This window comes from Epinephelus lanceolatus, chromosome 5 (genome assembly GCF_041903045.1).
Source record: "Epinephelus lanceolatus isolate andai-2023 chromosome 5, ASM4190304v1, whole genome shotgun sequence".
NCBI lineage: Eukaryota > Metazoa > Chordata > Actinopteri > Perciformes > Serranidae > Epinephelus > Epinephelus lanceolatus.
Genome location: NC_135738.1, coordinates 10,595,531 through 10,734,723, shown reverse-complemented (window position 1 = coordinate 10,734,723; position 139,193 = coordinate 10,595,531). Strand labels below are relative to the sequence as shown.

General features: G+C 41.7%; 2 protein-coding genes across 2 annotated transcripts; both read left to right on the top strand.

Annotated features, from left to right (window-relative positions):
* The first annotated feature begins 35,298 nt into the window (after positions 1–35,298).
* On the top strand, positions 35,299–37,631 carry avpr1aa (arginine vasopressin receptor 1Aa). Its single transcript, XM_033635995.2, has 2 exons — positions 35,299–36,364; positions 37,182–37,631. The coding sequence occupies exons 1-2, from the start codon at positions 35,416–35,418 to the stop codon at positions 37,463–37,465; spliced, it is 1,233 nt and encodes a 410-aa protein (XP_033491886.1). The 5' UTR covers positions 35,299–35,415; the 3' UTR covers positions 37,466–37,631.
* A 37,976-nt stretch (positions 37,632–75,607) lies between these two features.
* ppm1h (protein phosphatase, Mg2+/Mn2+ dependent, 1H) lies at positions 75,608–134,674 on the top strand. The gene is made up of 10 exons (XM_033633989.2): positions 75,608–76,011; positions 93,342–93,507; positions 97,907–98,263; positions 115,989–116,101; positions 116,239–116,323; positions 116,543–116,661; positions 123,593–123,656; positions 126,598–126,705; positions 133,875–134,026; positions 134,388–134,674. The coding sequence occupies exons 1-10, from the start codon at positions 75,779–75,781 to the stop codon at positions 134,533–134,535; spliced, it is 1,545 nt and encodes a 514-aa protein (XP_033489880.1). The 5' UTR covers positions 75,608–75,778; the 3' UTR covers positions 134,536–134,674.
* The last annotated feature ends 4,519 nt before the right edge of the window (positions 134,675–139,193 follow it).

Below are 139,193 nucleotides of genomic sequence, written 5' to 3'. Positions count from 1 at the left end.
CACCTAGTTGGGCTGCGGAAATAGAACAAGGTTGGGCTTTACAATCATACGGGAAGCGCTCACTGACCTCCTGGGTGAAAATTGGTGGTTGTTGCACCCATCTACCACCCATCCCACCCACCCACCCTACTCTGACTGTTGCTGCCTTAACTTGCATTGTCATCCAGTCGCATTTCCCCCAATATGCCGACATGAAAGGACAGCTTTTTTTGTTGGTGTCTGACGCTGGAACTCACTGACCAAGCACCAGTATTCGATGACTTCAGAGTGAGACCAGGATGGAATTAAACATAAATGCAAGAATAGAACATTTATTTTCTAACGTTTTCCACCATCATTAAAAGAAAATTACTGAAAATGAAAATATTTACAGACCAAGTTCTGTGACATGAATTCAAAACCTCTAAATATGAAAAAGCCTCAAGGGCAGCTCAGTGACATTTAATCAGTCCAATAAACATTTAAAATATGTTTTATTTAAACCTATGTATCTGCCTGTAGAAATACAGGTGCAGCGCCACACTTCACCACGGCATGCTTTGTATTTCTGCCGCCTTGTTGTATTGTTTGGGTCTGGAATGTGAAGGCAAACACGATAAGTGTCCTCCTGAGGAAACACGTCCAGTCAGCTGAGACAAGAATAGGAGCCACTTCATGTGAGCTGTGTCGCGTCAAGCTGCCTGTGTTGGCATGATAGGCAAAGGGGTGAGATTAGTGCCAAGTGACTGTTTCTAAAGTTCATGAATTTCAATTTGGCATGCTTGTATCAAACCACCAAATTCGTCCTCATAAGTTGAAAGCATGCGCCAGTTGATCCTAATATGCAAAGATAAACACTTGGACAATGCACATTAAAGGGCATGAGACTGCAGTGCTATGTACACACAGAAACTGAAAAGAAAATTTGAGAGGATAAAGTCAAGAATGTCCAAACAAAAGTCTAAAAAAGGTGGAGCATTAAAAAAAACTAAAACATTTCTGAAGTGGAGGTAATCCTGCAGGAAGCGGCAAATAGGCTGTAATATTTAGTAGTGTCAGGTGTCAAAAAAGATGTTTGAGATGTTATTACTTGTTCAATGAGAAGGGTGAAAAACTGATGAAGTAAAAAAAAAAATTTAAAAAATGGGTTCAATCTCACATCTGAGGCCAAAACAAAAGGAAAATTTGAATAGCCACCTCCCCATTGTATGCCTCTACAAACCAGTCAGGTTGCAGTTACATTTCACATCCATGTCTGTCCAGACTCATATGTAGCAATGACAGGTGACAATGCTTCAAATATGGATGTTGCTGCAAAGAAGCTACATATTTTTAATATGGATGCTTCACACACATCTTCCATCCGGCATCACAGTTTCAAGTTGGACACCCAAGATTAGTGTCACCAATTTAGTATTCGACCAAATGTCTCTCTCTTTCTGTTCCTGAGGAATGACGCTGGATAATGGCCAGAAGAGTATTCTTTCAGAACATGATGATGTCACAGTGAAATTAGACTTTGACCCTTTGGAAATAAAATGTCACCACTTCAATCATTTTATCCTATAAGACATTTGTGTGAAATGTTGTCATAATTCGTGTATGAATGTTCAAGTTGTGGCCAAAAACATGGAATCTAATCACGTCATCATTGAGTCCAAGTGGACGTTTGTGCCAAATTTGACAAAATTCCCTCAAGGCCTATTAGAGATATCACGTTCATGAGAATCAAATGGACGTAAGGTCACAGGGACCTTGCCCATTGACAAGCAAAATCTAATCAGTTCATCATTGAGTCCAAGTGGGCGTTTGTGCCAAATTTGAAGTAATTCGCTCAAGATGTTCTTAAGATATTGCCCTAACGAGAATGGAACAGACGTACAGACAGATGGATAACCCAAAAACATAATGCATCCAGCCACAACTGTCGTCGCTGTGGAAGGCATAAAAATATTGCCAAAAACAGAGAAGAGACGCTGACCACTGACACGAAACAGGCTTGCTCTCGCCACTTTCTGATCGATGTTACAGATGTGCATGGTCCTGAAAGAGGCGCTCCCTCCTCAGTAACACGATCTGCAACGTCTTGTAGCAGCAGCGTAAAACTTCAATTAAAAGCCTCGTCCCGATTAAACGCCCAGTCTCTTTTACTCGCCTGGTGTGGCTACACATTTTGACAAATAAACGCCTGTCTTAATTAGACACCTGGTCTGGTTGCCAAGCTGTTAATTTATTTGATAGAAGTTCCTCAGATAAATAAAAGCAGGATGCTGGCTCTACCTCAAATTATGTGTCCATTCCTTGATTACCCTGTAAGTTATTCATATTGCTTTAGTCTGTAAGGGTCCTCAGATCAAAAGAATCAAAAGAGTTTTTCATAAAAACTAATCCAAGTTGTGAGTATTGTTTTCAACAGGATAAAGTGGTGTTGTGTCGGTATGTCGGGTGCTGTAATCCTCTATTTCTCTTCTGTGCTGTGATTGATTTATATATTATCTGAAGCCTAATGTTTAAACAAAAAATAATTAGACTGGTTTAAATTAACAGTTTGATTGTATTTCCCATCTTTGCTGAGCAACAGTTTTGTGTGAAAGGAGTGAAAGGCCTGTCCCAAATATAAGCCTGTTGATTTTGGTGATTTAAGCAAATAATAGCGCAGGCTATCAAGTGAAGTTTTACGGTATACCAGTGTGCGAGTAGACCTAGGGTGCAGAGACAAGCCAACTTTGGGCCAATGAATAGTGCGATCAATTACCAAATATTGAATTAAATAGTCCCTAATCAACATAATTGATGTCAATTGAAGTGTTAGTGTAGTGTTTCTTTTAAAAGACTATAATGATTTGTAAACTAATGAAAACAATTATTTAAAAACATTATAAATGCTAAAAAATTGTATGTAAATCCTTTGAGATTATACAAATGTAAAACTGAAGAAAACTCAATAGCCAAATATTTAGCAAAAACATGTCTGCACTCAAATGTGTGTAAGTGTGCTCCAGTGTGTGTAGATAGAATCCCAGATAAGAAAAGACTGCTGAATGTTGATTGAGACAATCAGTACGTTTACATGGACAGTTTAATTCCACTTTCATTCGGAATGAAAGGCCATTCCGATTAAAAGTGGTCATGTAAATGGTCATTCCTATTGAAAATTAAATCCGATTAAAGGGGGTGGTTTATTCCGTTTGTCATTCCGAATGAAAGAATTTTGTGTGCATTAAGTTCATTCCGGTCATTCGCCCACAGCACGGTCTTCTATCTCCCTTCTTCGACCTTCTACCTCCCTTCTCCTCCTCAACAGACGAAGCATTAGCAGAACAAGGCTGTTGTCGTACTGCTGCTTCAAGAATATAAGCAAAACAAGCCTTAAAAAGGCACTAAGAACGGCATCGTCAAGCATCTTGTTATCTGGAGCGAGGACTACAGTGTTTTCTTCTGGTAAATGTAAACACGTAACATCCACCCTGTCCCTTATCCAATCAGAAACCTTCCCTGCCCCAAACCTTGCGTAGACCCAAATAAAGGTGATTAAACTGATCTCCCGTTTAAACCCTCATTCAGAATGAATATTTCCCATGTAAACTACCTGGAAAGACTTTAATTCCGAATGATTTCATTCAGATTTATTTAATTCCGAATGAGAAGCCATCATGTAACCGCACCCAGTGACTGGTCGGTGAATGAGGTCCATTTTCCATACAGAATCAATGAGCATGGTATTGCCTGGGTGTAAAGAGGCCACTGAAGGTTATGTATTGATAGTGTGTGTGCATCCATGAGTAAAGGTTCTCAGTTCAGGTTGTGTGCTTTGTAGGCATGAATGTATCCAAAGCATGCCTATCTGTGTTACATAAATCTTCATTATCATACATAGCATGCACTGTCACACTTGGGTCAATAATCTGAGGTTAAACCAACACCATATAACAAACCTCTGATACCAAGGAGAGGTTAAAGCAGATATAAGTCAACAGACAAACCAAAGCCAGCCCCCCTTTAAAAAATAAATCTCTTTCATCTCATCTCACAATCTCATGCAAGACCCTGAAAGAAAACCACAATGTAAAGAAACAGAGACGGACAGCAGCTCGGAGCTCCTCAGTTAACACTGGGGATCTGCAGGTGGATGCAGTGACAGATCTATTCCGCGCTGGCAGTGACCTCACACAGCTACTCACTCTGTAATGCTCAGTTAGCGGTGACTTTAATCTGAAAGAACGTGTACCTTTCAACACTTTCCAGCTATCAACATTGCGCGTGCCAGACACGCAGGCCAGAATAAGAACCTGAATCCCGGCCAGCTGACTTGGAGCAAAAAACAAAAACAGATTCTGCATGTTTGATGTGCAAATGATGTGGAGATAGAAGGCATTAGTTGGAGCAGAGAGAGCGGGAGGACACTCTAAAAGAGATTACGTGTAGGGATAACAAAAAACATGCATGATAGCATGAGATGATAACATCCCTTCTCTGGCTTCTTGCTCAAATTCAAGTGCTTTAAATCTATTTAATTTACCATTAGTCCATTTAAGGAAAAAAAAAAACGTGTATCTTGAAGGTCTTCATGCACTTATCGCACTGTTTGATCATGCATCTGGCAGAGTCCTTGATGCATTGTTTAGATTTCATTTTATAGACGCTGAGATGGAGAAGCCCCCCCATATTCATCTCTTAAACCCCTCACAGACACTTGTTATGTAAGTTGTAGAGATGAAGACGGTATATCAGTCACAATAAGAGGGCAAATAATCGAAACTGTACAGTTTTCACCTGTCACATAGATTTATCAGCACTTAATGGAAATTTAGCAGCCCAAAATAAGCCAGGTAAATCCCTCAGAATCTCAGGTTTCATGTATCGTTGTTATTTCAGAGATTATGGGTTTGTTTCATGTGCCCTTAGTGAAGAATCCATCCATTATTAAAAAAGCACATTCATTAGGGATTGTATTTCTGTCTTCTTGCTTTGTGAACTCTCCCACAAAATCAAGCCCTTGCACGGTTCCACAGAGCAGCCTTCCACTTGGCCCGACGTGCATCTCATCAGCCTTTCACTGTCATTTTTTTGGGAACCAACAATACAGGCATGCAATGTCAAGAGGCCAAATGGCCGTCATGGCTCACAAGCTACATTCTGCAGGAATTGCTTTGGCAAGGATAGGAGTCCAAATCAACGTGGTTAGACCAACATAGTGAAGGAGAAATGTTCAAACTCCCCTGGTACTCATTGAAATGCCTGCTGATCCAGAAGCAAGCTGAGCTGCCGCAGATGAAAATGGCAGACACTACAAAGGAACATTGTGATCAGTGATCCCACATATAACTCTTTGTGATAGCAGAGTCCTGTAGCGTGAGGCAAAGCAATAATGATAAAGCTGCTGGGTTTAGGTAATGTCGTGCCCTCTCAGGAAGACGACTCAGAGGGCTTCTGTTTGGTTACCAGGATAATCACAAATCATCTTGACTCAGAGAGCCAAAATGTGCCTCATAGTTCTCTGTCAAGCTCTGTCTGATCTTAAAGTGTTCAACGGTGCAATTGAAAAATAATCATAGAAAACACTGGGGTAGAATGGCCATTTCATGTTGGAGACACAAGAAAACTAATGTAGAAACTGAAACAGTATTGATTCTTGCTTGTCAGCTGGAAACTGCTGGCAGACAGGAAGGATGTGAAAGTTTAAAAATAAACGCTGTGCGTGTGTGTGTGTGTGTGTGTGGTTTTTAGTCACCCATCTGATTTAACACTATTTGGATCATTATATGCTCGCCTCAGAAGGATATCAATTTTAATTAATAAAACCAAAGAAACACATCAAAAATAGTGTTTTCCTAAATAATTAAGTGTAATCTAATAATCAACAACACATTGATTGACACTGACAACAACACAGGTGACCTTCTTCTGCTACTTCTCGGTCCACCACTTTGGTCGTAACAACTATTGGATAGACTGGCAAGAAATTTTAATCAAAACACCAGAATAAATGCTGCCATTGTGCGTTTCTGCAAATCACAGATACCTCACATTTGTAGACTTTGAAAAGTTCTGTTTCTTTGCACGGTGCTTAATGTTTGTTTATGTTCAAGCACAAAAACCACTTAATTATGGTTAAGAAAAGATCCTGTTTTGGTTCAAAATACCCACTTTTGGTGGCAGAATCCTGGCAGGCAATGGGAACACTGGGAACACTGCGATGTCTTGCTAAAAAGTTTTCATGACACTTTCCTGGCAGGACATGCAGCGATGCCTCAGTAAAAAACACTTGCTTTTCATGGCACTTTCCCAGCTGAAAATACAGCAATGTCTCTGTAAAAAACACCTGCTTTGGTGACACTATCCCGATAAGAAACGCAGCAGTCTCTGTAAAAAACAACCACTTTTCGAGGCACTGTCCTAGCAGGAAACTCAGCAATGTCTCTGTAAAAACAACTGCTTTTAATGGGACTTCCCCAAATGGAAACACAGTGATGGGTCACTAGCAGTGGCAGCTGCTGGTCTTTCACACAGGGGAAGTTCACTTTAAGTTTACATCATAAAATTTGTCATATTGTAGCGAGGCAGTAACTTATAAAAGGAACATTTAATTGAAGCCGTTTTTCAACCACACTCATCCCATAGAACCACAGCAGAACAGACCTCAAAGATTTTCAGATGGGTTTAAACACCCTAACCCTTATTTACAGTGTGTGTTGTGTGTGTACTGTACAAACGGTGAAAATGAGCTACATTGCTTTTGGAAATAAGGAACTCCAGACGGCACTCTGTCAGAAGACTCCATTCGCAAATATCCGCATGGGACTGAGCTCGAAATGCGAAATGCTGTCAATCACAAAGGGGTTCAGCCTTTTAGACAGTTCTTCCAATCATCATGCATACACCGAGCGTCCTCTCCCGCCTACCGCTCCATTAAGTCCCAGGGAAGCTGAGCCTCCCTGGAAGTGACGATTTTGTCGCATTTATCCAATGACCGTCTCTCTTTGTTGCATGAAAAAAACCTGCTCAGCGCCATCTCATAAGAATGCTTGGAGGCTCCGCGTCCACCATGCTGACATGAGAATGTATGACAGGGAGGTCGCGTTTGAAAACTGGTGATAAACAGCTGCATAAATATGCAATGTAAATTCTTATTTTGATGTAACTTCAATAGTGCATATTTGACCATTTCTTCTATGAAATTTTAGGGAAGTTCAGCCTCCCTTGTTGTCTCAGAGCAATCACCCCTGGTCATGAATATACCCACATTTGGTAGCTAAAATGCTGCTGGAATGCAGTGATGACTCACTCGCTGATAAACAACCAGTTTTGCTGTTTGTTGGAGGTTAAAAAGTGTCTTTGCGTTTTATCAGCACTATGCTTAACATGTAGTTATGCTTCCGCACAAAAAACGCTTGGTTAAGGTTAAGAAAAGATCATGTTTTGGTTTAAAATACCTGCTTTTGATGGCAGAATCCTGGCTAGCTATACAGCTATGTCTCTGAAAAACAACAGCTTTCCTTGGCACCATCCCTGGTGGAAACACAGAGACAGCTTTTTAAAGAAAAATTATATTTGAGGGCTTAAAACTCACTGGAAACGCAGCAATGTCTCTGTAAAATTCACCTGCTTTGGTGGCACTATCCCAGCAGGAGACGCAGCAGTCTTGTTAAAAAACAACCACGTTTCATGGCACTTTCCCTGGTGGAAACAGCCATAGGTTTCTAAAAAGCTGCTGGAGATGCAGCAATGACTCACTGGTAAACAACCAGTTTAGTTGTTTATTGGCCTCTAGCAGTAATCTGTTTTATTTATCCAATTGTTTGGATTTTGACCAAATGCTCACAGCTGTGCCAACGCACAGCCTCACAAAGCTGTTAGCGTGACTGTAAACTTGTTATCCCACAGTCTGTTCTCCAAAAGAAGATGAGCAGAGTTGTTTCCTCTGAGGACAATGTGGGGTGTAAATACTGAGCTGTTTCCTCTGTGAACCGGATTACTGGGTCATTCCTTGACGGAAAGCAGAGTCACCAGGGGCACATCGACTGCCTTTCCATTCACTGTGACTAGCCTGGGACTTGTCAACCTCTCACCAGCAAGTTTACCATGTTCACACACATCACTGCTCTGCTTTTTGTTCTGTATCGGAAAGCATGTCACTGGATAAATCAGTAGATCAATACATAGATTAGTCTTATGCTTACAGACAAAAGAAAAGTGATGCTGTGCTGCCATGATCGGTCAGGAGTATTGCAGGCTCAAGATTGTCCAGGACACAATTCAATCACTGGAAGATGCAGAAAGTTCAGAGACAATGCTCTAATTCCCATGTGCTTTACAGCTGAGCCAGTGAATTAAAACAACACATCACCAAGCTCTAACAGAGTCACCAAGGCCCAAACGCCCACTGGGTGCTTCTTGACTTATGTGCTGCTGAAATATGACCGACTCACATGTTAAACAGATGTAAGTGCAAATGGGGCTAACTTCCTCAGTGATTTTTTTCCATTTGCCTTAAAGTGGAAGAGACTGTTAAAAACAACAACAACATAAACACAGTGTCTTTGTCAACACCATATGTTTGTCACAACTGTTCAATTACAGTTGCTCACCAAAAAATCCAAATTTGGGCATAAAGAAAGACACCTGAATGGAGTTGATGTAAGACAGGAAAGACAGGGACCTTGATGGCTGACAGGTGACACACTTGTCAACTAAGCAAACACAAACATTACTTTGTGCCTTACTCAGTAAAGGAATAGTTCAACATTTTGCAAAAAACAATCTTAACTTTCTTTCAAAGAGTTAGATAAGACCAAAAAACACACACACAACAAATGGCAAACTAGGAGGACATAAATAAACTCCATACTGAGAGTTCTTCAAGAGCGAAGTTGAGGGAGTTTCCCATTCCTGACTTCTTGTTTTCAGGGGGTTCGTATCTGGACCGGAGTGAGAATGTGTTGTTCTGGCAGGAAATGTTTGAGCAACAAAACAACTTCCTGGCAGGAAATGCATGGATGTGCCGGTACAAAAACTACCACTTTTTGTGGCAATAGCCCTGCAGTAAACACAGCAATGTCTTGGTAAAGAGCAACAGCTTTTTGTGGCACTAGCCTGGCTGGAAATAGTAATTTCTTGGTAAAAACACCCACATTTAGTGAGTAAAAACTGCTAGAAATGCAGTGGTAACTCCCTAAAAAACAACCAGTATTATTGCTTGCTGATGTGGAACAGTGGTCTGCAGTTTGGCAGGTGTCTCACCTACTGTAGGTGTCACACCATCCACCATCCCCTCCACTTCCTGAAGACAAAGTCAGCTCATATACTACTGCAGTTTAGACATGTTGGTATGATACAGTGCCCTCCAAAAGTATTGGAACAGTGAGGCCAATTCCTTTATTTTTGTTGTAGACTGAAAATATTTGGGTTTGACATCAAAAGATGAATATGGGACAAGAGATCAACATTTCAGCTTTTATTTCCAGGTATTTACATCTGGATCTGATACACAACTTAGAAGATAGCACCTTTTGTTTGAACCCACCCATTTTTCATGAGAGCAAAAGTATTGGAACATGTGACTAACAGGTGTGTTTTGTTGCCCAGGTGTTTCCCAATTACATTGATTATTCAAACAATAAATAGCACTGAATGTCTGAGCTCAGTTTCAGATTGGGTACGATAGGTTTTGCCTGTGCAGACTGCATTTAGAGGTGGAACCAACATGAAAACCAGAGAGCTGTCTATGGGTGAAAAAGAAGCAATTGTGAATCTGAGAGAAGATGGACAATCAATCAGAGCCATTGCACAAACATTGGCCATAGCCAGTACAACCATTTGGAATGTCCTGAAGAAGAAAGAAACCACTGGTGTACTAAGCAACAGACGTCGAACAGGTAGACCAAGGAAAACATCAGCAGTTGATGACAGAAACATTGTGAGAGCTGTAAAGAAAGACCCTAAAACAACTGTTAGTGACATCAGCAACAACCTCCAGAGGGCAGGAGTGAAGGTATCACAATCTACTGTTCGCAGAAGACTCAGAAGTCTACAGAAACATTCTGTCTGTTAATTTAAAGAAAGATGCAACCAAACTGATTGGGAGATCCTTCATCATGCAGCAAGATAACGACCCAAAACACACTGCCAAAACAACAAAGGAGTTCATCAGGGGCAAGAAGTGGAAGGTTTTAGACTGGCCAAGTCAGTCTCCAGACTTAAACCCAATAGAGCATGCATTTTACCTGCTGAAGAGGAGACTGAAGGGAGTAACCCCCCAAAACAAACAACAACTGAAAGAGGCTGCAGTGAAAGCCTGGAAAAGCATCACAAAAGAAGAATGCAAAAGTTTGGTGATGTCAATGGGTCACAGGCTTGATGCAGTTATTGAAAGCAAAGGATTTGCAACTAAATATTAAGTCTCATTCACTTTAATCTATTTTAAGTTTATATGTTCCAATACTTTTGCTCACCTAAAAATTTTGTGTTCCATTACAAATAATGCTATCTTCTAAGTTGTGTATCAGATCCAGATGTAAATACCTGGAAATAAAGGCTGAAATGTTGATCTCTTGTCTCATATTCAGCTTTTGATGTCAAACCCAAATGTTTTCAGTCGACAACAAAAGTAAACGAATTGGACTCACTGTTCCAATACTTTTGCAGGGCACTGTATGTATGAAATGTACAAATGCAACATACAGGTTGGCAGAGACGTACAATGCCAACATTTTCTCCTGCAGACTGGGCTGGATTTTCGATTTGGAAGCTCTTTTTCCTTTTGAATTTAAATGCACTTCCTTTATGTTGCTTTGGACAACAGTGTCTATCACAGAGTTGTTCAACTGGATGTTGTTTCGCCTTAATACTTTAAAGTAAGTGAAACAGTAACATTGATTGGCAGGGCTGAGCCTGTCTACAGAACGTGACCTTTTCAGCCTGGTATTCTAGGAATTACATCCTGAATCCGCACCTCGCAATTTATGTCCACTGCCAACGTTCCAAGCTGCACCATGCCCTTTATGCAGCGAGGCAGACAGTGACGGGCTGAGGTGGATAGATGTGTATCCCAGCTGATACAGCTCATCCCCTGTCACAAACCCTCATGTTTTTGTCAGCTTTAAACACAATAATTTCATGACTTTAACCAAGTGATTTACTTTCCTAACATAATAATCAATTTGCTTTAACCACAATCATTCCCTGACCTTAACCATACCATATTTGCCATACGCAGACACTATAGAAAGTGAGAATATATAAAACATTTGCTTGAGATATTTAAAACATTGTCACTGAATATGAGGTACTGTTGACTCGTCCAATATTGACATTCGTTTGTTGATAGTGTTGGACGTTTTCTATGTGATGACTGCACTGATCACCACCGCCCAATCTTGTCTTTAGAAACTCCAGATTACAACAGTCCAATAAACATTTCTGAAAGTCTACAACTCCATGTAGGACTCCAGCTTTTGACAACATCCTTCACCATATCCAGACCTGGACTGGTTCCATATGAGCTAAACCTCATGTATATATAAACACTCACTACTATGCAGTGGGGAAAAACATTCAGACATTCTGCTGCTATGCAAAAACCAATCTAATATTTACCTCAGCTAGACGGCAACACATGAGTCAATCACACACAATAAGAGCAGGAAGGAGAGAGATGAAGGTCTGTATTTGGGTAAAAGGCCAAGCTGGAGTGCTACTTGTGTGCCATTATCAGCAAGGTGTCCCCAAACTCAGACACGTCTATTTCTGTTCGCCCTTCAGCTCTCTCAACAGGGAAGGAAAAGTCACCAACACCCTATGACAAAAAAATGTCAGTTAGTTCACCAGTCCTGTTCACCCTGTACACTAATAAATGCACGTGCAGCACTTTTGATGATACAGCCATCCTAGGTCTCATGTCTGAAACATGTGATACAGCTGTGTACAGACATGAGAGCCAGAATTTTGTCCAGTGGTGCGATTAACATTTTCTCATCATCAACATCAATAAAACAGAGGAGGTGATATTCAACCCCAAATCTATTGGAGACAATTCACCAGTGGTTATCCATGACCTCAACATAGCCCAGGTTGAATCATATAAATACCTAGGCATACACATCGACCATTAACTAACTAGGGTCCACCAGTGCCTACACTCCCTTCACAGACTGAGGGCCTACCATGCTGTCTGTAGTTGAGAGCATCCTGCGGTATGGCATCTAAGCCTGGTTTGGCAACCTCAGTCTTCAGCTCAAGGCCCAGATTACCAACCAGACTCATGCAGAGAGCCATGAAAATCATGGGAGTCAGGCAGCATGCCACACTCCAGTCTATCTTTGAGCAAACCATTATCAGGCAGGCCCAGAAGATTATCTTAATCCCCACCCAGGTCCTCCATCATGAGTACCAACTTCTCCCCTCAGGCAGACACTTTAGAGTCCCCTAGTGCAGGCTTAACCGCTAGCTAATCAGACAATCACGTGGCAGCAACTCAATGCATTTAGGCATGTAGACATGGTCAAGACGACCTGCTGAAGTTCAAACTGAGCATCAGAATGTGGAAAAAAGGTGATTTTAAGTGACTTTAAACAGAAACTGCTGATCTACAGGGATTTGACGCACAACCATCTGGGTTTACAGAGGATGGTCTGAAAGAGAAAATATCCAGTGAGCAGCAGTTCTCTGGGTGAAAATGCCTTGTTGATGCCAGAGGTCAGAGGAGAATGGCCAGACTGGTTCAAGATGATAGAAAGGCAACAGGAAGTCAAATAACCACTGGTTACAACCAAGGTCTGCAGAAGACCATCTCTGAACCAACAACACGTCCAACCTTGAAGCAGATGGGCTACAGCAGCAGAAGACTCTGGGCCCCTTAGTAACAACTGAGCATGGTTTAAACACCACAGCCTACCTGAGTATTGTTGCTGACCATGTCCATCCCTTTATGACCACAGTGTACTAGGCTTGTCACGATACCAGAATTTCAGTAGTCGATACCAATACCAGTGAATTTCCACGATTCTCGTTACTCATTTGATACCACGATAAAAATCAAAAAACAGAAATTGAGGGCACCACTGGCCACGCACAAGTGAGTGATCGACAGTGACAATGTGTGTGTCGGCTTTGTCGAGTGTACCAAGTGCAGCATGATGCTGGTATATGACAACAAAAAGATGGGGACCTCGACACTTAAGAGGCACATGATGAAGGCTTGCCATGGAAAGAAAGACGAGAGTCAGCCTTCAATGTCCACGTCTGTATCCTTAAAAAAAAGTCGGGCCGGGCTGGGCCGGGCTGGGAGAGAACATGCACAGGCTCAGGTGGGGTCGAGCTGGATTTTTTGGGCCCGCTTGTAGAAGCCATTGTTTCTAACAAAGACGATGGAGAACAGTTCTTCTGCGCTTGTCCTCGGCACAGACTGACGCGCGTATACTGCCCCCGTCAGTTCTGACAGGAATGGACACGGCCTGCTGAGGGCAAACTTGTATCCGGTACTTAAGGATATCGGAAAAAAACAGGTACCGACGTATTTTTTGCGTGTTGGCATCGACTTGGTACCGAAGTATCGGTTCTTATGACAGCCCTACAGTGCACCCATCTTCTGATGTCTACAAAGCTCAAATCATCTCAAACTGGTTTCTTGAACACGACAATGAGTTCACTGTACTCCAATGACCTCCACAGTCACCAGATCTCAGTCCAATAGAAAAAAAATCTGCAGCAACTGTGTGATGTCATCATGTCAATATGGACAGAAATCTCTGAGGAATGTTTCCAGCACCTTGTTGAATCTATGACACAAAGAATTAAGGCAGTTCTGAAGGCAAAAGGGGATTGAAACCTGGTACTAGCAAGGTGTACCTAATAAAGTGGCCAGTGAGTGTCTATATGTATTTACTTACTTACTTATATACTTATTGTGGATAGCGACAGCTCTGTGTATGGACTGTATAGATGTAGGAGCTGTATGTATAAACTTTGCTTGTATCTTTTAACAGAAGGTACCATGTGTATTCAAGACAAATTCCCTTCAGGACAATAGAGTCTATCTTATCTTAAGCAGGAATTTAAAGAATCAAGTTCACTCATCTGTTAAGTTTCCTTTTAACTGATTTAGTGTGGATGTTAAGGAGCTGTTCTGGGTAGCAGAGGCCATAATGCATCGACAAGTAACTGAGGCCACCCACTAAATGTACAGACTATACTCTAAATTCTGTTTTATGGTGACAGGTCACATTTAGCGGTGTTACATTACTGCAGTGTTTTGGTGTGTGTCTTTCTCACCATTTTTGGAAATGCATAGATTGATGTGGTCATTAAAACACCCAGATTTATTCTAGCTCCTGGTCTTTAAAACTTGTCAAAGCCTCAGTTACTGTGTAAAGTAAAAAAAAAAAAAAATGCACACGAAAAGAATCATCAATCTGCTAGGTGTTACTATGTTGTTTTTTGTCCTGGCCTGAGCTGCTGCAGATTTAAGGCAGGAAGCTATTGTATATGTCTCCAGAGAGAGCCTAGCTCAATACTGTTTATCCACCAGCTGAAAATTTAGACTGAAGCCGAAATTCACTTAATGGCAACATCTGTTATTCCTTTAGAGGCTGGCAAAAAAGGAAATAAAAACAAGATAACAGGAACTTTCTTATTTAATTTCAATCTTCTGATTTTTATGAAATTTTAATTCCTGCAGCTGTTGAAGTCAAAGTGAAGTGAAACCAGCATGGGTACCATAACTGTGTGGGATGCATGGAGCCACCTGCTTCTGTAAAGATAGTGATTGTGAGAATGTAAAAAAAGACAGGGATGTTAAAGGGATACACAGAGTATAGAAGCGGGTTGAAAGAGAGACAGTGCTCTACTAGATTGAAAAAACTTCAACTCAAAGCGAAAAAATGCCCCACATCATCTCTTTTTTTCGTCATCTTTTTTCATTGTCCAATCACATGATTTTAGAGGCGGGCCTTCTGTGGTGGTCACAACAACAAGTTTACAGTTGGTTGCTGGATACCCAGAGCTATACGGCCCGGCGATAGACTGCAGGTTGTCAAACTGCCCCCAAGTCATCCTAAAATATGCCTGGAGACGGCCATCATGGAGGCGGAGCTCCTGGACCAACTGGTGGTACTCCCCGTGATCCACCTTCTTTTTTATGGTCTCATGTACCCACACAGATCTGACAGCCTCTCACCCTCAACCAGAGCGACAGCAAGTACCCTCTGCCTCAACTATTTAAGGGACTAGATACTGATTACTGTCAAATAAATAAAATAAATAAATGAATGGTACATTGACCACACAGAAAGCATGTTTTGCTTTCTGTGTGGTCAGGGCCTTAAGCTGTAATACGTGAATTTGTGAACAGGAAGTGGGCCCCATGCTGTTTCCTGTGTTGCAAAAACGGAGGCTGAAAAAGCAAGAGGGGGTACGTCCCAAGTCTCTTATTTTACACTGCTAACTCCTAACTCCTGACTTGAACCGGAAGTCGTTCAAGGTCCGCCATCTTTAAGGCCGTCTCATGTCTCTTATTCCTGCCAGTAAGGAGTTAGCGTTAGGAGTTAGGAGGGATCTGTTAGATGCAATGAGTAAGGTAACACAAGAGGTTCCTAACAGGAAGTCTTTTTCAGCTTGAGGCTCTGACGTATAAATACCCGCCCATCACATGTCGGTGATGTGTGGCTGTTGCTTTGATCAGCGAATATAATATATGTGACTTGGGATGTACGCCAAACGCTGGCTCCGTTATGCAGCAGATCCAGCTGTGCCGCCCATAGGTGCCGCCGTCATCAGAAAAAGGATGTCGCTTTACGTGACGCTTCAGAGTAAGGCCGTCTCATGTCTCAAATCAGCAATCCTTGCTCCTCATTCCTAACTCCTGACTCCTTAAATGTTTTCCTTAGTGGGAGGGACTGAACAGTTAGATAAGGTGGCTAGATAAGGTGGTTAGCAGTAATTTTAAGGGACTTGGGATGTACCCAGGGACCCAGCTGCAGACAAGATGGCGGACAAGGGCGCCGCCATATATCCAATCCATACCGGAAGTCTATACCAGAAGTTGGTCTGTGTATTATTCCCCGAAGAAGAAGAAGAGGAAGAAGACCACGGAGAAGACGAAGAGAAGAATACGTACAATACACACACGACTAATAGAAAAAATGGTAAGGGAATGAGTCTTTTAATTATTAGAATTAGACAACTTTATTGTCATTGTACATTGTACAACGAAATTCTGTTCGGCACTTAACACTAGCAGTACTAGCTAGCAGCTAGCACTAGCATAGAGTACCAAGCCGCTGCGTTTACGCGCCGTCATCTTCATTATATTTTAACACGTTATGTTCTCTAAGATGCAATTCTAAGTAATGTACTGAATCATAAGGGGGACGTCTATGTGGGGAATCTCAGCATGCACAAATTACTACCACCGGATGGGTTTAGCTACATTTGTTGTGTAAAAACGAGGGCATGATTGGTATTAATTTAACGTTAGCTGCTCAAGGTCTGTTGTGCTCCCTTTCATCAGTGTCTGTGTGTAAACAGTGTTAATGTTGGCCAGAGACTATCACTGCCCTCGCTTGATGTGTTGGTTAATTAAGATGTGTAGTTTGCAGCGGGGTTAATATGTGTTCCTCTGCTTTTTGGTGTGTTGTGGTGTAAAACATCTGTGCACACACTCACTGCACACAAGCCTTTTTTTTTTTTTTTTTTCAATTTTTGGTTCGCCTGGTCTCCTTGTGTATTAATGCTTGTATAACCTCAACCCTGCACTGCTCAATCAAGTTCTATACAGCTTTTTTTCCGGAGATATTCTAAAAATAGTAACGAGAGTCGTCTCATGTGGTATATGACATGAGCGACCCCCAAGGGTTAACTAGGTCAGATAAATAACGTGTATAGCCCCCGGTGTCTGCAAAAAATACATTTGAATTATGTTTTAGTAATGCAGAGCACTAATACACATACACATGGGGACACATACAGTAAATAGCTGTAGCGCCTCCTCCACCATGAGTCCTTTAGATCGGTAAAATATGGACATATTTTAGCTTATTTTCTTAAATGAAGCTCAGCATAAGTTCAATCAGGAAGACTTTCTCTGTGCTCCTCCTCTCACATTTCTCGCTATCCCACTCCCACTGCTTTCTCTAATCAGCTGAGGTGTTCACTCTTCTAGTTATCCAGTCAAAATCTGTCATGATCTCTCTCAGCCAATCACGATGCTACTGCAACATTTTAGATCCTCTCTCTCTTCTGCTGCTGTCAGCCGTCATTTTAGGCAGAATCTTTGCGCCCTCCTCCACCCCGGTCACCTCCAGCCATCGTATCCAGAGTCCAGGTCAAGTTCAACAAAGGCTCATTCCTCTACTCATCCAGATCATCGGCACTTCTCATCTTCCTCTAATCTTATCTTCACCACCTTTACCACCACCAGCGTCTAGACCTTGAGGTTCCCTATTCGACTATGGATTCATCACCCTCCTTAAATCACACCATCTCTACGGGGTCTAATCGCCAAAGACTTTCTACATTTTTATTCATATGTTCACATGTTAATAAATATTCTTTAACCATAAAAAACAAGTCTCTGCTGAACTGTAATCAAGATCATTTGTTACCAGCCAGCTGCCATATTGTTTCCTGTGGAAAAACAGACGGGTTCGGGTAACATCCCCCACCAAAGGCAGTGTTTATTGCTCAAGTATGGCGCAGTGCATTCTGGTAGTTGTAGGTTTTCTACCTCATCATTTTCCTCATTCTACGGCACAGACAGCCCAGTTTTATAAGATCCTTCCAGCAGTGAAATACTTTTAAAAGTGGTGCTCCTTCCAACATCTGGTAATATCAGTGGCTGCCTACATTAAAACACAGACCGGTTTCGACCCTAAGGATTTCATATGGGTGCAAAAGGGTGGCACCCAGTCCTGAGCAGCCATGTTCTTTGAATAAAGGCTTTTTCACTTGATTCAAGTGCATTTGTTCCTGCTCCACTCATGAGTGCCTGACGTTCATTTTTTCTTCCCATGTGCTGACCCTTCCACAAGATAAAGACAGTCCTCAAACACATCACTACCTCTTTCTCCAAAGCATGATCTAGTAATATCACTGTCAAGCATATAGGTTTTCCTGTCCTTTCCTTACATTATTAGATTGGCCAAAAATGTGTGTGTAGTCACAGACGGCGGTGACCCCACAAATATTCCACTGAGTCTTAGAAACGCAAACAAATAAGACGGTAGTGAGGGCGACAGAAAGGGAGGACAAGAATCTTAAAATAATCAAAACAATTTGTGATTTTTTTTTTGTTGTTGATAAAATTAGTCATCAGTCCAGTTGCCTCTGGGCCAAATTAACAGACGGGATGAGAGCGTGGCCTGAATGCTCCCCCAGAGGCCTGATGTTATTGGGTCACAGTGTGTGGATTCAAAGAAACAGCAGTGAGAACATTGCGGTCTACTCTCCTGATAGATGGTAAGTCGTGTCGATGCCTCAGAGTTTCCCATAAGCTCTGATTGCAGGACGCACACACAGGAACCACCACATGCACGCAAATCTGCACAGAAATATAACTCACACGCCTTTCGAGTTTCCACTCAGATAATCTATCTTCTTATAAATAACTTTGCTGTTTATACTGGAAGTAGCTTTCTCATCAGAACCGCATACATATCCTTTTCAAATCTCTCACATCGACTGTTTGATGCAGGGTTTTCTAACACGAATCACAGCCATGAGCGCGAAATGCCACTATCAGGAACAACCTGCGAGGGATCGAATGTCACCGAAACAATTTTCTGTCATATTTTTGCTTTAAAGATCAAGGTTCTGTTTCATCGTCTTTGGATGATGTAAGAAAGTCTTTGTTCAAAGAAAACCTTTCAGTCTTCAAACAGCCTTGGCTTTCTGACTGATACTAACTGACTGCGGCAGCGGTTTCAAAGCATTTTCCAGAGAAATATAATGGTAGTTTGATTCATGCAGATGACAACGGGATCGTACCTCAAAGCAGATGTTCATGAAGATTAAAACGCAAATGACCTGATTGCACAGAGGAGACTATTTCTTTCATACACATTCACTTTACAAGCTGTGGCAGCCGGTCAAGTGCAATATATCAGACAATTAAAAATTTACAGTGCAGTTGATGTAGATTACTTTAAAGATTTCTTGTAAAAGTAAATCAGATTAAGTACTTGTGGGAGATGCTCTTGTGAGCTACAGTATACCTGATAAAAGATAAACCTTTCAGAGAGATAGGTGTACGATTTATATGTGATATACTGTATGAGTAATGGGAACAGGCTGTACAGTTTTATCGCGGTCTCTAAAGTTGCCTCTGTCATATTTTCCACGTGATATTCAAATAGAATATACATTTAAGCATCACAGCCGAGATTTTGCTTTCTCTTAAAGGTAGACAGTTCAGGATTTTCCTAAAATAAATTAATCCCTCACAGTCATCACTTATGATCCACCAGAACTGTGTGTCAGTGTATTTTTGTGCAGAGACTCGACCCTCTGCTTATATTTTCCTGTTTTCTTCTTATCTTCCGTGTTTGGGGCGTTTATCTGTGTGTGTCCTCACAGCGCTCAGATGAGGTCAGGACTTTAAAAGAGGGCAGCAACCAGGTGCCAGACTGTAAGCAGCAGGCATCCAAGAGACACAAATATTGTGAGGCAAAATCTAGAGTGAATCTGGGATTGGCTTCAACTTTCACAAACTGTAACAGACAATCCTGCACAGTTACTCGGTCTGCATACTTTAATCCATCCATCCATTTTCATAACCGCTTATCCTCTTGAGCGTTGTGGGGGGGGGCTGGAGCCTATCCCAGCTGACATTGGGCGAGAGGTGGGGTACACCCTGGACAGGTCGCCAGACTATCACAGGGCTGACACATAGAGACAGACAACCATTCACACTCACATTCACACCTACGGACAATTTAGAGTCACCTGCATGTCTTTGGGCTGTGGGAGGAAGCTACCCAGAGAAAACCCACGCTGACACAGGGAGAATATGCAAACTCTGCATAGAAGGGCTCCCTCCTGGGATTGAACCAGGAACCCCCTTGCTGTGAGGCAACAGTGCTAACCACCACACCTGTCACTTACACCTCAGAGCGCAGCCATCCTCGTTCATTCTTTGGTTACATCCCGTAGTCGTCTTCGGCCTCTCTCTCTCAAGTGTCTTCAGTGACTCCAGTTGGTCCAGAATTCAGTCGCCCTAATCAATACTCAAACCCCTTCCACATATCATATCACTCCTGTTCTCTGCCTACCATGGGTTCTAGAGCCTTCAGCCACCTCAGAAACTGTCTCCCACATGACACTCACAATTCTGACTCCCTTTCCACTTTCAAATCCAGTCTGAAAACACACCTTTTCAAGCCAGCATATTCGGTCTGATTTAATGGTGACACACATATTGAGACTGGCACTGATGATGATTTTATACCTAATCTTACTATATAATGACGAAAACTCTGTGTGTGTGTCTGTTCCACGTTTTTCTCCTCACTGACTTGGTCAATCCATGTGAACTTTGGCACAGTGGTAGAGGGTCATGGGAGGATGTAAATGAAGTGATATTACATCAACTGGCCAAAGGGGGGCGCTGTAGCAACCTATTGAAATTGCAAACTTTGAATGGGCATATCTCATGCCCCGTATGTCGCAGAGACATGAAACTTTGCACAGAGATGCCTCTCCTCATGAGGAACAAATTTGCCTCAAGAACCCATAACTTCCGCTTATATAGATTTTCCGCCATTTTGAAATTTTTGAAAAACACTTAAAATCGATCTCTTCCTAGGAAGTTTGAGCGATCTGCATGAAACTGGGTGAACATAATCTAGGGACCAATATCTAAAGTTCCCTCTTGGCAAAAGTTGGAAAACTTACTAAAACTGAGCTTCTATAAGGCAATGAATATTGCGGAGGGCGTGGCTCATCACATAAAGGTGTATAACATCACACAAGGGTTTCACCGATCACCACGCAACTTTGTAGGCATATGACCACACATAATCTGAGGGGACCCCTCCATTATTGACCCCATCAAACAAAATGGGGGCGCTAGAGAGCTAATTTCTTATCTAGGCCTAACCGCCATATGGATTTTTACTAACCTTGGTAGATATGTAGAACAGGATGCCTCAAGGTGACTGGAGAAATTTAACTCTAATTGGCAACTGGGTGGCGCTATAACAACAGAAAAATGCTTAAAAATGGCTAAAATGCGACTGATCGCTGTGGCTCCCCCTGTGGCCCAATGTTGTTGGTTTTTTCTAATTTTTGGTATGACTAAGTCATGGTATGGTATGCTGTACTCAGTGGGTATGGACTAGTATTTATAATTGTGATTTTAGTCTAGTCATCAACTTTTATTGTACATTACGGAATTGTTTGGTTTTATGATCTATGGATACATTGCCACTTTTCATGTCTGTTTCACAGTGTTGTGTTGAGTGGCAGAAGCACTTTAGTTAGTGTTCCTGGTGTTCATTTCCTACATACTCCTCAGTCTTTTCAGACTCTGACAGTCCCACCTGCCCTGCAGTAACCTCTCCACTCTCCATCACCTGACCTCCCCCGCCCATCTGCACATCTGTTCCAACATCCCCCTCAACCAGTTGCACATACATCAACCCACTTCCATTTATTATGTGCAGGATTGCAAATTGTCAGATTGGTGTGCTTTAGCCTTTGGCTGCAGTAACTCTAATATGTTTGAAGACACGTAACTTTTGCTACATTTACGCCAAGTGTCCACACAGCATAATCAAACCTCTAATATGAAGACTTTTGAAAACGCTGCTGGTTGCGTTTTAGTTTGAAACCTCTGGAAAACGATGCCAACACCTATGTTCGCTTCCCAGTCACAGGTGTCAAGCCAAAACATTAGAGCTAGGCCTGTATACTTTTTGTAATTTCATCCTTCTTGTGTGGATACTCCATTCCCAGTGCCATGGCTTCATCAGTGAATAATAATATAATGCTGCTGGCACCGCTCGCCATATGTGCTTTGCAACATCTCCCAATCTGTTCTCCGCTACCTTGACTGCCTCATGTGTTACTTTCAGAAACAGTTACGCCTCATCGTTATTCCAAGCATCCAGTCTTACTTTTCGCCACTGTGCTTCCTCTGTAGTATTTTCTGTAATTAGGTAAGCCACCGCAGAGAGACGACATCTGTTTCCTGTTTACACCAGCACATGTATGAACAGTGTATGTGAATGGTCACGTAATGTGTGTTTTCAGGCACGTTAGTATGTATGTCCAGAGATTATCTCTGGAGAGATCGTTTTTCATTCCAAAACACAACACAAAGAATGAATTGCCTTATCTTATCTCCCGTGCCTGCTAGCTTTCACCTTTAAACCTCATGTAAACTTTTTATTTAACCAGCCTGATCTCAGAGTAATCCTTTTGGCTTCAGACCTGTTTTACTGAGCCTTGACTTTACTGCACCTTGGCATATAGTAGATTCTCAAAGTCTAAAGTCAACTGTTTTGATGATGGTGGTGAAGAGCCCTGTCTAAAATATTGCTAGTACTGTGTCCCGTAGGTTTTTAATTGTTTTGAGACCTCCAAATGCCGCAGCATATGATTTTCATCAGTGTCACACTAGTGAACAATGAAGTGAGCCCCTGTGCTCCACATGGAAGGATCTGCATTTGCTATGTTTTTCCACTCATTAATTTAAATTGTGTCATCCGTCCAGCTGTTGTACATTTACATTTCATTTTCATTTTGTGAAATCAAAGTCCAGTTGCCTACGATTTAATTGTTGCCAGAATGGAATTGACCTGGATAAATGAGAATATCCACAGACTTTTGTGACAACAGTTATTCAAATAGTTCTTGGGTCTTGAACACCTGAAGCACAGCTCATATATAGTTAAAGGCACAGTTCACCCCAAATTCAAAAATACGTATTTTTACTCTTACCTGCTATTTATTAATCTAGAGTGTTCTGGTGTGAGTTGCCGAATGTTGGAGATTTCAGCTGTAGAGATGTCTGCCACAGAAGGAAGCGTGCATCTACTGCTAGCTCACCTAGCTCCACTGAGCCATTACAGCTCAGCCGAGGAGGACGCCATTAATGTTTTTGTCTTGTGCGGTCATGAGCACGAGCCTCTTCATCCATGAATGCTTCCTTCTGCGCGGTGATATGATTGGCAGGTATACTTTGGTAGAGAAAATAGTTCCTACATGAAACTGCTCACAACAAGGTCTGTGGATTATCTTGAGTAACCTGGTCATGATTTCTATAAAGAGACATTGCTGTTGAGTTTTTTAAATGTACTTTTTTGCACTTTGAGCACCACAAGCCGAGTGCCATCTAGTTCCATGATATTAGAGAAGGCAGATACAGCTGATATCTCCAGCACTGGCCAAGTCACACCAAAACAATCTAGATTTATAAATAGTACCACAGGTAAGAGAAAAAAATGTATTTTGGATTTTGGGATGAACTGTCCCTTTAACACAATTATTCACACCCAGTGTAAGTCTTTGGACAAACTGTAAGTTTGACTTGATGCTGCTAAATCTTCAAAGTTATTCCAATGCATCTTGAGGGAAATGAATGTTTGCACCAAATATACAAATTCGGCCTACAGTATGGTTTGCCTACAATGGCTACAGTTACATGATGGCTTCTCATTCGGAATGAAATAAATATGAATGAAATCATTCGGAATTAAAGTCTTTCCAGGTAGTTTACATGAGAAATATTCATTCCAAATGAGGGTTTACACGGGAGATCAGTTCAATCGCCTTTATTCAGGTCTGCGCAAGGTTTGGGGCAGGGAAGGTTTCTGATTGGATAGGGGGCGGGGCGGATGTTACGTGTTTACGTTTATCGGAAGAAAACACTGTATAGTCCTCGCTCCAGATAACAAGGTGCTTGACGACACCGTTCTTAGTGCCTTTTTCGGGTGTGTTTCGCTTATATTCTTGAAGCAGCAGTACGACAACAACCTTGTTCTGTTAATGCTTCATCTGTTGAGGAGGAGAACGGAGGTAGAAGACCGTGCTGTGGCGAATGGGAACCAGTGAGTGCAATGAGTCCGACTGCTCTATTTTAGCCCGTTGCTATGCGCGCTATATACGTCATCGCGCCAGAAGGGCAAAGAAACGAGCATGCACAGAAAGACCGGAATGAAATGAATGCACACAAAATTCTTTCATTCAGAATGACAAACGGAATAAACCACCTCCTTTAATCGGATTTAATTTTCAGTAGGAATGACCATTTTTCAATTGGAAAGACCGTTTATATGACCACCTTTAATCGGAATTGCATTTCATTCTGAATGGAAACCGGCAAATGGAAACCGGTGAGTGCAACGAGTCCGACTGCTCTATTTTAGCCCGTTGCTATGCGCGCTATATACGTCATCGCGCCAGAAGGGCAAGGAAACGAGCATGCGCAGAAAGACCGGAATGAACTTAAAGAGGAATGAGTGTATACATGCACACAAATTTCTTTCATTCGGACTGACAAACGGAATAAACCACCCCCTTTAATCGGATTTAATTTTCAATCGGAATGACCGTAAAAAAATGTCCGTAAAAAATGCCATGACAATCTGTCCAGTAGTCCAGTAGTAAGAGACAGAAACCAACTGACAGATTGACATTCCCAAGAACAACAGAGATGGCATTCTTAAAAACATATTTCTTAATGGAGCTTTAACTACAGTATATAATGTAGGAAGCTAAATTTTATTATGGCATTTAATGAAATAATGACTTTTACTCGTTGCCGTTCAATTTACTGAGCAAATCATTCATAGTTCTAATGGTAAAGCCTCATTGTGACAATGTTATTTTATGAAAAGGCAGATAAAGTATACAAAAATATTATATATCATTATATCATTTATCTAATAAAGCAATGGATTGCACAATTTAAACCAAAACGTAAATGGTAATGCTTTTCTAGTCTTACAACCGCTCAAAGCGCAACATTCACACACTGTTGGCCGAGGCTACTGCACATGGTGCCACCTGCTACCCAGTAACCATTCACACTCACTCACACACCGATGGAACAGCCACCGGGAGCAATTTGGGGTTCAGTATCTGCCCAGGAATACTTCGACATGTGGGCTGAAGAAACTGGGAATCAAACTGCCAATCTTCCAGCCCGCTCTGCCTTCTACCCTGTGAGCCACAGCCGCCCAAACGTAATGAGATGTGAAGAGAAATCTGTTAATGTGATACTAATGGCCCAGGGATCTTGCATAAGACAAGATCAGACTGTCTGTGTGAGAGCAGAGCAGCCGGTCGTTATGCAGGTCAAGTGGATCTGTCCGCTGAGGAAATGGTCTCGAACATATCTATGACTCATTAAGAATGTAGGACCCATTAGATTCAGCCTGGCTTTCTATGTTTGAACAAATTATCTACAGCACCGCTTTATTTTTGGAGAGGAAAATAAACTCTCCCTTGTTTTCATTTTGTGGATAAAGGAGTGATTTCATATCAGAGTAACAATATTACAAGAATGTGATAAGACCTGTTCAAAGGTTCCCATTACACTGAGATAACATCCGCTGTGTTGTTAGTTTGAATCACGTCTAAGTAGGTTTCATGTCGAGAACGCTGCACAACAAAATGAGAGCTGTTATTTTATTATGACAACAGAGTATAATGATTTTGTTTTTCAACACCTGAAGCACAATTACTGTTAAATGAAAGTACTGAAAGAGCACATCACAGCTCTAACAAGTCGTTGTGTGGGAAGTGGACAAAATCATCCAACAATATCTGTCTAATATCAGTGAGGAGGTTTAAGGGCCAGGTTATAGCAAGATTTACATTTCTCCTACACTGACCGCGGATACAAAAAGTCACTGAGTGGAAGTCCTGTCGTAAATATCAGATTTGTGAGGGTCATAATATGCAGCTGCTGCTGGGATTGTGTAACAGAAGTGTTGTTAAAGTTCTGTGTCTGTGTTTGACTGTTTAGTTTTGGTGTGTTTCATAGTTCTGGGTGTCTATTTATCTCTGGTAGTGATTGATGGAGGGAGTACAAAGGGCTGGAAACTGGTTCCCATTCTGATTAGGTTCAGACAACAAAGGCACTTTGGTGGAAGTTAGGGAAAAATAGACTCAACATGTTGTGTCTCCTGCTTTAAAATCACTGTGGACTTTTTCTTATCAAACCAAGACTAAAAAATGTTAAAGGAGCAGTGTGTGGGACTTAGTGGCATCTAGTGGTGAGATTGCAGATTGCAAGCAACTGCATATCCCTGCCTCCTCCCTTTCCAAGATTGCCGGAGAATCTATGGTAACCTTCAGGTAATGTTAAAATGTCCTATCCAGAGCCAGTTTTTGGTTTGTCCACTCTGAGCTCCCGTAGAAACATGGCAGACTCCATGGGAGAGGACCCACTCCCTGTGCACATAGGAGGGCTCATTCTAAGCAAAAAAAAATACAATTCTTAGTTTCAGGTGATTGATTATACACTAATAAAAACATAACTATGACTATTATACTCTGCCAATAGACCCCCTAAATCAGGTGTTCTGACATGTATTACTCAGAGGTCTGAATCTGATTTTTATTCGTTGCATTTTGTTTAAATCAACTCACTTATAACTTTATGCAACATACGTCAACAACATTTAGATATCCAGAATACCTTCCAGCCTAGTTGGATTCCGACGACATCTTTACCTCACTGGCGACAGAATGATCTGCGAGGATCCCTCCTACTCTGTCTACCACTAGGCTACTCACAACATTTTATTTACGTCACATCTCTTGCAAGTGGACCAGCACGAAACCAATGCAGACATGACTTAGATAGTTACTCTTACTACTACATTTTATACAAAAGAAAATGAGACACATTCTGCATTTGTGATTCAGGAGCTAATAGCAAATTGTCCAGTGTTGCGTTAATGCGTGAACATGGTAGCAAACTTCACCCTAACAACAATGTCAACGATAGAGAAATGAGCCATATCAACACAGCATTCATCTGGAGAGAGAATCACTTTGAATGACTTTTGAATGACCTTACTGTATTTTATTCATAACACGAGGCATAGGCTGGGTCTGGATTGACCCGCCGTTGGGCTCAGATGCAGACCTTGGTCTGGACTTTAAGAACCTTTGTCCTAAATCTTACACACTGGCCCCTTAAAAGATACTGTAGGGAACGATAATTAATCACTATGTCAGTAAACATTTAACTGATAGGCTTTTACGACTTGTCAGATACGTTATTTAACAACATTACCTCATTTCGTTGATAAAAACCATAACCACGGTGCAAAAACATATTTGCTGTTGCAAGTTAGTAATATGTCAAGATAATTACTAGGAGACAGGGTTGGTTTAAAGCATGTTGGCACTGATATGTTTAAAAAGAAAAGGGGCCCACCACAGAAGTGTCGCTACAAAGTTGAAAGCACACTGTTATCTAAAATCCCATCATCTCTTGTAGCGTTAAGATTCACTACGACTGTAACGAAGGAGTCTCGCCACCAGACAATCAGAGATCTCCGCCTTCTGATAGTCTGGGGACACTCCTTTCTAAAGTGTGTTTAACACACTGGAGAAAACAGCTGGCAACAAAGCAACGCCTCTTGCATTTTTTAAAAGGACACGCCCTCCCAGAAATGTGCGCTCCCCCTTTTCTTGTCCGCAAGGAAACAAACACACAGAGGGCTTGAAAATGGATGCCAAGAGATTTAACTCTGTTTTATCAAACGTGTGCTCAGTCCACAAGATTGTGGAAATGAAGGACTTACAGCGACTTTGTTTAAAACTTTTAACACAGTCGGACTATGTTTACGAGCACAAGAGTTCAGCAAGCCACCAAAGGACCGCCCTGCGGATTTACAATTGGTTCTGCAACGTAGAGAGTTTTTTTAAACTCTGAAATTGTATCCGCCCATCTAAACACAAAATCAGGGAGAAAGACATCAGTCTTTAGTTGAGCAAAGCGTCTAAAGGCTGACTTGTGAGTCTAGTAACTAAGGGGCCTTTTCCACTGTCACTCCTGGCCCCGCCGAGTCACGTTCCCATTGTCAGTTTAGAGAAGCTGTGCCACGCCGAACTGCGCCAGAGATGGACCTTCTCCAGAGTGGGTCCAAAAGCCGGCCGCCTGCACTCAACCAGGTAACAGTGATGTCTCAGACCGCAGCCAACCCCTGATGACCCCACTTCTCCCCCTGGAACAAGCCTGTGTGGTGCAAGACTTCACTCACCTCTGTCTGCAGGAGACCAGAGAGAGTTGGAGTTTAGTTTCTCTCCTGCGTCTTGTTTCTACTTTAGATATCTGCTTTATTTTACTGTTTCATGTATGCTATCCGCAGTATAAAAAGTTGTGTGGAGTTGCTGCTCGAAAATTCAACATTTCCTTATTTTGGTGCTGCCTCAAACCAAGCCAAGCCAAGCCAAGCTATCCCATGACTGTTGAGAAGGGGTATAAGAGGCCAAAAGTATTTGGACAGAGGCATCAATATGGTTTTTACTTCCTCCTGTTGCCTTGTGGTGGTGGTGGTGATTATGATGCTTTGGCTTTGTACATTTCTGCAAACAATGGATACACTACATTTGTACATTGCATACTCATCGTATCAACATCAAGTGAAATTGTTCAAATTGCACATATATGTGCTGACACATAGGCGAGACAGTTGCCAAGCTGCAGACCACTGTTATGCCCTCTATACACTGTGCGATTTTAGCAATCTTATAAGACTATTGCATGACACACTGTGAAGCATGGATCTAATAAACTTTGGTACGACATCAAGTTTGATGTGTGCAGATTGTAAGATGGCCGATTACTACTGAATCGCAGGTTACGACTTAAGTCAATATGCAACGTCATCAGCGTGCACCGCATGAGCGTACGTCATCCATCTGCGCCACCATAGGTAGCTTGCTCACCTGGAAGTTGCAGTTCCTCCGCAATTTCCTTCCATGCAGCGTCTTTTTTCTCGCGGTCATGATAGCAGCTGGAGGAAACATCAAATAAACAAGGCTTCTGCTGCCACGGCTCCACCAAACTTTCCTCTTTCTGGGAGTTCCATAGACTCATTTTTGTTTGTTTTACCTCCATGGCAAGCGATCATTTGTTTGGGTTTAGCGCCGGTGTGGCGGTGACCATTGTGACATTTCGTGCTGCAGTTCTATTGGTTGATTAGTAGACGTAGGTCGTAGCAGCTGTCACACTGTGACTTGAATTTCTGACACCGTCAGAATTTTATCTCAGGTTATCTTTGGTTGCAAGATGTTCACAACGGCCGTCCTTGAACCTGTCTCACAGTGCGACATAAGACCACCGTTTTAGAGCCACGACCAAAGATATCGCCACATTTCTCCCACGGTGGTCATTTTTCGTCTGGGACAGCCCAAAATCGCACAGTGTATACCGGCCATTACAGACCAATACACAACAAAAACAGTTGTTCTTAAGCGAGACATCACCAGCAGTTTCAGCTGTGATTGTACCACCAAAAATAGGTATTTTAAGCCTAAAAATGACCCTTTTTGTGCCTAAACAGAACCAAGCATTAACCACAGCATAGTTGAAACATACAAGCCTGCATAACAGTGTACAAATGTTAAATTGTGGTTTGCAGAAGCCAACATTTGTTCTGGCTACTGGGTTGTGTACATAGCTGATATTGGGAACTGGCTTTCCTCTTTGCACAACATAAAAAGTTTCCTCTGTCCTTTGACCACCTGTAGCCTTTTATCTTCACTGTCCTGTAGTGCTCCTTTATTTTATTCACCCTCAAAGAGGACATGAAATATTAATTAACTTATAGAAAAGACACTAACACACTATTTGTGGTTTGTAAATCTGTTTTTAGGCCGCTTCAGTCTTTAAGTTCATACACAGAGCTGAGGAAAGCGTCTTCAAACAACAAGCAGCTGCACTGAACTTTTTTCAGGACATAGGGTCCGGGTTGCATAAGCTCTGTGTACTAGGTGCAGATTTTCACGATTATAAACCGTAATGTTGTGTTTACTGAAGTACTGATTTACCATCAGCCCCAAGGCCAAAGGAGAACATGAGAACCTACATAAAAACTTACATAACGACTCTGTTATAGGCGGCATCTGCGGAGGTCATGGTAATTGTTGTAACTTCATCCATAGAGTCAACAGATAATTAAATGTTTTGTTTGACGTAGTCTTTGTAGGACTGCAGTCGCCCCGGGACAAACAGATTCGTGCCTTTATGAACACTATAAAGAAAACCATATAACTCTTTGATTTTTATGGCTTCTTTTGTTTAGGACTTTTGTTTTCAGGTGCTCCATCTCCAGTCTATGAGGTGAAGGTTATATGTCATAGTTGGACTGGGTATTATAACGCACGAGGTGTTAATGATAGAAGCCAGACGGAACAAGGGAACCATGCACAAGAAGGCAGTCTGTTGAGAGCAGACATTCCTCTCATACATGAGATTACATATGGCAGTGACGTAAGCCATGTATAAGCCATGTTCAACTTTAAGAAACTTTTTGTTTTCTAACACAGCACATATTGATCTTTACTGACTGAGACTGAGAGATGTGATAATGAACAAAAATATTTATTCCACCTGTGGGCACAGACACCAGACTGAAAATTATAGAGATATGAGACTCAGTTGACAAGGTAGAAATTAACAAAAAAAGCTGTGAATTCCACTGTGGACGCCAGCCTTGGAATTTAATCGAGTTGCATATTTCAATTAAAGTGTGTAATGAAAATGTTTTGATATCCACAAAGCTTTCCGATAGCAAATTAAGACGTGCAAGAAAGACATTCTATTTTATGAAAGAAGAAACTCTTTAACAAGATTCTTTATCCCCATGGATAAAAAAAAACCCGCCAGAGAGACTGACAAGCTCTTATGTTCTTACTTAAGCCCATGAGTATAAGGGAAACATCACGGAAATGATTCAGACTGGCTGCTCCGGCTACCGGAGACACAACATACATTCCCATGATTCCCAGGCCCAGACACACTGTCCGCTGTTAAGGATGGTGCACAGAGTCTTCATGTTCTGAGACTGATGAGACAATCCAAGCCTGGAGCTGTAATAACAGCAAAAGAACCCAACGCAAACAGACAAGGATAAACGTGGTTCAGCCCAGCGTGAAGGGAGACATCCGTCCTGCTGTCCTTGAACCCTCAGGACAAGACAAGACTGCACCAGAGTGGATGGGGAAGGCAGAAATCAGACACTTAGCAGGCAGCGCTCCCATGGGAGGAGGCTGGTTAGCTGGTCAACAGAAGCCCAAGGCATCAGAAATTTCTCTGGTTGTGGTTCTGATGGGAAGATTAGCGGAGACTGACACAGGGGTAATGAAGAAAACTTCATTATACCGCAAAGCCAGATCAACCGGCCAGCAGGAAATTTTTAGGAAGGGGGCTCCAGTTTGCACCGCTCACTGCACGGGCCATCGGAAATGAAAGAGAGGAGGTCTGGACAGGGACTGTGATGTTAACGCAATAAAGATAACTCTCCTCACTATCACCACATGGATCAGATGAGCTTAATAGCTGCCGGAGACCCACAGCCAATTGGCAATTATGTGCTTTCGCAATGGAAACTGTAATAAGCAACTCACATTATTGTGGGTCACTTGGAAACTGAGGCGGCGCTAAAGATGCTGAAGCAAGGAGCTTCTGGACGAGTGTGTAAAAGTGGCGCTTGGAACGTTGCTCTGACAGGGGAAGTTTAAGAGAGACACAGACACAACATGCAGTCAGTGCAAACAGTTTAGCTTTATTGCCAAAACTTAAAACATTTGATAGGAAAGGAAACTTACAGTTCATTTACGAATGACTCGAATGAACTGATGAATTGATGAGAAAAATAAATGAATTATTCAGTTTATTAATCAAATAAATAATAAAAGAAATACATATCAAAAATATTAAAACAATAGCTGCTAGTCTATAAGGCAGAGTGTATTTTTGGGGCATATCAGCTAAAAGAAACATCCCCAATGTTTTTTTTAGTGACATTAGGAGCAGTAAAAGAGCAGCTGTGGAGGATCTCAGTGTTTGTGTGGGGACATAAGGTGACAGGGAATCTATTATACAAGATGGGGAGATGCCATTAAAGAGTCTTAAAAACCAACAGAAGGATTTTAAAATCAATTCTAAAAAGATGCTAGGAGCCAGTGAAGGTCACGTAGAACAGGAGTTATATGGTCTCTCCTTTTAGTTTTTGTTAAAACCCTGGCAGCAGCAATCTGGATGGTCTGTAGTTTTGCAGACCAGCTGGTGTACAGGGCATTACAACAATCAAGACAACTGGAAAAAAAAGCATGAACGAGCTTTATGCTCAATGTGAGATAATCTGCGTTAATTTTGTTCATATATGTGCACTTTGTCTGGAAGCTGATGGATACGGATGAAACGGAGCAGCACCAGTGGAGATCACTGGGGCAGTTTAGCATATTTCAAGAGAAACACAGCACGACTAGACATTTTAAAGATGGCAAGATGGCAGAATGGAATTCATCCATCCATTTTCATCCGCTTATCTAGGGCTGGGTGGCGGGGGCAGCAGGCCAAGCAAAGCACCCCAGACGTCCCTCTCCCCAGCAACACTTTCCAGCTCCTCCTGGGGGACCCCAAGGTGTTCCCAGGCCAGATGAGATATGTAATCCCTCCAGCGTGTTCTGGGTCTGCCCCGGGGCCTCCTACCAGTGGGACGTGCCCGAAACACCTCCAACGGGAGGTGCCCAGGAGGATCCTGATCAGATGCCTGAACCACCTCAACTGACCCCTTTCGATGTGAAGGAGCAGCAGCTCTACTCCGAGCTCCCTCCGGATGTCCGAGCTCCTCACCCTATCTCTAAGGCTGAGCCCAGCCACCCCACAGAGGAAACTCATTTTGGCTGCGTGTATCCGCAATCTCATTCTTTCGGTCACTACCCAGAGCTCATGACCACAGGTGAACGTTGGGCTGTACATGGACCACCTTCTGGCTCAGCTCCTTCTTCACCACGATGGTCCAGCGCAGCGCCCACATCACTGCAGAAGCTGCACCAAACCGCTGATCCATCTCACACTCAATTTTACCCTCACTTGTGAACAAGACCCCGAGATACTTGAGCTCCCTCTCTTGAGGCTTGATTGTAATTAGTGATGCATTAATATGTTCATCACTTTAATGTTGCAGCTGGTAAAACTGGAGCTCATTTCAACTTCCTTACATGCTGCCCAGTAGCTTAATCTATAATATTATGACATCAGTTATTAGTTGATTTATGTTTTGTATTAATAGTGTGAATAGTAAACAGTAAAAAAGTAACTCTGTTGTCAGATAAATGAAGCAGAGTAAAAGGAATACAGTGGTATGAAATGGAAATATTCAAGTGAAGTATGTACTTAAAAAATGCACTTAGGTACAGTACTTGAGTAAACGGCTAGTTATTAATGTGAAGTTCAAATAGTCAAGGCTCTCTTCACTCATATGTGTTCTGTTTATTGTTAATTTACTTGGATGTTTGACCTTTACGGTGCAGAATATCTGTATGTGCGCACGAGTTAAGCATAGATTTGTGGCACTACAGCTACTTAAGAAGTCAATCATAGAGTTCAGTGCAACTTACACAAGTGTGTGTGGAAATCTCTAGCACACAAACACTGAAAATGGACTTTTTAGTGAACCTTTTAAACTAAAAATATTTGGGAGAAGGGGCTACTGGCATAAAATGGTGATAAAGAGTGATAAGTATTTATGTTTTAAAACATGTAGGGATCCTAAATGTGCTTTATGGTGGGTGATAAAGAGTTGGTGTATCCAAATTACAATTACAAAGAAATACTTTCTTCCAGTGGGATCAAGTCCACAAATAAATACTGGCGAAATCTGCCCAGACCTAGACGATATCCACTCTGACATCTCTGCTAGATGTGAGCTTGATATACGGACAAAAAGAATGGAAGTGAACCTCAACTTTTCAAAGGCAGGACCACAGGCATGCATACACATACAACACAAACAAACACACGAAACAGCCCGATTTAAACATTATTAATAATCCAAAGCAGCGTCTTGCAGCTTGAACGCTCCACTCACTTTGACACTTGAACTTAAATAGGAAACACTGACCCTGAATAAATAAGCCTGGTGATTCTTTGAGCAGAGCACTTCAGATAAACAATTTTAAACAGTTCATCATTGCACAAGGCCTTCCTCTGCAGAGGTGAAGCAAACAACATTCCAGTGTGTTGGTCAATGCATTCCTATCGAAGTATATGCAACATCATAACTCAAGAGCCATGTTGAAAATGCATTAAATATTTTCGGTTGAGATTAAAGGGATAGTGCACCCAAAAATGCACAGAGCACAGAGAAGCAGTCAGAGCTACAGGCTACAATGAGGCTAAAAACAGAGTTCATATGACATTTTTCGAAACAACTTTTTATGTCGGGGCTGCAGCACACTTGGATCACTACGGATGAGCATGTTGGAGATATTTTGTGGTTTCAATTTTGTGTTCTTCGATGTTAGTCTGGGGCACCGTCAGCCATTAGGTGTGCTAGCCGCTCCCCCCGCCGATCTCCACAAGGGATGTGAGGACTCTAAAACTTCACCACAGCCTTCCTCAGCATGAGGGTGAGTAGATAATGGCTGAATTTTCATTTTTGGGTGCACTATCCCTTTAAGCAAACATTATGACTGGGAAATGAAATATGTTCTTTTTGTAATAACTCACTCTGCACTTTGACTGTTAAGCATCTATTCATATACCAGGTCAAATATTATAAGATGCTTATTTTAACAGCTTCTTCAAGTTGCTCCCTTTGAATTTTTCAGCTGTGTCTTGTGTGACTTTTTAATGCAAACAAAACTGGCTCCTACACACGTGGCCCAGATGTAAGTTGGAAGATCTGTGGTGATGTGGAGGTTGTGTGCACCATGGGGAAGGGCTTGGCTGTGCACTGTAAAAAATATTTATGCATCATAATGAGCTTAAAAAATGACCCAAAGCAAGACATAAAAAAAGTAAATAAAGGAACTACAAATCATTTCATCTCCTCTTAACATATTCAGATTTAATAAGGCTCTAATCTGAGTGCAATTCCACGACAATGCATCTTCAAACTAATTAATCTCCACTGGAAACATGACAATGAAATTATAGTATCTAATCAAAAATATTACTTATTTATGTCATGCTATGCAGGACTCACGTGTCTTGCTTGAGGACAAACGTGTTTTAGGACCTCTCGCAACACCAAATAACTTTTAAATGTGTTTTATTTTTTGCAGTGTATCCTCTTTACGCACACTCCGTCTGAAATTTGATTCGAGTTTAAAAAGCCCCGGCAGGAGCCACAAGTCAGAGCGCAGTGGGTTTCTCTCCGTGAGCATCAGGTAGCTCCATATACGGGTTGGAGAGGCACCTCACAGCCGCTCTGGCACTGTATCTGCTAGGGCGCACAGAGGGGCAGTGCCATGCACACTCCTGACTATGCGCTGCTCCTGAGCGGAGGGAACCAGTCTCTGGTTTTCAGTCCCTATACTGACCTAACGATGGAGACGCCTGGAAACAACACCGTCCACCCGAACGGATCCGATCCGTTTGCGCGAAACGAGGAGGTGGCCCAGATCGAGATAATGGTCCTGAGCATCACCTTCGTGGTTGCTGTGATTGGGAATGTGAGCGTCCTGCTGGCAATGTACAACACAAAGAAGAAGATGTCGCGGATGCACCTTTTCATCAAGCACCTCAGCCTGGCTGACCTGGTGGTCGCCTTCTTCCAGGTGCTGCCGCAGCTCTGCTGGAAGATCACCTACCGCTTCTACGGTTCAGACTTTCTCTGCAGGGTCGTCAAGCACCTCCAGGTGATGGGGATGTTCGCGTCCACTTACATGATGGTGATGATGACCGTGGACCGTTACATTGCCATCTGCCACCCTCTGAAAACCCTCCAGCAGCCCACCCAGCGCTCCTACATCATGATCATCTCCACGTGGATGTGCAGCCTGGTGTTCAGCACCCCGCAGTACTTAATCTTCTCCCTGAGCGAGATCAAGAACGGCTCGAAAGTAAACGACTGCTGGGCGCACTTTATCGAGCCGTGGGGCGCCAAGGCGTACATCACCTGGATAACTGTGGGCATCTTCCTCGTGCCCGTGGTCATTCTCGTGATGTGCTACGGGTTCATCTGCCACAGCATATGGAATAATATCAAATACAAGAAAAGGAAATCGACGGCTGGTGCTGCGAACAAGAACGGGCTGATTGGGAAGCATTCAGTCAGCAGCATTACAACGATATCCAGAGCCAAACTGAGGACTGTAAAAATGACTTTTGTGATAGTTTTGGCGTACATCGTGTGCTGGGCGCCGTTTTTCACAGTGCAGATGTGGTCTGTGTGGGATAAAAACTTCCAGTGGGTTGGTGAGTGCTGGATAAATAACACTAGACATGTATTAATTACTACTGAATTTAAATCTTTTACAGCTTTAAGAATGATGTGATGCACTGACAAAAACGTAACAGCCCAGAGAAAGCACTACATCACTTGCCACTAAATGAAAAACTGATGCGCAAACTAAAATCCAAGTGCGCGCAGCCTTTACGCACGGGTTAATTTGGCATACAAAACCAAAAATATGCGTAAATAGCGCAAAAAGATTAACCTTACACAACCCCAAAATGTTTAAAATGATCTATTGTTTGCAAGCTGCTTAATTTAGATGTCATTACTGAGTGCATCAGTGTTAGCCTTTAGGATTTAAAATTTCACTGCAGAAAAGGTCTGGTTAAAATTAATTTTTATTAGGGAAGAAAGTAAGATATAAGCCAGAATTTCAGCCTCTTCATATGTGAGTTCCTTGAAACACTAACACCCTTCACCTCATATCAAGTTTAATCTTATTTTCTGTACAATATTTGATCCAGAAACAATAATATTTTAATTTGTGAGTTTTGCTTCAGGTTCTTTTGCTGAATTAACTTTTCTGGGACGAAGTCAACATGTGCAGCAGGCAGATTAGCTCACTAATATCAAGAAAATTTGACACTTAATCCAAAAATATTTGATCTGCAACAGAAACTCAAACTTGTGCACTCAGTAGATTTCCTCTTCTTTAAAGTAAAAATCAAGTTTTACATTTCAACACCAGCTGAATTGACTTAGACAGGCATCTCTGCAGCCGAGCCTGGACCAGATGTTTTGTGGATTAATCACCCCTTTCCTCTCTCTGCTCTCCAGATTCTGAGAACACAGCAGTGACTCTGTCTGCGCTTCTTGCCAGTCTCAACAGCTGCTGTAACCCGTGGATATACATGATCTTCAGCGGCCACCTCCTCCAGGATTTTGTGCACTGCTTCTCCTGTTGCTACAAAGTGAACACTGACTTCAAGAAGGAGGACTCAGACAGCAGTCTCCGCAGAACAACGCTGCTGACTAAGATGACCAATCGGAGCCCTACGGGCAGTTCTAGCAACTGGAGAGAGCTGGACAATTCTCCTAAGACTTCTATTCAGGCGGAGTAAACATGCAGCCAGGCAACTCTGTTTACTAGGGTGGGGGTGAACAGAAGTGGCATCGAGGTACACTTAGAGTCTCTACTTATCTTAACTCTGGGCAGGACTGAAATGTCCCTCAAACTTAAGAAACCCTTAAGCAAATTAAGTTTGCTGCATAGAAATCAAAAAGAAATGAAGAAATAAGGTGTTGGCAGCAAGGACACAATATATAGACACATTTTTGTGTCTTGCTGGATTCTGTGCGCAAAAGTTTTCTTTTATCACATAACCTCAGCAAAAATATTAGAAGAACATTGGAAAAGGAAGTGAAATTCCAAAGTTTTACTTCTAATTTATTATGTTTTTATATCTCCACAATTGTTTATACAAGCACTAGATGCTAACAATTATGTCTGTGCATCATTTTGTTGAATTTATAGTTGTAATATTTGAAGTGTTTCAACAGCCCCGAGTTCTGTAGTCAAAAGCCCAAAAAGAAAAACCTTCTCCAGGAATACTGATGCTTTTACTGGTGGTTATGTTCCCCTGCTGTGCTGCCGAACACCCTTTCCTGTTGGAGTGTTTACAAAGACAAAACTGACATTGCAGCCAGGAGGTGTGCGGTGGTGAAAACGACTCTCCAGACCGCACGTCTCTAAGTAACCGAGGCAGTCGCCTCATCCTTTGTGTTTGGCTTTCCATTTTGTTGTTTTTCTCAGAACCACATTTTAGTGGCTTGCATAAAAAAAAATAAACTTTGCTTCAGCCAATCACAAAAAAAGAAAAAATAACGGGTGTGGGGTTTAAGCGACAACTATTAATCAGGCTGTTGTGTGCATCCAGTTATTTCATGTTGCAGCAGTGTGGGTCTCTGAAGAATGGCTTTCATTTCTGCTCAGCAGTAGAAGATGGGATCCATTTGAAAATAGCTGGATATGCACCTACACACACACACACACACACACACACATGGACAGACACACACACACACAGAGTCCAGGGCCGGTGGGTGTTTTGATGAAGTGAGATCGACCACAGTTGGAGGAGTCTACCGACAGACCCACAGACCCCTCCCATGGCTTTCACCAAATGTTGGGCAGAAGCTCGCACATTCCACACACTCTGCGTCAACACACTTCCTGATTTTTTTCCAACATCCTGCACCACTGGGGGTCTGTTTTTGGCTTCATTTGCACTCCAGACAAAAACAATCTCCTGCACATTATTGCGATGCGCAGCATTGTAATTGTTGTCAGACCACCGTGAGAACATGTATATTACGCTGTATCAAGACATTTCTATCTGACTGTACAGTATGTTTGTACATAAAAAGCATTAAATATCTGTATATAGGAATAATATATGTAAATCTGTTCCACGTGAGTTCTATTTGTCTGTAATGGCTTGTGTATATTGAAAAGAAATTAAATATACTATAAATATATGCTGAAAAATACATACTGATGCACTGAATGCTACACTGGCTTTGTGTCCTGTTTTCACAACCGTGGCAGGGATGCTTTGTTTATGCTTTACGCAGTTGCTACATGACCATGGAAACGTCTGGTGTTATTTTTGCGGAAAATTGAGCAATTGTGAATTGAAATCTGTGGCCAATCTAAGCACGCATAACCTGCCAAAATCTGGGGTTATGCAACGTTACATGACCTTTCAACCGAAAGTAGTGTGAACAAGAAGTCCTGTTAATGAGAGGCTTTTAATCAACGCAATGCTGCAGGCACGGAGCCGGAGAAGCAAATCCCACCGACCCCTCAGAAAAAAAAAATGAATAGCCTGTTTCCATCTTTATAACATTATTTATCAGAAGCAAGAGCATCTATTGTTTATTTGTTAGTGTCCCCATTAGCTGTTAAACACATTACAAATACAGCCCACACGAATCAACACATCTGATTCCTATACTAAATAAATACTATATGCAATAAATGACAGCTGCTACTTTCTACACATGCAGGGCAACATAAATGAATGACACTCAGACTTATCGTGGGCTACCTGACAAATATAACACAATAAAGGCTTGAAGATGAATATGCCTGTGTGCCCTATTATTAAAGATTCAAGACTCTTGTTTGCCATTACCTCAGGTACAAGTGTAAAAGGCCATTGGCATTCTTGTGCGGATTGTTGGTCACTAGGCATGGATGCATTACTGAAAGGGCCTCCCGGGCACAGGCCCAGCAGCCCAGAATGTCAGAGGCCCCCTGGCCTTCATCTGCAAAATATCACTCAAATAACTAACACATACTGACCAGGAAGAGTCTCAAAATGACCACAAGAAGATGCAACGGAACTGCAAAGAGGCGCAAAACCACAAACGATGCATAACGCCTACAAAGAGAAGCAAAACAACAACACAAAAAGAGGCAACACCACAACGTTTGTGTGTCTTGCTGTTAGGTAGGAGAGGTGGTGGGGCCTTTTGGATATCTGGGCTTATTGTCTAATAATTCATCCATGTCACAGGGTAAATGTGTGGCTAATTAACTGCAGATTGAGAAGCGCTCACAGTAGATAACGTAACTCTAGAACCAGCAGTAACAATTACAATGGCAATATGTTAAGTGTATTTAAGATTATGGCTACATTTGCAGACAGGGGTTCACGGTTGACTGCCGTAGTATAGTATTGTTTCTTAATTTATATTTTTGAATCGATATTTTGGGGGGGCGGGTTGGCCGTTACTGCCTTACTGCAATGAGCTGGCCACACACTATTGATATCCACATACATAAAACAATAATTTAATAGCTTGTATAGCTGTAACACAGATTTAAATGCAACACTTTTGTTTTCGCTCACAGTTTTCACAGGTTTAAGTTTTGGTCACAAATTTGTCAAAATCCATGTTTGTGAGCATTCCACCTTCTCCAGGATAATCCATCCACCCGACAGGTGCAGCATATCAATATGCTGATTTAACAGCGTCATTACTACACATGTGCCCCTTGGGATGGTCACAATAAAAGGCAACTCCAAAATGTGCAGTTTGATCACACAGCACAGTGCCACAGATGACGTTTTGAGGGAGTGTGCCATTGGTATGCTGACTGCAGGAATGTCCACCTAAGCTGTTGCCCGTGAACTGAATGTTGATGTCTCTGTCGTCATCTCTGTGAATCTGAATGTACATCCAGCTGGCCCCACAGCCGCACAAGTCAGTTACAGTGACGAACTGCTGTCAGGTCAGACTCGGATGAGGACGATGAGCATGCAGACGAGCTTCCCTGAGACGGTTTTGTGCAGATATTGTGGCTGGTCTCAGACGATTTTGGAGGTGAAGACACTGGATGTGGACGCCATGAACTGGTGTGGTTACATGTGGTCTGCAGTTGTAAGGCCAGTTGGATATACTACCAAATTCACAGGAACAACATTGGCGGCAGCTTATGGTGGTGAAATGTACATTCAGTTCACAGGCAACAGCCCTGGTGGACATTCCTGTAGTCAGCACGCCAATGGCACGCTCCCTAAAAACTGCTGTGGCATTGTGTTGTGTGCAACTGCACATTTTAGATTGAACTCTTATTGTGGCCTCCCGAGGCACAACTGTGTAGTAATGATGCTGTTTAATCTTGCTATGCCACACCTGTCAGGGGGATGGATTATCTTGGAAAAGGAGACGTGCTCCCTAACACAGATTTGAGATGAAAATTTGAGAGAAAGATATCTATTGAGTACATAAAAAGTTGCAGCTCCTTACGTTAAACCTGTGGAAAAATGGGAGCAAAAACAAAAGTGTTGCATTTAACTTTTTTGTTCAATATAAATGTTCCTGTGACTCTAAAATCAAATCAGAGAAAGACAGATATCTCGAAAACAAGGGCAGATAAAACCAAACCTGCACTGCTGCATACTACTTTAATGAGAAAATATTCTTTTTTGTAATGTGGGTGATCTGACGTCTATTAGACTCCATCAGGAGTGAAACATCATTTCATTTGATTATATGATAATACTGTTGTCTAATTTAGTTATCTCATTTTCCTGTTTTTTATCCATTATCCTGTGTAATAATATGTGTCACACCTCATGAAATCATAATTGTGTAATGTAATAATGCCGAACAGCTTCATCCAGCAACTCCTGGAGTCTGCACTGGATCATGAAATCATTTGAACAACATTTTTAATATTATACCAGCATGCCACATTATTCTAGTAAAGCACATTGTTGTGAAGAGCTTGTGTTATCGACCAGCTTCTTTATAGTAACTAAACGCTCCCATCCACCTTGATCCCCTATGGTTTAGTCCGTCTCTGAACTCATAACATGAGGGTCTGCAGTCATGTCGCAGGGGAGGGGAAAGTCCTACAGGAAATCATGTGAGCCCTCCAAATGGGGTAGCAAAAGTTAAGACCTGCTTTAAAGATAGAGGTGGTCGTTGTAAGTAATAAAAAGGAGAATAAAACAAGCATCAGGCAATCCCAGCTGGTATCAACTGGGATTACGCAGCTACGATTTCTACTTAAGGAGGTGGAGGGAGTACTTCTGTAGCTCTGATGGACATATCTCAAATTCCCAGTCCAGCACTTACTCTGCCTCTCATTAGACATGCCAATCATCAAGTAAAGCATGCCTTTGAAAGGCTGGCCATGCTAACATGATCGGACTAAGGTCATCAGTCAAGGTCTAGACTGAGCAAATACTTCAGCGGGCAGTGATTCAGTTTCTCCAGAGAGCTTGAAAAACTAAGGCTGCAAATTAGGGAGCCAGAAAACAGATGAATCTCATTAGCAAGGGTCATAAAAGGAATAGCATTGCAATAGAAGAGACGCTCTGTACCAACGCTGACTTTTCTGCTCATGAAAATAAACACATGCCTTCAATGCAATTCATTTCTGTGTCTAAAATGTATCAACTATGTGACAAACTGTGATGGATCGGCTTCGTCCTTGCTTTCTTTTGCACTTGGATATGTTTTCTTTTTGTGAGGACAAAAAAAATCAATCAAAAAATCTATATAGTGTCCGGTTCGTACTGGGCTGCCAGTGAGATGAATGCAGGAGGAAAAATGAATGGGTCCATCTGGGGCTTGTGAAGAGCAACAAAGACCTTCATATCCTATATGACCTTTGTGCATTTTATCAATACCTCAGGAAACGTATATCATCTCACAGCTGGATGACTCTGCCAGACAGCAAGCCACAGTTCTCATTCATGTCTGTTCAGACTCATATGGAATGAAGACTTTGGAGGAAATGTGGGTTTTTTTGGCAAAATATAGACATGTACGATTCTAGTAATGATTTCCAGTGAGAAACATGCTGTCTTCAGAGCTTCATCACATGACACAATGACAATCACCTAAAGCTCAAGATCAGCATAATCAGTGAGCTTCTGGTGGACTACCAAAGGAACAGGACAGAACACAAAGTTGTAGCCATGACAGGAGACAATGCTTCAAATATGGATGTTGCTGCAAAGACGGTACATATTCTTAAACGTGGATGTTTCACACAAATCAGTTCCAAGTTGGGCACTCCAGATTCAGTGTTGGATCAAAAGTCTCCTCTCCTGTTCCTGAGTTATGACTTTGAATAACTGTGTTTTTGTAGAACGTTATGATGTCACAGTGAAGCTGACCCTTGACCTTTTGGATATGAAATGTCTTCACTTCATCATCCTATGCTTTTGGACATTTGTGTGAAATTTTGTCATGATGAATTCTCGACAACGTCTCATGGAAATGTGTGAACAACCTCTTAATAACACATTAAAGAGGCAACAGATAGCATCTTTTCCTAAATATATCATTATGAAAATAACGTGGGTTGCACAGGGTAGTGGCCACAGTAAAATCAGTCTATCAGCGTTTACAGAGGTTACTTAGTGGCTTTGCAATCTTTGCAATAAGCTTCTGCCACCAGTGCTGAAATTCATACTCGTACTCGTCATCCTCCGCTTATCCAGGTCCGGGTCGCAGGGGCAGCAGCCTCAGCAAAGAAGCCCAGGCAGTCCTCTCCCCAGCCACTTCCGTCAGCTCTTCTGTGGGAACCCCGAGGCGTTCCCAGGCCAGCCGGGTGATGTAATCCCTCCAGCGTGTCCTGGGGCAGCCCCGAGGTCTCTTCCCGGTTGGACATGCCTGAAACACTTCCCAAGGGAGGCGTCCAGAAGGCATCCTTACCAGATGCCCAAACCACCTCAACTGGCTCCTCTCGATGTGGAGGAGCAGCGGCTCTACTCCGAGTCCCTCCCGGATGTCCGAGCTCCTCACCCTATCTCTAAGGCTGAGCCCAGCCACCCTGCGGAGGAAACTCATTTCGGCCGCTTGTACTTGCGATCTCGTTCTTTCGGTCACTACCCATAGCTCGTGACCATAGGTGAGGGTTGGAACGTAGATCGACTGGTAAATCGAGAGCTTCGCTTTTTGGCTAAGCTCCCTCTTCACCACAACAGACTGGTTAAGCGCCTGCATCACTGCTGACGCCGCCCCAATCCGCCTGTCAATCTCCCGCTCCATCCTACCCTCACTCGTGAACAAGTGAACAAGCCGATCCTCGGCTACAGAAGTTGGCTCTCGGTGTTGAAATTTCGGGGAAAAAATCTGCTTTACGGCAGGAAACGTGTCATGTATTGCGAAAGTTGGGCATGAGATAGTTGAGTCACGAGCACAATGGCAGACGGACAAAGTTTGGAGACAAGTGAAAAAAAGGCCGAGCAAAAGAAAAGGAGCTCCTTTGTCTGAGGAGGCAAAGAAGAGCAAAAAGGAGAGTGACAGAAGAAGAGGAAAAACAAGAGTAAACCTCAGTCAGGCGTTCACGAGATGGAGGGAGCTCTGTGACCAAAGAGGCTTCAAAACCGATGTCCAGCTAGCTTTCTTTCTAATGGATCAGTAAGTAACACGGCTAAATGTTAGCTAGATGAGAGAGGACTGTACTGTACTGGCTGCTAGTTCATTCCTAGCTGGCCAGCATCGCAAATCGCCACAACCAGGGACCGGGTAGCGAGTGTTTGTCGGCTGACATCCTCGCTGCCATTCTGCGGCAGCCCTCAGACAGTGATACCCCCCCTCCCTTCCTTCTGTTCTCTTCTCACGGAGGCAGCTATCGACGGACATCGCCCAGCTAAGTTACACCCAGCTAAGTGAACACTGGACTTTGTTTCTCATTCAATTTGAGCTCCAACCGGCCGCATTGTTTCCATACGGTACTGTTTATTCTAGAATGGGGACTGTTTACATGTGCATATTGGTATAATTCCACTGTGTCTACTGTTGTTTGAACTGATACTGTACATATTGGTATAATTTACTGTGAACTGTTTGTACTGGTACTGTGCATTCTGCTATAATTATTTGCATTACTGTTTGTTTTTTCTTCAGATAAATCTGATAATTGTTGCTCGGTCTCTTTACTCATTTATTTAGTAGAGTGTCCACACACCTTCTCATTCTACATATACATAGAGGTATACTGGTGGCTTTACAGCCTACATTTTATTTAATTTAGAGAGTCTAATAGAGTCATATTATTGATTATCTCTGATCCCCACAGTCAATTTGGTCATTGCGACAGTGTGACCAGCACCACTGACACTAGGTGGCGCCAAGCTAAAAGAAACCCGAATCCTATCTGTTGCCTCTTTAAACGGTGATGAGCACGAAATGTGTTAAAATTTCATGCTGCAACAAAAAATCAATACTAATGCAAAGTCTATTTTAGTCAAGTTTTAGGTTTAGGGAAAGAAAAAAGCACTTTGTTAGGTTTAGAGAAGAAAATAATACTTGGTGAAATTTAGAAAGAAATTGCATTTTCAGTTAAAATAACTATAGGACACAGTGATATAAACTTATGTACTTTGTATATGCATATTTTTTTAGGATGGCATTTCTATAAGGTCCTAATTTTAATTGTCTGTATATGTACAATATATATGTGTTTTTGTGCATATGTGTGCTAAAGCTTGTGCACAGAGTGTGTGTGTGTGTGTATATATGGTATGTGTATGCACTGGCTTATTTGTGGATGCATGTACATATTTACACATATTTATGTATATTTATCATTTGCAGACTGTTGGAACTGATTGTGCCGCTGTCTTGACCAGGACTCCCTGGTAGAAGAGGTCTTGCATCTCAGTGGGACCTTCTTGGTTAAATAAAGAATTAATAAAAAAAATAAATAAATAAAAAAAAATAAAAATAAAAAAAAGTGGACGTTTGTGCCCAATTTGGAGAAATTTCCTCAAGGAGCTCCTGAGATGTCATATTCATGAGAATGGGACAGACATACACTTGGACCAGGGATAGGCAACCTGCAGCTCTTTAGACTGTCTCCAGTGGCTCCCTGTAGCTTTGACATAAAATTACATGGAAATGAAAAAGTTATTTTTTAACATTTGGATTTTCATTTCTTGTCATTGCAGGCCTAAAGTGATTATTGCATTCTACAACTGTAAAAATATGTCACCTGTACATGGAATCAAAAAAGGTTTTAACTTTTCATCAACTAAGATGTGCGTCATACATCTACGACCTCGTGCCTTTCCCCTAAATTGTGCTGCTCCTCAGTAGCTGTGGTTAGCCTGGTGTCTCTCTAGCTAGGCTAGCTGTGGATTCCAAATCCAAAAAAGGAAAAGTCTTAGAGGAAAATAGAGGATCTAATAGTGTGTGTGGACAGATTCATTTGCTTTCACCACCAACACTGCAAAGATAAAGTACTAAACAATTATAAACAGCCAACTGCAGAGTAGCCACCTTGTAGTAAATCTTATTAATGGATCCTCATTGCGACCGAATCATAATGTTGATGGGCTAATTTAGACTTAAAAGGCTGTTACCTTTATTCACATATGTTTTGCAGCTCCAGACAGATTGTTTTTCCTTTTTCTTTCTTTTTGGCCAATTATGGCTCTTTTAATAGTAAAGGTTGCCGACCCCTGATGTGGACGTATGGATGGACGGACAGACCGCCAGAATACACACTGCCTCCAGCCAAGGCTGTTGCTGACACGAAGGCATAAAAATACTGACGGAAGGAAGTGAGAAGTCAAACAAAGAAGCAGAAGATGTGGCCTGCACATGAAGGTCATTGTTCCCCTGCACACCTTTGAAGACATTTTTCACTCTATATAGTCTGTCAGGCATGAAACATGACTTCAAGCCTTGCTTTGTTGTTTCATAGTAAAACCCTTCCACCTTCCAAGTGGTGAAGAAGTAGCTAAAAGGACACCATGGCTCAAAGAAAACATGTTCACCCCACAGAGTTGGATAACACATTGTTAAATGGTGCTTTCTCCTGTGAATTCCATGGTGAGAAGAAAATATTTTGATCATACATTGTGTGGGATTCATTCCAAGAAGATCCATGCTTCCGTTCTCAGTAAGTAAACATCTTATACCAAGTTTTCCTTGCAGGAAACAACTCCTGTTTTCTATCTATCTGGACAATTGTGTTCACAGCTGGCTTCCCTCCACCTGACATCCTGGCCTTTCCTCAACCCAACACAGACACTGTTACTGGCCAGCCAGCATAAACGAAACAGGCTAAAAAAGAAAACTGTCAGATAAAAGTTTACAAAATGGCTATTCTGACAGACATGACTGTTGGTTGGACTATTGGTTAGCGGTGACCTAATGAGCCAGTTTTATTGGTAATTAGGGGATTAGGTATGAACAAGTTTCACATACAGGAAGTTCTTTCAGCACCCTGATCAGAGGAGTTAGATGAGACAAGGTTTTCTGCCTCCGTTACACACAGCCTCCCGCTTCCTGCTCTGTTGCTTTCCTTCCATTGTCTTTGAAAATAACACACATTTCTATTTACTATTGTGTTTCTTTATCACTCCCCAGAGGCTATTCATTTTACGCAAACAAGCAAGTCTAAACGTGTACACAAAATCTGGAACTCCATCAAACGTTATTGTTCAAGACTTGTCACGTACTGGCAGTGTGAAGGAGGCAGAATGGAAAATAATGCAAATACCATTAAGAAAATAACCAACAAAATTAGTTTTGGGATAAAGGGATAAAGCAAAATATTTAAAAAATTGTTTATACTCATAATGTTGCGCCCCTGAGGAAACTGATAGCTGCGGATGTACAGCTTGTCCTTGTTTTCTGCAACATTTATCAGTCCGGAGGAGATTGGCTTAACAAACAACTTCTTTTCTCTGTGAAATATATCGTCATCAAAACTGTTTTGCCTCACACGGTCTGTGTACAATTGTTTGTCTATTGTCAACTTCCAGTTGTTAAAGTCAGCATGTTTTCAGGGTCAGCTCAGTCTTTATAAGTTATTGTTTCCTCACAGCAAAGGGTGTTATTCCTGGTATTTGTTGCCGAGCTCCTCGAAAGGGGGACGAGGGGAATTTGAGTCCTAATTAAGATCATGACTGTAATGTAGGTGACATTTATCTCAGAGAAGAACAACACAATTATGTATTCTGTTAAGATAATACAGATCTGAAACATTAAACACAAATACAATAGCTGGAAACTGAATAAGACAAATAATTGTCAAACACCTTACTTTTATGGACATTGAATAATACTCACTAAGCAGTAAAACATGTTTGCATCATATTAAGTGGACCCTGAGTTAAGATTAGTTTGTTAAACTATTGTTCCCAAGATGGAGAATTATCACTAACAAATTAACACTCAGGGTATACTGTGCCTACTTGTGTGTATAAATATTTTTTTATACAATCTGACCCTGGCTGCTGCAGCAATCAATAAACTTTACTGTTATAATGATTAAAATATAATAAACCACACTATGATCAAAAGTAATAAATATTTCCTCATGCTAACTATCCACATGTCCAGTAGTTAAAATGCAGGTTGGCACGCTAACCTTTGAATAATTTAAGTACATTGTAAAGCTGAGCCTGCAGCCCTTCCTCATAAAAATTACTTTGCAAAGTTGTTCATTCATTTTAGAAGGTACATTATTGCTGCATGGCTTCTGTTCACTTGTTATGGTTAGGGTAACTGCATGGACATTATGTAATAATAATAATAATAATAATAATAATAATGCATTTTATTTAAAGGCGCCTTTCTAACACTCAAGGACACCGTACAATAAATTTTAAAAAAATACAGAACAAACAATAAAACCATAAGAAATGCACAATATGACTTAAAATCATACGGAGAAAGCAATCTTAAACAGATGAGTTTTGGGTGTGGATTTAAAGAGTGGAAGTGAGTTGATATTTCTGAGTTCGGGTGGTAGTGAGTTCCAGAGGTGGTGAGATGGGCAGAGGGGACAGTCAGATAGATGGAGGAGGAAGATCTGAGGGTACGGAAGGGAGTGCCAGCATGGAGGAGATCGGACAGATATGGAGGGGCAAGGTTGTGGATGGTCTTGAATGTTAACAGGAGGATTTTGAATTCAATACGGGACTTGACCAGGAGCCAGTGGAGCTGCTGCAGGACAGGAGTAATGTGGTGGACGGAGGGGGTTCTGGTGATGATTCTGGACCAGCTGAAGCTTATGGAGGGATTTGTGAGTGAGACCAAAGAGGAGGGAATTGCAGTAGTCCAAACGATAAGTGACAAGGCTGTGAATAAGGATAGCAGTGGTATGGGGGGTGAAGGAGGGGCGGAGAGGGTTGATGTTATGTAAGTGGAGGTATGCAGACTGGGTAATGTTATTGATGTGTGACTGGAAAGACAAGGTACTGTCAGGGATGACACCAGGACTCTTAACCTGTGGGGAGGGGGAAACAGAGCAATTATCGATAATAAGAGAAAAACTGTCGGTTTTGGATAGTGTTGATTTTGTACCGATGAGAAGAACCTCAGTTTTATCACTGTTAAATTTGAGGAAATTTGAAGAGAACCAGGAGGGAGGGAGGAGGGTGGGAGGTTGAAAGTGGGTTTACTGGTGAGGTAGAGCTGGGTGCCATCTGTGTAATAGTGCAAGTTGATATTATATTTGTGGATGAAATTGCCAAGGGGAAGGAGATAAATGATGAAGAGAAGGGACCCCAGGACAGAGCCCTGGTGCACACCTTAAGTGACAGTGGAGGGCTGGGATGTGAAAGATTTTAGCTAAGGTTGTGGAGGTTGCATTTATGACAAAAATACTTACGGAAATAAGCGATCATTCATTTAACTGTAAAGTTTTTCTTTTTATTTCATTTATAGTTTATGGAGAGTTGCAATATATTTTATAACATATTTTGTTATAGATTGCTACTGGCTATTTTCTAAAACAGAAAAAAACATGATGGAAATGGATTTGCTTTTTCAAAAGGCACACATAACAAACGGCAGATGAAGTTTTTCTTTGGACACAGATGTTTTTCCCTCCAACTATATGCCTAACATATAGATGGAGGGCCCACTCTCTATATGGGCCCCCTCACCCCATTGACCCCAGTGCAACCACCCTGCCTGTACTGTCATATTTACACCCCTAAAACACACACTCATACGCTGGTGGCTGAGGCTGCCATATAAGGTGGCACCTGCTACTCAGTTAAACATTCATACACATTCACAATTTGGAGCAATTTGGGTTTTGGTATCTTGCCCAACGACACTTCGAGACAGGGGTCTGAAGTCTGATATTTCTCTAAATGTCCATTGCACACGGGTGTTGGTGGCTTAGTGGATAGAGCAGGCGCCACATGTACAAGGCTGTTGCCGCAGCGGCCAGGGTTCGACTCCAGCCTGTGGCCGTTTGCTGCATGTCATTCCCTCTCTCTCCTCCTTTCACACTTAGCTGTCCTGTCAATTAAAGGCAAAAAATGTCCATTGCACAGAGGATTTAAGGACAGGGTATGCTCATGAACAACTGAACTGAACTGAACAAATTAGTACAGTGTGTCATCCAATATCTGAATCAGAAAGTGGTTACAGCTGTTCTGCATCACACTCAAAGGCGGGTTGCATAGGCTGCTGTCAGAGACAAGAGGAGACAGAGGCAAGATGCAATAAGTATTAAAATATGGTTGGAAACAACATACACTTATAAACAAACCTCAGAAGCATTCATAGTGTTACACTTGTTTGTGCACACACAAGTGATAAAAGTAGTTGTGTAAAGATTGAAAAAAGTGCAAGGCAGCTAAACAAACGCTCATATGCTTCACCTCCACTCACCTGGCTAATCAAATGTGTGAAGTGGGTGTGAATGTGGGGTTGTTATTTCACTTTCCAGAAAAGGTTGACGCAGTAACTGCTTTCAGCAACATTAATTATCTGCATAAACAGTAACTAATTATGAGATTACCACAAACACAATCTGTTTTGAAAAATGGAGAAGAAACTAAGATGTCTTTCCATTTTTATTTTACTTGTCTGACAATTTTGTTTCCTGGCAGCTCTGCATTACAGCCTCACACATCTATCAGCACAGCCTTTTAGTCCTCATTCTCAAAGAGGTGGAAAGGTCACATTAAAACCTTACTAATGAAAACGTTCTTTGATGTGCCATATTATCTCATCGTCACAGATCATAGACTGGCTCTGCAAATGTGTAGACTGGGTGGGAATCAAAGACAGAGACAGGGAGGTGAGGTGACAAGCTGCTGGACATGTTATCTACTCTTTGTACGTCATTATACTTGTCTATACACAACATACATAGCACTAAATGTGTGAAAACAAACATAGGTAACATGCCTCCCTGAAAAATGCTCAACAACGTATTGCATAAATCATTAACAAGATATTGCTTTGTATATTTTCTAAACATATGCATGTTATGCATATGTTAAGAATGTTAATTACCTGAGATACAGGTGACTGACACTCACACACACAACCACACATCGCAACCACTAAAATACGAACAGTATGTGATGCCTTAACAGTGGCACTGTTGCCTAGAAACAGCAGGTTAAACTGGCTCGGTGGACAATGATTAATAAAATGTCACTGCAGCAGTCTTCGCTTCTCATGCCCACAGGTCAGGGGAGACTTGACCCAGCTCACTAAATACGACAGCCTTATTTTTCAACGGTTATGTCACTAGCCGAGAGAGATGAGGTGCTGCTCCTGCTGCCTCCCTGCTGGTGCTACATGTTCCAGCGTCTGACGGAGGCGAGCTGCTGCCTTCTGAGAAATGTCTTCTGTGGGATTTTATCAGGACTTCTCATCTGTGGGCTATGTTATGAATGTCATGTCCAAAGCTACGATGTGTTTTGTCCAAGGAGAACATTTCTGTAAACATTAAAAAAACTTTACAGCTGAAAGGGCACATGGAGAGCACAGACCTACGCCAAAGCCAAATGCTGTCTGTAGCAATGTCAAAGGTGCAACAGACATAGAGAACATTCAAATAGCAGCAAACAACAATTTGTTATGTCAAGACATAGTGGGGTAATGTGTCATGAGCCCCATGATTTGGATTGACTCCAAAATTTAATGATTCTTCCTTGGCACATGCTGCACCCTTCAACTAAGTTTCATGAAAATCAGGTTGGTATTTTTCCATAATTCTCGGCACCAAAAACATGACCTCCTTAGCAAGGTAATGAACTATAGTCATAACTGACTGGATCCTTATCAATTTTGTCTTTCGTCATTCCAAAAGAGCAGTACCAACTTACTTCATAATCTGACTTCACTGTAACAGAATGCTGGTTGGATGTGTTATGACAAGCTGGCATGTTACTAAAGGCGGGCATGTAACATTTTATCCATGAATATATAACTGTCAAAGTAAAGGCTAAAAAACACACGTTAAAATAAAGCACTATTGGCTAATTAATGTTGTTGATCTGAGAAGTAAATGTCTGTGCTAGCTCCTATTTGTATCCAAATGCACACACACCTGGCACACAGTCTAGAGCAAGTTTATAACAATACCGTTTGTGTTTCTCTGTATTTTCAATAATAAATCTTTAAACAGTGCAGGATGCCACCAGTGAGCATGTGTGCAGACTGACCAACATCTTATTCATAATCTGTTTGTGATGAAAGAACAGCAGCTCACTTCCTGTCCTGTAACATGAAGCAATATCCCCTTGCACTCTGAAAAACAAATCACTATAATATGTTTTGATACTTTATTATTATTGTCACGCAGCATAGTGGCAATTGTTTTGATACAGCATGGCAGCTCTGTTCCAGTGCAAAGAAAGAGAGAAGAGAAAAAGAAATAAGCAACAGACACCAGAAACAATTCTTGGCCCACAGGCCACATCTGGTCTGCGATAGGGTGCCGGATGGCCCACTGACCATTTTCCAAGATGCAATGAAAACAAAATTATTGAAACTGTTTTGTTTTGGTTTTTTGGAGTGTAAATAAGGTGCCAGTGTGCATAAAAAGCATCAAACAGCCCCTACATACAGCACCCACCACTAGTACAAGACAACCCCACCAACGTTACGCTATCTGAACGGTGCTACAATGCTACACTGTAGTGGATAAATGAGACCAAATGTAGCAATAATCCACCTTATGATTCATAAAACATAAAGAGTGATTCACAATATAAGTAACAAGATGTCACCCTTCCCATTATCCTTACCCTAACCTTAACCGCCTCTCTTTTAACCTAATTCTTCACAGCTAGCTAATTGCTAAGTTAGCATTAGCATAAGTAATGAGATGCAGCCTTTCCATTTCCCTTATCCTAACCTTAACTGCCTTTCTTTTAACATAATACTTCATAGCTAGAGTTGGCTAATCGCTTAGTTAGCATTAGTAACGAGATGTCACCCTTCCCATTACCCTACCTCAACTGCCTTTCTTTCAACATAATACTTCATAGCTAGAGTTGGCTAACTGCTAAGTTAGCATTAGCATTAGTAACGTTAATTAATAACCCTTTACCCATACCCTTACCTGAAATACCTCTCTTTTAACCTAATTCCTCACAGCTAGCTAACTGCTAAGTTAGCATTAGCATAAGTAATGCGATGCAACCCTCCCATTATCCTTACCCTAACTTTAACCACCTCTTTTTTAACATTATACTTCATAGCTAACATTGGCTAATTGCTAAGTTAGCATTAGCATAAGTAAGAGATGTAGCCTACCCCTTCCCATTATCTTTTCACTAACCCTCACTAAGTTAGCTTTGGCATAAGTAACAAGATATAACCCTTTCCATAACCCTTATCCTAGCCTTAATCGCATTTCTTTTTGAACATAATACTTCATAGCAAATGTTAGCTAATCACTAAGTTAGCATTAGCAGACGTAATGAGATGCAGCCTTCCCATTATCCTTACCCTAACCATAGCCACCTCTCTTTTAACGTTATACTTAATATCTACAGTAGCTCATAGCTAACTTAACAATTTCGCTGGGACTTCTGCTTTTGGGCCAAGGAGTGGAGGGGGCTGATCTTGGACTGACGTACGTATATGGCAGGCAAGTCATGTAGCTAGAGGGCAGGTCACGTAGCTTCTCCAGCTGCAGCTACTCACCCGAATATCTTTTCATCCTAGAAACGCCCCTGCGTACAGCTGACCTGTGCTGGTCTGCTGTGACTGAATTTGCCTCTTGGCAACTATGAGTGCTGTCAGCAAACGTTGGCAATTCATTTATTACATATAAGGATAAATATTATCAATGCTGATTATTAACTGGCCCCTAGCCCTCTGTCATTTTGCAAAAGTGGCTCCTGGGCAAAGCAAGTTGAGTGTCCTTTGCATGAACTATTACAACAGAGCACACAGAAAGGAATGAATGTATGTACAGTTCAGTTCAGTTCCTGAGCATATTTAGTGGCCCAACAGGGAAAAATAACAATGGTTGATGTACCAGAGCAAATAGTTCAGTACATGTTCAGTCCAGGGCCTGCAGATCAATGCAGATCAGTGTGTGGGAACTTGTGGGGGACTGGCAACAAGGGGGGGGGGGGGGGGGGGGGGGGTAAGTGTTCTGACTGCTGTAGGAAAGAAGCTGTTTTTGAATTGAGCGGTATCAGTTAATATGGACATATAGCGCCGTCAGGAGGGGAGATGGTGGAAGAGGAGGTGGGCTGGGTTAGAGGGGACGCTGGTTACTTTGGCTGCCCGGTTCAAAGTGCACTTTTTGTATAGTGTGCTGACTGCAGCAAGGTCACAGGCTATTGTGTTGGAGGCTTTGGTGATGTGATATTACAGACGCCGTGTGTCACGTGGCTACCATTCTTCTGGTGATCTACTTTATGCTAATGTCTAAAAATTAAAGCAGTTGAGACTTAATTATGTTAATAACCTAAGTATAGCAACTATAATTACATTATAAACTCAACATTCCTGCATGTCAGATACAATTAAGTCCTTTAGTAGGGTACTTTTTTGCTGTCTGACTTCGCTGAATGTTTTATAATGAAGGGTCCACGGGAACTAGTCACGGAAGCTCATTGAAATTCAAGAGGTTCTGGCTGAATTAATAGTCTGCTTCTCTTCTATTATACAAGGTAAAATAGAGGCATTAATGTTCCAGCTGTCCATTTACAGCGAAGGCTACAGAGTGCTCTTCCTGCTCATTATGCATTGATCTGTACTCTTGTTAGGGACTGTGTCTGGTGTCATTATGTGCTGTTATGATGGTGTGTGCCAATGAGGCGTATGAAGAAACCGAAATGATCAAAGCGGAACAGGAACACTTAAAAGTGGATAACATAGGAAAACAAGTCACTGGATGAAGCCTCTATTGGAAATTAATATGGATTCTTGTCTTCTAAAGAAATTGGATAACATGGGATTGATTTTTTTGCTCTAAAATGCATTTTTAGCAAATTAGAAATAAACTTTGAATTGTAAACCCAATGACTACTAGATGAAAATGCACCTTAGAATAATATCATTGCACTAAATGATACAGCATGTCCTGACACAAATTTTGTTTATTCATCCCCTGCTCTCATGCGAGATAGTGTCAATCCCTGAAACACAGTTTGATGCTAAACTATAATTTTCCATCTTGTTGTTATGAGCTTTCACTGCAAGTATTTTTTATGAAACCCTCAACGGATTTCCCATATTTGTAATTTTCTTTCACTTGGGGCTATCTTATGATCACGATGAAAAATACAAACAACACATTATTTCAGCCATCGTTTTTTGATGAGGCAGGAAGTGTGGCGACTCTGCACGTCTACATATTACATCTTGCCTAAATTGCAAAAGCAGTAGTGAAAGTCAAAATGAGGCCCATCGTTTTGTAAATCAGATAAAGGCCAAGAATAAATAATAAATCTTTTGTTTTTGGCTCACCGTAGCCATGGGTGGATTACTGAACGGAGGCCTGCACCCCAAAGCCAGTTAAATTTTCCCAGGATATCTTTTTGTTATCTGGTCTGATTAACTAACATTGGTCGTCTGGATAACGGGTACTACAAAGCTGGTTATTAACTAGTTCAGTCAACCCTGGGTTTTCCTATCCATTTCCTATCCGTGTTCATGTGAAAGAGGTAAGTAGTAGCAAGAAGGCTGCTTCATATCATATGAGATGAAACGGTAGAGAAAATGCCTGGTACTCCGAGACAATAAAATGTCAATAACGCGGGATGTAAACGACATTCTGTAATCATAGAACAGAAAATGCAGAAACATTGAAAATACTATCCAAAAATTCTGCCTAGACTTTAATTTCGTGTAGGTATTAGGGATGTTCCCGGCAACGAATGTCCCTGTCGACTAAACAAAAATTTTAATTTCAACTAGTCGACTAGTTCAAAAAAACGGGAATCACAAATTTTATGGTGAATGTGCTCCAGCCTAGAGGTTATCATTTTGCATCCTGGCACGGTGTTTTCAGGCTCAGCATATTCTATTAACTTCCTGAAGCACTTACCCTCAACAAAGTTAAGTGGAAAGAAATATTTCGAGGTCATTGTTGTAATGAGTTGCGTTATCTTCTCAGACTGGCCGGCATCCGGGTGAACAATGACAAATTGGTCTGAGTGTGGCAAGCACTGCTAACAGCAGCAGCCGTCGTTCCATTCAATGTGGTTGGGCATTGCTCCAGTCCAGTGATTATATGCCATTTTTTTCCTGACACAGGCTACATGCTAATTTGTTTTCATTTTTCTAGATCAAAGTACTGCCAAACTGTACTGGTTTTGCGAGAGGGCATCTCTCCAATTTCCCACCATGCTGTTTTAAAACTCAAGTCTAGTTGAGCATTACCGTGGGGAGGACAGCTGTCTGATGGCTCTGTAGCACCCTCTAGTGGCAGGCGACTGCAAGACAGTTAAGCTGCCTTATACATGAATAAAACACTAATTACTTTTACAACTAGCTAGGGGACGTTAAATTGTTTGGACGACAAATCACACGTATCCCTCGTAGTTATCAAGAGGCTATATGTGACATTAGTGGGTTTTTTTTTTTTTTTTTGGTATTTATGTGGATGATGACAAAACTACTCTGAATGTGTCACATGAAACATTTTACAGTGATGCCAGACTGTTTCTTCCACCCGAAGTAAAGGGTGGAAAAGTAGCCAATAGTTAATGACTGGTGGGGTCTATCTGACTGAAATGTTGCATTTATAATAACAGGAGCCACTTAACAGAGTGTGGATTATTTTTCTGATAAAACATTATCTTTTTTGCCAGTCCTCACCACACAGGTGTCTCGGGATTTTGAGCTGCAGTGATGGAACTTGAGGGTAAAATAGCAACACTGTCACTGCAGACAAAAATAAACTTTGCATAAGTTAAAATGCTCCTTTTGTCAGTAGATCTGTCTTAAAACCAGTGAACATAGAGCCCTGGAACAATGAAATTAATCTACTGACCTGTACCAACATAGCCTGCTCTTTTTTACCTGAGACTCCGTACTTTTGTCCATGGATACTTTCTTCTTCAGTGATCTGATATGTCAGAGGTTGGAATGTTGACAGGCTGTGATCCAATACTCTGAGGTTAACCTGCTCCGGAGCTGGTTAGCTGTTCAGTGTAAGTTACCACAGTCATTTATATTTCAAATAGAACCAGCATTGTAGTACTGAAAACCCAGAGTTAACCCCTGAAATTATCTCGGTAACACCAAATCCTGCTTCGTAGTACAGGCCTCGGGTCTACCAGGCACAAGCCAAGGGGCCCCCGTGGCCTATACCTGCAAAATGTCACTCAAATTAACAAGCCCTGACAAGAAAGAAACTCAAAATGACCACAAACTGATGCAAAGCAACTGCAAAGAGACACCAAACCAAAAAAGTGGTTACAAAACAGTTACAAAGAGATGCAAAACAACAACAACACAGAGGCAAAACTACCACTAAGTCTGTGTCGTCCTCCTTTGTAGCAGAGGTGGTGGGCCATTTGCACATCCCTGCCCAGGGGCCACTGTCTCATAATCTGCCCATTTCTGTAATACATCACAGACAGCTTTTTAATATGCAGTGTCTCTCTCCAATAATAATAATAATAAAAAAATGATGTAAGACATGTGTGATCGGTGGAAGTGCTCTCCAGAAACAACAGATACATGCGAATATCCCCGATAACAACATATGTATCTTGTTTTTCCCCTGGCAGACACCAACTTCAGCTTTTCAGGAGAAAGGTGCTGTTGACCACGGAGTGAGAGAGGCAATAACAGAGACAAATGGTAAAAACATCTTACTACCCCCAGCTTAACTCTCTGATGGGACAGATGGGATTGGAATGTGGACCCATCGACACCCATAAATCACACACATTCACAGTTTAACACCAGCACCAGCTCTGTTAGTGGCGTGTGATCGATGCAATGTGTTTGCCTTCTTGCATCACACGAAAACACTTGGTGCGTGTGTCTGGGTGTGCGTAGGAAACATTGACACCTCGTCTGTCCAGTGCAGACATGCAGTATTATGCATTATTATACACACAAGGCAACACATTCACACACACACACACACACACACACACACAGACACACACACCAAGACATGCCGAGTTTTTTAAACACAGCAGTCAGATGAGGTTTCCACTGAGAAATTCTCAGTACAATGGCGACATCTGCTGGTCAGCAATGAAAACAACAAGCTACTCACAAAACCTAATACAATAAAACCACTGTTTGGAGCAGGCAAACACACACACACACACACACACACACACACACACACACACACACACGTGCACATAGTAGAGAAGGTTTTCTTTCTTTCTATGCAAGCGTAAAATTAGCACTATTTACCAAATTGTCAACAGGTAATAAAAATATCTAAAGAATAAGTTTGCAATGTATTACCTTTCCGCCCGTGCAATACAATGCCCGGTATTAATGCCACATCATTTTAGGATGGATGGAAAGACGTGAGTGATCTAAAGCACACTATAAACTCCTAATTTCCAAGTTGTTCCATTGTATTCACAATCTCATTTTGTTGTGTACACAGAGTTCACAAATAATAATGAAAAAGCCTACAGCAGTGACTGCCCCTGACTAAGTGACACACTTCATGGATATTTCATATTATAGTCAATCTATAGCGATAACAGTACAGAACAACTAATAAACTGTACAACTAACTCAAATAGTGCACACAATAACTTCAGGAAGTTTGTGTTAAAGCAATTTGGTTTCATTTTGAGCATCAGAGTTGTGTTTCCGTGATATTTTAGCAACATTTTCACTATTCCTCCTCTGTATTATGTAGTTTTTTAGTAGTCGTACATATTCAATAGGCTTCTTGTTTTGACAAATGTAGTGTTTTCTTCTCCCCGACTCTTGGCCATTTGCTCTTTGGTTGTTTTAACTGCATACTTTTCCAATGCACAATCAGGCTGTTTGGCTCTGTGAATATGTGCCCTTATCCCGTGAGATTTTTTTGTAACCTAAATGTAAACTTTAAATAATAACTCTTTCTTTTATTTGACACTGATGAAGACTCTCTAGCTAAAACACATTGGTTGTTTATTTTTATTTTTATTTTTAGTTATTTTATTTCTTTTAACCTTTATTTAACCAGGCAAGTCATTAAGAACAAATTCTTATTTACAATGGCGGCCTGGCAAAAGGCAAGAGCCTCTTGAGGAGAAGGGGACAGGGATTAGAGGGTATCAAAAGATAAAAGAAACAGCAACACATACAACGTGCATTACATAAAAGACAAATAGCATAAAGTGGCTAACAGAGAGCAGCATCACGTAGTACAGCAACAACAACAACAAAAAATGTATTAATAAATGATTTTTAACAATCAGAGTGCCTCAGATGCATTTTTCGACTGCCTGCCTGTACTGTGGACTGTCACACTGAGTGAGCTGGCCAGCTGTTATTCTTTATCTTTAAGTGACTCTTTGCCCCATCCTTGAAGAGCACCTGATTTTTTACAACTACCTACACAGAGCCTTAACCCAGTGCAGCACTCCCTATTTTGCCTCATTATTTCTTTTACTTATTTTTTCTCATAAAATGAATTAAATGCTGTGTTTATTTTCTGCTGCCCGGAACATCACCAGCACCAAATCATTCGACCACATTCTCATCCAACTCTACTGGCTCCCTGGCTCACTTTCAAATCCCTCCACAACCTCGCTCCCACCTATCTCTCTGACCTCCTCCAGGAGTACACCCCATCCCGCTCCCTGAGCTCTTCCTCTGCTGGTCTTCTGACCATTCCCACCTCGCGCCTCAGCACCATGGGTGCCAGGGCTTTCAGCTGCACTGCCCGCAGGCTCTGGAACTCCCTACCTCCAAACACCCCCTTTTTATTACAGCCTGACTGATTTTATCACAGCAACAATATGTGTTTGTCTATACATGTTTCTTGCTCTGTATGTTATTTTATGCTTTGTACAGTGACCTTGGGTGTTTTGAAGGGTGACTTTTTAAATAAAATGTATTATTATTATTTTATTTTATTTTATTTATTAAGTTTTCTTACACTCCTTAAAGAAGGCCTTGTGACCCCTCACCAATGACATTTTGGGGACCCCTAATGGGGGTCGGGAATCCGTGGTTGGGAACCAGTAGCCCATAGTACACTTCAAAATTGTATGTGGTTACCAAGGTTACAAAGACTACGACAATATCATACTCTCAAAGACTTTTTTAGTCAAGTACAAGTAAAATTACTTCAGTAAAAATATACTTGGATAAAAGTAAAGAGTGGATACGTTGAAATGTACTCAACGTTACTGCGCTACATTTTTAAAAATGGAGAAAAAAAATTCCAAGAAAAAAATTGTGTAAGATGATGTTATATTATAGACATAATAAAGTAAAGCACATTTAGGCTAAATATATATATATATATATATATATATATATATATATATATATATATAGTGCATCAACATGCCAATTATACAACCACATTAAACAAGACGAAGATGCAATTTAATAAACAACACACAATAAATACCAACAACACAGATGTATTTTAAACAATATGATCTCCACAGCAGCTGCAGCCAACAAGCGCACAACGCTACATTCTCCTCTGCAAGGAGTGAGAAGCATCACAGTGGGTGTGTTGTTACTCACCTGTCACTGTGTGAGACGTATGCAAAGGGAAGTTCTCCTTCAATCTGCTCCAGACTCAACTTCTCTGCTCGTTCACTCCCGAAACATAATATAACCAGTGCACTCAGCCTCTCTGTCCCAGTACAACCAGTCCAATCATCCTCTCAGTGCCACTGTGCTCCTCAGAGTTTGCAAACAGCTGAATGAGCTGAATGAGCTGAATTAGGCTCTGCAGTCACGTCAGAGGTTATTATCAAACACAGCAGAAAGGTCTCACACACCTCACTGACGGGAAAAGTTCACCTGGAGGGGTCACCATCATTGTAGCATTTAGCATATTAGCCACACCCAGCATGCACCTGTTGGGTGTGTTTGATTTGGATCACTTGGCGTGCTGGGCGGGTGGTGCAATGAATCAGTGATCAGTTAAGGTAAATGCAGCCTTTGGTGAAATGTAATTGAGTACATTAACTCAAGTACTGTAAACCTGCTGAAGTACAGTTTTGACATCCTTATACTTAGCTTGAGTATTTCCATTTTATAGGCTATCTGTTTATTCTTTTACTTTTACTACATTTATTTGGCACATATAGTTACTTTATTTATTCATTTTGAACATAAATAAATAAATAATAATAATCATCATAATCTTAATAATAATAAATAAAATAGAATATGCTGTAGGAAAAAATATGCGTAATGATATATAAATATAATGAAGCACTTTGATGAACTACAACATTAACTTTTACATGTGTTTATTAGTGAAATTATCATTAATAAAAACAGAATAATAAAATATCTTTCATAACGTAACGTTGTGGAGGAAGCCATTCTGCATTAGTACTTTAAGTTTTCATACTTAAATAGCCATAATTTGGTAGTAATATTTTTGGGGTTTTTTTAAATAGCATTTTGATTTTAGGACTTCTACTTGTATTGGATAATTTTAGACTGTGGTATTTATATTTTTACTTAGTTTAGTTTAGTTTAGTTTAGTTTACTTACGTTTTTAGTTTAGTTTAGTTTAGATCAGTTACATTTTTAGTTTAGTTTAGTTTAGTTTTTAGTTTAGTTTAGTTTAGTTCAGTTATGTTTTTAGTTTAGTTTAGTTTAGTTTAGTTTAGTTACATTTTTAGTTCAGTTTAGTTCAGTTTTGTTTAGTTTAGTTACGTTTTTAGTTTAGTTACGTTTTTAGTTTAGTTAAGCTTTTAGTTTAGTTTAGTTTAGTTTTTAGTTTAGTTTAGTTTAGTTAAGCTTTTAGTTTAGTTTAGTTAAGCTTTTAGTTTAGTTTTTAGTTTAGTTTAGTTTAGTTTTTAGTTTAGTTTAGTTTAGATTAGTTAAGCTTTTAGTTTAGTTTAGTTCAGTTACATTTTCAGTTTAGTTTAGTTTAGTTTAGTTTAGTTTTTAGTTTAGTTTTTAGTTTAGTTTAGTTTAGTTAAGGTTTTAGTTTAGTTTAGTTCAGTTACGTTTTCAGTTTAGTTACGTTTTTAGTTTAGTTTAGTTTAGTTTAGTTTAGTTTTTAGTTTAGTTTAGTTTAGTTAAGCTTTTAGTTTAGTTTAGTTTAGTTTAGTTTTTAGTTTAGTTTAGTTTAGTTTAGTTAAATTTTTAGTTTAGTTTAGTTTAGTTTTTAGTTTAGTTTAGTTAAGTTTTTAGTTTAGTTTAGTTCAGTTACATTTTCAGTTTAGTTTAGTTTAGTTTTTAGTTTAGTTTAGTTTAGTTTAGTTAAGCTTTTAGTTTAGTTTAGTTCAGTTACGTTTTCAGTTTAGTTTAGTTTAGTTTTTAGTTTAGTTTATTTTTTGGTTTAGTTTAGTTTAGTTTAGTTTAGTTAAGTTTTTAGTTTAGCTTAGTTTAGTTTAGTTTTTAGTTTGATTTAGTAACTGAAAATTAAATAGCATGGTAAAAAAAAAAAAAAAAGTAATCCAGTGATGCGTTGCAGTAGTACCAGCAGCAATAGTATGTTGTGTTAGTGTTGTAGTTATAGCTGTTGCAGTAGCAGTAGGACAGAATATGAGTAGCCAACCTGCTGCTCATTTCCTGCATTTACTTGTCTGTTCTATTCACATACTGCTGTCTTTTTTATTTATTTATTTTTTTATCAAATTATTATTTACATCATCAATGTAAAATGTCACCCTGCAGTACAGTGAGATGGTAAAAGTAGTTTAGTAGCTGCTGCAGTGTTTTACTTCCACCTGAACACACTGTGATGTAATAAGTGTTATAACTATTTTTAGCACCTCAGTATTTCAGTTAAAAGACAAATGTATGCAGCGCCGACATGAAGATATGTTGAGCCGTCTCTCTGTCTCACACCAACCTTTGTGATCATCCACACGCACACACCACCTCCAGATTATCCTCTGGTACGAGTGTGTGTGGGCGACAGTCTCTGTCCATCTGTGAGTCAGTCATCCATTGGACTAGCAGGCTGATTACACATGCACGGACACACGCGCGCACGCACACACACACACACACACACACACACACACACACACACACACACACACACACACACACACACACACACAGGCTGGTGTACAGAGACATTGTTCAAGCCAACTTGACCCCGTCATCACCGTCATAATCCTGTGATGAATAAGACAGAGACAGAGCTGGAGGGAGATGTGCAGGGGTGAATTAAAAAATAGAAACACCTTACATTAGCATTCAGAAGAACTGCAGTAGATATTAATCTACAGTTACTGACATTATTGCTGTAATATTATGTAATCTGGCAAGGGGACAACTTTTTTTGACATGCTGCATTTCTAACAATACAAAAAGAGAGAGCCACAACCCGAGCTTAATCTCTTCGTACTGATCCACACTAACCGGAATATTTGCCAAACAACAACAACCTAAAGCCACAAAAATGTTAAAGTTGAAACAAGATCGTTGACACAAACTTGCATCACTAACTTGTGCATAAGAATGATTAAAAATCTTGTGTTTGAAACATTTTTTAATCTTGAAATGCAGGTTTTCGAGCTTCACTTCCTTTAAATGGCCTTCTGCTACTCACAGAGCACTGCCAAGGTTACACTATTTATAATAAAGGACAAAAAAACAAATGTATTTTATGCTCTCAACCCTTCAGAAGCTGCAAGCTATCCACCTTATTTTTCACGGAAACACGGAGGCAAAAGAGAACGCAGCCAGCTTCCTTTTTTTTGTGCGACACTTCCGCTCCAGCACTCTTACCACTGTGTAAATGGGAATCGCCTTGTTGTTTACCTTGCTGAGTTTAGCTATATATATGTATATATCACATTTTTCACGTCACTATATCACCGTTTAGACTAATCTGATGTTTGTAAAGTCTGTAAACACAATGACTGAACAAACATTAGTATTTTCTCTGTGTGTAATTAATAACATGGTTATCGTAGATTAGCTGGGCTAACTGTTAGCTGTTAGCCGTTAGCCGTGTCTGTAATAACTCACTAAACTCACAAAGTGGCCCATGAAAAAAATATTTTCTCCAGCGGATGTCTTAGTTACAACATGATTGAGCTAACTGGAGTAGTTTCATTTCGTATCCGACAATGGGAGGCTTTTAACGGATGACGATCCTGATGTTAGCTTTGCTGCTAGTGTTAACGTTAGCTGTCCCTGTCAGCTGCAGCCACTGATGCTTTCTAGACATCTTAATTTCCCAAAACTGAATAAATACCACACATAGCAACACAAAACTTCTTTGCTAGCTCAATCATGTTGTAACGGCTGGATGGTTGATATGTACATGCTGATTCAGGTGCTGTCAGAGCCGATCCGCGCGTCACTATGGCTTAATGATCAACTCAGTCAATTAAAACAACCCGTCCTGTGTTAGGAGTGTATGTCGCTGACAGAGAGAAAGAAAGAAAAGGGAAAAAAAGATAGAAAAGCAGCATACACCTCACATATTTATTTCTCACAGTTGCGCACACGTGTGGCTGGCATGCAGAAGCACCATCTGTGTGTCGAGGGTACGAGCCGCAGCTTCAGCTGCTCAGGAGAGAGGCTGTGTAGCCAGGTGTGTTTTTTCACTGATTCGGTTCTGCAGGTTCTCTGCTGGTACACTGGAGACGGGGATCAAGCAGTTTGTCTCACTCGGGATAGATTGTGCTTTTTTGGTTCATAGTTTATGATTGACGTGCGATTTATTCACGTTTAGAGGGAATAAATTTCCATTATAACGGAAACGTGGGCACAGTTATCTATACAAAATACACAGACTAACTAACTAACTAACTAACTGATTGACTAAAATAAACAACTGAAATTTGAAAAAAAATTAGCTTGCACCGTTAGCTCCGGTAAGGGAAAGCATGACGGAAAGCGGCTGACCGGAAGTCACGCACAAAAAAACGGAAGTTGATCACTATTTACTTCCGTGTTTGAAAATAAGGTGGATAGAATTGACCTATGGCTAAGCCCCGCCCTCAAACGCGATGAGCCAATCACAGTGCATATAGCCATTCCCATACACTTGGACATTCTCTGCCTGGACGTTCATTGAAATGCATTACAGAAAGTCTGTTTTGTTCGGTTTTATGAGCTTTTTCTGAGATTTGAAGTTTAAAAATGGTCAAACGGTGTGTATGGGGTACATGCAACTCTGACACAAGGTATCCTGAGAGGCTGGGCGACAAGGTGTATATTTTACACTTTAAACCACATCTCAACCGAGAAAAGTGTCTCCTTTGGATAAAGTTGTGTGGTAACATTAGACCACAACATCAACTCAACGTGAATAAGATTAACACTGATGTCTACATCTGTTCTAAGGTAAGTCAACATTGTGTTTGAGGCAACATATTGTCACTTTGCTGGAAAGAAATATAAAGTTATCTTTAACATCTCTAGCTAACGTTAGCTAAAGTTAGCCTAATGTTAGCTCCTAACTGCGTTGTTCATCATGTCACCTTGTTTGCTGGGAGTTCATTAGCCTATTTTGTTCTAGTTTCGTACTTTGGTGATCGTACATCATTGTTAGCTGTTGTCCAAAGGGCTCTAGTTAAGCTAACGTTAACTTCTGGAGCTTAGCTTCATTAACTTATCTGTAATGGCAGAGATAACAAAGGTTGGCAAACGTTATGCTGAATGATTCAGTGTAAATACTGTAGCACCAAACTAACGGAGAGACACTCTTGGTAAAGATGGTAAAAAGGCCGTTATCCTTTTCTCATATTCTGAGCCAAAAACCTTAACTTCAGTGGCACTTTAACTTGTTGTCTTTGATGGTGACGGCAACGAGATGCGGTTCACAAGCGTACACTGTGACCTGTAAATTTTGGCTTGTAATTTAAGCTTTTCATCGACCTTCTCAACAATAAAATGATGAATATATCCCTCCAATACGTAGTTTAGGCCCTTTTGGTTACTTCTCAATGACATCTGATCGTTATGTCCCCAAAAATCATCAATTGCCTCCTGCGAAATGCCGTGTACTGTGACACCTGCCATAGCGCTGGTCACTGAATGTTGATAGTGTGTCCAAGTGAGTGAAGGGGGGCGTGGCTTAGCCATAGGTCAATTTATTTCAAGGTGTATCCCATTGTTGTCAATTCACTTCACGGCCTTCATCTCAATTTCTCTTCCTGACAGATCAATGCAACACCTCACTGTCTTACGTTAATTGTTCCTCACTCCAGGACTACAGCCTTTGGTGATACTATATGTAGTTCAAATCATACTGTGAAACTGCCTCCTAACAGATCTGACGATGCGCACTTAATGTGAAAAGGGTTCAGACTGACATATAGAGGTCTTTAAGTGACATTGTAAACTTTGATGGGTATACAGTAATATGTTTCGGGAAGTTCTGGGATGTTTCTCAGTATTGGATTACCTCTGCAGGTATTTATTACAATATTTGCTCTGAAAGGAAAGGTGACCCTTAAATGATTTGGTTTTATTTTACAGAGGTGTCTCACATAATGATTCATTTCAGTTATTATCAGATGTCATTTTTAGCCTCTGTAGCAGCATGGCTCTGTGGGTGGCAATCTGTCTGTCCAACGGAAATACACCACATCGCCAAAAGTATGAAGACAAAACAAAGTATGTGGGTATCCAAGCATTTATCACAAAACTGGAATTTCTAACTTTGATACAAAACCTTTAAAATATCATTGTTTGAGACAAGACCTGAGGAACCGTATGTTGGTATTAAAGGTTCTGATCTTGTGTTGACCAGCTTTTAACATAACATGATATTATTTGTAACCCTACTAGCACGTAGATTGATATTGTTAAACTGGAGGCAAACACAGGCTCCTGCTCATTGTGCCCTCATGAAGGATGTGATGCACCACCTGCATTTGGACATTAGGAAAAGATTAAATTCTCATTAAGAGGGTGTGAAAACAAATTCTACCAGATCTGGCAACCCTTTATAGACCACTCCTTCCCCTAACTAGCCCAGTTTAAATGTCACAAAACATGGTCAATCTGACTTGTTATCAATAGAACAATACATTTTATCTGTAAATAAGTCTGTTTGATTCTTGACTTGTTTAATATTTTCTATATTTTTTGTATCAGAAATTCTGTTTTCACTTTTATGCCTCTACCACTGTTTGTTTAACTTAAAATAAATAAATAAATAAAATTGGGAAAATAACACTATTTGATGCAGTTGTTGATACCATGAGGAAAATAAATAAATAAATAAATAAATATAACAAGCCTATTAAATGACAACGATACCTTTTCTTTTCTTGGTTGGTAGCAAAGAACTTCAGAATGACAGTATGTAAACATTAACAATAAGAGAGAGGAAGAAAGTGCAGCTTGTCCCAGTGTATAGATACTCAAATATTCAGAATATGTATAAGGGTTGCAGCGATGTACTGATTTTAAGGTACACTGAGAAATAAAAGTTGAAGTTAAATGGAGATCTCCATTTAAAAAAAGGTTTCAAGTTTAAATATAAGTAATAAAATGTTTGTTCAACGAAAAATAACTCTTCCATTTTCATTCCTTTAAGGTGCATTCTGACTGATAATGATATAAATTCTTTAATACTGTGATAAAGTGATATTGTGATTTTTTATTTTTTTTTAAAATATCTTTTATTAAGGAGATGGACAAAGGTACAAAGGCACAAAGTTAAGATTGAATAAGGTGATAAAACATAAAGTGCAATTACATCAACATAAAATAATAACAAAGAGAACAATAACAAGCTGAGTGTTATCCCCATAATCACAGGTCTACCCTCTCCCATACCCACACCACTTCTCCACTCCTCCCACCTCCCTCCACCCACAGAGACCCATCACTCCTCAGTCATCTCAGTTGTTGTACAGAGTGTTCATCTACAGCCATAACAGCCTTCATTTTATGAGATGGTTTTCCACAAGACTTTGGGCACCTTGGGGCATCAGTGAGGTCGGGCATGGATGTTGGGTGAAATATCCTGGCTCATTTTTCAGTTAACCTCAGAGGTGTTTAATGGGGTTGAGGTTAGGGCTCCGTGCAGGGCACTCATAATCTTCCATATCAAACCGAAAAAATAATTATGGACTTTGCATTGTGCCAGATGGCACTGTCAGATTGAAACAGGAGCAGGCCTTCCTTAAAATATTATAGAACAGAATAAACTTGGGTCCCGTCAGTGCTCTTGTGTTTACTATGATTCTCTATCATCTGCTGCACCCCAGCTCCCAGACTGGCTCAGTGTAAATTAGGTCAGTAGAGCTCTACGCTGGCAAACTCATGAATTATTGATTGAATATAGTCTGCCAATTTGGCAACTCCACTTTCATTTGAGTTTATTCATTTTCACTGGAGACATTCTGGATAATGAGCAAACTCAAGGTTTTAATGGACATGTAAACAGATAAAGACTGAAAATAATTGTGTTGGTGAATATAAATTAGGCACCAGAAGCTTGGTTTGTGATCTGCAGAGAGTGACATGCTGTTCACTGATGGAAACAATGAACTTCAACCCTTACAAAAAGCACCTGTGAATTTATCACATGCAAATAACTTTTATATATATGTATCACATGGGAGCAAAATTCACATGTGGTTACAGTCATATGTTGGAACATCTGGTTTAAGAAATTTAACTAGACACATGACAGATGCTCCAGATATTCAGATATTTTACATGTGAAATGTAAGAAAAATAAATTAATGTGGGATATGTCATGTAAAACAACATTTTATATATGTCTAATTTCTAACCTGTATAAGCATTTATGATTTTCACAACCCAGTCACCAAAAAAAAAGTTGGCATTGTACATTTCTGCAAATCACGGATTCATTACATTTGCATGTTATTGTGTACGGGATATATTTAAACTTCACAAAACAGTGCTGTGGTAAACATGTGGTTAGGTGTAGGCACAAAACCCACTTGGTTATGGTAAGGGAAAGACCATGTTTTAGCTTAAGATACCCGCTTTTGTGCCACTATCGCCACTGGAAATGCAGAGATGTCTTGGTAAAAACAGTTGCTTTTTGTGCCACTATCCCTGCTGGAAAAACAGTGATGGTTCGCGACAAAACATCCACATTTGGTGCCTAAAAAGCTGCTGGAAACACAGTGAAAAATAAATACATTTGTTTAAATAAAACAAAACAAATGTGGGTTATCTCATGTAAAAAAGCATTTTATATATGATCAGTTATTAAACTGTGTAAGCATGTATGATTTTCACAACCCAGTCGCCAGAAAAATGTTGGCATTGTACATTTCTGCAAACCACAGTATGTCACATCTGCACATTATTGTGTAGGGGATACATTGAAAGTTTAGGTTGTGGATAATGTGATTAGATTTAGGCACAAAACCCATTTGGTAATGGTTAGGAATAGATCATTGTTTGACTTAGAATACGTACTTTTTGTGCTACCATCCCTGCTGGAAATGTAGTGATGTCTGTAAAAACAACTGCTCTTTGTGCCACTATCCCTGCTGCTTCTGGTAATGTAGCAACATCTTGGTAAAAAACACACAACCACCTTTTGTGCCACTATCCCCGCTGAAAATGTGGTGATGTCTGTGTAAAAAACAACCACTTTCTCTGCCACTATCCTGGCTGGAAATGTAGTGACATCTGTATAAAATCTGTTAGGTTCCACAAGAATACAGGGCTGGACCCAGAAGCAGACACCAACACCGAGGTTTCCAAGAATTAACAAAGGGGTTTTATTGGCGTGACAGAACAAAAGGCGAGCATGAGGAAGCCACTCCGCGTGCTGGGGAAAATCTTGATCCTGGAAAAACAAACCAAAAAGGACAAAAGGCAGGTGAGGGAACAGGCAGGTGGGAGGCGGACAGGCAGGCATGCACCAGGGGAAAACACGAGGATCTGGAAGAGGCAAAAACACAAAAACATTAGCCTTCAAGCTAGCAGGGCACAAGAGCAAAACACACGAGCATGGCTGAGCAGGAGTGGTACCACGTAGGGAGACTGAATACTCTGGCGAGGAGTGGATGGACAGCCAGGATTCTTATACTGCCAGGGGATGATGATGATGATGAACACTTGGTGCTGCCTGCTGGGGAAGCCACGCCCCAGCCACACACACTCACAGGGAAAAAACAATTAGAGGGACAAAAACAGGGGAACACAGGAAGGAATTCTAATACCACCATGACAGAATCAACTGCTTTTTGTGCCGCTATCCCTGCTGATGCTGATAATATAGCAACGTCTTGGTAAAAAAAACATAAAAAAACAATTGCTTTTTGTGCCACTATCCCTGGTGGAGATTTAGTGATTTCTCTTTACAAAACTTTTGCTTTACATGTAAGTATATCTGCTGGAAATGTGGCAACGTCTTGGTAAAAAACACAACTGCTTTTTCTGCCACTATCCCTGCTGGAAATGTAGCTATGTCTGTGTAAAAAAACAATAACTTTCTGTGCTACTATCCCCGCTGCTGCTGGTAATGTAGCAATGTCTTGGTAAAAACACATCAAACATACAAATTTCTGTGAAGCATACTGGTGAGTATACTGGTGTCTGTGTGCATAATGAAGCAGGAGGTGGATAGGGTGGGGGCCAGTAGGGGCTAAACGTTTTGTCCTGGGGCAACCAAACAGGTTAATCTGGCCATGCTTAGTTTAAGACATAAAGCAAATAAGTAATTCTCATATATTTTAGAAACTATTGGAGGTCACATGACCAGAGAATATGAATAAAAGTACATGTAATGCCTGTAAACATGCTCATGAGAGATATAAATAGTGTCTTAAATCAGTTATACTTGTGACTGCGATGCGAAACATGTGAACTTCCACTTGAAGGCCGATCAGACGTCTGCCAACTCTCAGTTGACTCGAGCAGCATTTGACTCCAGGGTTGTTGATAGAAGCAGACTCTGTCCAAACGGCAACATTTTTTCCAGTGAACCTTTGTACTAAGTGGATTTGAATCGATTCCCAGATGAGTCTAACAGTGCCAATTTGTGTCAGTCTCTCTATCATCAGAAGTAAAGTGTTTTTTAAAAGCCATTCTCAGACTGCCGTGATTTTAAACTTCACCTCTCAACACTGCCGGTTCACGAATAGAGGGAAGTCTGTGGGTCTGATCCGTGGGTTGGCTGCTTTATAGATTGCAGTATTGTATAACAGATCATTTTGTGTGGCTTACTTCTCCAAAATGCAGCTCTTAGTGTGTTTGTAAGTTCATGATGTCTAGACACACATCCTGGTGGGTTGGCTGAGCACCCGGCCAATCAGACTCACAGGCCAGAACAAACTGAAAAAAAGAGAACAACAATGAGAACACCAAAGTAAGGACACAAAGTCTTTTTTTGTTGTGTGGTAAACGTGACCTTTCTGTTTGTCATCTTGGAAAAAATCTGATTGTGTGTGAATTACAGAGCCCAGTTTGATACTGTAGTTCAGTGTCAGTCACTTTGAAACTACAGTGAAGTCAGTTTGAGGAAATGTAGCGGCCACAGTCAGTATCATATCTCACATCTCCTCTGAAAACATACATCTTAAATATTCTTATATCTCTTTCAATATAGATTCTCCTTATTGCCATTTCATTTATTTTACTTGTTCCCCTGTAATTTGCTCCTGTGTAATTTATCCTGATGTATGTTACGTACCCCCCCCCCCCCCCCCCCCCCCATTTGCTTTAATAATTGCGGCGTATGGAGCACTGGATAACTTCTGTTATTTTAAAGCTGCTCTTAGAGAAATATTAGCAGCCTGTTATTATGATTATTATTATCTGACTCAGGTTACACTTCATCTTTGAATTGCTTATTTGATTTCTTCTCAGTTACAGTCTCTGTTGTCCACTCAGCTCAAGTCAGCTGACTGTTCTCACACGGCCTTCTCGTGTTCAGTGTGTGTGTGAGAAAGAAAAAGAGAAAGCATGTGTGAGCTCTTTCCCTTTTATTTTATTCTGTCTTATGAGATCAAACTAGCTGCATATGAAAAATCATTGTAGGTATTTTTTCATTCTTGAAAGGTAGATCTGGGGTTGTGACCTTTAACAGGATTAGGATTAAAGTCAGCTGCTATAGGGGGACGATAGGTGCTTTGGGTTTGCCGTGTTCTCTTTGGGAGTCTGGAGCTCAAAAAACAAACATAATATTGTTTTATCAGCTTAATTACTATTATTACTTTTCCCAAATTTTGTGAGAATTGCTTACAACTCTGATTTTGAGCTGACAACATGTTTCAGAAATCCATTCCAGAAACATCTGTTTGGGGGCTCAGGGACCCCGGCTGTAAAACATGTCTAAATACAATGGATTTTCATATGCTATATATCTGTGACTGATGCTGACAGTATATTTTATACAGCACTGCCTCCTAAATGCAAAATAATAATTATTTTTTTCTTGAAGTAAATTGCTTTTTTTGGGGGTTTTGACATGCTCGAAAACGCACTAATTTTTGCATTTATTGCGTTAGTGGGCGGGGCAAAATGGCTTGGCGACTAAACCCAAACGACCTCGTTATGATTCCCAAAAACGCCAAGACAAAACTCGAGGCAAAGCGAGGATCTATATAGGAGATGCTTTTGAACGGTGGAGACGGTTGAAAGCAGAGAGGAATTTGAAATCGGATGTTGAAGTGGCTACTCTTCTCCTTGACAGGTAAGCTTTAGCCAAAGTTGGCTAACTAGCATCATAGCTAGACGGGGATGGACATTTCGAATACTTTCAACTGTTATTCATTTTCGATCATACATTGTAGCCCATGTGCAGGTGGGTCGTCGACCCGGCAGATTTTTTTGAGAAATAAACGCAGCACGGCAAGCAGCATTAGCAGTGTACTGGTACATAGCATTAGCAGCTGGCTCCTCCTCCGCTGTATCCCAGCAAGCGGCCAGACTTTCTTGAACGGGGGGGCAGACACGACGTGCGGCAGTATTTTGAATTTGAGTGCAGTAACCGTTTTGGCCACATTCTTACATATGGTGCCTTTAAAGAGCAGCGCCAGCTGCATGTTTCACCGACATGCACGAAAATCGGTTCACACTTGTATCATGCCCAGATGCACAAAAAGTCTCTTGAACCCATTGCCTAAACCTAACAGGAAATCGGCCATTTTGAATTCCGTGGTCATTTTTTGCCAATTCCCATGTGTTGTATTCTAACAAACTCCTACAGATTTAATCAGGTTGCCTTCAAATTTTATGTGAGCTTGACTCGTTTTATGTGAATTCATTTTATTGGTGTAGTATATCAGCTGAGAGGCCTAACAAGGATTTAGACCTCTTTGACTCCAAACAAAAGTGACATCACTCTTTAGGATCCCTTGTTGTACGTATCTTTGTGACTGACTTTTTATTTACATATACCCAATATAACAGATAAAACAGGAAATGTTTCCTTATTTGGTGTAATCACAATGTTTTTATGGTCATTTTAGTGTTTTACCCAACTTCATGAAATGAGCAGGGCAAGCCCAGTTTGTGGCGAAGGGATAAGGTTCAATACTCAGCTACATGTTGGGGTTAAATGAGGTCAGAGGCAAAGGCAATATTCAAAGGAAATAAACTGGTTGATTTTGTAGTTAATATTGTTATTTACACGTATAGCAGTGGGGTCTGTGGGACCCCCAAAATGGGAGGTAAAACCAAAGTCAGCATGTCTAGTTTAAGATATTATGGATACCCTGAACAAAAACTGTGATTGGAAGTACGAGCACATTAGTCCTGTGCTCAGGTCTCTACACTGGCTTCCTGTGGCTCAGAGAATAGACTTTCAAGCTGCTCTGCTTGTGTACAAGTCTCTCCACGGTCTAGCACCAAAGTACATCTCTGACATGTTAGTGCCATATGAACCATCTCGGACTATGAGGACCTCAGGGACCGGCCTCCTGCTGGTGCCCAGAGTCAGGACTAAACATGGGGAATCAGGATTCCAGTTTAATGCAGCTAAAATCTGGAACAGTCTTTCTGAAGATGTGAGACAGGCCTCTACTCTGACAATGTTCAAATCTAGGCTCAAAACAGCTCTATTTCACTGTGCATATGACTGAAAGGATCTTATCTGCACTCTTCTCTTTTAAAGTTCATTTTATAATGATTATTTATGTTTTTATTTTGTATTGTGATTTTAATGCATTTTCTTGTTCTGTAAAGAACTTTGAATTACTTTGTGTACGAATTGTGCTCTACAAATAAACTTGCCTTGATTGTGGTTAATTTCAGAGAATGTGCTCACATGTGGAATATTACAAGTATGTGTGTTTTTATTAATGTGTCTGCTTTGTGTCCTCAGAGTCAAGACTAAACATTAAGAAGCAGCGTTTGGCGACCCCTAATGAGGCTGTGCGTCCCAATACCCATACTGCCATACTAAACAGTATGCCAAGAAAAGATTCAGTACGTCCCAATACACAGTATGTCAAATGCAGTATACCAAAAACACCAGGATGCTCTACTACATCCGGTCCCATTTCGCTGTGTGCAGGCCAGCATGCTTTCTGGCTAATCATGACTCACAATCCTCAGCACAGCGGATGGTACATCACATCCACTGAGCTGCAAACAGATGATGGCTTGACAGCTGACTGACAGCTGTAAGAAGTCGCAGCGATGGCCGGTCAAATGGTAATAATAGGAGTATTTATCGTTTAAGTGAGCAAAATAATCATAAATATTACAAACGACAACAGGACATAACTATAAAAATAATGTTAGAATCTACAATCTGTGCAGTTATAACTTTAAAGTTAAACTACATATATTGCAAAGGAACTACAGCAGATCTCTCCAGATATCTGGCGAACTCGGTAAGTGGCGTTTATCTTTTATTTCCAAGATAAGAGATATAAGAGTAAGAGGGTCAAAGTTCAGGGCGTAATGTTATGAGAAAGTAGAATGTCCTGATTGTGTGCATACTGCATGCACCAGTGCACACTTTTTTAAGGGCAGCTGCAGTATATACTATAAGTAAAGGAAAAAGTATATGATTTGGATTGCACCCAGGGTCTGGGCGCCAAAATGAGACCTATGTGAATTTGGCTACGTCGTGCCGTTTGTGTTATTCATGCAGACAGTAATAACAGTATAATAAAAACAGTATAATAGTAATAGCTTTCATTTATTACATATTTCTATGTGTTATATTTCAAATGTTTAATTTCTTTGTGGTGGGGGACCCTCAGACCCCCCAGCAGATTTGGCTACGGCCTTGGATTGAGGACCCACTTTTCCGAGTATGTGTCAGCCCTCTGATGACAGCACCTGCACCTTGCCCAGGAGGTAATCGTCACTCCGGGATTACGCACCTTTGACCTCCAGCACTGTCAACACTAAGCTGCTCACTGAGATGCCAGTGCGACCAAATCCACCAGCAGCAACCGGTTTGTCACATGACCAGCGTGCAGCTCTGCCTCTGTGTGTCTCTGTGGCTTTTTTATTTCCGCGTTCACCGAGGGAGCTGCTGGGCTGAATGAGTCTTCACGGCCGCTCTGTGTCTACACCTTTCACGCCGCGGAACTGCGTCGCCGTGCGGGGAGGATCTGTCGGGCGGGGGGAAGCTCACGCAATCGCATCGCCTGGACCCACGCTGCAGCAGGACCATGCTCACGCGGGTGAAATCGGCGGTGGCCAATTTTATGGGAGGTATGATGGCCGGTGGCTCCAACGGTGACCATCCCGGTGGCTCGGATCTGCCGCTGAAATACCCGTACAGCAGACCGGAGTTCCTGGGACTGTCTCCGGACGAGATAGAGTGCTCGGCGGATCACATTGCGAGACCGATCCTCATCCTGAAGGAGACCAAGCGGCTGCCGTGGTCCACCGGCTACGCAGAGTAAGTAACCTGTATGCGTCCATCTTTTCTTGCACAGCATCCTCTGGAAGTAAACGCGTCCGCCCCGCACCGCTAAGGCGCAAATATAAGCGCTTATAATAACATCATGTCAGGATTCATGTGTGTGTGTGAGAATAAAAATAGGCCAAGGTGCTGCAGCTGGCCCACATATTCCTTCAGTAGGAGCCTACATCACAGTATAAACACCACCAGAGGACACAAACATCCACCAAACAGATAAGGTCGCTGTAATCTAGGCCATAAAGGCAGCTTTATTATTGTGATTGTGTAAGGTGGTGCAGACCCACTGTAAAAGAGGGCAGTATAGATCTATGTGTAGTTTTTTTAATTGCAGTAACATGTTTTATTGGCACAGTCACCTCTTCACCTGTGTCACTGCTTCATTGTGTGCACAGTATTAACACTGTCCCAGAAAAGCCAGTAAAACCTGACCCTGTTCTCCAGATGTAACCACATCACAGCAATCACTTGAAGAACAGCAGCTTTGAAGTGTTTGTTCGTTCAGTGTTTGCCTTGTCACACACTCAAAGTCATCCTCCTTCCACTTGACGGCCCGAGAGCAGGATCACAGCCGGACCTGAGATCATCTGTTGTATTATTGATATCACATCTTATGTTTGGGCGTGCACAGTCCATTTGGCTTCCCCGCATCCTCCTGCCAAGGATGTAATAAGCTGGCTGCGTTGTAATTTTAAAAGGACATATTATAAAGAGCATGCAGTGCAGCAGTTTGACTCGTGAAAGGGCAAGTTGTGGCTTTAGTATGGGGGGTGCAGCTGCAAAGAAATGGCAGGACATGAGAAAATGCAGACATGGTGGAATATTTTTCTAACAGCAACAAACAGGAGAGGAGTTATTTAATTTGCATGCTGGTGAGAGCAGCATGTTGTACACCCCCTCAGGCTAAAACAAGACCTGCACTATACAAACAAAACCATGTAGTTTACATTTACCTTGGACAGAACGTAACTCAAAAATAGGATTAACTCTTGCTCTGATCATCGTCTGACGCCTGAGAGCACAATCACTTTATACATCTCCACATGAAGTATCTGGGTGGTTTGGTGGTCAGTGATGCTGCTGCCTCATAACTATAGAGGTCACACATCAGTCCTTGAGGCACTCCTAACTACACAGAGTGTGACACAGCAGTCCTGAATTTGTAAATTCACAAAAAAAGAGTTAGTATGCTCTGTGTTTTCCTTCGACATAAACTCTTATCATCTTCTGCTGATAGGATGTTATGATAGAGCGCCTGTTTCCTTGAGGTTAATTGTTTAATCGATGATGTTAGACGTTCAGTAAGAACGCTGCGTGCAGAAACTCCCCCCCTATCTGCTTGCATCTAGTGTTTCAACTTCAGCCGTCCTGCCGTGAACCCAGTGTAGATGTGCAAGTGCTTGTCATCTTAAGTCAGCCAAGGCTTCGACACAGCTGACCAGGTCAGTGTCACTGCCTCAGGCAACTGTTCTTGGTTTACAAGACGTCAAAAGGACAGGGTAACATTTTAGCAGCAAGGAGAGGAAGACGAGGGCTGCGACTAAAAAGTTTCAATAAAACTGTTTATTTTTCCTGTTCATTCATTAGTTGTTTACAGCATCAAATGTCAGAAAATAGTAAAAATAAATGTCCAGAACAATTTTCCTGAGCTGGAGTTGATGTCTTTAAATTGCTTGTTTTGTCTGATTAACAGTCTAAAACTCTAAGATTTTTGAATTGCTGTGATGTTTAAACACAAAAAAACAGGGTGTCCAGGTTGTGAGGCCTTAACTACTACAGACATTTTGTCTAATTTCATTTATACACCTTTAATTTCTTTTTGTGAAAAGGAGTAAAGCTTTTCTATGTAAAAGTCCACATTTCTTTTTTTTTTTTATTTATCAGGTCAGTTGAATCTGAACAAACTGACAGTACTGTTATTGGAACTCATCATATCCACAGGCACCTGGTAGCTACACATTCTTGTACCCATAATAGTAATACAGTAACCACAGCGGTACAACTAAACACCACATTGTGACAGTTCAACAGACATATTACAGACAAAAAAAGCCTGCTCATGACCTCTTAAAACTTTCAACTTCATTGCTGATACGTGTGACACAATTTCTAACATAGATTCCGTTCATTTTCCAAAATCTGGAGGTGATGTAGTCCTCCAGAATCTGAGGATCGCTTAAGCAGCTGTGACAATTCCTACATTTATCACAACAAGCTCATATTTTGACACATTCGGTAATTCTGTTTGGTCATCCATAAGGCATAATCTTGGTGATTTTGTTACTGTCATATCCAGCCACTTCCCTGTGTGATCTACAACCTTTTCCCAAAATGGATTAACCAGTTTACACTCCCAGATTGCATGTAGAAATGTTCCAACATAAATTATTAGCCAGTAGACCCGCCCTGTACAACTACAACTAGCAAGAGTAAAGTAAGACCTATGAATTCATATATACTGAGGCAATTTCCCCCCATTGCCTCCTTTATATATTCCCCAGTATTTAATAGTTTTTTGACCATTCCTCATTGCTTAATTCAAACCCTAGGTCCTTCTACCAAATGATCCTCAGATTTTCAAAAGTCCACATTTCTTTTGTCAGAAATCTTTAAAAACTATAATACTGTCATTTTACTTCACACTTCCACTTCCCTATTGGCAAAATGTAGATCAACTTAACTCACTCTAATAACCATATTCCTACATAACACCTACATACACACAAGACCACATACTACTTACCTGCAATGCTTACCTACCCTGGCAATCCAGAGTTCTCGCAAGAGCACAATTTGAATTTGCTCAGCGAGTCACTCTGACAATCAGTAATGATGCTCATTACCCATGCCGTTGGAGCCGAGCTGCACCAATCACATCCGTGTATCTGATATAGGCGAGCTAAACAGATGACGACAGAGCTGCGACGACGAAGTCCGGAATCCGTCAGTAAACATTGCAAGATGGCTACGGATGAACACCAGTTGTTTGAAACGGCTTTGGCAGCTACAATGAACGAGTTAGACTTGGCTTTTTCTCTAAAAGAGGAACAGAAGACGGCGCTCGAATCTTTCCTTTGCAAGAAGGATGTTTTTGCTGTTTTGCCGACCAGATACGGCAAGAGTCTAATCTACCAGTTAGCTCCGCTGGTAGCTAAGCCTATACGTCACCCTGTGTATTGTTCTGATTGGTTGTAGTGTTATCCAATTGCGTGCAGTGATATTTTCAAATGCATGCTTGGTGCCGCCCCTCGAGTTGGGCCATTTGCATTACTCATAGCCAGACCCTAAATCTTTCTAGATTTGGGTCTGGATTTCCAGGCTAATGCTTACCTGCAATGCTTCAACAAATAAAACATGATTTGTCCAAAAATATGTCCTAAATTTGGTCAAAAGGTGTCTTGAAAGGGTCTTCAAAGGATACCTGTAGACACCCTGAAAAACAGAGGCAAAGTCCTCATGTTTCAGGAGTTGGAACCGGAGTAAATTTGCCATTTTTGCTTCATTAAATACTTCAAATTGTTCATTAATTTTCTGTTGATTGACTAATTGATTGGCTGTTTCAGTACTAAAAGAGATCTATATGGTCTCTGCCTCCAGAGTGAGCAAATCCTTTGAAATTGTGTAATTCTCATACACACCCTCTGCTTTGCTCCCTCATGCTAATCTGCTGTGAAGAATGTTTAATCTCAAGGCGGAAAAGAAAGGACGATAATTCGCTTCTGAGAAACCATCACCCACTCATTTATGTTCTAAAGTAGGCTGCATAATTTATTTTTTGCTAACTGTGTATTTCATTATCAGCCCCAATTACTGAAACCACACAGTTATTTTACTGAGGTTTCAGTGTCCATTAAAAATCAACATATTTTAACAGGATGTATAATTCTACAGGATCAGTTTACCAGCCCTACTTCATGAGGAGATGTGATGCTGCTGCCAGAAGTGTATGTATGTGTGTGTGTGTGTGTGTGTGTGTGTGTGTTTGTGTGCGTGCGCCAGCTTGGCGTAGCATCAGCCAGGACTGATCCATACTGGGGATTTGTCAACAGCTGGCTGACCAGCGGGCTTTGTTGTTGTGAAGTCTCACTGTCAGCACAGAGAACCTGAGCCCATGTGAGATGATGTGACGTGAGGGGTAACAGGGTCAGATACCAAGGGGTCTCTCTGATAAAACGTCAGGATAGATAGGGCATTCAAACTTTGTTATCCCACCGGGGGAAATTTGGTTGCAGCCAGGTAAACAAACACATTCCTGATTGCATAATGGAACAAACGAGGCAGATAACAAGGACAAACTGTACGAATGTAAGATCTCTTCAAATCAAACAGTGCAAGAAAAAAGCTGAATGCTGTATGTTAAGTGCCTCGGTGCTGGGATCACATGTGTGAATTCAGGCTACTAATTGCTGCACACACAAAAGAGACTTTCTATCATTTTGTCTGCTGTGCAAGAACTCTGTATCTACAGCCTGAAGGTAGGAGCTCATACTCCGCCTGCAGCAATAAAGTTTGACGTGACCTGATTCGACAAGACAGTGCATTTGAAGACTTGTTGGTTACAGCTGCTGGACTAGCATTTTGGGGGCGGTCTAATGCCTGATGCTTAGTAAGCCTGGTATTATCATGTGTTTCGGTGATCTGAACACAAAGTCGGAAATCTTAATCATCAGCCTACACTCCCTTACCTGCCCTACCCAGGAATACTCACTCAATATTGATGGCTCCAACCTAGCCTCGCGTCACCAGGCTCTTCACCCTCTTCACTGTGCTACATTACAGAGAAATACAAAACCGTACTAATGAACCTTCATTAATATAGGCCTATATTTTATCTACAAGTGCACGTCACACACTGAGCGAGCCGCCTGTTAATGACGCTGTGGGCTAATGGGCATGTAGCTACTTCCATGTTTCAGATGATACGTCATGTTTGTAGTCGACCAATGAAGATGAGTTTACATATCACCTTGGGTTCGTCCTTCACCTTCTCAAAATGATCCCACACTTTGGATTTCCTGCCCGACATGTTATTAACTAGCCTGTGGAATAACCGCAGGTACCAGCCCTGGAAATTAACCTGACTCCTGTCTGACTGCTGAGTGTGGACACTTCCTGTGTCTGTCCTTTCAAATTTAATTCCTGCATGGTCCAGTCAGATAGGTTTTGGTTTATTTTGACAAGGCGCAGCTCCTAATAGAGTTTCATGCTTGTTTTTTTTTTTTTCTGCGACTAAGCGACCAATGAAATCTTGCCGACTAATGACCTTTCTGGTCGACTAACGTTTGGTAGACTATTTGGGGGCGGCCCAACTTTGACCCCACCCTCACCTTCCTGCCTCATGTCAACCACATCACCAGAACACCAGAGCCTTCCTTCGCCTCTGCAATATTGCCCGCCTCAGAAACACTCATACATGCACTTGTAACATCCACGCTTGTCTACCGCAACAGCATCCTCTACAGAACCACAACCACTGTCCTCAATAAACTGCAGTATGTACAGAACTCTGCTGCCCGCCAGGTTACCAGAATCTGCCCACATGACCACATCACCCCAATCCTCCGTGACCTCCAATGACTCCCGTTTAACCCTTTGAAATCTGAGCAAATTGGCTTGATTTCTTTTAAAAATATGGGAAGAAGGCAATTTAAGAAGAAATGACCCAAAAAATGAGGAAGAAAGTGGTAAAAAGATAAAATTTAAAACAAGGAAATGAAAGAAAGAAAGTTTTAAAACAATCAAGGAAATGACCTGGAGAGAATCTTAAAATAATAATACTTGTGTAACATAATTTTAAAATTTAATAATAATAATGAATATCGTTTTCCCTAGCTTTTCTCTTTTTCCCCTATTTTTTAAAAATAATTCTCTAATTTTTTTTTTTTTTTTTGCAATTTGTGTAACATTTCTTACCAAGTTGCTCATTACCTTTTTCCACCATGTTTTTGAAAAAAATACCTGCAAAAGGTGTCTGAAAACAATACAAGAGAAGTGATGTCGCTCCAGGTTTAAAAGTGTTAAACACAGGATAAACTTCAAGATTCTATTCACCATTTACAAGACCCTTAACAACCTGGCTCCTCCATATCTCTCTGACCTCCTCCATCAGCACTCCCCCTCTTGTTGTCTCTGCTCTGCTGATGCTAACCTCCTTCAAATCCCCAGGACCAAGTGCTGAGCCTGAGGTAACAGGGCGTTTTCAGTCTCTGTGGAGCTCACCACCGAACCATATAAAAAAAATGCCGCCACACTGTCAGCTTTCAAAACCCACCTCTTCAGACTTATACCCCAGCATGGTTAAGAGTGTGTATGCAGCCATATTTTGGTAAATTTAACACGCATACTCAGATTATTTGACAGATTTTGTTTTACATCAGCATCCTGACTGTTTCCACGTCATCAATTATATGAAAAGATTCCTTCATGTCAGCATCATTAGCAGTGGAGTTTAATATCAAAGTGTAGGATCATGCAGGCTGAACAGCACATTCCTAGTCTGCACAGTGTTTTTCCTCCTTCATACCCCTGCCTGCCTGTCTGTGGTCTCTCTGAGCTTGCTGAGGTTATCCTGGGTTATTGTGCTGCTCCCTGTGGAGACAGGAAGAGCCTCTCTAGCTTTATGAGAAGGATTCTGATGTACCGTCTCCGAGTGGTTGCACTGTCGGGTCCAGTGAGCACGATCATTTGAAAGGATCAGTGAGTATTGTTCACCGCTCCTCTCATCTCCACTTACAGGCCCCACTTTTGTAGACACGGGCTACATTTACCGCTGCTCTCCTCTCTCTACTTGTTTTCCACCCATCATGCACACCAGCAGTAATGATGAGTCTCCCTCCTATGTGCACTCAGTTCACTGTTTGTGTGCAGTTCATAGAGCGTCTATGTTGCGTGTTAGTTGGTGCTTCAGGAGGTGAGGAGGAAACTGCTCCAGATGTCAGCTTCAGTTGAGTTCAGTCAGGCGTGCTCTCTCCAGGAAGTCTTTTCAGATTTGGAGGGGTCGACCTCACTGTGAATATTTCCATTCTCAAACTCAAAAATGTCAAGTCACCCAGTGGCCACTTTATTAGGTACACCTGTGCTAACCAGTCCAAATCAATACAGCAAATTCTACACAGTGGTGACACAGGCCCAAAATACATACACGCATTCACAAACAGGAGCAATACATGTATTAAATGGAGAGATGTCAGCGTCGGTGGCTTAGTGGTAGAGCAGGCACCCCATGTACAAGGCTGTTGCTGCGACGGCCCGGGTTCGAATCCAGCCTGTGGCCCTTTGCTGCATGTCATCCCCCCTTCTCTCTCTCCCCCTTTCATGCTTACCTGTCCTGTCCATTAAAGGCAAAATGCCCCAAAAAATATCTTAAAAAAAAAAAAAAAATGGAGAGATGTCAGAGTGAGGGGGTTGCCCATGAGCAGTTGGGGGTTTGGTGCCTTGCTTGGCAGTGCCCAGGAGGTGAACTGGCACCTCTCCAGCTACCAGGCCACACTCCAGACAGGGACCAAGTCCCCAATGGACTGAGCTACTGTCATATAAGTGAGGTCCTGTGGTGGTGTACTTGATTATGATTACTAATGAAGGGTCTTTCTAATTTTTTGTCCTTCCCATTTCCACACATAATGAGTGCAGAATATTAGCAACACCTGTGTGTGTAATGCAGTCCAGGACAACACCATCATTAGATATGGCCTCAACAGTAAAACTTATACTTAAATTAAAACCTCAATGACAGTGTACAGAAAAAAACATTTATAGCCATATTAAAAGTAAACTCTATGACAAAACAGTTTAATAGTTTGCATTAGATTGTACCAGTGTACCTAATAAAGTGGCCACTGAGTGTAAACTTATGTTAATATTTGTGGTACACTCAGTAATTTGTAATGTTTCTAGCTTACATCCTCACCAGTCACCAGTCAGGTTGGTGCCCACATAAGTCATTAAAGGCCACTTCATTAATAGCCATTACCACTTTAAACTTGAGTGTCCCTTGCTCCTTGTTCATTCATTCCTGGTGTCCTGGGGGGGCTGGAGCCTATCCCAGCAGACATTGGGTGAGAGGCGGGGTACACCCTGGACAGGTCGCCAGACTATCACAGGGCTGACACATAGAGACAGACAACCATTCACACTCACATTCACACCTACGGACAATTTAGAGTCACCAATTAACCTACATGTCTTTGGACTGTGGGAGGAAGCTGGAGCACCTGGAGGAAACCCACGCTGATACGGGGAGAACATGCAAACTCGCACAGAAGGGCTCTCCCACCAGGAAACCTCTATGCTAACTAGGGCTCGACCGATATGGATTTTTTGGGGCCGATGCCAATTCCAATATTATGGAATAAAAAAATCCGATAACCGATATATCGGCCGATTAAATTTTTACGTTTTTCAATTTAAAACCCCCCGAAATACCTGCTTTTGATAGCTTAAATATAGTTCAAACACTCCTTACAAAGATATAAATTGAAGGAAGAACATTTTACTACTTTCAGATACTTTTATTATCAGAAATTGTGTGGAACAAGCAGCATATGAACAATTTGAACACAAAATAAATCAAAAATATGATGTGCAAAAAGGCAGTAAACCTCTGGGAAATAAAATAAGCATGCAAAGTCTATATGAATAAAGACATTCACATGTATGTTCACAGTACCAGAGTTCTTCCTATCATTGCCAATTTAAGAGGTAGGTTATAGTGCAAAAAGTAACACAAGGACATCATTTCTAAGTAAAACACCATATTCCCTGCATTTTATTAGTGATGAAAATATAAGTGTTAACATCGGCGTCAATCGGCCAACTTTTGGCCAATTGCCGATTATTCTCTAATGGCTATAATCGGCTGGCCAATAAATGCTAACCGGGCCCTAATGCTAACCACTGCATCACCATGCCGCCCTGCTTTTTGTTTCTTCTTCTTAATTCTTTGGGTGCATTCAAGTGAAGAAGTGTTCGATTAATCACTGAAATAATAGGTAGTTAGTCAGATTAAGACAATAATAATCAGTAGTTGCAGCCTTAGTTGCATGGCTACTATACCTGGTGTTGGTTCCTAGCCTCTCATTATTTCTGCTCCACATCATTTCTTGACCTTTTGATGTGTCCACTGACGTCATCTGGTTTGGACTGCTTGGTTTGAGCCTCTGCCTCTTTTCTCTGCCTCTGCCTCTTTTCACCTCCTCTGACCTTCTTCTTGGCATATGCGAGTCATGGCACTCAGAGTCTAAAGAATAAACTGTGACAAAGCTTCCCCAGCCACTCATTCATTCCCTCAATCTTTACCTCTACTGACCCAGGACCAGTAACACATAATTCTGCAACCTCAGCAGCAGTCTGATCAATACTTAATCAATATGCGTGTCTATAATCTGAATGCTAGCACCCCCACTGCGCTCTGTATGTTTTGTCTGCAAGTCAGCAGACATACATGTGTGAGAAGGCTTACTCAGCATTAATATCTAATTAGGGATAAGAACGTGGCAGCTCCAGGGTGTTAACAGTATGAAGCGGGTGTTAAATATACTTAGGGCATGCATTTCTGAGATTAAAAAAGGGTTAAAACATGTTTGAAACACTATAACTATGCATGCTATCCTTCAGTTTTTATCTATAAGACAATTTTCTTCAGTCTATTTCTCCACTTTGCTGATATTTTTACCCTGTAAAGGAGCTAAATTAAGTCACTGTCACACTCAGCTGCCCAGAGGAAGCACATGAGCAGCACCCTTTACATATAAAGCTTCCCAGTGCTCAATCACATGATCGGGCACATGTTCTTGTGTTGTTTCTGCTACATCAACACGCCACACTGCTCTGAAGCAGCAACACAGTAATGCTATTTCAGTTCAGCGCCAGCTTTACTTAACGTGCAGCTTAACTACGAGTTACCACAGAATGAGAGACATGACTCACTGCCGTCATCACATCATAGGAACATGTTTATCGTTATCAGAAATGATCTGATTGTGGAAACTGAGATGTGGCAGGGGAGAGTGTGGAGGCACAGCTGCAAATACAAGAATTAAAACGAAAAGCAAATAATGCAAAGGAAAGATGGAGGATCTAAATATCAGACAAAATGGTGGACCCACAAATGCAGATGGAGACAGAAAAAGACAAGACAATCTAGCAGAGGACAAAGGCAAGACACAGACTTATATACACTCTGACAGGGGAGATAATGAGACACAGGTGAAAGCAATCAGACAATCAGGGCGGCGGGAAACTTGACGGGACATGGGGAGACAAACAACGGACTTTCAAAATAAAACAGGAAACAGAACATACCATTTAAGTTGTGAATGTAGATTAACAATGTGTAAAAGCAGCAGTATTGTGGAATATATGTATATACTAGTCCATACCCATTGAGTACACAGTTGCCCACATACAGTTTCACATGGTGTGTGTTTGGGATACAGGTCATAGGAAATTGCAGATTAAATAGTCAACTGAACCCATGAAGAAGAGCAATGTATTCAGACATAGTTTTTGTGAATTTGATAGTACAATTGCTTTATTGAAAGTACAGTAGTACCATTGCCAATAGTGGGATACTTAGTGGGCTAAACTGTACATTAGTAGTTGAGGTAGCACGGTGAAAGACAGATAGTTAAAGTGTTTATATGTTGTATTGACTTAAAAGTGGGGCGCACTGGTAGTTCACATGGGAAACATAGATTGACCACGTCAGTGAGTAGAAAAACGTGGGACAGACAGAATGACTGACTGACAGAATGACACACTGACAGTGATTATGTAGCCTACAGCATACCATACCATGACTTAGTCATACCAGAAATTAGAGAAAAAACAGCAACATTGGTCCACAGGGGGAGCCACAGCGATCGGTCGCATTTTAGCCATTTTGAAGCATTTTTCTCTTGTTACAGCGCCACCCAGTTGCCAATTAGAGTTAAATTTCTCCAGTCACCTTGAGGCGTCCTGTTCTACATATCTACCAAGTTTAGTAAAAATCCATATGGCGGTTAGGCCTAGATAAGAAATTAGCTCTCTAGCGCCCCCATTTTGTTTGATGAGGTCAATAATGGAGGGGTCCCCTCAGATTATGTGTGGTCATATGCCTACAAAGTTGCGTGGTGATGGGTGAAACCCTTGAGATGTTATACACCTTTATGTGATGAGCCACACCCTCCGCAATATTCATTGCCTTATAGAAGCTCAGTTTTAGTAAGTTTTCCAACTTTTGCCAAGAGGGAACTTTAGATATTGGTCCCTAGATTATGTTCACCCAGTTTCATGCAGATCGCTCAAACTTCCTAGGAAGAGATCGATTTTAAGTGTTTTTCAAAAAATTCATAATGGCGGAAAATCTATATAAGCGGAAGTTATGGGTTCTTGAGGCAAATTTGTTCCTCATGAGGAGAGGCATCTCTGTGCAAAGTTTCATGTCTCTACAGCATACGGGGCAAAGTTTGCAATTTGAATCAGTTGCTATAGCGCCCCCCTTTGGCCAATTGATGTAATATTGCTTCATTCGCATCCTCCCATGACCCTCTACCACTGTGCCAAAGTTCACATGGATTGACCAAGTTAGTGAGGAGAAAAACGTGGAACAGACACACACAAACACACACACACACACACACACACAGAGTTTTCGTCATTATATAGTAAGATTATGATGCACATACTGAAAGATTTAACATACGGTATGAAAAAAAGCTGGAGTGCAGAACTTTTGTCTTTTCCCTCTAGTAGTGAGAGTTATTACACAAACACTGTCTACGTGTGCACACAACATATGCCTGCAGCTGAGCTCGCCACATCTTCCTCGCCCCCAGGAGCGCTATCTTCAAGTTTGTTTGTTTTTACTTCACTCCTTCCTCTGAATGCTGAGTTTCTTTTTTATCTGGAACATCCACACCAGAAACTGAGTTTGCTGTACTCCCAGCTGCTGCTGCGTTGCTTTGGTCTTTCTCCTCTTTTGAATATTTATTTAAAACTGTCAGCATACATAGTTTCAGAAGGAAACATCAGGATAACACACATACAGATGAAGCATTTAGAAAACGAAATGAAAAGCATTACCAAACAATAAGTGACAATATGACAATAAAAATGAAACAAATCTAGCGTTAAATAAATTAATTAATCCTGCCCCCTCACCCTGACCTCAAGAAACTATAATCACTTGTGTTTTGTGAACAATTTTTTGTTTTAGAAATTAAAATAAGGAACAAGATTCCCTAAAAAGAGGCACACTGTAGATCACAGCTCGGATGGAGTAATTAAGGTCATGCCATTGTCCCAAATGTGAAGAAATGAAATGAGGTAACCGAATATGACAGCCCTGCTCTCGGACACAGCTCGTGCCTCGGGGTCTGGATGGCTTTTCCTCTCGTATCAGAGATGAAAGGCTCGAAAGCTCGACTGTTGTTAATCTCGTGATCTTCCAGGGTCAAATGAACGTCGCTCCCTGCAGTGCTTTGGTCTCAGACACGCAGCACGGTGCATGAAGTTTGTGACCTGTATTCGTCATATGAAGTTAGGGAAAGCAGTTAAAGGAAAGCATTGACTACATATTACACACACTATGTACTTGCATTACTTTTCCAGACCATATCATCATTTCATAGAGTGACTTTAAAAGCTTGTGGGAGAAGTCAAACTGGATACAACACTTGAGAGTTGTGGTTTGAACTGAAACCAACTGCTGCCTGGAAGATTAGATATCTAAAAACAAGATTAGTATGCTGTGGGAAATAGTTTGCAGAGTAATCGGGTATTAAAAAATAAGCATCAAACACACTAAAGACTGGATTCAGGACTGGTTTTTGATAAGGATGATTTTGATACGTTGGCATTTTCAAGGCAAAATGAGCAAATATCCCGACAACTTGAGTATTAACGTTCATTGTGCATTGCATTGTGAGCCTGAAATTGAGGTCAAACGGTAAAACTAAGCAGTGCTGATCAAATATAAACCACCAACCCAGTCTTACTCTGAAGTCGTCGAAATCCGGCACTTGGACAGTGACTTGCGGTGTCAGACACTGATGAAAAAAGCCATCCTTTAACGACCAAATGAGTTGCAGGTGGTCGCCGTTATAGTTTAATGACGTTCAGTGGCGTCAGGGGGAAACGCAGCGGAACAAGAGCGAAAGTTAAGGTGGGTGGGATGGGTGGTGGATGGGTCCAACAAACACCGACTTTCACCTGGTAAAGTGGTGTTCGCGTTCTGTAAGATCCTAAAGCCAAACCCTGTTCTTTTGTCCTAAACCTAACTACATGCTTTTGTTGTCTAGACCCAACCATGTATGTACCACGTATGTAAACGTTAAATTTCCTGTGAAAATGGAAGTGTTTTTTGAAAGCGGACAATGCATGTAACAGGTGGAACCTGACATGGCGTCACAGAACGTCAATAACCAACGCACCCAGGGTACCTTTAACGTCGTACCAGGACGTGGACGATCCATGACCTAACGTCAATATGTGACGAGGTCTGAGTGAGAATGTGTTGGTTGCTGAGTTGCCTATTTCTCACCTTAAATGTTTTAGCTTACACTATAACTGTAATAAGACTGTTAGCAGCCACCATTATGTCAAACTGACATGTTCGCATTACGTCACCCACCAGCGGGAGCATTTATTGGTCCAGTGCGACGCTGTGCGTTCTGGTAGTTGTTGGTTTTCTACCTCCCTTCTTCACTGTTCTCTCTCTCCCAGTTTTAAAAGTATTTGCATCTTTCTACTGCATAGACGGCCCAGTTTTATAAAAAAGACCATGAATGATTTTTTAAATATAAATTTGTTATAATTTATAATAGTTTTGTTTCAGTGGACTGATTGATTAACTGACTAATGTTTTCAGCACTATTCTGAAGTGAGCATCTTTCCCAGCCTCATACTTATATAAGTAGTTGTGGGTTTAGTTGGGGAGCTGTGTAGGCAAATTAAGTGTTTTCTTTAACCCCGTCTTATTGACACACTACAGGGAGTGTGCTATTATTAGTTTGCAGGATGGGGATGTGGTGAGTAGCCCATTGTGTAAGACTCCAATTAAAATCAATCTTACTGAGTGAAGGTCTGCTCAGTCAATATCCTGTGGGTTTTACAACTGACAGCGTTTTCTTAGCTGGAGACGGAGGATCTGTTCTCTGCATGTTCATCCCCATGACCAATTAGGATTATTTACGTAGGATCCTCCACAGGGAAGTAATAATGACTGCCTCTCATATCAACATGTAGCCATATAATGTCTCATTTATTTGATGTGAATCTCACTTGAGACGTGCTAACAGTCTCTAAGTCTTAACTGTGTTATTAGGACAGGACGTAAAAAGTGACAATCCCACCAAGACACAAGCTTTCCACAAAAATACATATTTATATCACATTTTGTTCTGGGCCACTGTTGACCTAACATCTCTGACTGACGGTGGCTAAATCGAGAATGCCTGGAGTATTGTTAAGCAGCATGTGCTCGTCCACGACTACAGCAGCTCGCAGCAGCAGTGCACCATCTGCCAGGTGTTGTAGTATTTATGTCTTTGTGTCCTCTCCTTCATGTGTGGGTCTCAAACTGAAATGTGTATTTAAAGTGTGTATCTGCTGATTTTATCTGTCAGAGTCTCTCTTTGTCATTTGCAAAAAGAAAGAAAAAAACTGTTATGAAGGGGAAAGATTTTATAATCCTAAGAACATTTTAAAGGGACAGTTCACCCCAAAATCAAAAATGCATTATTTTTCCATTTACCTGCAGTGCTGTTTATCAGTATAGATTGTTTTGGTGTGAGCTACAGAGTGTTAGAGAGATCGGCTGTCTGCCTTCTCTCCAATAAAATGGAACTAGATGGCACTCAGCTTGTGGTGCTCAGAGTGCCAAAAAATACATTTGACAAACTCAACAGCAATGTCTCTTTTCAGAAATCATGACCCGGTTACTCAAGACAGTCCACAGACCTTGTTGTGAGCAGTTTCATGTAGGAACTACTTTCTTTCTATCAAGCTACATCCATTAACAGTATAACCATAAAGAAGGAAGTGTGCATCTACTTGTGGATGAGCGGCTAATGCTTATGACAGATCAAAACATTAAGGCCCTGATCACACAGAGAGCATTTTAGCAACTCGAGGCAGCTTTTTGCAATTGTTGTTAATAAGAATGAAGCTTTGTGCTCACGGTTTTTGTGGCACGCATGCGTTTCTATGCTCCAGGTGCCTGGTGTTTTTGCCAGAGCGCTCTGAACTGCCTGAGTTGGGAAAACTTCAACACAGAGCAGAAAAATGCCCCACGTCATCTCTAGGGATGGGTACCGAACCCCGATATTGAACGAGCCCCGGGGCTACATTCTTCAAGACCGCAGTATTGATAAGCTCTGACCTTAACAGTTCTGCTATCGGTACTGGAGCAGTCGTTTTTTGTTTTTTTTTTGCAAGATAAACCTTATCTTGCACATTTATCTCACCAACTCCGTCAGTTATCCGTCATTGTATCATAATTTTCGCTATTCTCCCTGAAGACGAGAGATCTGTCTTGCTCACCCTGGCTGCCTGCTGTGTGTGAGTGGAGAGCAGGGGGGCGGGGCTGTTGTTACAGTGACACACACACACACACACACACACACACAAGACAGCGCATACACCAACTCAAGCTCGTAGCCTACCTTTAGATAGATAACGATGGCGGAGAGAGCCAAGCGGTCAAAAGTGTACGTATTCCTGTCAAATACGGCGGCCATAGTGCTCCGCGGCGCAAGATAACGGCTTACCGGCGACGGATAAGTCCGGCTCCAGGTCCAACATTTTCCTCTTTGTTGATGTCATGACTGTCCAGAAGTACCTGAACAGCTGAGCCGTGGCAGCACACAGGTATGTGGCGTGTCAGAGGAGAAACGAGCCGTTCACATTTCTCTCTTTGTGGCAGGTAATGGTCCACAAACCTTACCGCACTTTAGGGACTGTTCTTAACTTGTCAGGGGAGGAGGGTGGCTGGTTGATTTTTACTTTATTTATTTATTTTATTTTGATCCCCCCCCCTATGTTAAATCACTTATTGATGCTGTTTTTGAAGTATGATTAAGTCAGTAAGTAATTTATTCCATTGAAATATCATTGATGTATTATAGAAAAGTGATTTATCTTTTTATAAATGACAAAAGGCACATCTGCCTCATTTTTGCTGTGGTATCGTGATACTACTCAGAACCGTGATACTTTCACTGGTATCGTACCGTGGGTCCCAATTTTGGTACCGTGACAACACTATTATTTTATGTATTTTACATTTCAAGTTGTAAAAAGTAAAATGTTTTGTTAAAAAACTATTTTGTTGCATAATGAGAATTGAGAAAATAAAGGAATTTATGTTCTTAATTTGTTTTTTTCTTCCTCAAAAAGTATCGATAAGAGTACCGTTAAAATACCGGATTGATGGGGCGTCGGTGGCTTAGTGGTAGAGCAGGCGCCCCATGTACAAGGCTGTTGCCGCAGCAGCCCGGGTTCGATTCCAGCCTGTGGCCCTTTGCTGCATGTCACTCCCTCTCTCTCTCGCCCCTTCACGCTTGTCTGTCATATCAAATAAATGCCCAAAAAATATCTTTAAAAACAATACCGGATCGATAAGAGTAGTAGTGCCGTTAAAATCCCATCCCTAGTCATCTCTTTTTCGTCATCTTTTTTCCCATTGTCCATTCAGATGATTTGAGAGGCGGGCCCTCTGTGGTGGTCACGACAACAAGTTTACAGTTGGTAAACAATGGAGGAGAAACTGGTGGTAGCGATATCCAGAGCTATATGGCCCGATGATAGACAGCAGGTTGTCAAACTGTCCCAGAGTCATTTTAAAAAAACAACCGGTGGTACTCCCCATGATCCACCCTCTTTTTCGGGGTCTCATGTATGCACACAGATCTCTGTTTACCTGTGGCCAACAAACTATTTGCTGACAGCCATTCACCCTCAACCAGAGCTACAGCAAGTATCCTCTGCCTCAACATTTTAGGAACTAGCAACTGATTACTGGGGGGAGAAATGGTAGGAAGTAATGGGGAAGTTGCCTGGCAACTATAAAAAGGCACGGCAAGCATTTTTTTCTACTAGTGGCATTCAATTTAACAAACAAAACAAAAAAGTAGTGACAAATGCAGCGATGCACAATCACCATTTACAATCATTTACACACTCCTGCATTGTTCCTGTTATGTGGCTTTTTAATGCCACATCTCCAGTTTCTTTAATATCTTATTTTATCTTTATATAATTAACTGAAATTGTTTTTAGTATGGCTTAAATTCCCTGTTGTTGTTTCTTGTTATCCCCTCTTTGTTTAGGGTAATCAACGCAGGAAAGAGCACACTAAATGAGGACCAGGCCTGCTGTGAGGTGCTGGTGGTCAAGAGGAGACCTGCAGGAAGCTCCACGCCCAACCGGACCCCCATGGCCCGCAGGAGGTCATCCCTGCCCAACGGAGAGGGCTTGGGCCTCCGGGAGTGCTTGGTGAGTCAAAGTAATGGGTCTGGTTCATCAGGAAATGTCCACAAATATCGCCATCTCCAGTCTGAATGACATTCTGCAGACCCATTTTTATGACCACAAGAAGAGATGTTAAAACTTCCTCCCTTGTCCGTTTGTTGTCCTAAATAATCACATACTGACTGGATGGAAGACGTGTGTGCTGCTAATGTCATGATTTCTAGGTATTGATTTAAAAAAACAAAATAAAAGTGACATTAAAAAACTAAAAGCTAATTCACCGAGCTCAGTACTGATCTATCTAACCTATACTTTTAAGTCTAAGAATTAAAAATCAAATGCTAATTTCCTGAGGCATCTTTTTGACCAAGTGTTAAAACTGATCACAGAGTGGCAGCTTCTGCATTGATTCACTGATGAAATCCAGGTAATGGTCACAGTGGATGTAGTCCTTGAATGTCCCTAAGGGCCTGCTGTTGGGACCCACTGTCCTCTCATCCCGTCCCATCAGCAGTTTATTGGGGCGTACAGCACAGCGTCCTTGACACACCACAGCCTCGGCCTTCAGCAGCTCTTGACAGCCACTAACATGGGCAGGCGAATGAGAGTTCATTTGCTCACAGAAGTCAGCCATGTAGCCTTCTGCAGTTACTGACAACAGTGGTGGCTTTTTCCTGTTGTTGCAGCCACTTAACACTGATGTTTACCTCTTATGTTTCACTGTAATTCTGATTTGACATGCACTCTGTGATTTCTTCATTGTTCTTTCATCTGTTCATGCAAAGCATTTTGTTGGGTTTAATTCCCAAAGGCAACACAGAAATATCTATATAAAGTAATACTGCTGCTAAAATTTCCCCTCAGCCCACCAGTACTTTACGCAGGTCCACCCAGAGCCTACAGCAAACTCATGCAAGTACCTCATGACTCACTACTGCAGCGATACTAGACCAATAAGAATACTAGTGTAGAGCCTTTTTGGCACTGTTTGCTTGCTTCATAGGCTCATGTTGTAGAATCTGCCTGCACTATATTTAGAAGATCAGAGCTGTAGTGTGTGCAGAGATATGTGTTAGCAATGATCTACACTCAGTGACCAGAAAAATGCAGTATATAAACCCTGTCCCTGCAGAAGAAGTCAGCCTTTTTTTTTCACTTTACAAAGTGTTACAGCATAATAAGAGGTGTGTACTAGCAACTCTATGTCTATACTTTGATTATATAAAGCTACAGTTAGTAAATTGTCATTTTTGCTGAAACTGTCACTAAATTCGAAATGACATACATGAGACAAACAGTCTGCAAAAAATCATGTCACGATATTAATCAAACTATATATTTTGGGCGGGGCAACACAATGGTTTGAGTTAAAGGTGTGAGAAAGAATAGTATCAGTAACATTGTTAACACTGTGCTACATTACAGAGAAATACAAAACCGTACTAATGAACCTTCATTAATATAGGCCTATATTTTATCTACAAGTGCACGTCACACACTGAGCGAGCCGCCTGTTAATGACGCCGTGGGCTAATGGGCATGTAGCTACTTCCATGTTTCAGATGATACGTCATGTTTGTAGTCGACCAATGAAGATGAGTTTACATATCACCTTGGGTTCGTCCTTCACCTTCTCAAAATGATCCCACACTTTGGATTTCCTGCCCGACATGTTATTAACTAGCCTGTGGAATAACCGCAGGTACCAGCCCTGGAAATTAACCTGACTCCTGTCTGACTGCTGAGCGTGGACACTTCCTGTGTCTGTGCTTTCACATTAAATCCCCACATGGTCTAGTCATATAGGTTTTGATTTATTTTGACAAGGCGCAGCTCCTAGTAGAGTTTCACGCTTTTTTTTTTCTGCAACTAAGCGACCAATGAAATTTTGCAAACTAATGACCTTTCAGGTCGACTAACATTTGGTCGACTGTTAGACGGCAACCCTAGTTACTGCATTGCCTGTTTCTCGCCTCGTATGTTTTCAGAAACGTATTTTACAGCTTTTTTATTTAAGCTGTAAAATGGGAAAAATTTCTGACTGGATGAGTGGATGGCATTTTGTTTCAGCATGACTGTTTCCAATGTGGCAGCCAGGTCACAAACGTTTTCATTATACAGCTAGACAGTACACTAAAATATGTTTGTGAAAACATTTGAGGGGGAATAGGCAATACAGTAAGAGAATCTTGATTCATATTTGATTAGCACTGCTAAATTTGATGACATGACTTCCAGCCACGTTAGACACTCCTCGGGTCTGATTGGTTATTTTCATTCACATGCGGTAAGGCCCTTAGAAGTGCTGCAAGGCAATAGAGTAGGCAGAGGAGTATGATTTGTTTTACAGATCATCGGTCTCATTTGGTGCTGTGTGAATATTGTGACAATTTCAGCAAATATAACCAACTACCAACTAATGCTCTACGACTTCGAATGGAGTCAAATGTGGATGTTAACAGACCTGCAAAAAGCGTGGCCTTTTTCCTCCAGGACGGCGGAAGATCATAGAGTTACTGCACTTTTTGAAGGCGGCAAACTCAAAGGTGTGAGGCACTCTGTCTAAACATGACATGGAAGGTGGCACTTTGTAGATGAACACATCAGTGCGCCTATTAAAACCTGCATATTTAGGCATTGATCCCAGAGCATACATTAACATCACAGACCAGGTTTGGCACCCCCCCAAGATGAAGGCTGCTTTAAGATCAGAAGACGTCGGTGAATGAAAGCATCCTCACTGAACACCTACAGTATGGGATGAATTCAAACGCAGTGTCAGTAGACTGGAGCTTTCACCCATAAACTTCGGGCAATGTGTGAAGCACTGATGTCAGCTTTAACACCTGGACCGTGCAGCTTTCTGTTTGAGTCTCTGGCAGCCGTACTCGGGTCTGAACTTGGTCCAATATGGTTATGAAAAAGACCTTCTATTCTTCTGGTCACTGAGACAGTACACATGCATCAGTGGTTCCCAGTCTTTTTGGCTTGTGACCCTCTACACAACATCTACTCCTGTCACCCACCACAGGTTGCTTGCTGTGTCAGTTGCTTCCATCAGTGTTGCTCCTCTCCCTTTAGAGGCCATATAGAAAAACTATCTAGTATTCTACAATATAAAAACAAAGATAAAAGTCACATATCGCAGAAATATGTTTTTTTCTCTATTTCCTTTTTCTTATTTCCCCTGAAATTTCCAGTATCTTGATATGGATGGATCCCTCCAGGTAAGGAACCACAGCAGTACATTGTATTAATGCAAGAAAGGAAGCTTTGAATTATACTCACACTTTTATCATTTTGAAGGATGAGTCATTGCATTTTAGCATTTAGCATTTTGCATGTACCCCATGCACACCGTTTGACCATTTTTAAACTTCAAATCTCTGAAAAAGCTCATAAAACCGAAAGAAACTGACTTTCTGTAATGCATTTCAATGGACGTCCAGGCAGAGAATGTCCGAGTGTATGGGAATGGCTATACGCACTGTGATTGGCTCATCGTGTTTGAGGGCGGGGCTTAGCCATAGGTCAATTGTCCCCCTCTCCTCTACCACCAAAACTGGACTTCAGTCCATCGCAATCCATTTTGCACGGGAGTTAATTAGTCAGTGTTATGCTGCTAAGCTAAACCTGACTCCTGAAACCACATCAATTAAAGCTAGCAAGCCCGTGACCTACCTCGGACCGGACAACCCTGCCTCCTACCACCTGCCTAAACCACACCCGCATCTGTAAGACACTCATTTCACTACCAATAAAGCTGTCATAACAGTCAGTCACAGATAGACTTACTCAGTTTGCGTCTGGTCGCCTGGTTGACTGTGACTTGATGAGGCTGGCTCGTAGCGCTAGCATCAGAGGTTGTGCTAGCTCAGACCTCCGGGCTCGCTGCTAAATGCTTTGGGTTGAGGTGATATTTCAGGCTTGAAATAATCCAATGGTATGAAAAGTCCTAACTGCAGTTCCATCTGGGTGTTTTTTAAATGCAAATGTTCCATTTAGCAGCGTCGTCTCGTCTGCCTCCATCATGTGACAAAGACACTGTGGCCTTCAATGACAAAGGGCACCACAGAATGCTATTAATCAGCACTAAATTCTTTAGTGTGATATTTTTTTGACAGCCCTAATTTTTACTTATTCAGAGTGCAATATCGCAGTCTTTCGTGATGTGTTTATCATTGTAGTTATATTGTGATGATAAAAAAAGATGATGTATTGTACAGCCCTAGTAAACGCAGATTTTTTGCTGGTGACTACAAAAAGTTAAGCCATGAGTTGTGTTGTCTGCCGACAAACTCACTGATCATTCTCACACTGGATAAGTTATACATAAAATGGTTGGTTGATGACATAACTCCTCTGCTGACTACACCCCACAGATATATCGATTAATTTATTTGTTACTCTTATCTGTATCCAGGACAGCTCTGAAGACCTAACCCTGCACTACTGGGCGTTGTTCGATGGCCACGCCGGCTCTGGGGCGGCTGTAGTGGCTTCCCGCCTTCTACATCACCACATCGCCCTGCACCTTCAGGAGGTGACGGAGATCATCTGCACCCCAAACCTGCTGCCCCCGACATGCCTCGGGGAGGAGCCTATCAATCACCACCTCACCCCGACATCCCAACGCGCCCTCACCAGGGCCGCCTCGCTCCGCGGCGCTGCAGGGGCTCCGGGCTCACCCAGCACCCCGCCCACGCGCTTCTTTACTGAGAAGAAAGTTTCACACGAGAGCCTGGTGGTCGGAGCCATCGAGAATGCTTTCAAAGACATGGTAAGAGGCGTGTGCTCGGTGTGAAGTGGGAGTCTGGAAGTTTTTTATAGAATGTGCTGACCTTTTTGCAAATAAAGTATTAGATCAATTCTCCAGTGTGCAGTGAAAACACCAGGCACACCACTCAGATTACAGAGCATAGAAGACATGTTTACTCATGGCTTCTAGTCTTGTTCTTGCACTAAGAAAAATAACAATTTCACTCTCGGATCAATCTCAATGATACTATCATGGATTCTGTTTTTTTACTCACTTGTGCCCCAAAATCTGGGACTATATTCTTCACAGTTCACAGCAGGGTTTCTGTAAAAATTAGTGCCAGTCCACATGTCCTGGAAGATTTCAGTGTCCTGGACAAATGGGAGAAGGTCTGGTCAAATTTTATCTGTGTTTATTGGTCATATAAACAATTGATAGGCGGGCTACATAGACCCTTTTACAGCCAACGCCATCAAAAAGATGCACGCGCATTCTCAAGTTGTGCAGGATTCTGAGAGGCTCAGGACCGTTTCAGAGCAATCGGTGGCGTCTATGGCTGCAAGCTATCGTAGTTTTCTGGTTTGTTGATTAAACCCATGCATCCTTGTCTTTAGCTCTTTTTTAGATAGGAATTATGCAAATTTGCAGGAAAGCCTAATCAGTCTTTTTTCAGCATTGGCAGTATAAACACAAAATCGGGGAGTGCAGCAAAATGCCGCCTGCCTACTTTTGTTTATACAGAATGTACCTTTTTCGGGGCAATGGGGGGCGTGAGCAAGTAACAAAACGTGTACCTCAGCGTGTGACGTAAACAGTGACGTGGGAGGGAAGCCGCGGCTGGTCAGTCCTTCGGAGATTTTCTTGTAAATCGGCCCGTTCTTCACCGTCCCTGTCATCTGACGGTTAATGGCCTCTTCGTTTGCGAGGGCAAGGAGGGCGCGCAATTTCTTGTCTCCCCAGTTGCTCATCTTTACAGTGTCTGTCAAGTTTGTGTTTCCCTCTTGCTACTAGCTGCTTGCTAATTCCTGCTATCAGCTGTTTCCTGTTTATGCACCGCCAGTGGCTCGCACATGCGGCATCATCAACAGCTCCTCCCACAAGTCTTCAACAGCCCCTCCCGTTGCGGAAGGCCACCTTGGTCTGTTTAAACTAAAAAGGTTCCACCAATATGACTACTCTACGAGGCTGAAAATTGGGCACCTTGGATCAACTCGCCAATCCGGCTGTGTGTGTCTAAACACTCGCAGCTTGCAGGCAAAACGGCCCAACATTCGTGGAAAATCTGGCAGTGTAAAAGGGGCTCTTCACTAGGAAGGATCTCTGATTTCAGCACACAAAACTCTGAATCTATGTCCTGGCATAAGCATCTAGTGACTTATGTGCTTGTAGTTTCTTCGTGGTGCCCTAGATTCCACAGGTGTTTTTATTGGGACACTGAATATTGGGCCACTTACTTCTACCCAGTCATGAATACCGCAAAGATCTGGAGGTCTGTTACCACTTGCCAAAGTCAATCTGTCGAAGTAGCATTTGCGATCTTTGGTGGTTAGTGCCCTTGCATAGCTTGACAAGCTGTTGTGGTCCGCCATACTTCCATTGCCAGAATGCGTGTGCACCTTGTCTACATCATTGTTTGAAAACTTTATAAGGGTTTATAAAGAATGACATCATCCAGGTGTGTAGATTTATTTTATTAATTAAAAAGTAGGCTTCTTTTGCTTTTACTTAAAATTCCAATCATTCTAAATCATCATTTATGTGTATGTCTTGAAAGACACAGTAATGTTTGCAAAATGCAGGCATACAATCAAAAAATTTTTTTGTACGCATTTGCCATTTACTTTACACCCACATCATGACAGAACTAGGTAGAAACTGCACAATGGTAAAGACTGTTGCTACACATTGTATACAGAAATTCCAAATGACTCTTTGTTTACACCACATTTATCTGTATCTGTGCACGTACGGAAGAATCGGCATGGTTACTTAACATCCATTAGCCTCTAATTGTTCGCTAAGTCAATTCATATTGATTCGCTGTAATTAGGCGGTCAAGCAAAATGCACATCAGCCTCACAGTTTCCTGCTTTTGGTGTACAAAGATAAGCATGCACACGTGACTCTGCAGCATATACTGTACAGCACTAACATGGTTGATTTATTGCATATCTAAACTCTTAAGTCCCATAATGACACTACAACAAAATCTATATTTTGAGTATTAACTGTCCCTTGTAGGCTTACAAGGTAGCAGCAAAGAGCTCTCTGCTCCTTTCTTTACTTGTTTATACAGCTATCAAGCCGACATTAGAGTTTTAGTGGTGGTGCATTGTCGTTTCACAGCAAGAGGGTTCCTGGTTTCAACCCTGGGTGGAGGGGCCCTTCTGTGTGGAGTTTGCATGTTCTCCCCGTGTCAGTGTGGGTTTTCTCCATGTACTCCTTCTTCCTCCCACAGTCCAAAGACATGCAGGTTAATTGGTGACTCTAAATTGTCCGTAGGTGTGAATGAGAGTGTGAATGGTTGTCTGTCTCTATGTGTCAGCCCTGTGATAGTCTGGGGACCTGTCCAGGGTGTACCCTGCCTCTCACCCAGTGTCAGCTGGGATAGGCTCCAGCCCTCCCAGTGACCCCCGACAGGATAAGTGGTTACGGAATATGAATGAATGAATGAGTGAATTAAAGTACCAAAACCATAATAATAACATAGACACATAGAGCCAGACATTGTCAATATATTCAAGGCTCAGCCCAAACTTGGAGGGGGGTCCTATTTACAGCCGCTATTTTCACCACTTTTCAAGCCCTTTGAGTTAAAAGAATGCCTAAAAATCTGAACATCGTTTGGGAAAAACACGATAGTTGTAAAAAATCACTCAGTAAAGCCAACATACTGAACATACACACATATATTTCCTGAAGCAATAATAATGATAATAAATGTTGAGGATGACTCATTTTCTCTCCTGCCCCCTAAAAAGAGCCAAACACTGTCTGATGTTACTATTTTATATAACATAGGAATTCAGCGTAAAAAGCATTACTAATCTTGAAACCTGTTTTTGTTTTATGATGCTGGAGTAAAGTTCACAGAATTGCTGACAAATCTGCTGTATTGAAATCCATGACATAATAACCTGGGCTGCTTTAATTGCGAATTAAGGATCCCTAGCATTGCCAGGTGAATGTTGTCTTCAATACTCTGAACTGAATATTAGGTCAACAGAACAACATTTACTCAGTTATATTAGATTTCTTTAGGGAATAGCATAGATTCAGGGACCCCCAGAAGCCACACCCTGCTCTGCCCTGTGCATGTCCTTTTCCAATTCATAATATATGACTGTTCCTCTCGAACACATGGTGTTGGTCGGTCAATCAGTCAGTCAGTCAACAGCCTCAGAGCCAGGAGAAGTGATGTACTTTTCCCTTCTAACTGCTGCAGGTCACACACACAAGCCATCTGGCAGCGCTGTAAGTGGATGCTGGAGATTTAACTCATCCAGAGGCCAAGAGATCGAGACCAAAGCCAATCAAAACAGTGCGGGCCTGCCTGAAAGGCTTTAAGGGGGAAGAGATCAAAGGTCACTGGCCTCAGTTTCAACATCAGGGTTTTTTTTTCGATCAGCAGTCTCTGTTGTTTGTCCTCTGCTGGGTTGTGAAAGAGTCATCTTATGTTTGGTTACACAGAGAGATTAAAAGTCACTCTTCTTGTTTTGAAATCAAAGCGGTTTAAATAGTAGTAGTAATTAGTAATTCATTGTTTGCCATGACAGCATAATGCCTGTCAGCACATTTAAATGAATAATTTGAATTAAGAACATCATACAAGAAGAAAACCATCCCTTAAACGATTAAAAACAAGACCAGAGTGAAACAATTACACACAATCAAGTTGATCCCATAATCATAGACCTCAATGAAACATGAGTTTGTGCATAAATATACTGCTCCACCCTTTTTGTGCTTACAGCTCATATAAATACAGTGTTTTTCTTTTATACTTTTTATTTATGAACATTTTTTGCATTCAATAAGGATGGGAACAAAAGAGAACACACAGGAAAAAAGACAAATATGAGGTCTGTCATAAATCAGTTCAGGAAATGCAGAGTAACAGGCAGCTGTAAGTTTTAACAAAGAGCAAGCTTTAATGCAGCTGATTAAAAAACATCCAGATCAAGCAGGTAACAGAAAGTCCAAATGAAAGCAGGACCAGAACTAAACTGAAAATCAAATGGGATAAAACAATGAACTAAAAAGACAGAAAACAGTGCAGGGAATAACACCAAGAACACAGGGATGAGCACAGGACAAACTGACAAAAGGGAAACACACAGGTATACATATATATATACAGAAAACTAATCACAAGAACGAGACACAGCTGGAGTAGGTAGACACAGGCCTAAGGAGGGAAATGGGGACTGGCTTATAACAGGGGTGTGGTGGGGAACACTAGGGAGGAGCAAACAAGAGGCCGTTTACACGCACACAGTGATTTTGATAAACGGAGACATCTTCCTTCGTTTGTGCCCTTCGTTTACACGCAAACGGAGATTTCTCCTCTGAAAACGAGTCTTTTTAAAAACTCCAGCCAGAGTGGAGATTTTGGAAAACTCCGGTTGCGTGTTTGCATGTAAACTGAGATAAATGGAGATAAACGGAGTTATAGGCAGCCGACGTCACAGTATGCGCCGGAACTTGCGCCTGTGTCAAAAGTGCGACCTATGTTGCTATGGTGACAATGGATACATGGAAGGCTTGAGCTTCTCGTTACACTGCCACCTACAGGTTTGGCATGCTCTTGTGTATATATACACGGGTAAGTGTAAACGAAGATCTTTTTGAAAACGGAGACGGTGAAATGTCCGTTTATGAAAATAGCCGGCCATGTGTAAACGGCCTCCAAGACTAATACAGGACAGGTGTGAGGCAAAGACTCTGGAAACAGGGAAGGACTTACAGGCCGTTTACACGTCGCCGGCTATTTTCATAAACGGACATTTCACCATCTCCGTTTTCAAAAAGATCTTGTCGGCTGCCTATAACTCCGTTTATCTCCGTTTATCTCAGTTTACATGCAAACGCGCAACCGGAGTTTTCCAAAATCTCCACTCTGGCCGGAGTTTTTAGAAAGACTCGTTTTCAGAGGAGAAATCTCCGTTTGCGTGTAAACGAAGGGCACAAACGAAGGAAGATGTCTCCGTTTATCAAAATCACCGTGTACGTGTAAACGGCCTCTTATGCTGCGTTCGTTTTGTACTTGGAGGTTGGAAGTCGGAAGTGGGAATGGTGTCACCTCCGAGTTGACAACAGTTTTTGCATTCTAGTCGATGACGGGGGACAAGTTGGAAAAAAACACTGACGCCCGCAAGAAAGCCTTTGTTGCCCTTGCACTTTCGGATTATAGACAGCTTCAAAACCATCATACACTCCAACTGATGAAAGCTGCAGGTGAGGCTGACCTAATGTAAAACAAATAAGATAAAATTGCTATAAACAGTACTTTAGGGGCGTCGGTGGCTTAGTGGTAGAGCATGCGCCCCATGTATAAGGCTGTTGCCGCAGCGGCCCGGGTTCAACTCCAGCCTGTGGCCCTTTGCTGCATGTCACTCCCTCTCTCTCTCCCCCTTTCACACTTGTCTGTCCTATCCATTAAAGGCTAAAAAGCCCCAAAAAATATCTTTAAAAAAAAAACAGTACTTTAGCAGAGTACTCACTATGTATGTATGTGTTGATGCGGTTACTCCGAGTTTCCGAGTTGGAAATCCAATCTCAGGGTGTGTTCAAGTTTAAAGGATAACTTCAGTATTTTTCAACCTGGGCCCTATTTCCCCACGTGTATGTGTGTGTATGATTCATAGGTACAACTCGTTTTAAAATTGGTTCAGTATTGAGGGAGGAGGATTCGCCACGGACCGGTTCAGATCACCAGTGCTATCTCTGTAAATAGCATACTAAGCGTTTCCCTTACCTCTGGGCTGTGTGACGTCATCTCGCGAGAGCTTTGCTTGTTGCCGGAAGAAAACAGGGTACAATATATACGAGGGCAAAGTATGCAACAGTAAATGTGTGTCTCTGAGACAATTCTAGGTATCAGTATGACATGCATAAAGACATATTAGTTATACTTACTTGATGGAGAGTTGACCATTTGGTCCCTGTGGTTTTGGCCGCCTCCTCCAATTTATTTTGGGCACATGAAAAAAGGTATCCAACACTGCCCTGTTTATCAGAGGGGGGAAATCTTCTAACGTAGATACACAGCGTTTGGTAGTTTCTGTATCATCCCAGGACACATCGAGACCATGAATATTGGGCAGCAGGTCCCACTCGTTGCAACACAGACATTCTTCCTCTGTGGGCATGGAATCACAGCAACCACAGGAGCACCACCAGTCCTCAGAGATTCCCGTTCGTGCAGCCGCTGCTTCACCCTCGTCTGCTCGTTGGCCCTCTCTCTCTATCCTCGTCTGCTCTTCAATTTGTAGGAGCTCCTCGTCCGTATACTCGGGCTCAAATAAGTACGGGCGGCCATCGTAATAAAAGGGCTCATCTTCATTCTTGAAATCGGGTAAATATGCAGCCATGATACCGATGCAGTAAAACTCTCAACTGTACTCCGGGACAACCAGCGCCACTCTGAGTGGCGCTCAGCATGGCTCCTCTGTTTTCTTACGGCAACAAGCAAAGCTCTCGCGAGATGACGTCACACACAGCCGGGAGGAGGTGAAGGGTCAGGGAAACGCTTAGTATGCTATTTACAGAGATAGCACTGGCGATCTGAACTGGTCAGTGGTGAAAAAAAAGGCACTTTTAATGCGCAAACTTATACGGGACGCATTTACCAATTTTAAAACGAGTTGTACCTATGAATCATAGGCACACATACACATGGGGAAATAGGGCCCAGGTTGAAAAATACCGAAATTATCCTTTAAACTTCCGACTGGGAACTGGGAATTTCCGACCTCCAAGTACAAAACGAACGCACCATAAAGCTGCGTTCAGAGGGCTCGGAAGTTTCTGAGTATCTGACGTGAAAAGCCCGGTAAAGCCCCTACTTCCGAAAAAAGTGCATTCATTGCCTCACACTGGACCTTGGACATAAACAAACACAGCTGTACAAGGCTCTCTTTGCTGTAGTCCAATGGAGCTGGGCTGATGTTGTTAGCCTTTTTGGCTCAATGAAGAGGTCAAAGACATTTTACTAATGTATAGTGTTGGCAACTTTTGCGTATAATTATACACGGAATGTTCAAATTACGTGTTGCAGTGGAGAATTTGCTTAAAAACGTCTTTGAGATGCATTTTATTTGACTCGCTGGTAGCGAAGGGGGCCGCCATTGCTGTAACGTCATGCCACGTCAACTCGGGGTCCTCGGGTTGCTACACTTCGCACGATGTTCCGAGGGAAAAATTCCGCTCCGACCATGTGTTCAAAGCACTTTCCCCCCGAGTTAATGGTCGGGTCCTCGGAACCTCCGACCTTATGAACGCCGCTTAAAGAGACAGGTGTGACAAAACAGGCGTGAAAACACACAAAGACAGGAAGTAAAACCAGACGTGACATGTGAGGAGATAATTTACAAAACAAGAGAGATAACTATGTTTAACCCCATGTCAAAAATCTTGGCGTGATATTTGACTCTGTTTGACCAACAAATAAATGCAGTAGTAAAATCCAGCTTTTTCCAACTCCAGACTAGACCAGTCAGTCCTCTCTGTCCTGCCTCCAATTGGATCAGAACGCTGCCGCCAGGCTCCTCACAGGTACCTGGAAGAGAGATCATATCACACCTTTTTTGGCCTCTCTCCACTGGCTGCCTGTAAAGTTCAGAATTGACTTTAAGGTTCTCCTGTTTGTGTACAAAGCCCTTAATGCCCCATCCTACATCGCAGACCCTCTAACCCCCTATTCTACACCCAGTTCCCTCAGGTCAGCTGATCTGGGGCTCCTGGCTGTCCCACGCTCCAGACTTAAGCTCAGGGGTAATCGTGCCTTTGCTGTGTCTGCCCCCAAACTGTGGAACAGCATCCCCCTCCCAATCAGATCTACCTCCTCCACTGACTCTTTTAAGTCCTGGCTCAAAACCTACTTTTATTCATTAGCATTTGAGTCCCCCGATGCGTGCCTGTGTGTGTTGTGTTTCTAAATGTATGAGCTGTGTACTTGACAGTTATGTTGCTACTCATGTATGTGAATTTTATTCCTTTTGTACAGCACTTTGGTCGACGTGAGTTGTTTTTAAATGCGCTTTATAAATAAGTTTGAGTTTGAGCTGAGAACATATACAATACATAGTGTATTCATGAATACAAATATAGAAATTGAAGCAATATGACAAATACAAAGGCTCCTAAGAAAAGTAGAAAAATAAAAATGTAAAGTATATCACTAAAAATAATGAATAGCATCTATTTATATTGCTATTTTTGTGATTGACCACAGACCACATATTGTTGTCCTGCGGCTGTAAACTCAGCTCCCTGGTGCTGGAAACAGGTCGTAACCATCACTCTGAATAGTCTCCTAGTGATGCTCGACCCAGCTCTGCACTGCACAAGTTCTTTTGAACGTGTGAGATCACTCGGGGAGGTTAAATTAGATCTTGGATCTTAGATCAGTGCAGTTCAATCTAATTAGAAAATACAATTACTCAGTATCCTGGTGTTTCCACCTCTGCACCACTAGATGGTAGTGTGCAATTACCTATTCTTACCATGGCCATAGAAAGGGAACAGTGTAGTGAGGCACTTATGGCATGTGTAGGTGTAATTAATGATTCTATAAGGACCAGTTAATGAATTGAAAGGTCTGTTGTGTATTTATGGTGAAAGATGAGGTGTTTCATGAGGATTGTGTTCAGTTGCACATTCTTGTTATGTCATGATGGAATGTGTTAAAATAGCGTGGCAGTAATCCGCAGAAATCTGGTTTTCTAGCAGAATTTAGGATTTAGATTTATAGGATATCAACATTATGATCCGCTTTTACACTGTGAAGTCAGTACATACTCTGACTTTGCAATGCAGTAGTGTCTATGCTGCCTCTGTTCGTCTCTATTCATCTCTTCCTGGTCAGAAATGATCTGCCCACGACTCCGAGCAGCAAACATCTATGTCTCACTCTGCCTCCTGTCTCTCCCCTCACATGCCTCTCAGGCTCTTTATCCAGCTCTGAATCTGCACTCTCTACCCTCTGTGTCCTCTCGGTTTCTTAAAGGGGAATTGTGCTGAAATCCACCATTTTCAAACATTGCAGTTAATGTCACGGCGGCCCTCAGACCTTGCAAAACTTTCTAATGATGGTGTTCAGAGAGCCATATACAGTGTATTTTCTGTTCATTGCTCATTGCTTCACTAATTGTTTTTTCCAGGTGGTTACAGCATTTTCCCTCACCTATGGGCTCTAGTAACAGTGCTTATTTTCCTCCGCAGCTGTCATTTATTTTAATTTCAGTAATCATTTCTGTAAAATTAGATGCAACGTGGCTCACATTGTAGACATTTCCGCAAGAGTAAAAAACTGTCACCTCTGCTTTTGCTGAGTAACTACCCAAAAGTCGATTTTGGCAGAATCTCACCCCTTAAAGCCCCCGTCTTATTTTTTTAATGAAGCTCATTCTTTAAGAAAATGGGAAGTGTCAGAGAATCTTGGAAAGGTTTGGTATCACTCTAAATCTTTGTCTCAGAGTTCACACAGTCTCTGTATCTTATCAGCAGGATCCGCCTTTAATTCTCCTCTGACACGACTCACTGCATTCCTGTGGAAGCGGCCGGTGTGTGTGGAGTGGCTGCTGAAGCCTGATAAACACTCGGGGATGTGTAAACATCAGAAATAATGCGTGGCTCAGAGACAAAGGCTTATAAGCCAAACTGTCGGTGGGCCCGTTACAGAAGGAGAGGAGATGAGATCACCAGCCTCATATGATCCTCTTTAGTATAAAACATTTATTTGGATCCTCTCTACTTGGTACTGTGTGTGTGTGTGTGTGTGTGTGTGTGTGAGGTTGGGCTACACTTATGCCGACTATCGCTTGACATCTTAGCACCATATGAGTTTTTTAGCATCAGTTCAATGTTTTGGGAAATTTGCTTTTTTGCTTTTTTTTTAAAAATTCAGCAGCCGGCTAGCTTAGATAACCACAAAGACTGGAAACAGGAAAACAGATAGTCTGACTGGCCAATAAAGCTCAGAATTAACCACAACATACCTTGTTTGTATAATCTGTTCAAAATTGAAGTGTAACAACTAATCTCTGGCAACAGATTCCTGCATATGTCTGCAGAATCTGGAGGCAGCAGAACTAGAGCTTGGTATCAGAAGCGTCCTGGTTTCCGTTTGTCATGTTGTGTAGTATTGACCAGTCATGTTTGAACAGTCCATGTGGACAGGCAGAACCCATTGGCTAAAATGCAATGTCCAGATCCATCAGCTATCATCTGACCATGATTTAGCTTTATATTAGCTTTTTTAAAACAGTATCTGCATTCATATGTAGATATCAGTTTATAGATATTAGCTTAAAGGACCAGTGCATGGAAAAAGTCTTGGCCTGGATATCCGTTGGCTACACCGAATCTTATGAATATTGACCATTCCCCCTGAAGGCTTATTATCATGGATAGCCAATGGGTCCCAAGACTTTGCATAAACTAGGGCTGCCCCCTTCTAAGAATTAATAGTCGTCATTAAGGGCCATTAGTCGACGAGTCGCCCACATGTTTATGATATTAATTTAATGATTAAATTATACATGTTGGTCGGGGCATCACAATGGTTTGAGTTCACTTTGTTAACACTGTGCTACATTACAGAGAAATACAAAACCGTACTAATGAACCTTCATTAATATAGGCCTATATTTTATCTACAAGTGCACGTCACACACTGAGCGAGCCACCTGTTAATGATGCTGTGGGCTAATGGGCATGTAGCTACTTCCATGTTTCAGATGATACGTCATGTTTGTAGTCGACCAATGAAGATGAGTTTACATATCACCTGGGGTTGGTCCTTCACCTTCTCAAAATGATCCCACACTTTGGATTTCCTGCCCGACATGTTATTAACTAGCCTGTGGAATAACCACAGGTACCAGCCCTGGAAATTAACCTGACTCCTGTCTGACTGCTGAGCGTGGACACTTCCTGTGTCTGTCCTTTCAAATTAAATTCCCACATGGTCCAGTCATATAGGTTTGTTTTTTTCTGCGACTAAATGACCAATGAAATCTTGCCGACTAATGACCTTTCTGGTTAACTAACATGTGGTTGACTATTAGGGGTCAGCCCTAGTATAAGTAGAATTGTATCATCACCATAAGGTTGCCAGGCAAACAATGGAGACTTCGGGATGTCTGGCGAAAAAGTAGTCTGGTACATAACCCGGTATAAATCCACAAAGTGACGGATCACGTGACGTAACGTTTGAGTGAGCTTTAAAGGTGCTGTCAGGCAGATTTTATTATCTTTGGACTGAGCCAGGCTATGCTATAAGCAAATATTTCATATTTACCAGACGGACCTGAAGTGCTGTTTACCTCCCATCTAACTCCTGTCAAGAAAGCAAATATGTACTTGAAATGTTGCACTATTCCTTTAATTAGTGACTTCCAGAAGTGTTGTGGGTATACTTTTGAACACTACTAAGAAGTGATCTAACAATATCAAAAACTCATGGTACGATAATACCACAATGACATGTCCACGATTTGACATTTATCACGATTTTAAAAAACAAAGCAAAATGTGTCCTTAATACTTAATAAAAAGGTAAACTTGGGTTCCAGCATGTTTACTAACCTCCAAAGTCAGTTGTTGTGGACCACAGGAATCAGCCTTAAATCTCTGGCTACGTATTCACTGAAACATGTTGTTATTTTGTTTATCTCTCAGACTGTTATGTGGAAGTTGGGCTCCAGATGCTTCTATTAGAGCCCTTTGGTCTGACTGAAGCTTTTTCCTTACAGTAGACTGTTGTTGTTGTGATTGGCTTCTCACGTTTGGTGTATTTCTCGTATGGTAGATGACCATCGTCTTTGCAAATTGTTTTGTGTTTGGCAGTTTCCTTTTCATAATTGTCATTTCTTGAAACAGAAAAATCTGAAATGCCGCCAGACATCAGCTCTTGAAGAACATGGCCCATTCGCAGTCTCAAGTTCCCATTAGTCATTTTGTCATTTGTTGCCATGTTTAGTTAAGTCATTTTCCATTTGCTGATTGGGTCTTAGTCTTTGTGAAGATACCAGTTATCAGTGCTTGGCTTGTGCACAAAGGATGATGGGACTCAGTCTTCTTGACTAGTATGAATGCGTCCTCTGCTGTTCAAACAAAACATACAGTTTTCAAGGCATTTTTTTATTGCAATATCATGAAAATGCTTCTGACTACTTCTAGTTATGCTAAGCTAAGCTAATCACCTGAAGCTGTGACCCGACAGTGGTGTTGATCTTCTCTGGCCCAGACAGAATGCTAAGAGTAGTTCCCAAAATGTTGAACTATTCCTTTAAGTTACAGTCACTGTTAGCATGAGGTATGTTGATGTAAAGCATTAACCTTGAAGAAATGAAGGTAAATCAATATAATGTTTTAGCAATTTAATACTAAATTCACCATCTGTGTGTGCTTTTTTCCCATGCTGTGAATTGTGAAGAGTAGTTTAAACATCCATCCATTATCTATATTTATTATTATTTTCTATCCCAGCTGTCATTCAGTGAGAGGTGGGTTACAATCCGGACCGGTTGCCAGTCTATCTCAGGGCACTATTTATAGTTAATACCATTAATGCACGAATATTGACAGCTGCAATGGCAAGGTGTGTGACTGTGTGTGTTAGCAGTGGGTTATTAATGCTTTTTTTTAAAGGAGCATTAGCTGAAGCATTTGCCCAAAGGTCCTTGTTGCCCTCAGAAGCTGCTGATACGTGACTGCTAATCAGTTAAAATGATTTATTCAGTTGATCTCACTGTCCATCATCAGTTTTACACCTTTTCTAACTTCCTTTTCTGCCATTTCTGTTCTCTGTTGTCTGTTTTGTTTTGCTATATCCCTGGCTCTCATTGATTCTGTAAACTCACTAACTGAGAGCACAACAAACAGCACGGAGAAGTGAGTTTTTGCCTGACCTGCAGTTCATAGGTAGTACGGTGACTCAACAGCAGCTTTTGCCAAGACAGTCGAACCTTTTCTTCTCCTTTGGCAAGTAAGCTGGTTTGAACATTGTTGTGAAGGTGGTCGCCCTCATGACCTACAGTATGCTGAATGAAACAGCTCATTCTCAACCTATGAAGCATTTTACATCTACTCTGAGCGCACCTTGTTATGTCCATTTTGTAGAAACACCTGTTGTTTAATTGGTCAAACAAATCTCTTAGTGGTTTTTAGAAAGTATCTGAAAGTGATTTTCAAAAATTTAAATGTGTGACATAATGACAATATGCAAAATATTTAAATACACATTAACATGATTCCAAATTATCATTAGCAAAGATAAATCATCCTATTCATAAATAAACAACCCATTCAGTTAACAGTAAATAACACTGATGAGAGCATAACTGTTACTGGTGAATCCTCCTGTGCTGTAATCATGTGAGCTAGCTAACAACCATAAATAAATGTGCCCTCCAAATGTATGTTTAACATTAAAATATGATGTACACATTTATAAATCTGTCACTAACTATTATTTTAATAGTTTAGTATTATATGCACCAGTACTAGACACATTACTGTAGGCCCAGTTTAATATGTAACTCAATTTTACACATGTAAGGGGTCCCTGCTCCATCAATCTTTCAGCCAAGGGGTCGATTGGCAAGAAAAAAGTTAAAGACCCCTCGTATTAAGTGCAACACACACCGCCGCCATACGCCGCGCGTCAAAACGCCCGCCTCCATCATATTCTATGAACAAACCCACACCGGCACCGGCCAACGCGCCGCTCTGCTTCAGCCCACTGCTCTATTTCCAGCACGGCCGGCACTGCAAGAAAAGCCTTTTATGTACGTCTTTGCTGCCGTAGTATCAACTCCGGTTGCCAGGAGAGAAGATATTTGGCGCTGCCTACCATTTCTGTTGTTGTTTGTGGTTGTTTTTGGACAGTAGCAATTGGTATGGTAATGGATGAGGAAAAATAAATCACTGAGGTGGAGAAATACCCGGAATTATATAACATTTGAGGCTAAAAAATTTAGCTAAAAGGCTAAAAAAAAAAAACGTTAGCTAAACGTTTTAAGCTAGTCAATTGTGGGTTTCATTTGCAGCTTTCAAAGGGGTATCTGGATGCTTAACGTTATTAAGTTTTTCAAAATTTTAATGAGAAATTATTAAGTTGTTGTTGCCTCAAAGTTTTTCCTCCTCTTCTTCCGTTACTAGCAGTTGGCAACTGTTGGTAACTAGTGTAGGTACAGCCACCTAGCGGGCTGGGGTGGGAAATACACTTTAATGTCGATGGTGCTGCTGCGCGCCGCTGCCAATTGTGTGTTGGGGGGCGGCACTTGATGGCCACGGCGCTGCGCCAGCGGCAGAGTGTGTTGCACTTTAGATGTTAAGATGTGAAGTGGTGTTCAGAAATGCTTCTGTATTTTATTAGTGAAACTAATAATCTGCATTAAGATGGCGGTTATTGTAATTTGGTAGGGTGAGATGTGTGTATGTGAACTGACTATAAAAGTAATGGACACGGTTACCATGATGTCATCCGTTGGTTTGTGGACTTCTGTTCTTAAGCCTCGAGTTCAGCATTTTGGCTCTCGCCATCTTGGTGTTTTAGAGCCAGAAGTGACCATTTTTGGGTGAGAGACTGGTGCTGTGGAGGAGCAAGAGAAGAACTTTAACAATAATAGTTTCCCTGATATCTATAGGTAGTGGGTTCCATAGCTTTGGGCGTAATTGACAGAGGCTGCATCCCCGGCTGTTGCTGGGAACCTCCAATAAACCAGCAGCAGTTGATTGCAGTGTTGTTGTAGGCAGACAGTTAACAAGGGAGTTAGCAATGTAGCTCAGTCCCAACCTATTTAGGGCTTTGAAAACAAGGAGGAGGAGCTTAAAATCAATTCTTAATGTACCAGGAAGTCAGTGCAGAGCAGCTAAGACTGGCCTGATGTGCTCTCTCCTCTTGGCTCTGGTTAATAGCCGAGCTGCAGAGTTTTGAATGAGCTGAAGTCTCTCAGTGGTGTTTTTTGGGAGGCCAGTAAAAAGTGTGTTAGAGTAGTCGAGGGGGCTTGAAATAAAGGCCTGAATCAATTTCTCTGCATGTTTTTCATTTAGAAATGGTCATACCTTGGCTTTGTTTCTGAGGTGGAAAAATTATGTTTTCATACCTTGTTAATGTGGGACTTAAAGACTTGTAACCTCAGATTTAACTTTAAGCCCTAATAAAACGCAAAGTGAGGGTGAGTTATATAAAAATTCACTCACGTACAGTTGTCATGAAGGGGAAAATTAACTACAGAGATCAAAACTGTTTTGATGAGGATTCACTCGCTTTTGGAGACAGCCTCAAGTGGCCATTCAAGGAACTGCAGTCAAGGGTTTTTTTGGGGAGTTTTTCCTTATCCGCTGTGAGGGTCCTAAGGACAGAGGGATGTCATATGCTGTAAAGCCCTGTGAGGCAAATTGTGATTTGTGATATTGGGCTTTATAAATAAAATTGATTGATTGATTGATTGATTGATGGCGTCCGTGTTAGTCCTGCAGGTTGTTGCTTGGAACTGCACAGTACTTTTATGTATGTTAGTACTCTCAGCTTGTGCCTGGCTTTGTGAGTGGATTTCAGTGGAATATAATTAATTCTGCCTCTGTCGTGTCCTCACTTGTACCCAGAATGGCAGATTAGATTTTTCTTTTTACTTGCTGGGTGATTATTGACAGACAGTTATTTTTTATGATAGTGGCTGATGTGGTCATATGATGTGATGTGGGACTGATGTGAAATCTGGTAATTCCTGATTTCACAGTCCTGTCGCGTAGCAGTTTTTTCCCCGTCTTTCATAGAAACAATAAAGAATTTCATTTGAAGAAGTGCAGAAACGGTTTTCTCCCCGTCTTTCTCTGCCTGCTGGTTATTTAGCTCCGTTGTTAGATTCTTCCTGGCGGAAGTAGAGAGGAGAAAGGTGTAGATGTTTATGCAGACATTTTCATTATTAAAGACTTTGCCTGCAGCAAGAGGTATTGGATACAGCGAGGATAAATATGTATGGCTCGCTATGGATTCATAATTCATTCAGGGTGAAGGACACATTTGTTCCCCCCTCCCCAACACACACACACACACACACAAACACACACGCACACATCCATCCTCGAAACTCCTTCATGCTCTCTCACTCTTGAGAAATGTGTACAGCAGCAACAGTGGTGTGTGTGTGTGTGTGTGTGTGTACATGTTCTTGTACTTGCTACATAGTGGGGACTGGGATGTTTTTAACCCAACAGAGTGAGGACATTTTTAGAAAGTGAGGATATTGACCTCACTTCTTCAAAGACCCCTTTATAGGGTAAGACTTGGTTTAACTGTTCAGGTTAGAATAAGGTCTAGGTTAGAGTCAGGTTCAGGGTTGGAGTTAGGTTCTGTTGTGATGGTCAAGGTTAGGGTAATGGGCCAAGGAATGCGTTATGCCAGTGAGAGTCCTCACAAAGATACAGGTACAAGAATGTGTGTGCAAAGGAAGATGGAGTGCAGGCATTCAGAAACACACACTTGTACCCAAACACACAAGCTAATTGTGTCTCGTGCAGACTACACAAAAGGTGCACACAAGCTGTGTTGACACACATCCAGTCACACAAATGATTGCTTCTCATGCACACACACACAGAACCCTGTGCACGCACTTGCACTCTGACTCACACACACACATCCATCTTTTCTGCCAGACACAAACACACACTTATTTACGTTCACAGTGTACGTACTACACTACAATCCACTGCTGTCTCCTGTCAGAGAAACACAGTCGCTGTAGACAAACACACACATTCACAGAGTCGTAATCAGATGGAGGTCGTCGGCAGCAGAGCAGAAGGCGATATGCTTTAGTTGGGGCTAACATCCCTCATGGGAAAACTTGTTAGGGATGGCCTCGCTGCAAACGTGTCCGCCGACATTCTTCATCCCACTCAATCTGTTGATAGTGACGGAGGGATGTGAAGGAGGTGCCGGAGGGGTCATCCATTTTCCCAGGAAAACTTCCTGCCTCTGTTTTGCCATTAAAAGTCCCTCAGGAGCTGTTAGCAGCGCGCCGACAGCAGCCGCGCAGAGCATAAAGGGGTTAAACCAAGTGTGAGCCGCTCGGTTCAAATTTATGTTAGCGTTTTGATTAATTTGCTGACAGGTTAATTATTCATCTAATTAATGAACTGATATCATGGGTTTTTTCAAATCATTTTTTGGTTTAATTAGCAACAAATTAATCTGGGCTAATTAACTGGTGTAATAACCAGCGGCTGCTCGCAATTTTTTTTCCCATCCTTTTGGTTTCCATTCCGTTTTATTGCTTCTTGACTTATTGATAAATGAATTCATTATGGTGCTATAATTAATAATAGTATCATGGTACCAATATTTAACTCAGTATCAGGTCCTTGCTTAAATGCTTTGTGGCGCTGCATGATAGGAAAAAGTTTTTGAAGGCTGTGATGATTAGAAAAATGATTATGTGCATAGGATGGGTTTGGATCGTGTGCTCTCATCAGAGGATTAATGTGTGTGTGTGTGTGTGTTTGTATTTAGGATGTGCAGATAGAGAAGGAGAAGGCAGTCTACAACATCTCAGGTGGCTGCACTGCTCTTGTGGTTGTCTACCTGCTTGGGAAGCTCTACGTTGGCAACGCTGGGGACAGCAGGTGAGATACACATACTCATATACCTTTGCAGTGACACGTGCATGTGCGTCTCCTTTTTGTGCCCTCCAGCCCGTAGAAGCAACTGTGTCCCAGCTTAAATAAACGCGAGTTTTGTTTTGTCTGCTCCTCTCCCTCAGAGCTATCATTATCCGGGCTGGGGAAGTCATCCCCATGTCAGCGGAGTTCACGCCGGAGTCAGAGAGACAGCGACTGCAGTTCCTGGTAAGAAAGATTCTTTCTCAGCTCCTTTCTAGCGAGCACAGCTGTCAGATATTAGCAGAACTGACCTCCCCTCCCGTTGAGACACCGGCTATGCTTAGCTCTGTCTCCCTTACACTGCCTGCTCTCTTTGCCAGCTTAATAGACTGGACTGGAATTGTTTTTCCTATCCCCTGGGTATGTCAATCTTCTTCTTTTTCTGTTTTTTTTTTCATATCAAAGGCCTACATGCAGCCCCACTTATTAGGGAATGAGTTCACACATCTGGAATTCCCGAGGAGAGTCCAGAGAAAGGAGGTGGGGAAGAGGATGCTGTACCGTGACTTCACCATGTCGGGATGGTGGGTTGACTGATTCTTTGATTTTTGTACTCATTTAATTATTGGAGCTAAAGGGGAGGTTTGGATTTTTTGAAGTGGGGTCTTATGAGGTACTTGTCCATAGTCAGTGTATTACTTACAGTAGATGCCGGTCGTCATGTCCCAAGCTTATGTTGCAATCAGACGGCCATTTCAAACAGGGAACAGAAGCTGTTATATATACTCTCCTCAAAGGCACCAGACTCCTTTGACAAACAGTAATTTGACTTTGCAGAACACAGGAGCTGCTAGTCTACGACAGACTTTGTGTTATTGTCTGACTTTGTTATTGTGTGGTGACTTAAAGGCTTAGTTTGGATTCACCAAAGTCGCAAAGTAACACAAACTAACCAACCAATCGAGGCAGCTTCCCTGTTCAGAGAGGTAAAATTGCCATTTTTGTCAAAGCAGTCCGTTGGCTTTGTTTAGAGCACAGACAGACATGACCGCAAGCTGAATCTGTGAAAATATTCTAAATATAGCATATAAGGGGTGTGCTATATCGTCTTGTTTATGATAATATTGGTATAATTTTTTAATATCATATTGGAAATGTATATTTTATTACAACAAGCATGGCTGAAAGCGAAATTATTACCAGCTCCATGGTGGTTTCAAAAAGAGGAGCAGCTTCAGTAGTGTGGAATAAGTACATAACTCCACATGTGTTCATTCATAGTTTTGATGCCTTCAGTGAGAATCTACAATGTAAATAGTCATGACAATAAAGAAAACACATTGAATGAGAAGGTGTGTCCAAACTTTTGGCCTGTACTGTATATATATATATATATATATATATATATATATATAAATAGATAGATAGATAGATATATGTAGCTAAACTCTGCTGGTTTTCTACCCAGAAGTATTTGTAAACAACAAGGCGATTCCCTCTATAGCATGCACTTAAAGTGTTACTGATTTGTCTAGGTGCAAACATACAGATAAGATACATTGCTTAGTTTCTGCTTTGGTACTCCTGCCTGCTTCTCCAAACTGGCGGCGTGCTGATGTGATACATAAATATATTTCAGTACCTCATACAACTCCACTTCAAAAAATCAGAACTATCCCTTTAATGTTCAAGCAACAGAGCATGCAAACTGTGAGGATACCACTGTCTCCCCCCCCCCCCCCCCCCCTTTTGCTTCTTCAGTAAGTGTGTCACTAAGTTTCTCCTCTGCCTTCCTGCTAGATTATTTAAGGCTAAACACATTTGTTGAAAATACTGTTCAATTTTTTACATCTTTGCACTTCCTGTGTGTCTGTTCGGATTCATTTATGAGCCCTGCGAGAGAAATTTATGTCAAAATAATTTCTGCTACCTTGCCTCACGTAATTATGCCCTGCTGAAACATTTCTCCATGACATTATCTACGTCAGAGTGATTTCCTATAATGTACCCCTTGCGAAAATAGCCAATAATTGCGATTACTATCCCACTGAGTGTGCGGCAGTGCGAAGCCATTCAAAGCTTCACTGTCAGAAGGAGGCCAGGAAATGGCCTTGACATTTTTGCTTCTGTGTGTGAGAGGAAGGTGAGAAGGAATCTGTGGGCACAGCAAGGACAGCTCTTTATCGTACTGTGGAGAGTAAGGTTAAAGAAAAGGTCAAAGAGACTGAGGGAGATGGTGTGACGAGGAAGAAAAGAGAGAGTGCACAAGAACTGAGATACAGAGGGAAAAAGGAAAGGAGGTGATCAGGGAATTGAAGAGACAGAAACTAATGGGAGAGAAAGATTACATGTGCAGCTCCAAGTGGACACTGTGTTTTTTCTCTTTAGAAGAGAAGAGTCCAAGGACTTCAACCCTAAAGTAACACAATCTTATGCTGCCTTTCTTTACTTAACTCACTATTTGTACCAGGTCCCTTTCTTGGTTTTGTTTTCCACTGTGGATAGTAGCCCCTCAGTGTAGGCGGGATTCTCTGCTGGTTGTCATAGTGACACCGTCAGAAACTGTGGTGACATTATTTTCAATACGACACTTCCTGAACCCTTGATCCACAGCCAACCAGAGGAATGTCTCCACTTCGTCAGTTGTACAACATTGTGTACGCCCAGGTTTTGTGGGCTGCCATTTTTTAAACTCTGAGTCGAGGGAATTTAAAAAATGTTGGTTGCGGCTATTTAAAAGTGGCGGGTTTGTGCGGGATGTCCAGCTGACCAATTAGTGGTCTGCAGTGTTTTAACTCCATCTTCAAGTATTGGCTCAGGTTGCTTGGAACCTTGACCAAGCGAGCTGCCAAAAAAAGTACCGGGTACTGTCCACAGCTTTTGTTAATGGAAAAAAAAGAGCAAGTTGAGTTAAGCAGAGCTGTGCCGTACTGTGCCGTTGAAATGCAGTAATAGTCACAAACGCTGCAGCTAAGGCCACATTAGGGTAAAAGGTTAATTTGCAACATGTCGGTAAAGATTCTCAGTCGTCCAGGTCATGGTAATCATAAGTGCTGTATCGTAGGCAACTGGATTTGCTTGAGTTTCTTGAAGACATTTCGCCTCTCATCCAAGAGGCTTCTTCAGTTCTACCTGACAGGTGTGGAGTCACAGGCTTTAAAGCTGTGTTACGTTGAATTTGTGAAGAAAACTCAGGTGAAAGAAGAATTGAAAAATGGATATTTTTCTCTTGATGAATTACAGACATAGACAAGCGTTCACACAAATCGTGCGGTATAATCAAAGTCTTATTTATCCAGTCATATGCTCAGTACTTCCCAAGCAGTCAGCCCTTTTCAATGGGGAACTGAACTAGAAGTGAAACTTATCTATCCTCTCTTCAAAGCCTCCATTGACAAAAACTATAATTTTACCTCACTGATCATGGGAGCTGATGATCTACCACTGGCTCAATCGGTTGTCTGTATTATTGTGTGATTTTGGTGTTTTAAAGGCTTAGTTTTGGATTCACCAAAGTCACAAAATAACACAAACAAAATAGAGATTGAGGCAGCGGCAGAATAGCAGCTGTCAGAAAGGGCTGACTGTTTGAGCTTTGAGCATAAGACTGGATTAATGAGACTTGGATTATACTGCCCGAGTTGTGTGAGAAGTTGTAAACAAATACTTTGTATAGTTTTGCTGTTGTTTAACGCAGGTCCCCAATGATTTCAATTCAAGAATTTAATCCATTCTTGGTTCACTGTTTTCTTCGCTAAGTCAACTTAACACAGGAGTAAGTAATTGATAAAGAAACGGTCATTTCAGGGGTGAAGTATTCCCTTAAAATGCTGCTTACACATTGAGTCAATAACATTAATAGAATAATATGACATTTAAGTGGGCCCTCTCCAGTGGAAATAAAAAATAGCAATGAATATAAAAACTCAAGTAAGGAACAAGTACCTCAAAATTATACTTGAGTACCTGTACTTACAAACGTACTGCCACTGTTTTTTGCTCTGGTTATTAAATTATTTCAAAGTACTTAATGCTTGAAGTGTTTAGTAATGTCTCTCCCTGTTTAACATGCCGTAAACATACAGTATATACGCACTTATTCATACAGGTATATGACTGGTAGGTGCAGGTGACTGAGGAGAGATGAACATAATGTTTTCTGACATCACCTCCATGCAGTTGTGTTTTTGCGGCGCCGCTCGGTTCAGCAGATGTAGGTCAGTCCGCCGCTGTGTTGCTTACTGGGCCCAGAACGCTCAGCCTGTCGTCTGCCTGCTTACTGTCTCAGCAGTGCAGACGGCCTGTGATGTATTTTTAATCAGGTTCTACCCCTAACCCAGTTCTGCTCGCTTCACCCGGACTAAGTCTGGGTCTTAAATTAGTACCCTGTCAGCCGGTGTGGCTGATTGCTCTGATGTGCGTGGGTGTGACATAACTGTGTCAGCTTGTATAGGTGCAGTTGAGACGCTCTATAGGTACAGAGGATCTTTTTTTAATGTCTCTGCAGCTTTCCGCCTGTACATGTACACTCTCCTGTCAGTATGTGCAGCCAGGGTGCCCACATGCTGCGTGTGTGTGTGGGTGTACGCTGGCATCCGATTCCCTCAAAGGCATCCATGATCAAGGCCACGTTCTAATGAAGGCATACAGGCCTGCAGCCCACCTCTCTCTGTCTTCCTCCCTTGCTTTCATTACCTCCCTCTCCTCCCTCGGCCAGTTGGATGCTTTGGCGTTACAGACTGTCGTCCAGGATGGCAGGCGGTTTTGTGTGCGAGACGTCGCGGACTGATGGATGTTGAGTGGTCGGCCGTGTTCGAGGGGATCCGAACATGACAGCAGTACAGACAGCCAGGATGAGGGAAGATGGGAAAGAGGGTGGGTGGCTGGAGTGGACAGAGAGAGGGGGGAGAAATAACAAATGAGGAGGAAATTGCCACAAAGACTGAGAGAAATGTGAGCTGCACAGATAGATGTTGAGATAAAGGAGGAGCGGAAAAGGCTAGAAAGAAAAAAGGTTGCTAAGATGTAGAGACGGCGTTCAGGCCACATAGGAGGGCAATGATAAATGACACCGAACGGCGCTCAAGCTGTCTCTCTTTAGTGCCCACACCCACTAGAGTGCCTGCTCTCCCCCTGATCTTATAGACAATGAGTGTGAGAGGAGGGGGACTAACACACACCTTCATCACTGTCACACATATTCTCTCCCTCTGCTGCTCCTCCCTCTCTTCATCCCTTCTTTTTCCATTATACCTTCGCACCGATTTGACTGATGCCTGTAGCTCACATTTGGAAAGTCGTTGGGTCACTGCCATTAACTCTGGCCTTGCTTTGCTCCTGAAAGCACCACTCAATCAACGGAAAGCCGATCAAGGTTGGCCAAAAAGTTTATTCGAACCCGACTGTCAATTATGCCAATTTGTCTGACTCATCCGGTGCTGACACAGGCGCGCCACAATGTCACCTCAAAGCCTGTCGATGGCTGTGTGTGTTTGTGTGTGTGTGTGGAGATGTATATAATAGTGTGCGCGCAGATCAGGATGCTGAGCACACACTGCTAATGTTTCTCTGTCACCCATCTTTGCACCGAGCGGAGATGACATCACTCCTCTCCTCTCCTCTCCGGCCCGTCCCTCGTCACCTGCAGAGAGGATGATACATCCCCCTCCTTCCCTCTGCATCCCTCTCTTCCTCTCCCCTCCCCCACTCGTTCTCAATCGGTCACACTCTGCGACGTATCAGGCGACCGAACAGCCCTTGAATGTGAAAGCGCTCAGTGTTGTGGTCAAACAGTACGGCCCTTGAGCAACTCCCCTCGCTGTTTTGTGGACTCCGTGTCCCAGAGTCGGGAGCAGGTATCATAACAGGATTAATGTGTATCTCTCTCTTTCTGTCACACACTCGTTATCTCAAGTCTGACAGGATGGATTCGCTGTAAACACAAGTCTCGGGAGGGAGACTGTCCCCGACAGCAGGCTCTGGGGATTTCATCCAAGACATCTTTGAAATAATGACATAAAGAGTGTCTCTCTCTGTAATAGTATTTTTTTAGGGAGACTAACACTTCTTGAAGGTGACACAAATGAAAGAAGTTCGGAGTGATACGGCAGGAGAAATGGTGTTTCCCTTTTTTTTTTTAAAACAACAGAGAGGGTGAGGTCTGCCCCAGTTTAATTAGCGTCTCTTTTAATGCTCAATTTACATCATCAAACTGCTGTTTTAGTGCTTTTTCCATGCCATGAATATCACAAACATTAGCGAGGAAACTCCTCCACGGGCCGTTATTTTGCACCACAGCTCGCCGCTCTAAAGAGTCTCAGGCTGCAGACTGTATTTCTGTGTTTGTGGGCTCTGCGTTCGCTGCGATAGTCCTCCCTCTGCACACTGTTAAAAAAGTGCTGAGTGCAGCAGTATAACGCTCGCCTAAGGTGGAAACATATGGTCTCTCTGAGTGGAACCAGCAGTAATGTAAAAACCATCCTGGTCCCTGCTAATCTGCTTCACAGCAGCTGAAATACATTGGATAAGGTGTGTGGGGCAGGCCTGGGTCACATGATATTTGCAAATAACACTTTAGGTTTGTCTCAAGCAGCTTTGCTGACTAGATAGCTGCTATTTTCTAAATATTTTTTAACATGAAAAGCATTCTGCATTCACTTCAAACTGTGTCTTCCTTCATTTCCTGCAGTTTAAAGGCTAAAATTAAGAAAAACCTGCATTTCTAAATGATATTCAATCCAGGTACAGACGCCAGATTTTTCTCTAAGCAGCACCTGGTGTGAGTTGTGAATGGAAAACTTTGTCCTGGCAGCTCCTTTTGGAAATTGGCTCAAATCTGTAATGCTTCTGGTACTGTACAGTGACACAGCTGCTTCCCTGAAGTAAAACTGTATGCTGGCTGTGTATGTAGGGGTTTCTTCACTGCTACAACATAGAGGTGAAAAGTGTATCTGAAGACCTGGCATGTATATATACAGTATGATACAGTCTTTTTTCCCCCTTGTACTGCAGCTCAGTCTGGTCCCAGTCTGAAGACGGTAAATTATTCATTAGTTGAGGAAGTTTAAACACTGCTCTGAAGGCAGGGGAATGTAAACGTGGATACTCTTGCATCATTCAGCTGCTTTACATCCAGACCTTCAGATACATGCATGCACACACACACATTAATGAAGCAGACAGTCACAGAAAACCAACAGCACACCAAGAGTGTCTCATGCAGCCAGAGATGTCTCGCTCTTTGTCGCTAGGGAGACTTTTATAAGATTAGTTAGAAAGAAAAAAGGTAGAGAAATATGCTAAGGCTCTGTGTCGCTCTCTGTGTGATGTCTGGATGGATTTTTTTCCCCTCCTCACCGTCTCTCTTTTCCCTCCTAGCATGCTCTTTCTCTCTGTGCCAGTCGGCTCGGCAGCAGGGCCCACAGGGGGGAGCGGGGGCGATGTATCTCCAGGGCACGTGTGTTCTGCCTGCCATAAACCAAAAACCCATTAAAGTGTCCTCTCTCCTCTGTGCAGGGCGTATAAAACCATCGAGGACGATGACCTAAAGTTTCCCCTGATCTACGGCGAAGGGAAGAAGGTAAGAAGTGTTCACTGGTCGCTTGCTGACAGAGTTACTCCCACGGCCTTGTGCGCCTCGCCTGTAATCAAAGCTCGCCAGGGCACCATTAGTCAGCCCCCCTCTACTCCCCCCAGTCACAGTGTGGAGGAGCCAGCCAGTGGAAGGCATTCCTGGCCTCTTTTTCCACAACGATTCACATCCTGCACCAACCTATGGCACAGAAAATATCTCTGCTCTAATGGACTTTGTGCATTTATGTCTATCATCGGGTAAAGTGGAGCATAAGCACAGCCAGGGGTCAAAGGTGGGACTCACCCATTTGATATCTGATGAAAGAAAGATGAAAAGCGTCCACAACCTGACATACATTAATTGGAATAACGTTGCTAAAACATAGACTAGCAGGAGAATCTTTTCAGTGTTTTGACACGTAACATGAAAAAAAAGGTCAAGAGCTCAGCTCAGTGGTAATGACATTTCCCTTCCCTCAGTGATGCTGTACATGTGGTGGTGTGCAGCATCTTGTCCTTGTTGCACTGAAAAGGTCAGAGAGGAAACATGATAGATGTGAATATGTTCTCACTGTGGCCCTCTCCGGTTTTTCTATTTAATACACACAGACAGTAGATTTATGTTTGACTGATGACTGGGGCAGATGTCACCCCACAGTGCTCTGCCTGCAACCACATTCGGGTTTACCCCTGCACAGTTGGCTGTGCCCACATCGCGTCCTCTCTCTTTGAAGTGAGGCACGGAGATGGATAGCTAGATAGAGCGAGGGGGCTTTGTGCGAGGGAGAGGAACGCCAGAGTACTTCAAAGCCCGGCGCGCAGCCTGCTGGGCCCCAGCGCTCAACAATTAATCCCAGGATGTTTCCCCTTCTCTGCCGGAGGAGCTTTGCCGCCACTTTGAAACGCTCTCCCCTTCTCTCCACCTCTCTGTCTCCTTCTCTCTCCCACTCTGCGCTGCATACTGATCCAGGCTCATTCCTGCCTGGCCTGACTCGCCCTTGTGCTCCTCTCCCCGGCCTTAAGTGCCGCCCCGTCTCATGACCTGCACAGCAGATTCAATTAGCCCAGTTCCCCAGTCCTGTGCCAGCAGCCATTTTTAGAGGCGGCGGTGGCAACCTGTGCAGACAGTGGGAATCAAAAGGAGTTTCGCACAGCTTACAAATGAGTTTGATGGCGTCTGGGGCCCGGGGGAAACGATCGTTAGGCACTCAAGAAACTGGAAGATGCTGACGATGCGCTTGTGTTTATTTGCCTCAATGCTGCTCATCCATCCAGAAAAAGATTCCCACTGGGAGTAGCCTGCATCCGTCAGTGAAATGTCGCAGGGGATGTGTCATGCAGGTTATTCTTTAAAATGATCAGGGATGAATGCGACAGACTCACGCAGGGTTCACTGAAGTCATAGTAGCCTATATATAGTATTTTAATGATCTAAGTATTAACTTCATCCCAGGAGGAGTGCATATGCTCTTGATTAGAAAAATCTTGCCTCGCAGTTACACATATATAAACCTATATTTCAAAAACCTTCTTGACACAAACACTAGCAGTTCATTAGAGCAATGATGTGCTCAGGAACACCTCCGCAGCTGTCAGAGTGTTCCCCAGCTACTTATAGAGCTCATACCATGGATGCATTTAAGGGACCTGGATACAGCATTGGAGGCAGGACCCTGTTCATTACTATGAAAGTTGCTCAGTGGCCCTTAAAGCAAAAAATGTTTAACTGCCACATATAAAATTACACAGATGATCGGTGCTGCTTTCGCATCATTGGGCCCATAGAGCAAGCGCACTAGAGATTTCTGCCGGTCGAGCCAGCTACCTCTTGTTAGGCGCTTCGCTAACTTAAATTGGGATAAAACTGTTTAATCTTGTGGCTCTTCTAGACTTTCCAAATGCTATCGGACTGAATGGATCAAACCTTGATGCTCAAAAATGTATCCATGGATTTACAGATGTCTTATTCACAATGTAAGTCTATGGGAAAAAGCCTTTTTTGGCCCAATGGCATCTCGTGACGAGCTCGGGCTCACTGTTTGGCCACTGCGAAAATTGGCCTCAAAGTCAGACACACTTCCTGGGGACCTGGTTGCTACGTTCATGCTATTCCTGTCTCTTTGAGTTTTGAGATCCTTGGCCTGAAGAACGATGAGAACCCCTGATTTAACTTAAAATTCCAGTTTATTAAAACTGATGTTTGTAGTGTCGGCCATCAGTCCAAGTTAATTGCTTTGATGTGTGTCTGAGACTCAGGAGGTAGGGCAGGTCGTCCGCTGATTGGAACTTTGGGAGATCGATTCCCGGTTCCTCCAGTCCACATGTTGAAGCATCCTTTTACAATATTCTGAACCCCAAATTGCTCCTGGTGTGAATGTGTTTGAATGGTTAACTGAGTAGTTAACCTTTAGCTCTGACCACCAGTGCATGAACGTGTGTGAATGGGTGAATGTGACACGTAAGTCTAAAAGTGCTTTGAATGTTTGGGAGACTAGAACGGCATTATACAAATGCAAATCCATTAACCGAGTCCGTTTACCATGTGACATCGCTAAAAAGAAGTCAGAAAGGGCGAGAAACAAGCTTTCAGATGAATAGAAAAGTTTGAAACAAATCTCCAGGAAATCAAACATACTTGAAGGTGAGCGGTAACATTACGACCCAAACTAGACCACTTCAGCTTCAGCTTACTGCACTTGACCTTAGCAGTTTATTTCAGCTGCACTCATAAAATGGTTTATATAATAACCTGGCAAACACTGCCATCTCACTGTTCAAGTTTCTTGCCCTGTCTGGATATATTGGCGCGATGAGGCCATGTCCCCACATCTCAGAAAATTACTTTGGCACGTCTGATGTTTTTATAACTGATAGGAATGATGGCCATCGAAAATAAGACCACAGTTCTAATAAACTCAAAACATCCCTATGTTTCTGATCTTGTGCAGGCTCGTGTGTTGGCGACCATCGGGGTCACCAGAGGTCTCGGGGACCACAATCTCAAAGTGCACGACTCGAACATCTACATTAAGCCCTTCCTGTCCTGCTGCCCAGAGGTAGGCTCTACTTTGAATTTTATCCTTTGTTACGTCCTCTTGTATAGTATGCACAGACAATGTGAGATTATCGTCTTTTTCCTTGCGAAGGTACCCTACTGAGTGAAATGACCCAGAAGTATCTAAGTAGCAGCCTTGATGAGAGCTGGTCAGATTCTCTAAATGCTAAGGAAAGGTGCTTTAATCCATCTTTTCTTAACTCCTCATGGATATGATACACTGGACCATCCTTTACCAAAGGAAAGGAGATAATACCATCCCGCAGTGTCTTGCAGTAGAAACATTTAAAGCAATGCGCAATTCAGCTGGTCAAGAATATGATACACCTATCTTGCATACATTTTAAAATCATTTTCATTCAATCATACTCGTTGGGATTCATGTGATTAATTCTCAGTGTGTGATAACCATTTTATTTCACTTTTGTGACTTGTGGTCTATATCCCTTTTTTATTTCAATTCCAACTTTGGTAATGAAGTAACATTTATCACCAGGTTGTCCATATTTTAACGGTCTGCACGCTGTGCTTCACATTAACCTTTTTTGCTCAACAGCCACAGTGGCTAGTGGATTTCCAAAGTTACTAGCCACTTGGCATTTTCACTGTTCCCTGAAGTGAATATTTTTTAATGAAGTGAATCCTTTTTTGTTTTTTTATGTTGTGGATGTATTTGTGTTGTTACATGTTTTGGTGCTCTAATCCATAAGAACCTGTGCCATGAAAAATTGTGGCTCCCCCTGCTTGGGTGTATTTGTTGTGTTGGTGGCAATGTATAATTAACCCCACCTGTGTGCATTGTTTGTGACATTACCAGAATAAACTCTGAAGAAGTGCATCTCACCCAAAGCGTCCATGTGGCAATATTGGAAATTGAAATTGGAGTGGGGCGCCCAGTAGCTCAGTGGGTAGAGTGGGCATCCCGTGTACAAATAAAATGCGGATTTCTTCTTTGCTGCATGCTCTCGTGAGATTTGGTTCCGCATTACATGCATCAATCTACATACTGCGTATAGCTGCATGCAGCTGAGTATATTGTACTGTATATGAGGCGCATGTCCAAGTGGCTAGTAAAAGTGACTGTGTTACACACTACGGCCAAATTCTACCTGCATTTGGAGGGCGCTAATGTCGTATGAAAGAACGCAGTAAGAATGCCAGGGGCAAGCTATCTAAGGTGCACTTTTAGTAGTCCATCCACAGAACGTTGTAGTTTTACCACAGCAGACCCACGTCAATAATATCTGACGTTGCATAATTACGTAGCCTAGTGTAACTGCAGTTGGCCTCTCGGACCACTGCAGCTGTCTTTTCCTAAGTCCTCCCAAATTCTCCTTCACATCTCTCTTTCACCTCATGACGATATCAAGGGAAAGTGTTTAGGTAAAGACATCAAGAGTTGTTTTTTGGATTATCTGACCACAGCGTTAATAATAAAAGTTTGAGAATTGTTTGTTTCGCTCTGCTGTTTCACTCTTATCACAACTTAAGACAAAAAAAAAATAGGAAAAAATAAGACAGGTAGCTTTGATGATACTGTCTACTGACAGTTTTTTCTCTTTTCTTTCAGTGGTAGGTCGTCTTCGCTGGTGCTGTGTTGTAATTTGCTCCATACAATAGAGTGATCCATTGTCCCACTTGCGACTTTCTCCTTTTAAATGTTATCATCCCTCACACTGGCTGCCAGTCAGGGGTTTTGATGCGTCACACACACTAATAATTCCCCTGTACCAACGGTGAGAAATAGGTTTCTTGTAAAGGTTTTTAAAATTACAGTCAAGAGTTCAAAAACTTCCAGCGCACACTAGAATATCAGGATTGACACAAAGTTTATTCAAGAATGTTTAACAACAAAAGGAGCGAACAACGCGTTTCGCTTGTTGCGTCATCAGATTCGAGCGAATCAGCGAATCTGATGACGCAACAAGCAAAACGCGTTGTTCGCTCCTTGAATAAACTTTGTGTCAATCCTGATATTCTAGTGTGCGCTGGAAGTTTTTGAACTCTTGACTGTGATTTATCCTGCACCAGCTGGCACCTAGAAGAAGCACTGCGCCGCTGTGCACAGGGATTTACTATTTTATTGTTTTTAAAATTACATCAAATTAAATTACATTTTTAGCTAGAGTTTGCCTCTTTATTAGGAAGTAGGTGCAGGCAGCATACTGATACAGTCAATTAAAAATTAATTCATAACTTTTTGTATAGGCCCTGCTGAATATTGCGGTAATAATGTGTGGCACGGCACACCTGGATTGGCACACTATTTGTGAACCACTGATCTAGAAAGCCAGAACCTCGCATTTATAATTGTTATATTTATTAGGTGCATTTCTGCTACCAAACCTACTCAGCTGTTGTAAAAAAAAAAAAAAAAAACATATAACATCATCAAAACTGAATGATTACAATGCGCTAATAATGTGGTGGATCTTTACCTCATTACCTCGGCCCCCTGACAGGAACGAGAGCGCAGAGGTAACGATGTAAAATGCCTTCGGCCATTAACAGTCCACACTGTGAACTATGTGGTCAACATGTACATTAGCATTCCCCACCAGCCGTGGCTCTCAAATGACTCCTTTCCTTCCCGGTGTCTACATGATTGCAGTAGTCACGAAGCCCATGAATTCTCTTGATCTTTAATTCACTTGAGTTCAGTCATAGTTCAGCCTCCTTTTTTGATGTTGTTCTTTTTGTCGGATTTTTTACAGATACTTTTAGTCACTATTGTTTCAGAGAGAGTGTAAATACATATTAGTATATGTAAAGCATGTCAAACCTCAGCATTAGAGGTCCCGCCAGATGATAAATGCAGGAAAAAATAGACAGTTATTGTATAAAAAACATGTGTGGGAGGGCATCCTGCAGAGGTTGTGAATACCCCTTCTTGCAAACATGTCAGGTTAGTGTTACTGATTGCTCTCAGGCTATAAAAGAAGCCCCAGAAAAAAAGCTGACGTCGACACTTGGAGTCATCAGATCATCATGAGATGAAACATGGGCGTTGGGTCAGAAATCAAATGCTCTGGTCATCACTCCTCTTCCAAAGATAATTCATTGCCTTTGAAATCTCTATTTTGAAATCAATTCAAGGAACTGCCTCAGTCCTTTTCTTCTTGCAAAACTTGACTCAGATCACAAGGTTTACCACAAACATGGAGGCTCATGATCCACGCGGAGGTCATTCTGATTCCTTTACAACCGCTTTCACAGGCGCTGTGGTCATGCTGTGCTCTTTTAACAGTAGCCTCTGCAGTAAGTCTGTGTGTGTGCTGTGAATAGGCAACTCCCCCACGGTAGCCAAGGAATCACTCGAAGCAGCCAAACTAAGGCAGCTTTTTTTCCCCCCCCAAGGCCACTAGGTATTATTTTGCTTGCTATTTCACTGTATGCTTTTGCTCAGGCATAGTAATTTGAGAGATGGTGCCACAAAAGAGTTGCCACAGTAACACATTTCTTTTGTTAAGGATATCTTTTAAAGATTGAGGCCATCAATAACTTCCAGAAAAGAGTATACACAGGGAGATGTGGCAAAAAAGAAATTGCCTTCATTTTTAGGTATCTGTATTGTTTGTGCTGCTCGTTTCAATAAAAAAATGATGTATAGAAGATTCAACAGTAGTGTGTCCTTCTCGTAGCGGCATCCCCGTTACTCTGAATAAACCGCACATCCTGCCGTGTAGAGGTTTCACTAAAACTACTTTCTACCAAAGATATTGTCCTCAATAAAACACAGTGACAGTGAGGTCTGTGGATTATCCACAGTAACAGGAACACTGATGGATATTGCTGTGGGATTTATAGCCATGTGTGACTCTAGGGCAGTGGTTCTCAAATGGTGTGCATGTGCGGTAGAATTTTATGATAACCAAATATTATTGCAATATTCAACTGGGCTTATAAAAAAAGATATAAATGAATTTTAATTGACTGTATCAGTATGTGGTGCGCACCCATTTCCTAATAAAGAGGCAAACACTGGCTAAAATGTAATTAATTGAATTTCACTTAAAAAAAAAAAAAACCTTCATGGGGAACCTATTTGTTGCTGTTCGCATGTGGGAATTATTAGTGTGTGACACATCAAAAGCCCTGATTGGCAGCCAGTGTGAGGGATGGTAACATTTAAAAGGAGAAAGCTGAGTGCTCCGTACAATAAAGCAATCCATTGTCCCAAATAACAACAAAGCACCAGCAAAGACAACCTACCACTAGCTGTGTTTCCATCCAAAAGTGATTCGAATCATTGAGAAATGTGCATTATAAGAAATACGAATCCTGTGTGTTTCCATTAAATGTACGGACTTTGGTGAAAACTACGAACTCACATGAGTTTTCCGCAGAACCGGAAACAAAACAAGTCTCGCATTCTTCTTCTTCTACGTTTTCTGGCGGTTGGCAACCAGCTTGTAAATGCATTACTGTCTTCCCGACCCGGAGTGTGGATATCACCATGGAGAGAGGTGCGCTACGTCAGACTTAATTCGAACATAACTTTTTCCATCCCCCGTTTTGCAAATCAACATTTTTTCGAATTAACCAAAACTGGGCTAAAGCAAGCGTATTTTAGTTTGTGCGAATCAGGGGATTTTAATTCGAATTTTGGCGTTTCCATCATAATTTTCCGACGCGATACTTCTAGATGCGCATCTAAACAGGCTGATGGAAACATGGCTAGTGTCAGTAGACAGTATCACGAAAGTCCTGTCTTATGTGAGGATAAGAGTGATAACACATTATAGAAGCTGCCAGTCCAGACTAAACTATAACATAACATTTCATAGAAGTTTTAACTTGGTCCAATACTGTAGTTTATTCAATATAAACCTCATTACTCTTTGCTGTAATGAATGCTAACTAGCAAATGTTAGCATTCTAACACGTAAAACTTATGCTGTGTCTCAAATTGCGTTCTTCCATTAGTACACTTACATGTAGTATCCTATGTGCACTATGTTCTTATTGGCGTAGTGCGCAAATTTCGACAAGGTAGTGTTGTCTCAAACCAAACTCTGCCGTTGTGCACTTACCGGAAATGATGACCGCAAATTAGCTAGTTAGCAAACTAGCATTAGCATTCGTGTTATCGTTCGCAGTACCAAATCATTACAGACTGCTAAATTAACCCAATAAACATACTGCTGGCTCATACCCGACAACAGTATAGTGGTGCTTAGTGCAAAAAACACATGTATTTGTGCAATGCAGTGACGTTCACGGTCGCACAGTCCTCAGCCGCCATTTCCCTCCCCTTGCACTACATAGCCAAAATGGCGACCACTGAGGGCGAGAAGTGTCCATAGTTCCACACTCAACTTCTTGACAGTTTTGAATGCACCATCCAGGTACTCATAGTGCACTGCATTTTTCCATACTTCTCAGTGTGAACACACTTATGCACTCAAAATATTAAACTACAGAAGTACGTGATTTGAGACACAGCATATGACGGTGAATATTACCTGCTAAACATGCTAATGCTTTGTCCCAGTTTGTACTTATTCTAAATAGGGTTTACCATGATGTGTGTTATCTCTAGAGAAGGTAAAAAATAAAGTGTATTCAACACATAGTAAAATCCCTTGATTTTTGAGTGTGCTGTCAATGAACTCTATTCCCCTACAGTGCATTGCTAAAGCAAATCAAAGAGCTGACACAGCTGATTTATGCGGATGGTTGTGCAACAGTAACAGGACCACTTTAGAAAACTAAAAGAAAACCAGAATATGAGTATTTAATTTCTGTAAAAACATTTTAATGTCTCTTTGTAAAGTGCAATTGGCAGTGTCTTTCTACAGTCACAGTACGATTGAAGTATTATATCAATTACTGTTGGTATTAAATGCACAAGTATGTTCATTTCTTGTATACTAAATGCAGAAACAGTAAAATACAACCCATGGCACTGGATGCTTTTACTCAGGGTGCTAAAACTTGTTTAGGGCTTCCAGGGCTTGGCTGCCCTTACATGTGAATTAGAGTATCTGTTCAGCTGCCAGGATAAAGGTAAGGGATTTAGACCTACCTGTTGCCTTGCTGCCCCGGCACTGATCTGATGGCCTTCACTGTTCAGCTCGCATTCTTTGGTCAAACACTACTTAGCGTCAGTAGTCCATTTATAGACATTAAACACGCTGACAATAACTTGAAATAAAAACTTCATAGGGAAAAAGGGAAGACTCCACCATCTGTCTCCCTCGCTCTACTCAGTAAAATCTCTCATCAGCACTGGTCCCGCACCTGGTCCTAATTGTCTCCTAATTACTTTGGTGCACCCTCTTTCAAAATAACACCAGCTCTACGACTAGATAAGCCTGAACCACTTAGTCTGACAGCCATGCAGGACAGTCAATTGGAGGACAGTGTGCCACGACAGTACTTGATTAGTATATCGTCTTTTAGTACCACGAATGGATCTGTTGAGCTCCAGTGTGTGGAGGCAGAACATTTAAAAGCAGATATCCCCAAACCTATATAAGAATTGGAATTTAAGCTGTGTGCATGTCATATCATTCAAACCATAAGCAGAGGCAGCGTTTGGGAAATTGTCGCACTGACAATAACTCCAACTTGGCGAAAGGAACTACAGACAGCAAACTGTTGTCAGAAAGACTGGAAATGCCTCACTGCCGGCTCCGAACCGCAGTTGGGAACACGCTGGCTTATTAACATTAATGTTAGTTAGGCTTGTAGGATGGCGAGGCGTTCAGGTGCCATTCACCAACAATGGCTGTCTTGCAGTCTTCACCACAAACAGCAAACCTTCTCATGAGGTTTAACAGTAGCCCTGAGCTAGACACTTAAGTCTACTGCTATCATCACTCTTTGCCGCCTGCCGTCTTCACCATGACACCCCAAGAGAGCTGCTTCCCTTCCCAGGTTACCCACAAGGCCACCACCCTTAAAGGGGAAAATGGTGAGCCAGTAACACCTGGTAATTTAGGGTGTTTATTAAGTGTGATCACAAGGCTAAGCAATAGAGCTAACTACCTTTGAGTAATGCACAAACACAAGCTGAAATTAAAGGGATGTTTTTCATGTTCTTCCCATTCTTCCACAGAGCCATTTATGTGACATCTTCACAGGAAATTCCTGCAACAGGTTCACATGATTCCTAGAAACCATGCATCTTTCATCCCTTGTCTCATTTTTCTCCGTCACCTCCAGGTCAAAGTTTATCCTTTGGCGCAGTACGAACACGGAGCCGATGACGTTCTGGTGCTGGGAACCGATGGTCTGTGGGACGTCCTCTCAAACCAGGAAGTAGCTGAAGCAGTCACCTGTTTCCTGGCAAACTGCGACCCCGACGACCAGCACAGGCACGTTCGCTCATCACACAGCTGCAGCCGCCAGCCGGGGCTGAACTTCCTCTCACCCTGGTCTTACTTGTAGAGGATGAACGTTGTTATCTTGTTGTAATTATGCAATTTAGATAAGTCATTTCTCTGATGTCAAGGAAAAGCTTCTAAGACTGTTAACGAGGCACTCTGACTCTTCTTCTCCTGTGAGCTTAGTTTCCAAAGTTCACCGTTAATATTTTCAGATTTTGTTTTCGTCAGTCTGCAGGCATGCACTTAATCAAACACTGCACATGAGTATTATCAGATTTGACCATTTATCTTGTTGCATATCACCACACTGTGACTGCACCTTAATCATTTATCACTTTTGTTATATCAGGTACACAATGGCAGCTCAAGACCTGGTAATGAGAGCACGAGGGGTGCTGAAGGATCGAGGCTGGAGGATATCCAACGACAGATTAGGCTCTGGAGATGACATCTCCGTCTACATCATTCCTCTCATGTACGGCAACAAGCAGAACTAACCGAGCTACAAAAACTGCAGCCACCACCGAAACGTAACCCTGCCTTGACTCCCACGGTTCCCCTCTTCCCTTGTGCTCTTTTTAAAGTGCTTTAGTGTGGACCTCCTCCTCTGCTGAGGGATCCAAGATGTCTCCGGTCAGAAATAGAGTTTCTGTCCAAGCTGTTTCTCCCCTTTATCATCCTCAATTAGGATGATCTCTTTTTGTCTGACCCTTTTTTTTTATAGAAAAGAAACATGAAAAAAGCTGTTGAAGAGTTGAACTACTGATTTTTTTTTTAATCTTACAGAAGCCATCATGAACCTTGTTGTGGGGCAACGCCTGGGGTTGAGAGCATAGACTCTCGTGGATGAGATGGTGATGTGCATCTCAGGATTGCAGTTACTAACTAATGCACAATATTTATAAATGTGAAAATGTAAATACTCCAAGGCGTACGACATTTGATAAGTGTTTGATCGAACACCTGTACAGTGTAAAACTAACCTGAAGACTGATGTCCTACATATAAGAATCATACCTCCTCTGTTCCATGTAGAGCTTATAAATTAGCCACGTGCAATTTTTTTAGTCCGTCGTCTGAAGGAAAACTCCCAAGCCTTCTCTGGACAGTACGTCAGCTGGTTCTCCTGATGCTGCAGTTGCTATTTTTATTCATTTGCACACCTTGCATCGCAATACTGTACTTACTGTTAGAGGATACTGATTCCTTTGAAAGGTAAACACATTTATGAAGAAGACACTAACAGGAGGAGTTCCATTCAACATTTTGATGTCAGCTACACATGACCCTGTTCTCACCATAGTATTAAATCTACTCCAGCGTTTACATTCATTCAGATTTAAAAGTTACAGCGTGTAGGATTTGGGGAGATCAATTTGCAGATTGGGCAGCACAGTGGTGCAGTGGTTAGCAGTGTTGCCTCACATCAAGAGGGTTCCTGGTATGGACCTGGGGGGGTGTCTGTGCAGAGATTGCATGTTCTCCCTGTGTCAGCGTCGGTCTTCTGGGTACACTGGCTTCCTCCTACAGTCCAAATTGGTGACTCTAAATTGGCCGTAGGTGAATGGTTGTCAGTGTCTATGTGTCAGCCCTGTGAAAGTCTGGTGACCTGTCCAGGGTGTACCTAGCCTGTCGCCCACTGTCAGCTGGAAAAGGCTCCTGTCCCCCTGCGACCACCAACAGGACAAGCGGTTACAGAAAATGAATGAATGAAATAAATGAGGACTGGAAGAAATGGAATATAATATATAACCTGAAAATAAGAATCATTGTGTTTTTGTGACCTACAATGAGCCATTTCTGTCTAGACTGGGAGCGGGTTCTTGTCTATGGAGATTGCCATGTTGCACGGCTATGTTTCTACAGTAGCCAAGAATTGATAAAGACAAACACTGGCTTTAAATTGGGCCATTCACGTTTGTATGTCGGCCACTGTAGTTAGCGTCTCCTTGGCAACGAGCCAAACGGCATCAGAAATACAGATTTTTAACGTGCAACTGCTCTATTCAGTGTCTTTACTGATTTCAATCACCTGGGGTCTTATTTATATGCATTTCGTACGCACAAAACAAGGCCTGAAAGAGGCGTATGCCATTTCCCACGCAAAAGCTGTCATCTATGAAAACAGACTTGATGGGAGAAACTTTGACCCACACTTACAAACATTCTGGAGACATGAAATTAGTGACGCAGATGGTAAGGTGAAAACCTGATTGTAGAAATTGTCGAATATTTTTTGGCGCACGCCATTTTTGGCTTTTGTCTGTGCGTACATTTCTATAATGGATCATACACACTGTTTTATAAATGAGACCCCTGGTCTGTTTGTTTCGGTGAGGAAGAGACTAGGGGTGTAACGATACATAGATCCACATCGATACATCGATTCATTGATTAACGATCCGATTATATCGATGCAAAATGAAAACATCAATCCATATTGTCATCTTAAAGATAAACATTTATTTTGAAATTCACATGGCATGTCTGTGTCAACATTTCTGGGCAAGCGCGCCTCCGCTCAAACAACAAACAGAGCTCAGAAATAAAATGGTCAAATCATATTCAAGTTGTTTTTGTGAGTTGATGTAAATGATCGTGTTAGATGGGCATATGATATCGCGTCATATCGATCGCAGGCTCCTGAATCGAATCAAGTCAAAATCGTATCGTGACAGACTTTATGATATCAGCAATCATTGTATCGTCACCCAAACAAATCGATATAATATCGTATCGTAATGAAGCTGGTGATTTACACCCCTAGAAGAGACCTCTGCGGATAATTCAACTCTTGCTAAAAAACCTCCTGAACCGTGAAGAAATCCTAAACGGCAATTCAAGTGTTGCACATGACATGGAAGAAGTTTCAGCTGGTTGTAATCTGCAGTACTCACCACTAGATGCCACTAAATCCTACACACTGCTCCGTAAAGAAGGAAAAACAAAAAGTCTTGCACTAATTCACCATCAGCCATCTACCTCATAATTTTCTTCCTGTTATTGTATTACTCATAGCACATGTTGTCATCGTCCTATTTGAGCGGCTGTTTGCATGCTCCATCGGGTGCGTCATCGGTCGCTTCCTGTGCCATTATTCAGTTACGTTGTCATGATTTGCTCCTGTACCTGAAAGATTTCTTAATCTGTTTTCAGAAAAGCACTGAAGGGGAAAAAAGCCTCACAGGGAACTGAGTGTTGGGTAGTGTTGTACAAAATATATATTTTTTATATGTTAGCTGAAAACCCCTTTGTCTCACACTCATGTTTACTTCCTGTCAGTATCAGCTGGATATATCGTCCCTATTTAGGTAAACCCATCCTGATGAATAGCAGGTGCCTCTAACACATAGCATTGCTGTTTTTAATGTCACATATAATGAAGTATAAATAAGACTACCACTGCAGACAACATTTACCGTATGTCTCTACAATCAATATTGTTCCCTGATTGATTTTAGTTTGCCTTGTTTAGTTGTAGTTTTTAGCTTCTACTAATTGTGCTCAAAAATCGTATCTTATCTGCTGTACGAGTGGCTGAAGCTGGTGAAACATGGAACAGAGCAACTTAATTTAAATGTAAAAATGTAAATAATGTTTTGAGTGGATACGTCTTTCCTTTCTTTTACTGTAAGTGATGTACATCTTACTGAAACAAAAGACGTAATTTGTACTGTTTTGGAAACCAAGAAACAGTGTAAAATGGTGTAAACGGTCACTTTTCTGCTCTATTAAAAAAAATAACCTTTTTTCCACATGACTCTGTTGTGTTATTGATAAAAAAAAGTCGGTGTACTCACAGTATAGCAGACAGAAAAAACAGTACACAAAGAGTATGCCTCCTTCTTAGTAGTTCTTACGGGAAAGTGCTCACAACAACGTGTGTGGATTATTATTATTATTTCTGGAGAGAGACATTGCTTTTTCTGTTTTTTAAATGTATGTTTTTGGCACTTTGAGCACCACAAGCCGGGCGCCATCCAGTTCCATTATATCAGAGAGAAGGCATACACTCCCACCACCATGCGCCTCACACCAAAACAGTTAAGACTGATAAACAGCACTACAGCTAAGAGGAAAAATATGCATTTTTGATTTTGGGGAGAACTGTCCCTTCAAATTCTGTATACTAAAGCCTCGTACAGACTTTGAGATTTTAGCAATCGTATATGTTTAGTGCAGCTACACTGTGCGACATAAATCCAATAAACCTGGGTATGACATCAAGTTTGATGAATGCAGACTGAACGATGACAGAGCCTACTGAATCGCAGGCTACAGCGTACGATGCAATAGCCTCCAATATTGAGTACACAAGGATGCTGCACAGGTTATTACTGCTCCAACTGTGAAGCACAACACAGAGGGTCACATTATTAAATAACCTAAAGTTTTGTGGGCACTACTGTTTGCTAGCTGTGGTGGCTCACATGGCAGCTGCAACTCCGCTGTTATTTCCTCCCATGCTTTATCCAACTTAACACGATCATGGTAAGAGCTGGAGGACACATCGTACAGGCAACACTGGACACGGTTTTCCTCTTTGCTGGAATCCCATACATTGTGCCTCTATGGTGAGCTGCTATCCATCTGTTTGTTTGGGTTTAGCAGCAGTGTGTCATTTCACGCTGCATTTCTGTTGGTTAGTTAGTAGATGTCGGTTGTAACAGCAGTCACACTGTGAGATGGTCATCCCAAATTTCTGACACCCAGAATTTTATCCCAGGCTGTCTTTGATGACAAGACCATGACAACGGCCACCCTTGAACCTTTCTCACTGTGAAACGTAGCACCACCCTTTTAGAGCCTCAACCAAAGATACCGCCATGTTTCTTTCACAATGGTCATCTTTCATCTAGGACAACCCAAAATCACAGTGTATACTGGACTTAACAAAAGGTAAAGTCTTGAAAGAAATCCTGTAGGATCTCTTGTCTTGATGAAGACACTCTCTTAACCTTCAGTGACTGTATAGAATAAGACCATCGCCACTCTGACAAACTGTGTCAAGTGAGTCCCAAAGCAATATGATGAAGGGTATCAGTTCACAGAGTGGCCTGACAGAAGATTTCATGGCGGAGGCTGCTATGAGGGGCGTAATTTGACACTGAGGCACACACACACACACACACACTTCAGAGTGATGAAAGACGAC

Excerpts from the sequence above, each read along its gene's own strand:
- avpr1aa (XM_033635995.2), top strand. The coding sequence starts at position 35,416 with ATGCACACTCCTGACTATGCGCTGCTCCTGAGCGGAGGGAACCAGTCT. Across the intron at positions 36,365-37,181 it reads TAAAAACTTCCAGTGGGTTG|ATTCTGAGAACACAGCAGTG; the intron begins GTGAGTGCTGGA and ends TCTGCTCTCCAG.
- ppm1h (XM_033633989.2), top strand. The coding sequence starts at position 75,779 with ATGCTCACGCGGGTGAAATCGGCGGTGGCCAATTTTATGGGAGGTATG. Across the intron at positions 116,102-116,238 it reads GGCAACGCTGGGGACAGCAG|AGCTATCATTATCCGGGCTG; the intron begins GTGAGATACACA and ends CCTCTCCCTCAG. Across the intron at positions 116,662-123,592 it reads GACTTCACCATGTCGGGATG|GGCGTATAAAACCATCGAGG; the intron begins GTGGGTTGACTG and ends TCCTCTGTGCAG.